At 42.7% G+C, this 140,685-nt stretch overlaps 7 protein-coding genes across 31 annotated transcripts in view; 3 read left to right on the top strand and 4 right to left on the bottom strand.

The window, feature by feature from the left end:
• Positions 1-4,613, top strand: part of DNAJC5G (DnaJ heat shock protein family (Hsp40) member C5 gamma) — a 9,583-nt gene extending 4,970 nt beyond the window's left edge. For all 5 annotated transcript variants that reach the window (XM_007420853.3, XM_007420855.4, XM_015888467.3 and 2 more), the window contains exons 3-6: positions 892-1,105; positions 1,243-1,396; positions 2,732-2,815; positions 3,784-4,613. In XM_007420853.3, the coding sequence (XP_007420915.1) occupies positions 892-1,105; positions 1,243-1,396; positions 2,732-2,811 (448 nt within the window). In that variant the 3' untranslated portion in view covers positions 2,812-2,815; positions 3,784-4,613. The remainder of the gene's footprint in view (positions 1-891; positions 1,106-1,242; positions 1,397-2,731; positions 2,816-3,783) is intronic.
• Positions 4,614-8,730: 4,117 nt separating this feature from the next.
• TRIM54 (tripartite motif containing 54) lies at positions 8,731-23,509 on the top strand. 2 transcript variants are annotated; one of them, XM_007420852.4, is made up of 10 exons: positions 8,731-9,195; positions 14,866-15,038; positions 16,355-16,526; positions 17,923-18,018; positions 18,327-18,560; positions 18,796-18,818; positions 19,802-19,926; positions 21,161-21,268; positions 21,685-21,735; positions 22,434-23,509. In XM_007420852.4, the coding sequence occupies exons 1-10, from the start codon at positions 9,028-9,030 to the stop codon at positions 22,442-22,444; spliced, it is 1,161 nt and encodes a 386-aa protein (XP_007420914.1). In that variant the 5' UTR covers positions 8,731-9,027; the 3' UTR covers positions 22,445-23,509. The 2 variants fall into 2 exon arrangements, with proteins under 2 accessions (XP_007420914.1, XP_007420913.1); XM_007420851.4 differs by having other exon boundaries at positions 22,431-23,509.
• A 149-nt stretch (positions 23,510-23,658) lies between these two features.
• UCN (urocortin) lies at positions 23,659-25,484 on the bottom strand. The gene has a single exon (XM_088152460.1). The coding sequence runs from the start codon at positions 25,250-25,252 to the stop codon at positions 24,710-24,712; it is 543 nt and encodes a 180-aa protein (XP_088008586.1). The 5' UTR covers positions 25,253-25,484; the 3' UTR covers positions 23,659-24,709.
• A 7,686-nt stretch (positions 25,485-33,170) lies between these two features.
• Positions 33,171-46,964, bottom strand: MPV17 (mitochondrial inner membrane protein MPV17). Of its 3 annotated transcripts, XM_007420848.4 has the most exons (8): positions 46,825-46,947; positions 45,884-45,973; positions 40,288-40,403; positions 39,974-40,066; positions 39,383-39,478; positions 35,023-35,055; positions 34,660-34,712; positions 33,171-34,000 (listed from the first exon to the last, which is right to left on the bottom strand). In XM_007420848.4, the coding sequence occupies exons 2-8, from the start codon at positions 45,954-45,956 to the stop codon at positions 33,931-33,933; spliced, it is 534 nt and encodes a 177-aa protein (XP_007420910.1). In that variant the 5' UTR covers positions 45,957-45,973; positions 46,825-46,947; the 3' UTR covers positions 33,171-33,930. The 3 variants fall into 3 exon arrangements, with proteins under 3 accessions (XP_007420910.1, XP_088008418.1, XP_088008417.1); XM_088152292.1 differs by lacking the exons at positions 33,171-34,000; positions 34,660-34,712 and adding an exon at positions 34,719-34,889 and having other exon boundaries at positions 46,889-46,964; XM_088152291.1 differs by lacking the exons at positions 33,171-34,000; positions 34,660-34,712 and adding an exon at positions 34,719-34,889.
• Positions 46,965-51,071: 4,107 nt separating this feature from the next.
• On the bottom strand, positions 51,072-88,178 carry CAD (carbamoyl-phosphate synthetase 2, aspartate transcarbamylase, and dihydroorotase). 5 transcript variants are annotated; one of them, XR_015798209.1, is made up of 45 exons: positions 86,849-87,231; positions 84,487-84,626; positions 83,676-83,805; positions 80,313-80,455; positions 78,941-79,082; positions 78,613-78,784; positions 78,271-78,456; positions 77,313-77,425; positions 76,957-77,099; positions 75,946-76,077; positions 75,507-75,740; positions 74,891-75,112; positions 72,930-73,118; positions 72,443-72,567; positions 71,878-72,011; positions 70,856-70,968; positions 70,478-70,731; positions 69,653-69,899; positions 69,148-69,246; positions 67,417-67,641; positions 66,786-66,968; positions 66,285-66,503; positions 65,848-66,015; positions 65,509-65,691; positions 64,751-64,855; positions 63,046-63,297; positions 62,808-62,889; positions 59,951-60,117; positions 59,122-59,286; positions 58,734-58,865; positions 58,264-58,465; positions 57,844-58,034; positions 57,491-57,631; positions 57,255-57,341; positions 56,958-57,099; positions 56,790-56,834; positions 55,487-55,641; positions 55,314-55,388; positions 55,010-55,222; positions 53,507-53,632; positions 53,230-53,385; positions 53,024-53,125; positions 52,259-52,353; positions 51,675-51,855; positions 51,072-51,338 (listed from the first exon to the last, which is right to left on the bottom strand). XR_015798209.1 is itself a non-coding variant. In XM_007420847.4 (44 exons), the coding sequence occupies exons 1-44, from the start codon at positions 86,931-86,933 to the stop codon at positions 51,753-51,755; spliced, it is 6,717 nt and encodes a 2,238-aa protein (XP_007420909.1). In that variant the 5' UTR covers positions 86,934-87,231; the 3' UTR covers positions 51,072-51,752. The 5 variants fall into 5 exon arrangements, 2 of the variants coding, with proteins under 2 accessions (XP_007420909.1, XP_025023674.1); XM_007420847.4 differs by having other exon boundaries at positions 51,072-51,855; XR_015798210.1 differs by lacking the exons at positions 51,072-51,338; positions 86,849-87,231 and adding an exon at positions 87,301-88,178 and having other exon boundaries at positions 51,802-51,855; positions 52,259-53,125.
• A 135-nt stretch (positions 88,179-88,313) lies between these two features.
• On the bottom strand, positions 88,314-102,334 carry ATRAID (all-trans retinoic acid induced differentiation factor). 7 transcript variants are annotated; one of them, XM_088152471.1, is made up of 9 exons: positions 102,234-102,321; positions 102,002-102,126; positions 100,153-100,224; positions 99,556-99,627; positions 99,182-99,303; positions 97,869-97,969; positions 93,340-93,426; positions 92,806-92,993; positions 88,390-90,831 (listed from the first exon to the last, which is right to left on the bottom strand). In XM_088152471.1, the coding sequence occupies exons 1-9, from the start codon at positions 102,306-102,308 to the stop codon at positions 90,813-90,815; spliced, it is 861 nt and encodes a 286-aa protein (XP_088008597.1). In that variant the 5' UTR covers positions 102,309-102,321; the 3' UTR covers positions 88,390-90,812. The 7 variants fall into 7 exon arrangements, with proteins under 7 accessions (XP_088008598.1, XP_088008597.1, XP_088008596.1 ...); XM_088152470.1 differs by having other exon boundaries at positions 88,393-90,831; positions 102,216-102,334; XM_025167894.2 differs by having other exon boundaries at positions 88,394-90,739; positions 102,216-102,334.
• A 9,625-nt stretch (positions 102,335-111,959) lies between these two features.
• On the top strand, positions 111,960-140,456 carry SLC5A6 (solute carrier family 5 member 6). 8 transcript variants are annotated; one of them, XR_015798150.1, is made up of 20 exons: positions 111,960-112,114; positions 117,871-118,466; positions 121,950-122,015; positions 122,936-122,987; positions 123,240-123,307; positions 123,479-123,633; positions 123,800-123,940; positions 124,175-124,304; positions 124,958-125,046; positions 125,149-125,261; positions 125,369-125,436; positions 128,878-128,964; positions 129,809-129,981; positions 130,846-130,866; positions 132,008-132,111; positions 132,909-133,030; positions 134,372-134,503; positions 135,438-135,545; positions 137,861-137,948; positions 140,083-140,450. XR_015798150.1 is itself a non-coding variant. In XM_088152202.1 (19 exons), exons 2-19 carry the CDS (start codon positions 118,137-118,139, stop codon positions 137,882-137,884), a joined length of 1,983 nt encoding a protein of 660 aa, XP_088008328.1. In that variant the 5' UTR covers positions 111,960-112,114; positions 117,871-118,136; the 3' UTR covers positions 137,885-140,456. The 8 variants fall into 8 exon arrangements, 7 of the variants coding, with proteins under 7 accessions (XP_088008328.1, XP_088008327.1, XP_088008325.1 ...); XM_088152202.1 differs by having other exon boundaries at positions 137,861-140,456; XM_088152201.1 differs by lacking the exon at positions 137,861-137,948 and having other exon boundaries at positions 140,083-140,449.
• Positions 140,457-140,685: the final 229 nt, after the last annotated feature.

Genomic DNA, 140,685 nt, shown 5'->3' with positions numbered 1-140,685 from the left:
CCATCCATCTCACTAAGTGACTAGGCAGTGAACATTTTTTAAAAAATTATAATACAAAAATTAAAATACATAGCAACTGAGAATAAATCGCATAACATAATTGCTAAATTAACCAAGAAACAGGTCCTTGCACACGCTCAGGGTCTGAGGCCTAGAGCCAGGTCTTTAAGGACTTATGAAAAGCCAGCAGGGTTGGGGCCATCTCTGGAGGGAGAATGTTCCACAGGGTAGGCACTATGGCAGAAAAGGCATATCTTCTAGGCCCCACTAACCAGCATTCCTTAGCCGACAGAACCTGAAGCACGCCCATCCTGCCTGACCGGATCAGATGGGTAGAAACAACTGGGGAGAGATGGCCCCTCAAGTAACCTGGTTCCAAGCCATGAAGGGCTTTAAAGGTGACAACCAGCACCTTGAATTGCACTTGGAGACACATTGGCAACCAATGCAGCTCACAGAGTAGAGTGTTACTTGTGCCGAATTACCGGCGCCATTTACTACCTGTGGTGCCGCATTCTGCATCAATTGAAGCTTCCGAGTGCTCTTCAAGGGCAGCCCCATGTAGAGCGCATTGCAGTGGTCCAGATGGGAGTTCAGGTTGCCAAAGCTGAGAAACCCTTGATCTAGACTGTCCGCCTATGTGGTCTAGTGATGGCATTTGAGGACGCTGCTGTTACCTAAGATTCTTTTTTCTGAGCTATTTGTCTACAGCCCCTCTGTGTGGCCTGCTACTGGTCTTGCCAGGAGGCAGAAGGGGAGACTGCGGAGCCCAGTCAGTAGTGCTTACTGTGGAAGGAACTATTGACTTCCCTGAGTTTTGATGGCTCATAATCTATTAACACTGTGGAGGATGTTTGGTAATGTGGCTTAAATATGTATTCCCACCCCCAGGAAACTGGCTTTGAAATATCACCCAGATAAGAATCCTGATAATCCTGAAGCAGCAGAGAAGTTCAAGGAGATCAACAATGCCAATGTAATTCTCAGTGATGAGAACAAGCGGCGTCTCTATGATGAATATGGCTCCATGGGACTCTATGTGTCTGAGCAGTTTGGGGAAGAAAGTGTGAAGTATTATTTCCTCATGTCCAAGTGGTGGTTCAAGGTAGGTGGCTCATGGAACAGGCAACCTCTTTCCTTTCCCCATGGGCACAGTCCAGAAGCCAGTGGTGGCAGCTTTTCGTCTTGTTATTGACTAATCTTAAGAAGAGGCTGAGTTTGTCACTTGTACCCCTTCTCCAGGCACTAGTGGCGTGTTGTGGCATCTTAACTTGTTGCTGTTGCTGCTGCTGCTGCTGCTTCTGTTGTGGGAAATGCCGCCCACCTGAAGATGATGAGTCCTACAAATATGTCAATCCTGAAGACTTGGAGGCCCAGATCCGTGCAGAAAATGATGGTGAGATTGTTAGGGCAAACATTGGGATGAGTGTGGAGTTCAGTTTCATGCACTTGCTGACCCTCAGGGAAATGATAGTAGAGATTCTGGTACGTACAGCTCTTTCCAGGGTATGTCAGGTTCTGCCTGTATATCTATCTCTTCACATGCACAGAGCACGTTCACGTGAGCTCTACCCTTTTGCTCCCTCATCTCCTGCCTTCCAGGGCTTCTTGCAAGGCACTGATTTCCTGCTAGCTGTGTTAAACCAGCATCTGATCTCCAGCAGATCAAGTAATTAGCTGGCTGGGCCTATTAGGAACACATTATTTGGCTTCTGCAATTAATAGAAATCAGTAATCTTTTTCTGCTGGTTTTCTGATCAACTATCCAATAGGAAAAGTGAGGAAGATTCCACACAGACTATGCTTCCTATGGCTGAAAGTGGCATACACTCCTGGCCTAAACTTAGTCACCATTATTCTCCAGTGATTTGAACAAGAAACTCACAAAAATGTATCTGCACAGAGGTGCAACAAATACAATGTTAAGCCCAGATGTGGTTTGCCCATACTCTTTATACCTCCTCAGAATGCGTTGATCAAAAAAATTAGCTTGTTTTATTTAGGAAAACATTTCCTGGGTGGTAAAATCTGTACAATAGTGCAACAGTTTGGTTACTGACATTGTGAGTTTGCCATCCCTGAAGGTTTTTAAGAAGAGGCCAGATAGTCATCTCTCAAAGATAGTTTAATTGGTTTTCCTGCACATAGCAGGGGGTTGGTCTAGATGATCCATGGGATCTCTTCCAACTCCACAACTGTGTGATTCAGTGACTTTTGGAATTTGGAAAATTTAAATTTAAGGGAGCTAAATGAAGAACAGAAGTGTGAGTCAGCATTTCACCCCTTAAGAAATGCAAAGAACTTGGGATCATGGCTTTGCCTATATCTGGTATACTCACCATGCTATGCAGAGTTCCAGTGTGGTCTTTGAGCCAATGGAAGTTGCGCACACCAACCTTAACTTAAGCTTAACACCGTTTTTTAAAAACAGAAGAACCCAAGGACCCCTGCAAAAACTATAAGAAAATAGAAAATCCCAGCCTTTCTCCTGAGTGATGTGACTGCATCCATTTCTTCCATCATCCTGAAATCTAAGGCCATCAGCCCCCTCTGTCCTATTAAGTGTAGTCCTTTTCCCCTCCCCCTGGAAGGTAGCCCATCTCAGGTCTAGGGCATTGGCAAAGAATTACTGTTTTAGAATGTAGAAAAGCTGTGCTTTTCCCCTGTTCTTCTGCCTCAAATGCAGTGAAGCTGCTGCTAATGAATGTGATGTACTATGTTTCTTCCCAAGGTGGTGATGCCATCCGAATGCAGCCCGCAGCAAATGCAACATTGCACACCACAGATGAGAATCAGTCCTGCAAGCCATGACCTCGTAAGCAGGGCAAGATTGCTGGTGTGGGGTGGGAAAGTCATGGGGAAGCTGCAGGAGTCTTTTGCAATTGGTGACTGGATTCAGGAGGGTGTAAAAGAAGTTTTGCACTACTGGGGTTTGTGGCTCTACAGTGGCTCTATGGTGAGGAAGTCTGCTGCTGTGTAGCAGTCCCTTGAGTGGAACCCCCTCTGTTTTCTGAAATGTAATACGCCCTTGGTTAGATCCAGGATCTTTCTGCACCAAGGATGAGGTTTTTTCAGGATATTATTGGTCTGTGAAAGGGCTGGTGGATTAAAATCTGCTGTGGAATGGGATGATATTGCTTTCTCTTCTAATGCTGCAATCTGAGGATGTACGCTCAGACACTTACTAATAACTGGGCTTGTTAAATGCACAAGCTTTGAGACGGAACAAATCCCTTGCCAAGCAAAGAGCGTGTGGATGGACTGAGTTGGCTAGTTGTTGCCCAGTTCACAAAGTGATAGTTACAATGCCTGAGACTTATCTGCATGACTGATGCAGCTGACCCTGCGTGTTCAGATGGGTGAAGTAGAAGACTGGGAAGCCGTGAACCAAGAGTGACTGCAGCAGGTGTGGTTACTCTGCATTAGTAACAATATTGATGTCTGCTTGGATGGGGATGCTGTTCCGGATGAGTTTCTGATGCTAAGGCCACTCTTAACATCTGTCTTACTGTGTATGTCCATAGTTGTTTTGGCTCTCTCTGTCTCATTTCTTCTACTTTGGTGACTGGTCCACTTGTTAGCACTGGAAGAGACTGTTCAGAAGAAGGAGAGGCATCCTTTTCTCCAGATCATGAATGCTGTGCACAGACCAACAGCAGATATTTCCTAAGCCCAATGCACACATTTTTTGCCCACGGTCTTCCATTCTAGCAGACAAGCTTGCTGTAAAGCTTTTTGTCTTGTTCCTTCCTTTCTAACTTCACTTTCTCTTCCCTCCATCAGAGTTTGGTTTCCAGTCACAGCACAGTCCCTACTTCCAGCAACCATTCCAGAGACACCCTGCCCAGGCCTGAATTACCAATCATTTGGACTCTGGACAAAGAGCTCCCTCTCCAATTGCGACATTGTGCAACTTCTTCTCCGGTGAGGGTGCCTGAACGCCTGCTTCAGAGTCATAAGTCTTCTCAGGGAACATGGCCACGGGCATACTCAGACCTTGCAAGGGGCTGGTTTAAGGAAGGAGAGAGACTTTAGCTCCGCCTCTTTGGGCCCAAGGAACAGCTTCCCCTTCACCAGCAGAGCAGTTCTTTGTTTAGCTGGTCTTCCCACAGTAGTGGAGGAAAAGAAGATGGATGAATGTTGCCAACCAGCAGTTTTTGTCCCCAGTCATTATTATTCCCTCCATCCTTGGCATCTTGTTTTTTTAAGCCAGCCATTGTGCCCTTGTCAAAGCCCAACTCATGATGGAGGAGGGGATATTGGACTCCCCACCTCCAGTGCCAGGGAGGCAAACTGCCCTGCTAGGGCTGTCCCCTGGCAACTGGAACTGCCCTTTCTGACCTATGCATTGGTGCCAAGCTGCATTTCAGGGTGTAGTGTGAAGTATGGTAAGATTTGGAGTGCCTGCCTGGTAAGTTGGGGGGGATTAGCCCATTATCTCCCATGATGAACTGCTGCTCCAGGGAGCTTTAGTTGCTGTGTAGCATCCTGCCTCTTGAGCTGCCCTGAATCCTTTTCTGTGGGGTGGCACTGGCCAAGGGCATTTTTCACACTGTGATTAAAAAAACTGTTAGGATTTTATCAGCACAATTAAATATTTCTGAAGGAAGGAACTGCTTTTCTGTTGTTCATGTTTCCTTGGGAAGTATTCATTTGGTCCTGGGAATATTGGGGTAGGTCTTATGTACTTTGCAGGCAATCTCTGCTTGGCCTTTCAAGGGCATCTCAGTTTTCCCCAGATGCTGGAATTTTTAGTTGAACAGGGCAAGGTAACAACTCACTACCTTTTTATTTATTTGTGGGCTAGATTATGCTATTTAAGGATCCATAGCTGGCCTTGCAACCATATCCAACAATGAGTGTAATTTGTACATCAACTTGGAAGGGATTGTACGTGAAGTACTTCAGAGTTCTGTTTTAGATCTATTCAACATTTTTATAAATAACTCTAGGCCCTAGAGGGGTATAAAAGTTGGGAGCAATAACAAACACATAGAAAACAGAATCAATATTTAAAGCCATCTTGACTATCAAGAGCACTAAATCAAATCAATAATAAATACATAGAGATAGAAATAGATATAAGTATGATAGTGGGAAGAAACGGTCACAAGCTTCTATGCTATAAGATCAGGAAGTGATACTATAGAAATTACTTGATTTTTTGCTTTTTGATCTTTTATCATCAGAAAGGCAGCACAGGTTGTGAGAACCCTTTCTCACACCCAGTGGGGTTGAGTGAGGTGCCCACAAAAGACAGACAGTGGCAGCCGGAACTACCATGTATGAGGCAGTACCAGCATGTGAATGCTTCTGAGGGGAGGTTTGACTTCCAGTCTTCCATGTCTGAGCTGTTCTGCTACAGTCATCTTTTCTTCTTTAAATACCTTCAAGTTTTTAAAGGGCTGTCATGTAGGTGATGGAGCTAATTTGTTTTGTTGCCCCAAAGAATGTATCTGAATGTTAGAACTTCTTAATCATATGAGCTATTTGGCAATTGAACAGAAGCAGAGGCTGAATTATTGTCAAGAGGAGTGTGGCAAATGGGTATCTGTATCAGCAGGAACTTGAACCTTTTGAAGTTGTATGCTTTTATAATTTTAATTACAAAAATGTCCTGTTCTAGGATTTAACATGCTCGATGCAGCCTTTCTTAAAAACTGCATAAAGTCTCTTCGGTCTTAATGGTATTATATGGCTTAAGAATGGTTGCTTTGGGACTAACGTGACTGACTATATCTCCTCCCTGCTTTAACAGAAAAATAAGTATTAAGAAGTAACAGTTGGGAGAATAATAAATATGCCAGGAAGAAATGATCAGGTATACATTTCTGCTTTGAGACCCAGGCTTAGGTCCAAGCTACTCCAAAGAGATTGTCTTTTTATATATATACAATTTTATTAAAGATTTTAAAAAATATTAAAAACTAAACTAATATAAAGAATGAAAAAGAAATAAGAAATGCAAGAAAGAAAAAAGGAAAAAAATAGAAAAGAAAGAAGATACAAAGAAGTAGCTTCTGATTTTCTTTACAGCAGTTATAATTATAAGTTTACCTCTTACTCTGGTTACAACATACCTCTTGTCTTTCTGTAATCTATTCTGTTTAATCATCAAAACCATAAATCATAAGTTCATTTTTTTCTGTTCCTCACAAAAAAATCTATAAGGGGTTTCCAGTCAGCAATAAATGTAGACATTGTCTTTTCTCTGATCAAAGAAGTCAATTTAGCCATCTCAGCAAGTTCCATCATCTTCACTAACCATTCCTCCATTGTGGGTAATGCCGAATCTTTTCATCTTTCTGCATACAATAATCTTGCTGCAGTTATTGTGTACAGAAAAAAAAATTCCATTACTTTTTTCCAACTGTTTGTCCACCAGTCCCACAAGAAAAACCTGGTTTCAATTGTATATTAATCTTTAAGATCCTCTGAATCAATGTATGTACTTGAATCCAAAATTTTCTAGCTTTTTCTTGCATATCCCAAGCGTATCCTAGGCTCTGTCCATTGCACCAATATACTATGGTGTTTAATAGTGATTATTGGTGGCTTCTGTGCAGTCCTAGACATCAGTGATGAAACCTTCCATTTCTGTTGTAAGCTGAAAGCCTGTTAGCCACTGTACTAGGGCCACATATTAAATCTTCTCTATGGAGCCTTTCCAAGTATTTCCCATATAGCGTTTCAATGGGGTAGATTCAGTCAGTGGTGAGTACAGTGGTACCTCGGGTCATGAACTCAATTCATTCCGCGACTCTGGTCGCAACCGGAATTGGTCGTGACCCGAATCAAATTTTCCCATAAGGTTCAATGTAAATATGGTTAATCCGTTCTGACCCCTACGAATTTGGTCGCCAACCGATTTTGGTTGCCAACCGAATCAAATTTTCCCATAAGGTTCAATGTAAATACGGTTAATCCGTTCTGAACCATATGTATTCTTTTTTTAAACCACAAAAATATGACACAAAGTACAGTACAGTACACTATGAAGAGAGAACGCTAACCTTGCTTGAGGTGTGGAGGACAAGAAGGCGGGTGGGGAGGCGGTTATTGTTTGGAGGGAGAGTTCCCCTCCCTACAGGAAGCCACGACCACATGTCACGGCAGGGAAAATGGCCACAGATCCTGTTCGTCACCTGATGCGGAGTTTGCGAACGGAAGCAAAATTTTGCGAACGGTGCTGTTCATGACCCGAATTGGTCGTGAACAGAAGCATTCGTGATCCGAGGTACTGCTGTACTTTGCCTGCAGAAGCTCCCAAATTCATCTTTTGGCATTTTCATAGGCAAAAAAGAGAGGATCATAGGCAGCAGGGCTGGAAAACCATCTGCCTGAAATCCTGGAGAACTGTGACCCATCAGAAAAGGCCAGAATGGATGGAAATGATCTGTGTCAACCTAAGGCAGTTAACAATGTTTCTATGGATGTCCATGATTTTTTAAAATTATTTTATCTGCAGAAAGAAGAAAGAACCCATACAAAAATAAAACTACACTAAGCTTAACTAGTCAAATATATACTCCATCCATCCATCCATCCATCCATCCATCCATCCATCCTGTTATACAATTGAAGTCAGCTTACATTTAAGCCAGTTAGTAACAGAAAAACATTGGAAAATATAACTAGTAATATGTGGCCTGAATTTCTAATCAATTTTCCAATTGGTCTCCCCAGTAAAAAGTTTGTTCAAATAAAGAGGCTTAAAGCTATTATGTATTTAGCAGAGAATACTTTCCTCCCAAACCACATAGTACCCATTTTAACGAGCAACAGCGCACAATATCAATTTCTGTTTCTTCACTCCAAAGATCCCAATTATTTTTATCAGCCTTCTCTCTCCCACCCCAGTTGGGAAACATCCAGATGTGGGTTTCAACTGCCAGAAATCCTGTTTGGAAGGCTCCAGGATCTCTGAGGCTGGTTTAGATATTTATGTCGTTAAGACTGGCTGGTGTGATTCACCTCTAAGATTCAAAGCAGTGGCTTTTTACGTCTCCTTGGCTAATGGCTGCAGATTGCTTTCAATGTCAAAGTTGTAAGACTTTTTTTTTTTTTTGCAGAGTATTTATGGAGGTTACCTCTAACTCTATTGTAACTTTATATGTTTATTCTTTCCATTGAATATTTTGATGATTCATTTTAAATGTTGAGAAGAGTTTGCTGCTTATTGTGTCAAGTACAATCAAACCAGGAGCCAACAGCTTAATTGTACTTGCAAAAAAAGGAGACTGAGCAATCACTCAGATATTCATAGCATTCCTTGCTTTCATCATTGCAAGTTCATTTTGTAGTATTTTATGGAGCCTATCTGAAGAGATGCAGATAAGATAATTATTTTATTCCTTAGTAGGTGTTTACAAATGGAATTATCTGGTTCCAGTCAGTTAAATAACATCTAGTTTTATTGTAGTGGAAGATCTTTATTTTTATTCAGTATGTGAAAAGATTTAATTTTTTCCCCCAGCAATACTTGAACCTTACTGTTTTGGATATAGCCCTCCCTTAGCACAGGAGAATGCCACTAGTTGCTTCCCCCCAATCTGCCAGCCACCTTCCGAAGATGTCACTGCCTTGTTGTGGAATAGTGACTAAGTGTCACCTGATCCCGTTGACAGCTGTTGCTTCGCCCTGCACCCTTTACTGAGGCAAAAATGGCAGCTGGGATTCCATTGGGGTCATGTGACCTACTAAGAATAGCCTTGTAGGCTCAGGACAGGGGACAGTGTCAGAAAGAAGTCAAGATCTGGACAGGCAAACTAGGAGAAGAGCAAGCTTGGTGGGTAGAGGAAAATTCCCCAAGTGGAAATAAAACTGGTAGAGGCCAAGCTGTAAAAGCTAGGAAGAAGAAGGGGAGAGCGGCCAGCACTGCCAAGGCAGGGGAGCTGGAACAGGCAGGCAGAGCAAGGCAGAGCGAGCAGAGATTGGCGAGGCAGGCATTGGGACATAGGGGAAGCTGAGGGGGTCATCCGTCAAGCCCATTGGAGTGTGCTGTGGGCAAGTATTGGTGCTGCGGGGATGAACTTTGCCGTGGGCTTCAAGCCGATGCTGGGGACTTCACAGAGCATGGACAGCCTGGAGAAGCAGCTTATCTGCCCCATCTGTTTGGAGATGTTCACCAAACCAGTGGTCATCCTGCCCTGCCAACACAACCTCTGCCGTAAGTGTGCCAACGATATCTTTCAGGTGAGCAAGAAGCCCAGTTACCAATGCTCTGTATAAGACCAGAATAATATGAAAGGGGTTCAAGTCGGTCTGGGTGATGCCTTACTGTAAAATCTGAGCTGTTTCTGAGTGAAGGGTTTTTTGATAATTATGTGATAAATATTATTCTTTGCTTATAGATAGCCGTTAATGTTCATGGCACATCTTGAGTAACATAAATAAAGGCAAGTACCTGCCTCCCAAAACTTAGAAATCATACCAATGAGAGTATGGAATGGAGGGGCAAGAGAGAACTTGGAAGTAGGAACAAATGCAGCGCCAGCTACATCCTGTTATTGTGAAAAAGGACTGAGGTATCAAGGCTGGTGTGTTCTTAGTTTAAGGGAGGATTCAGGGGAGGCAGGGGAAAGGAAGGATACTGTGTGTTGAGAAGGAGCTCCAAGTGGGAGGAGTTCCAGTCTAGTTGAACGTGAGCTTCAGGACAGGATGGCGAGGCCTTGGATCAGGCCGGCAAGGCCATCACAGCAGGCTCGAAGGGGAAGAGGATCTGTTGCCTTCACGTATCTTCTGTGAGAGGAATGAAATTGATGAAATGAAATGCCTCTCCCTACAGAATATTTTCTAAGCATTGTCACCTTCTGGAGCCAGTAACAATGAGATATTCCCACTTTGCCCCCTATATCCATGGCTAACCAAGGAAAAGAATACAGAAAGGAAACCTGAGCTGCTGATGAAATGGAACATATACGGGGAGAAATTCTACAACTGATTTAAGTAGGATTTGTGTATGGTGATTTCTAAGAGTTGTCTAAACAGAGGGCTGCTGCGGTTGTTGCTTGTTTTGTTACAAGGTATTCAGTTACATGTTGACTACATTTATGCAAAGACGCTTAACCTGATTACTGAATTAATCCCTTTTCTGGATTCACACAGTACTCAAATGGACTGGGTTTGCATATCCTGCTGAGCCACAAAAAAACTAACCAAGGTTAAAACTAACCTATGTTATGCAAATAAAACCACTTGGAGCAGGGGGAGTCAGAAAGGAAAATAAGACCATGACAAACTGTTGCCCTTCCAGACAAGAATAAGGAGGGTGGCTTACAGATCCTACAAAGTGATGGAAAAACCTAAGTGTAACTAGCTTGGAGAAGAGAAGGCTATAAGGAGACTTATCACATCTACAAATATCTAATGATTTACCACACAGAAGATGGAGCAAACTTGTTTAGAAGTTTGTGATGTCAAACTTCTTGTGACGTCATAGATTTTACCTCAACCTTAGGAGAAACATCCTAGTGAGAGTTATTTCATGGTGGTACAGATATCACTATTAGGTGGTGAGCTCTCTTTCATTGGAGACAATTGAGCAGACAGTAGGCAGCTGTTTATCAGGGATGCCTAATTGGAACTCCACTGCAGGTCTTGAATTGATCTAACCTGTGGCTTCCCAGTGGCTATGCTTGGGTGGCTTTTGTCTAAAGCCATCCAAGACTTAGAGATTTCCAAGATTTCAGTTCTAAATATCTGAGAGGGGAGGACTCTATGGTTACTCTATGCTGAAACATGTTTTTCACTAGGTCAGAGACCCTTTAATTTTCCCTTACTTTGTTTGCTTTAGAACTGAGGCTTGACATTGACAATTGATGTCAGTTCTGAGTCCAGCACAGTATGTATTTAGTTGTAAAGCTGCTAGAAGTGATCATTTCGCCAAGAAGAAATATGGTTGGGTGAAGATTCTTTGATCTGAGCCAAGGCTGGCAAATGGCATAAGCTTGCCCATTGCTTTCCTGCAAAAAATTACTATCCTTGAAGAAGGGTGGTTTCTGTTGTCTCTGCCCTTTAGGAAGTAATGTTGATGGGGTGATGGCTTAGTGGCTTAGCTCTTGGCGCATACAGTCCCAGCAGAGTTCTCTACCCTTTGTATCAGCACAGCTTTCTCTAGCTCACTGGGAGTGACTGAAAGCCACTTGAACAAGTTCAGCTGCTGTGTATAGTAGAGCTAAAAGGATCTTGTAACTCTAAGGGTAATGCAGATTTAGAAAGTTTTATGCAATATTTATTTTGTATCTAATAGCAACACCTATTTTGTTTCCCTGCTAGTAATATGACCTTTTTTTCTGAGCTCAGAGGCTAAGCAGAGTTAGGTCTGGTTAATAACATAGATGGGAGACTGTGTGAATTCAAGGCTGTAGATTAGACTGGGAAGTCAAGAAGCATACTGGAAAACTGCAACAATCAGCTCCTTTTGTACTGTTGCCAAGAAAACTGCATGGATGAGTTCATGTAGTCACCAGTTTATCATGGTTGTCTTTACTGTTCTGGCTTCCACTGGTCTGAGTGGCTGCATTAGCAATACAATCTCTCCTCATTTAGTGACCGCAATCCGTTCCTTAAATTGGAAGCGAAATGGTTGCTAAGTGAAATGATTGCTATCCGAACATGTGACAGAGAGAGAGAGACACTGTGAGGATCACTGGTTGCAGCCGTCTCATTTAGATAAAGTTCTCTCATACAGCTATGCCAGTGTTACTCTCACTCAGGCATGCATTGTTGTCAGACTCACAAAATGTGGACATAAGTGTGCACATTGGTCAGAAAATTATATTATTTATGTATTTATTTCTGTCGTATTTGTGAACAGTTGCTAAACAAGGTAGCATTGATTCAGAAGCTATTACTTCTATCCACCGATTCTTCAATCAACAGAAAACTACAGGCATAAAATGCATTGCCTGGACTCAGTAGGTTTGGATACTTTAGTCCCTAAGCATGGGTGGCTATTTTTGAATGGATAGTCCGAGGAAAGTAGGTATACACAGTTGGTAGGAGCAAGCAGTGAGGCACAAGTGAATTTCAAATAATAAATTGCTCCATCCAATGAATCTTAGGGCTGTAAATAGTAAAATGTACAACAAGCACAGGCTTCCAGGGCCAAGCTTCTGGACTGGGATTGGCTCAGAGACCTGGCAGCATTCTCCTGCTGCCCCAAGCAAACTTTTCAGGAGAACGGTGCCTAGGAACCGAAGGGGTGGAGGGGCCATGCCTGCACCTGCCTCAGGTAGCCAATAGATGCTGACCAGTCCTATCCTCTGGGGCCACCTGACTGCAAGACCACTTGAATGGTTGGTGAAGCACATTGGACTGTACCCATGGTAAAACAGGGCTGCTTCCCTGTTTAAGAGGGAACCCTCTCCTGTAAACAGCAAACAACAGCTTAAATCTGCCTTGAGTATGGGTTGTGTATGAGATGAAGGCCACATCATGGGGACCCAACAGAAAAAGAGGTTACTCAGGATTGTTTGTGGTTAGGTGCTAGTGAGGAAAAGCCCTCCTTGCCATCATTGCTAGGATTGTCTAGCTCTCTAGATAAACTCTAGCACATCTAATTCAAGTTTCTTTAAAACCTGTTGTATACATGTCCATCATCATCTGAGTTGTGAGATCCCTTTAATCAGTTAAGGCTAAATAGTTGAACCCTTTTCTGAGAAAACTAAGCAAGCTAGGCCATCTCTAAAGGCAAGACACCAAGGTATAGTCTTTAAATTCACTAAACAAACCTACTTTTAAAAAAACTGACAAAAGCTGCATGTTTTGCATTTTTACAAAAAAACAAAGGAACAGAAGCAATGTTAATTAGAATGTGTAAGGCTACTTCTTTGCAGAGGGAGAATAATCTATGCATGGCTAGTGCCGCCTAGAGGCCAACAGCAAAATATATTCTGTAAGGTTTTTCACTTTTGTTGAGTTCACTCCAAAAATAAACGAACCAACTAATGGTTTAGTGTGTTGTAGAAGCAGTGCTAGTTTCCTTGTTTCCTTTGCTCCCCAGATTAATATGCCCAGTTCTTTCAGAGGCATGTTGTAACAGTTGGCTTCCAGACCTCTCACTGTTCTAGTCTCTGTTTTTGACCTATTCAAGCATGTTGCCTTCTGCTTGAAATCTGTCCCAAGCAATATGGCCTGACTACTGCAGGATAAAGTAGAACTGGTCCTGTGATCTGCACACATAATCCTCCTTTAAAGCATTATCCTCTTTTAGCTGCTGTGTCACTTTACCAGCTCATCTTTGGTACTGCTACCAAACCAAATCCCTCTTATGACTTATTCCTTTGCCCCTACTTGCAAGACTTAAAAAAACAAAACTCTGTTGAATTTCACTCTGTTGGTTGTGACCTAATTCTTTGTCTACAGGATATCCCTTTGAATCAGAATTCTGCCTTCTCTAGTATCATCTGTTCTTCCTAACTTGTGTGAACTGCTTTGATGACAAGTTCCTTTGAAACATTGATGCCCAATCTCTAGGCTAGAGACCTTCTAGAAGTTTCTGCTCAATGTTCTTTTTTTAATGTGACAAGGGAAAATTGAATACATGGGAAATTCCCATACTTACTGCATTTAATTCAATTTTAAGTACATTGTGTTAAAATTCAATCAATTTTTGCCTTTGCTGCACCAAATTTTATGTTTTGACTTTATCTGTTTTTTTCAAGGGCAGTTCTTGGTACAGCATTCACAAGTAAGGACAGTCCACATAAAGTTTCCATGCCCTGAAACTCATTTATAAAAAAGATTGAACTGCATTTTGCCCAGGAGAAAGCCCTAGAGCACTCTGTCCAATATCTTTCTCTCAGAAGGAAAGTGCTTTAATTTGTTCCCTTGAATTAAATGGAGTCCTATGTATTTTCACCAAAAACTTTCCTACAGGCCTCAGATTGACAAGTCAATCTTTTTTGTTCCAAAGGTATCTGTTTTCTGGATCAAATTTCACTTCAATGTCAGTTGCTCTGATATTGGAGCAGGAGAGCCTGTAGAAGCCACCTGACCTGCAGGCTCTGTATGATGTCTAAGAGTTTTCATTGTATTTGCATCAGTTGTGATTTTCAGATTAGGTTTTATCTGAACAAAAGTGGGATTCTAATGATGTCAGAAAGGAAAAACCTACAAAACAAGACAGGAGTGAATATGAACCTCAACTTTTAGTGTGTGTGTGTGTGATTTGCTTGTTCATTCATATATACACGTATCACTACTCCAATAGTTTTCTGTGTCCCTTAAGAGCACTTGTTTACTAAAGGCTGTTTGGAAGAGGCTGGAACCTCTCTTCTGGCCCAGTTTTGTCCAAATAGGGATGAGCAGAAAGGTGGAAGGGAATATCCCCTGCAAACATTTGCATTAAAACATCTCTCAGGATGTTCCCACATAGAGGAGCTCCTTCTTCAAGTGGCCACATCTTATATCAAACCTGTAGGACCCCTACTGGAGGAGCGAGGTCCTCCCATTTGACCTTTGGGCTTCAGAGTCACTAGGACCATGATTCAGCTGTCTGAATATATCTTAGAACTCACCTGTGAGCTGGGGAATGAGTTACCATGCTACGCATATGGTGAGTTACTCTGGCAAGCTGGACTCCGGTTAGGGGATGGCTGGCACTTGAGAATAATCCTTTGCCAATATCTGCCTATAGCAGTAACGTCTGCCATTACGAACTCTCGTAATACTAGCTGGTGGGAATCCTATTTGGATGACCTGCCTTGGAATGGAGGAATGTAATTGGCGTTCAGAACACTCTGCTGGGTTTCTACTTTATGCACCCAAGGATTACTCCAAGCATTACTACTTCCAGGGAATAGGTAAATAAGCAGAACTGAACCTCAGCAGAGACCAACTTTCCCACCTCCACCTTGCCAGGCCTCCAACCCCCTATGGCAATCTCGTGGATCTACTTCAGTGTCCTCAGGAGGCCGATTCCGGTGCCCATCCTGTCGGCATGAAGTGGTGCTGGACCGGCATGGAGTTTATGGCCTGCAGCGCAACCTTTTGGTGGAAAACATAATTGATATCTACAAGCAAGAATCCTCTCGGTAAGTCATGTGTGGAGTCCCATGATTCCTGTTTCAACACTGGTAGTAGTCATCCTACACCAAAGACATGCATGTGTACTCACACATTTCTGTTGCTCCTAAATCTTTGTGTTCCAAATGAAGAGCCAGAGCTGTAGAAGTTTCCTTCTGGTTACTTCAACTCTCTTTCCTCCTTCAAGGCCTGTCAGAATCTGCAACCTTTGGCTGAATCTCTCAGGTTCTGTCCTTCCTACTTCCTCATCATCTTCCTTCCTAAATTATTTTCTTGATCTCACATGCATTTCCCCACATAATACAACCAGATGTGGATCAACTAGTACATCTAACACATTTGGCTCTTTTGAGAACAGAGTTGAACGTCTGCGAGGGATAGATAGAGCCATTTCCCTAAAGGTAGAACTTGCTTTTCAGGAAGGTATGCTAATACTGATACCAGTTCTCAGTTCTCTTCCTTATTTGCACAATATTTCAGTAGTCATTACTGTATTCATGATCTCTGGTGGCAAGACCTGTTTAAGGGCAAAGCTACTCTCACATTCCTGGCAAGCAAAATATTCCCCTCACTCTTGCAAACACACTATCTCTTTCATACACCACTTCAGAAAGGGAGAAACCAATAATAATACAGCATAATATCTGATATTTTTGAAAAGGGCTTCTGTCAGCCCTTTGTCATATTAATCACCTATTACAAGGCTTTCATAAAATGCCTGGCAGGGAGGGGAAGAGAGCCCATCTGTGTGGGTTCCTTCAAAAGGACTCTGTTCCCCCACATTGTGATTTTCAAAATTGCTTTGGGATTTGTTCTTCTTTATGCACTTGAAAAGAACATAATTCTTTAAATGCCAAACCTAACCTAAGCTAAACATGGTACCAAGAAAATGGCTAAACTCCTCAATAATTTAAATCACGTAAACATAGCTATTAAATCTGCTGGTTACACAAAAGCTGTCTTGCTATCACTAACCAAAGGAAGGACAATGGTAGCTAGGGTCTGAACCAAAGACCTGGCTGTCTCTTAGTCATGGCACGTCTTTCATGGAGCCTAGCTGAAATCCATCTCCATCCCAAGTCCTAAGATTTCCTTGCTGGCCACATTTCCCTGAGCTTCTGTTTGGAACACAAAGAGCTAAAAGATTTTCCTTTAGAAATGAAAGTGAGGCCTCTTGGCATGATGCACTGTATTTCAAAGAAGGAGCACATCCATTCTCATTTGACATGATGACCTTGAGAAAAATAGAGAGGTTTTTGAGTCAGGATGGATCATCATCTGGGGATTCAGCATCTCTCTCAATCTCTCTTTATGCCATGTCCAGGCCTCTCCATGCCAAAGCAGAACAGCAACTGATGTGTGAAGAACATGAAGATGAAAAGGTCAACATCTATTGCCTGACCTGTGAGGCTCCAACCTGCTCTATGTGCAAAGTCTTTGGGGCCCACAAAGACTGTGAAGTGGCTCCTCTGACCAACATTTATAAGCGCCAAAAGGTACAAGGAGTGGTGGGGTGGGGGGAGAGAGGAAATGAATGGAGAAGATCCTGTCTTCTTTCTGCACTCCACACATATTTTCTATTTTGGACAACTGGAGCAAAAACTTGAGTTGTATAGCCTGTGTCTTGTGGGGAGAGAAACTTTTGCACATGTTAAATGTTGATGGCTACCTTGTCTGAATACCAAGCTTCCAGGAATTCCCTTGCATTTTTGGATTTAGCTTGGTCTAAGATGCTGACAGTTTCCCAGTTGAAACTATGGTTATGTTTGTCCATACTCCTGTGTTGTGAGATTAAGGAGTTTTCATCATGTCATTCAGACAAGGTAGCCATCAACAGGTGCATAGAGATAAACAACATTGACACACTGTTCAAAAGAGACAATAAAAAGGAAGCAAAGACCAGAACATCTCCTCACCAGCAATCATCACCCAGATAAGCAGAGATTAACACCAAGATTATCACCAGACATACAATCAAGCAGTAAACAATACCCTAATCAAGGAACTGGGGGACGTGGTGGCGCAGCGGCTTAAGGATGCTGAAAGTTGCCGGTCAGAAATGGTCGACACTTCAGCGGTTCGAGCCCAGCTCCGCGCAGCAGAGTGAGCTCCTGCTTCCTCCCCAGCTCCTGCCAACCCAGCAGCTCGAAAACGTACGTGAGTAGATAAATGGGTACTCTCACCCCGGTGGGAGGAAAAATGCTGGCGGCGCCTTGCATGGGAGACAGGACCAAGTTGTCAGTAACGTGCAAGCTGCGCACGCCCGAAAAAGGTGCAAAGCAATGGAGACCCCGCCTCCTGCGCTCGCCAGCTGGGCTCTGCTCTAGGAAGGAGGCAATGGCAAACCACTTCCGAAACACCTTGCCTTGAAAACTGCAGGGACTCGTCCAGGCAGTCACCGCAGAATCGGTCACGACTGAGTGCGGATTAAAAAAAAAAAAATTAAGGAACTGCCAGGCAAAAAACCCCCACCAATACAGGCAGGGCAAGCCACTGCATATAACCAGAGAGCAAACCCCCCTCCATTCTAGCACTGAAGATGTTACCTAGCCGGGTAATGAAACGTTTGCAAGAAAACAACCAAGCTCAGAGAGCCCCAAGGACTCCACATATATAGGGGCTAGACCTTGGGAGAAAATGGACTCTAAGCCTTGATGAGCCACAGGCTAGGTTCATGCAGCATGTTAGAACAAGCTAAATGAAGTTGAGTACTTTGCAGTTCGGAGTGTTACCTTAGTGTGCAATGTGAACCAGGCCATAACGATATGTCTCTTACAGTAAGTTTGTATATTTGCTAAGGTATGACAGGTTTTATGAATACCTGTTTTATTCATTGCGTTTAGTTGAGTAATGTGAGCCCAGACATTAAGTTTCTCCTCCCTATTTCTGCAGGGAGAGCTGAGTGATGGCATTGCCATGTTAGTGGCAGGGAACGACCGTATCCAGGCCATTGTCACCCAGATGGAAGAGATCTGTAAAACTATTGAGGTGAGCAGAGAATCATTCAACTTGTTTTTGGGTTCTCTCAAGTGATCCTTACTTCTGCAGTTTCCTCTTTTTGTTTTCCCCCATCTTGATATGAAGAAAAGTTGGAGCCTTGGGGAAGCAAATAAGAGGAAAAGCAAGGAAACAGACATTTGCAGTACTTATTAATTTCATTCTGTCATTGAATTAACTCTAACCTGTGGTGGAAATAGAGCTTTTAAAATAATAAAAAAATCTGGGGAAGATGGGCGGCATACAAATTTAATAAATAAATAAATAAAATAATATCTCATGTATTCCACTCCTGGCAGGATAATGCCCGGCGACAGAAGCAGCATCTTTGCCTGCGCTTTGACTCTTTGTACAGCATCCTGGAGGAGCGCAAAAAAGAGCTGTTGCAAGAAATTGGACGAGAGCAGGAGGAAAAAGTCCAAAGGGTGCGGGGACTCATCCGGCAATATGGAGATCACCTTGAGGTCTCCTCCAAGCTGGTTGAGTCGGCCATCCAGTCCATGGAGGAACCCCAGATGGCCGTCTATCTCCAGGTGCGTACAGGTGTGGCAGGGCAGGGTGTGGGACTCAGGTGAGCCTGGAGCCAGTTTCAGTCAATCAGCAAGAAGCAGGATATACCTGTCAGCTCCCATAAGGGTGAACAGGTAAGAGGAGGAGAAGGAAGGCAGGGCCCGACTTGCAACTTGGAGGATTCAATGGCTTAAAAGTTAGGGATATCATTGCTTTCCACTTTGTTGATGCTGAAGACTCTCTCTTTCTTTTTTGCAGCAGTCAAAGGAGCTGATCAAAAAGTGAGTAGAAGCAACAGGAGCAAAGGTCCTGGCCAACGAGCCTTAATATCATCCTTCACTGGGCCAACTGGTGGTGAACAGCTCCCCTCGGGGCATCAGAGATTCACTTCTGATTTATCCATATTCTGTTCTTTCATCCAGTTAGGCTCTCTCCAAAGCCCACAAATTTGTGATTTGTTATTTTGGGCAACCAGAGCAGTGAGGTTCCTTCTGGATTCAGGATTACAGTCAATGCATTAACCCTGCAGAACAAATAAGATTTTCCAGGTGATATGATAATGTGTATCTGCATCATATCCATGCTTGGAATCCTAGAAGCCAGCTTCTGAGTCACACAGGAGTCTGTAACTAAGCATTATGCCTAAGGCTGAAGAAACGTTGAGAACTAAGCATTATGCTCAAGGCTGAGTAACAGAGCTTTGTCTGTTGTTTGCTTTCAGTGAGAAGTTACAAGAGCTGCTGCTGCTGCAAGTTAGTTTTTAACAGTAAATCAAGCCACAAACTTTCTCTATAGGGCAGAACATTGAAAACAACAGCAGAAAAACATCTTTTCTTACTGCTTTGAAATATTTGTTTCCTACACAAACACATAACATATTATATGTTTTGAAATAAGAGAGAGTTCTCTCTCCTCTTTCCCACCTCACTTTAAGTTTACTTGGATTCATAGAACATTTTGATGGAAGTCACAACTGGCAGCAGTAAGCCATGATACCTGGCCTTAGAAAAATGCTATGCACAGCTGGGATGCCTACGTTCCAGGATCTTGGTGGGGACAGTTTTGAAGCCATTTCAGCTATCTGCTGAAAGCAAAATGGACAGAGAAGGGAGGAGACAAAAATAGCCAAACACATTCATACTGTTCTCTCGTTTTGAAGAGGAAAGGGAATCTCTTGCTGCCCACTGCTGTTCCCATTCTCTAGCCTTTTGGTGGGAAGAGATACGCAGCAGATAGATTTAGCCATGCCTCTTCTTTTCTGCAGGATCACAGACATGTCCAAGGTATCCATGAGTAGCGGGCCTGAGCCTGGCTATGAAAACATGGACCATTTCTCTGTCAATATAGATCACGTTGCTGAAATGCTGAGAACTATTGAATTCCAGACAGGTGAGAGTGGCTGGATTGAAGCATCTTGCTGGAGTGAGGGGAGGAGGTGCGTCCACAGCCATTCCTCCACTTGGATGCCATTCTCTTCATTTTTCATCATCTCACAGGTTCCCAGGCTAAGAGAGAATTTGACACTGAGGAACTGAAACCCTAACCCCAACTCTGTGGAGTGAAAAAGGCTGTATCTAGGGAAGGGGGCATTAAAAAGATCAGTGAATGAGGATATTTGAAGAGTGCAGACGAAGGAGCCATAGGATTATTGGTGGAGGGGGTATAGGTAGATTATTCAGATCTATCTCAAGGGGACTCACACAAACCATTTTTGAACTATGCAGAAATAGCATAAAATGACAAGTTATTGTATGGAGCACTCACTAGTTAAACAGCAGGAATTTGAAAGCAAGAGTGATGTATAATCTGCTAATTCTGCATACCCACAACATCATTTATATAGTTATTGGGTTTGAAGGAAATAGATATTTGGCTCGTGGTACATAAATCAACAAAAACATCAACCCAACATAGTGAAATAAAGAATTTTGTGACTCGTTCAGAGAACATACCTGAGTCAAAGTCTAGCATCTACATTTGCACATGATATAAAGCTAGGTTGAGGTTAATCTTGGCTTATTTTTTTTTTTAGGCTTAGCATATTATGTCAACATATTAGCAATCATTTGATTGGTTTATGGTTCAGTGTATTATGCAGATCCAGAAAATGGTTCAGTAACCAGGTGATACATGTAGTGTGAAGCCTTAGTGCTGATGTACTTGGGAAAAGGATAGAAAATGTCCTTTTACCTTAAAGCACTTTTTCTTGCAAATCTGCATCACAGCCTCTTTTAAAATTGAGTTCCTGCACCTCATAAAAGTATATTATTGAGCTGGAGAGGATATTAATATGGGCAACGAATTTACACTGAGACTAAAGGACCTCTACTCAGAAAGACTAAAATATTTGGGGTTCCCTTTTGCTTGCAGTTTGGGGTTGTCTTTTGAAAAAAAAGACCTAATTTAGAACAAGTATGACTTAGGAAGTATATTATGCAAAAAATGTACAGTAATTATGCACCGTGTGGGGAATTGATGCAGATTTTTAAAAGGTCCATCCACATAATGCTGGCATTCAGAGAAGCATCTTGGAACATCTCTGTTCAGAGATTCAGGATAGATTAAAAGTAAAAAGTTGCCATTTTCACATGCACCTGTTTCCCCCCACCCCCTTCCCTCTCAGATATTTCTGGAGAGGAAACTGAGCCTGAAGGAATTAGCCCAGAAGGGGGTGGTGAAGCTGGAGAAGAAGAACATCCAGAAGGATCAGAGGCTCCTGAAGGAGTAGAAGGTGAGTTAGGGCTCAAAGGAGAGATGGGTAGAGATGGGTCAAGGATAATGAGTAGCTCTGGCCTGGCTGGGGCTGCACTGAGATTTTGCCACCTCAAGACCATTGACAGGAGATCTAAATGATTCTTTCTTCCCACCTGTTCTCTTTGATCCACAGTTTTCTGAGAAACTTACTCATCTTAATCTACCTAACATTAAGAACCTGCAGAAGAAAGCATCCTCAGACATTATTTTTGATCTATTAGCTCACCTGTGCTTAAGAGAGGGATGGAGTTACATATAATGGAAACGGGGCTATTTCTGCCTGTGATTTTATAATCACAGTTCTGAGTATGTCTGTCCCTTCCTGTTGAGCTAACCTCAACCTCAGCTATGAAATGTAGACTCCTAATGTCATGAATTTCTTTCTCTCTCTAGATGGAGAGAACCTGTCTCGATTCAGGCCAAAGCCACCTAGTGCGCCTCGGGGTAAGTCCCCCTTCCCCAGGACGGCTTCTTTAACTGGCAGAGAATGAAAGGACCAGGAGGGATATGGAAAGGAATCTTCAGGAATGACTCCCAGCAACCAGATGTTCCCTTGATGGGATGTTTACATAGGAAAGTTCTATAGATGATCCAAATCTTCTGCCATGTTGCTGATTCTCTTGAGTATTTGCCTGGCACTGTGCTGTATAGAAAACTATAGCCTGGCTTCTTTTTATCACAATATTTTTCACTGACATGAAAAAGGGGGTGGGGGGAAGACACAATGAAAAGAGATGCATCATCAGGAAGAACTGGAGGAAGGGAACAGAGCAGGTTCTACTGTTTCCAAAGCAGCAGGAAATAGATTTGCTTCCTATCCTGATCCTAACCCAGAATTCTGGCAGGCTTACTGCTGCTGGCCTTTGGCTACTTTGGATCTTCCACCCTGCTTCCTGAAGCCTTTGGTCTTTCTTGGCAATTTTTTCCCCAGGATCCACCCTGTAGTTTTTTTACCCCCCTACCCTTAGCTTCCTTAGTGTATAAAGGAATTGAAAGTAGAGGAATTGTTACTAGGAAATGATGGTACACCCATTAGTGAGCTTTCCTGCTTTGACTGGGACATTCACAAGGCCTGGATCAACTGGAGAGCACTCTGGCACATTTTATTTCCCACTGGATGTGTATCCTGTTTCTCCCAGCAGGCCAGCACTGAAGAGTCACTTTGAAGACAGAAGCAGCTGGAGAAGTGCTCCAGACAGCCCCATCTCACACCTCTTCCTCTCCAGCAGAAGGTTTTTCTTGCTTCCCACTAAGCTTTCCTTCTCCATACATCTTTTCCTTGCTTCCCCCTATGCTCCCCATACCATATGGCTTTTTAACCTGTGGAGATAATAAATTTGTGACTTCTTTGCTAACAGCAGCTCTGACAAGGTTTCTTGGGTGAGAGAGACTGTTGGACCTCTTTATTTGGAGGAAAAAAAATTAGATTCATAGGAATGGATAGTGAAATTGGCCAAAGGGTGGTAGTTCATAATCTTCTGTGTGTATCATTCACAGAGGCTGTCTGCACCAGTTCCCCACCCTTGCCAGAAACAGATCTTTTTTTAACCACCACAAGCAGCTCTTTCCCAGCTCATCAAGGACTGGCTAAAAATGCTTTGTTTTGTTTGGGAAAAGAGGGTCAGCCATAGGCTTGGTTTTAGCCTAGTTTAGAAACAATTGAACTCTCATGCCTTCCCATCCTCACCTCCCACCCCATCCTATTCCTGGGTTAAGTAAGGAGTAACTTGTTCCATCCCTTGACCTTGGATGAATTCAAATGTTACTTTGAACAGTTGCAAACTTACATTGAGGGAGGAAAAATGGCACCTCTAGATTTTGAATACTCCCTCTGGGGTGGGTGTACTTGGGGGTGGGGTGGGGGTGGGGGCAGAACTAGAATCAGAGAATTGGGACACCAGAACAGAATTCCCTGTATTTAATTGAACTAGAGCTAACTAAGGAAATGGCACCGGAGTGCAAAAAACAGGAGTAGGAAGGAGCAGCTGGGCTGGGAATCTGCCAAAGGGAAGAAGACCTGGTCTTGCTAGAGAAGTCTTCTGTCTGAAAAGGCTTGCTTCTATGGATTTGAAAAAATTGGTGGAAAAGTCCAGTCCTGCCATGGATGGGAGGCACGTTGGAACAGGAGGACATCAAGAGTGTAACTCCATCTTCTGTAGATACAACTTCTGTGAGATGGGTGGCCATATATATTATTTAAATAAACAAACAAACTGGGCAGGGAGTCTATTCTGCCTTTTTGACCACCTGTCCTCGCCTGATCAGAGCTCCCTCTAATTGGGGGAAAGGCAAAACGCTGCTCATTGGAAGCATCAGCAACTGGCTCATCAGCACCAAGGGGGGAGATTGGCTTGGGAGCTGCGTTTGCTTTTCAGCCGGTCCTGGAAGCAGCGGACATGGCGCTGCTGCTGTCCAAGGTGCTGCTCCTTGAAGTTCGACTACAGCAGCGAGTGCTCACCCGCGGACGAGTCATGAAGGGCACTTGGGGAGGGTCGATGGGGAATTGGGATACCCCTATAAGTGGCATAGATGGGGCTTCCACCTCCCAGTCTAGCTGACACAAAAATGCTCAATCCTCCACTGGTTATTTCAGGCATAAGGGAACATACAGTGCTCCCTTAGATGGAAAGATGTTCTCTGCCTTGGAAAGCAATTGGACTTTACTTGATTTTAGCTATGCATAGGATTGAACCAAGGTTGACCTGCAGAGTCAACTACAATCTGAGTCACATTTCCTTTGACCTCAAGACCCAAGTTCTTACTGTATTCCTGTAAAGCAGGTAAAGCTAGAGTCACATCTGAATTTGTGGATCTGGTGAAGTTTCATTATCCAGACTAGCATTTTACATGCCACCCTCTGGAATTCAGATTCTGACTTTCCTCCATCAGCATTCCTTTACCCCTCAAAAGTTGACTAACAGGTGAAGTTGATGTACAGTATTGGGAGATTGATTAAAGCTTTGTAGTACGTGCATAGCGTGGCTCATTTAATTTTGGTTTGATTGATTGGTGGGTTTGCTGTATTCAAACCCAGCTGATTCGTTAGCATCGATTATGTACTGTGCGACCCCAGAAAATATGTTAATTTAGTAAATATGTGTGAAGCAGTGGGGTGTAAACCTTTCCACTGTGACCCAACAGATTCTATCAGGACAGCAAATCCCACCACCCCACAGCTCAGGTTAGGATCACCAGTGAAGCCTAGGACGCAAGCTCACCCCCCTTCCCACCCTGAGTTCTGAGACTTCACCAGCCTGGACTCAGAAGCGGTTTGACGCCCAAGAAGTTTTATTTCATAAATGTCTTCTGCAAAGGCGTCGGAGTTGGGGCAAGCGATGCCGAAGGAAGCGCGGGGCGATTCACAGTTGCTAGATTGGTTCACAAATGCGAGGACCTTGTGGTGCCCTCGCTAACGGCCTCACTTGCCTACCGAGTCCAAGAGTTGACGGTTCAACTCTGCCTGGGCTTGCTGGCTCTGCGCCCGGGAGATCTCCATCATGTGGCGGAGGAGGTGGAAGGTGAGGTCGATTGAGAGTGGAGGCTCGTGGCGTTTGAGTCGATTGCTCAGCTCGGCGAGGCGTCGACGCAGCTCTCCCTCCGGAGCTATCCGGTGCAGGGAGTGCACCCATGGGCTCGCCACGTCTGGCTCGGGAACAGGTTGCAGCGGCTGGCGGGGTCCGGCGCGGTTTTTCTCGGGGAGCCGCAGCCGCAGCTTCAGGTCGCTTTCTGTGCCACCCTCGAGGTCGGCTGTTGGTCTGGCTCCAAGGGACACTTGCGAGACCAGGAGGAGCAGCGAGGCCAGGAGACTGGGCAGCTGCGCCCGCCTCATGCTGGGGCGGTCCGGGCCTGGAAAAGGAGACAGGGAGGCCTTGGAGAGAGCAAGACCCAGACCGCTGGTGCTGCCAGGGTGGCCCAGGGCAGGGAGCAAAGCCGCTGACCTTCTCCCACTGTTGGGGAGCATCTGGGGAACCTGACCAAGGTCTACTTGAGAGATGCTCTCCTAAGCAATCAGGCGGAGGATGGCCCCGAGGGCGACTCCAGCCCTCTCTTGGCGATCCAGTGCCAGCAGGGGGTGACACTGAGCTGGTAACCGCAGGACTCGTAGGCCGATGGGGTTGCTTAGGGGATCCTAGAATCTCCCCTTCTTTTTCTCTTCCCTCACGCACCCCCTCCCGTCTCAGCATCAAGGGAAGTAACTTACCTCGATGTGTCCTTGCGGAGCCGGGGAAAAGGGTGCCCGGAGCCGCTGGCGGGTTCTTTATATATAGCAAGCCGGGAGATCCATTGACGTCAGTGAGGGACATGGACTGATTGCCGATGGAGCGGGCGGTGTCCCCCGGTAGACCCTCCTGGGACCTGAGCTGGTGTCTGGATGGGAGGAGGTGTCCTTGTGCTTTGCTACTGGGTCTCCGGTCCCCCCCTCATCAGCAGAGTCCAGAACATTATTTCAGCACTTCTGCAAGTCGCCTCAGAGTAGATTCACTCTTTGCAGTTCTAGTTCTTTCACCCATTTCCCAGGTCTGAACAGAAGCTGCTCCTAGGAATGCTGGAGTGACTTTCAAGCTGAACCCCCTGAAAGTGTTTGTAATGTCCCCGCCCCCAGTAGGGGTGAGCTCTATCATGCATGCATGAATCCCAGACTTGGGGTGAATGGGCTAGAAGATGCTGCTTCTATAACTTCAAAAGTTTCACGTAAGCAGAAGCTGTGATGAACCTCCAGGGTGGTTGACAGACAGGTAATTCTGATCAGTCTGAGAACATTCCCTAGGAAAGGATCAGGAAGCAATAGTCAGGAATGGAGGTGAACCTGCCAGCTTTAGCTGGCAATCTCTCCAGCCTCTTTGAAGCAATCTTAATAGACCAACCACGCAAGGGAGGAGGATGCAGTGACTGGTAAGGATAACTTAAGAATTCGGCAGACTTGGCCAGCCAGTTGAAATCTCTTGGGGGACAGTAGGGTAAGAGAGGGCAAGAGGTGAAGGAGGACAGATACCCCCCCGACCAAACTATGTCTGGAATTTTATTTATTTAATTAATGTATATGTCTGCCCCCTTGACACAGTGACTCTAGACAGCTATAAAAAATAGACATACAATGTGGCTGTCAAACAACATCATGCCATCTAATATCCCAGCCCAAATGCATAAGGAAAAACCAGTTTTTTAATGCCTTATGGAAGGCTAACAGGGTTAGGACAGGGGGGGGGGAGAGACTATTCCAGAAGAAAAGGGCTGCCATGGAAAATGCACCCTTCCTAGGTCCAGCTTGATGACATTGGTGCAAAGAAGGGATCTGGAACATGCCCAACCGAGAAAGGTGTGTGGGATGGAACAATATACTGTAGCTGAAGATAGTGCCATAATAACTCAGTTATGCATTATATAGGGGTTTATAACCACATTATATGATAACCATGACTTTGAATTGCACCTTGAAGCTTATTAAGAGACACTGCAGTGCACAAAATAGTGCTGTTAAATGGGCATATTTTGGTGCACACATAACTATCTGCACTACTGTATTCTGGACCAATTACGGTTTCTAGATATTCTTCAAGGGCAGCATTGCAGTAATCCAACCAGGAAGTACTAAGATATAATCATGAACAGAGGCCACAGATCCAGGGATGGGTACAACTGACACATCAGTTGAAGGTGTGCAAAGACCCTCCTGACCATAGCTACCACCTGCTTCTTGAGCAGGATCTGTGAGTGCAAGAGGATTCCCAAATTGCACACTCATTCTGAACAGGGGACAGCAACCTCCCCCCAACATGAGCAACATGATGAATTCTCATTACACCCTGGATCACAAATGAGCCGACTTTATTTAGCTCAGAAAGTTGTGCAAACCCAGGTTCTGTAAGTCATGGAACTCAAGAACATTGGTCTAATTCTATGAGCCACAATTCCTTAACCATGGTTAATATGTGCAAACCGCCACGTGAAGAAATGTGATCAGGCACTATACTCAACCAGGTCAGATAAAGATATGACAGATACATTGTAGAACTTGCTAAGCTTGTTTTGTATTAATGTAGTATTCGTTTTTTATGGCTCAGCAAGTTGTGTTAACCCATCATATTTATTTATGGTTCAGAATAAAATGGGTTCATTCAGTAAATGGTTTAAATATATTGGGTGGATGAACACTTGTGAGCAGAGAGTAGTGGTATGTTAAGAAGAGGTCAATTTTTTATCAGTGACAGAAAAGTAAGGAATAACTAAGACCCTGCCCTCACTTGTTGTGTACATCAACACCAGAACATTTTGGCCACTTCATTGTCCTTCCCTTGACACACAACACTGGCTTTATCTTGTCCCCAGCTCAGGGACAATTCCTCTTCCTGAATATCACTCATTTTTTCTGCCATATTCACCAATAAATTGCAATGATCAGTCCAAAGGCTGGTTAATGGTTCTGCAGTTTCCATTCCCAGCACAACAAATCTAGACCAATGAATTAACATCCTTTATTTTTTTTTCATTTCTTTATTATATATTATGAAATAATATAAGAAATAGGTAGTACAAATAAGAAAATAAGGAAAATACAAGTTCTCTTAAAATAAGAGAAATACAAGTAACAAATCTGCAATATTATAAAACTAGTAATATATTCTAATACAACATTAGAAGCTTATAGTATTATGAGATACTTTATATAAATTTCCTAGTCAAAATCCACATATCCTTGTAAGCTTTAAGGTAAAAAATGCTCGGTTAATATTGTTCAAATAACTGAATGAAAACTAAAGGGAGTGAATAATGCATTCCACTGATACCATAAATTATATTTACGAATATTCTTAGATTTTCATAAAATGGAGTTGGGTTTGTGGTTCAGATAAAAGTTGCTAAAAGGAGGTGGAAGAGCTCAATTATAGCATCAAAGACATGGGCAGGTGCTGATTGTGGAACAGATCATGAACTGCTCATGTGCAAGTTCCAAGTTAAGCCAAAGAAGAAGAAAGCCAACCAGTTTCCACGATAGGATGTTGAGCATATACACACCATTTTCAAGAAGAACATCAAAAGTCCTGAACTTCACTGATAGAAAACCAGAGGAACTGTGGGATGAACTTGTTATGGATGAATGTGAATAGAGATTACCAAGAAACAGAAGAAAGCAAACTAGATGTCAGAACAAACCATGGAAATTGCCAAGAAGAAAAGCCAAAGCCAAGAAAGACAAACATCTCAGGAAGGAACTTAACAAAGAGTTTCAAGAGAGCTGTTAGAAGAGACAAGAAGCAGTATTACAACAACATCTGTAAAAACACTGAAATTGGAAACAAGAAAAGTCTTCAAAAGATCTCTGGACTCAGAGGGAGATTCTAACCTTAAATGTGTATGGACAGCCAGTAACCAATTCAAAAGTCATCAGAGATGGAAGGAGTATACTGAACTACTGTGCTGTAGAGATGAACATCTAAGATACCTTAGAAGATATACCCTTGAAGTTAGATCAGCACTCTGGCCATTACTAAGTTGGAAGGCTTACAGATATATGGCAAGCAACAGAAGAAGAATCAGCCAAGGCTCTAACCAAGGTTTGCCAGCACATCTGGAGAACAACACAGAGAGAGAGAGAGAGAGAGAGAGACTTAAATAGAGTGTGCAAACGATTGTACAATATCCTTAATTTCACATGCTAGCAAAATAATGCTTAGGATGATCCAATGCAGATTAGAGCCCCACATGGAAAAAGAGATGATGGATGCTCAAGCTGGCTTTAGAAAAGGCTGAGGAACACAAGACATTATTTCTGTGCATGCTGGATAATTGAGAAAGCCAAAGAATACCCCCCCCCCAAAAACCCACAATGGGCTTCATTGATTATAATAAATAATTACAATAACAATTTATTAAATTTATATGCTGCCCAACTCCCAGGGACACTCCTTTTTTGGTATTGGAATGTAGATTATAGAAAGGCTTTGATTGTATTGATCATGTCAAGCTGTGAAATGTGCTTTGAAGAATGGGAATCCTAGAACCCATAATTGTCCTCATGAGAAACCTAGATACAGGTCAGGAAGCCATAATATGAACAGAACATGGTAAAACAGACTGTTTCCAAGTTGGCAAAGGAGTGAGACAATACTGTATACTCTCCCCTTATTTATTTAACCTATATGCTGAATATATATATTAAAGGAAGCTAGATTGGAAGATTTGCATGGTTTTAACATCTGAAGAAGAAACATAGTGGCAGTTGTGCAGAGTGTGGTTTTAAAATTCAGAGAAGAAACATCAATAACCTGCTCTATACTGATGATGCTAATCTGATAGCCAAAAATTCAAAGGATCTGCAAGCTTTAGTAATAAAAATCAAGGAGCACAGTGAAAAGATGAGACTAAAATTAAATATAAAAAAGACCAAACAGTACTGGCTGGGTACAATACCCAGCCTTAGATCTGACAATGAAAATATTGAAATGGTAGATAGCTTCTGCATTTTAGGATCAACCATTAACAGTAAAGGAACAAGCAGTCAAGAAATACGCCGCAGACTAGCACTTGGTAGAGCAGCCATGAAGGCCTTGGAAAAGATTTTCAAATGCCATGATGCGTCTATGCCTACAGAGATCAGAATAGTGCAAGCCATGGTATTGTCTGTGATACTGTATGGAAGCAAAAGTTGGATTTTGAAGAAGCAGGACAGGAAGAGCATTGATGCTTTTGAACTTGGTGTTGGAGAAGTCTCCTGAAAATACCGCAGACAGCCAAGAAAATAAACCAATGCATCACGGAACAAATCAACCAGAGTTCTCACTCCAGGCACAAATGATCAGGCTCAGATTATTCTACTTTGGATACATTATGCAAAGACCCAGCTCTTCTCTGAAGAAGGTCTAATGCTGGGAAAGGAGGAAGGAAAGAGAAGAGGACGACCAGCAGCAAGATGGATAGGCTCAGTTACAGTGGCAATGGGGGCATTGTTGGAAGAGCTGAAGGACCAGGTTAGGGACAGATCACCATGGAGAAAATCTATCTATGTGGTCACTAAGAGTTGACACCGTCTTGATGGCACAGTATCAGTTGTGGTTCAGCATATTGTGGGAATCCAGTCATTGTCTTAACACGATCCCATTAAGCAACAATACAGTTTATTTGCTTGGATATAGCATGTTATGCAAGCACAGCAATTATGTTTTGTTAGCTGTTGTGCTTGAACCAAAGTGGGTGTGTCTCTTTAACGGTTTGTATTAATTCTGATAAACTACACAATTCTTAGATTTCATCTGCTTGCAACAATGGGCGCCTATTGCCTCCATCCTGCTGTTGAAAATGGCAGGTCCTGTACATTTTTTCTTCAATGTCCGGTTACTATTTTGGGCTCCCGCCCACTGGCTGGGGCACACGGGCAGCTGAGTTGGTAAAGCGGCACGAAAGGCCGATCCCGACGACCCGAGCTGATCCGCTTCTCCCCACTTCCCCCTTCCCATTCACCTCTGAAGGAAGGAGGCCCCGTGCTGCTTGGCCCCAATAGGATGGCAAACATCCGCCGCCGATTGCCCGACCTTTGGGCAAACACTGGCCAGGCCCGCCGCGAAGCGAGGAAGCGGTGATGACTGGCAGGCGGGGAGGCCATGCAGAGGCTCAAGAGCGGGATTGGGAGCGCGAGCGAGCCCTCTCAGTGCCCGCTGGCCTGGGCGTGCGTAAACAGCCGGGGCGAGAAAGAGCGCACGCTCGTGACGGGCGGCTTGAACTTCACTTCTGTGCAGGAGAGACGGGGCTCTACCAAGCAGCCTTTCTCCTTACCCTCGGATGATAAAGCGGCTGCAGAAAGTCGGTGCAGTCTGGCACCCCCTACCCACCCCCGCAAAACGAGAGGCAAAAGAGGAGCCCTGTTCTTTCATCCCTGAGCTTTGCGGAAACGAACCGGAGCCATTCACTAACTGATGAACTTGGCGACAGCCTACTCCTCTCTTGCTGCGACCTGGCGAGCAGAAGGGCTCCGTGGGGGCTCGTTAGGGTCTCCTCAGCGCTGGGTTGCCAAAATGATGTTTGTGCGTGGAGGTCGTAATTTCGATGCAGGTCCTCTGGAACTTTGGCCTGTGCAGGTACCATGGTTTAATTTGCAATGAGGCCCTGTTCTATTAGCAGGTCAGATCCTGGCTTTCCCTTATCAACCCCAAATATCACAGTGTTTCTCAACCGCAACGACTTCAAGATGTGTGGACTTCAAGTCCCAGAATTCCCTAGCCTGTATGACTGCACACCTTGAAGCTGTTGAGGTTGAGAAATACTATCTATCAGAATAACACTGATTACTGTGTTGTTAGCAGGATAGTGACTTCCACACAGTAACAGTACAGTAAATTAATTAGTTCTAAGCCAGTTTTGAATCTGTTGCACTAGATAAATAGGGGTGCAAATGTCATAAGGAGCATAAGTGTTTTTAGGAACAGCAATACCCAAGACTTTACTGAAGCTCAAAGTGAAAACGTGTTTGTTCATTAAATTTGTATGCCACCCATCTCCCCCAACCCGTGACTCTGGGCAGCTCACAATTAAAAGTAAAACCCACAAACAATTAAAAAAATAAATGCCCACATTAATTAATTAAAATTAATTAAAAAGTCAAGCTATAAAAACAAACCCTGTTCATTTGATTTATGTATCACTTTTTGTACAGAAGCTCACTACAGCATACATAGTGTTCCCTCCTATTTTCCTCTCATAATCACCAGCTGACCAGTAGATTGGCCTGAATGAAAGTAAGTGACCCAAAATCATTCAGTGAGCTTCCATGGCTGATGGGAGACTAGAATTTGGGCCTCCCTACTCCTAGTCCAACACCTTAACCACTACACCATAAATGTATTCCATGTGATTGCTTACTTTGTAAGAACTGATCCCAGCTGTATTGGACCAAGCATACTATTTTTCATCATAGCCATTTTGATTCCTTGTTGTTGTTATTCAGTCGTTAAGTCGTGTCCGACTCTTCGTGACCCCATGAACCATATCGTGCCAGGCCTTCCTGTCCTTCACTGCCTCCCTGAGTTTGCTCAGTTTCATGCTCATTGCTTCAGAGTAATGCTATCTAACCATCTCATCCTCTGCCATCCCCTTCTCCTTTTGCCTTCAATCTTTCCCAGCATCAGGGTCTTTTCCAAAGAGTCCTCTCTTCGCATTAGTGACCAAAGTATCTGATCTTGAGCTTCATTATCAATCCCTCCAATGAGCAGTCAAGGTTAATTTCCTTTGACTGGTTTGACCTCCTAGCAGTCCAAGGGACTCTTAAGAGTCTTCTCCAGCACCACAGTTCAAAGGCATAAATTCTTCGGTGCTCAGCCTTCTTTATGGTCCAGCTCTCACAGCCATACATTACTACTGGAAAAACCATAGCTTTGATTATGTGGATCTTTGTCAGCAATATTTTGATTCCTTAGAAGCTCTCAAGCAGAACCTAGAAATCAATAATTCTTATCTGATGCTCACTAACAATGGAAACTTGCTGAGAGACTGGTTTAGAATATGGAGATATCCTGTAGTTATTGTGGCAAATGGCCACTAATAAATCTCTCCTTGATCAATTTTCCAAATTCTTTTCAAAAACTAACTCAGTTAAGTATATTGGCTGGACCCTCAGGATCCCAGTATTTCAGAGGTGAGTTCACCAACAGACCACATGCTTTGCATTCAGAAGGCCTCAGATCTAATTCTTGATACGCCAAAGCAAGAGTGGAAAAATAGCCTTAAAACCCTAAAAAGCCGCTACAGTAATTATTTACAGTAATAGGCAAGATGGACCAAAGGGCTGATTCCATGGCTACATTTACACAGGATGCTTGGTCTGCTTACTGAATTCCCACTTTCTGAGTTAAAATGATACATTAAACCATAAACTGAGGATTGAGTTCACATGACATGCTAAGCTATCAGAAAGCTAAATACAGATAGTCTTCATTCAGTGACCACAATTAGGACTGGCAACTCAGTCATTAAGTAAAGCAGTCACTAAGTGAAACCATGATTGTACTTATGATCTTACTTCAGCTTTCCTTTGCTTTACAGACCTGTGAAGATTGTAAATGGGAGGATTGGTCGCAAAGTTACTTTTTCATCACTGCCAACGGTTGCTGTATGAGGCAGTCACTAAACAAGGACTACCTGTAAAGAGAACACTAATCAAGCATACTTGTGTTAAGTGTAGCCATCAGAGTCTTTAACTGGCCTGCTGATATAAAACAGCTTCTTATATTCCTAAAGGGGAGCAAACATAGCTCACAGAAAGTAGCTGTTTTCCTACAAGACCCTACCACTCTACAGAGAAGTAACTAGATAACTGCAGCATTTCCTCTTCCTGTGTTCCACAACACAGTATGTCTTCAGTTCCTTCAGGCATCTGTGGTAGCTGGTCTGATTCTTTGACTGCTAATAGCAGACTATCCAGAGCAGAGATTTATTTTGCCCAACTCTCCTTTTCAGGGAACAACTGGGGCTTTTTCAGGATTATGTCTTTGTGCAGTTCCATACGCTGGTTGATGGGCATCTTTGTGGTTAGCATATGGTTCATGTCCTGGGTTGTTCATCTGTTTGCAGTGAGTGAAGAACAGAGAGTAAAGAAAATGTGCAGGCATTCTAAGATGATTAAGGAAAGTTCTCATGTCTTCCCATGCCAGGTTATAGCCGATTGGCTTTCCAGGAAAGATAGGAATTCCAGATAATGGCAACACATTGGACCACAGCAAGTCTGGAGATACAAAAAGAAGAAAAAGTCAAGGACAACATAACTGCAGCAAGACTCTTAAAAACGCAAAAATGGAAGGATTTACAAATACCTACTGCTGAAGGATGGATACTGAAATTAATGGAACTGGCGGAGATGGTGAAACTCACTGTTCTCCTCAAAGACAGGGCACTGTCTAACTTTGTCTCTAACTGGAAACCACTCTTAGACTTTTTGCTTGATACTTAAAAAAAATCCAACTTTGATTTTAGGATTTGCTGATTGATGTTATACTTATAGAAATATCTTCTACAAATTATATGTATTATCCAAATAGATTTATTTTAGGAATCTTCTTGATTATTACATTAAAAACTATTTTTTACTATGTAAACTTTTAGATATTAAATATATTCTGTATCTATACCTGTACCAAGGAAAGTTGGAAGCTACTCTTTCTTTCTTATGCCCCCCTCCTTCCCCCCTTATTTTTTTTCCCTTCCTTTTTCTTGATTTTTCTGTATTTTAACTTTTTTTGAAAACATCATAAAATTTATAATAAAAAAAAAAGTCAAGGACAACACTAATTTTGGATCAGTGTATGTGTGTGTGCACGCACACACATGCGTGCATGTAGGTAGTGTCAGAAGTAAAGAAATTCAGGCAGGAAAGGCAGTTTATACCTGTAGTTCAAGGGGATGAAGTAGAAGTTGGCAATCTGCACTGCTGGCCAAATCTGAAAGGTGGAGACAGCACCACTGGAAAAGAGTCCTGATCAAGAGCAACCAGTGAAGCACATCTGCTCCATCCCACCCACCAAACAGGAAGAGAGGAAGAGCATCCAACATCTTAAGTCTGAAGCGACCAGAAGAGGGCTGGACCAACTGAATGGCCGAGCAATTCTGCAGGGCTTCTGGAAAATATGGAAAAAGTCTCTTCCTCCACCATTATTACTGCAAACCCTCCTAGACAATCTCTCTGCAAGGCTGCTGCTGTCCAGAGGAAAGCTATCAAATCCCACCAAAAGTAACAGAAAGGCCACTCACATAATAGTTGGTGATCAGGGCATCAGTGTAGTCCTGCAAGAAAGCAGAGGACCGATAGGTAAGTAAAGATGCTATATGTGTCCAACTCTTAGGGACTTATACTAATGGCCTTGGGAGGGCAGGCACCACAACAAGAGAAAACATATTCCTGGGCCCCATCAGATGACAGTTTTATTGATGGGAACCAAAGCATGCCAACTCTGTCAATGTGTTGTATGAGCAAGGCCATAGTGATTCCTTAAATCATGGGTAAAACAAACCTCAGCTTAATGCAGTGTGTGAATGTAATGCAGTGTGTGAACTCAGGCACTGAGAAACAAGACTGTTCAGGGAGGCAGATTTAGACTTGACTTTAGGAAGAACTATCATTTGGCCTTAGAGCCTCTGAAAACTTCTCCCTGGGAGAGAAAAAAATTTGATTGATTGATTGATTGATAAATAAATAAATAAATAATAAATAAGTTCCAGCCATTGCACCAGCCCCACAGTCACCTGATTGTGATTCAGGTACTTGGCAACTGGCTTGCACTTATGATGGTTGCAATGCCCCACGGTCATGTGATTGCCATCTGCAACCTTCCCTGCTGGCTTCCAACAAGCAAAGTCAATGGGGAAGCTGGCAGGGAAGGTCATAAGTCACTCTGGTAAGTACCCCGGCCTCCCTACACTCACATGGCACCACAGCCTCCTTCTCCTGGCCTCCCTGCACTTGTGCAGCACCATGCTGTACTCCCCTGGCCTCCCACACTCATGCCAACCTGCACCCCCAGCCTCTCTGCTTGCACCGACCCATGGTCTCCTTCCCCTGGCCTCCTTGTGCTCACAGACAGCTTGCATCAGGCCGCCCAGGGCCTCCCCCACCCCCCCGCATCACTCCCCTATGACACTCCTGTGCTCCTTACCTGGGACTCATGCTGCTTCCTGCTTACACACATCTTGGAGTTATGATGGCAACTGGGACTGCCTGGATTGTCACTAAGCAATGCAGTCGTGTGACATCATGCTTTACTATTGCATCGCTTAACAACAGCAATCCCGGTCCCAGTTGCCACCATAACCCAAGGATTACGTATATTTGCATATAGCACGTTATGTGAATATGACAATGATGTTTTGTTAACTTGGAGTTTGCCACCAGAGAATAAGCAATCAGAACCTTTTTCTTTTAAATATTTAAAATGTTCAACAGTAGCTTTATCTTACAACCTTTTCTCACAGCAGTGTTCACCACTTGAAATATTTGTGGGGAAGGGGACAGAGAAAAATAGTTGCAAGTCACCTGTCAGGTTCAGCCCAAAGAACTCCAAGAGACAATGCAAATACAGTTCTGTTGCGTTTATTAGCTTCCATCTCAAGACAGAATCTCACCAGACTGAACCCAAGTTCCCAAGCCAGCCACACCATGAATTCCTTAGGGAGGTGCCAGCCTCATCTTCTTGAACTTCCCACGCTCCTGTTGGGGGCTAAGAACACACTTATCTCCCTGAGCATGGCCTTCATAAGTCCAATCCATCACATCACCTGCTGAAATTGTTAGAAGATGGAAATCTCTCCTTTGGTATGAATATCTGCTCTTGGCTAGATGAGGTTCAAAGCAAGGGAGGATCTGCAACAGAATTACTAACTACACTCACATTTCAGCAAGCATTGCATCAGCTTCCTATAATCCTCCATCATCAATTCTTGAATGGGAAGTCTAGACTTTGCCATGCCAGGGTGCAAACAAAGAAGTCAGCTATCACCCAAAATTAGGACAATTATATCTGGACTCCAAGAACCAAAATGACCATTATATGGCAGCAAATTTACTTCCATCTAGTGTTTGTCTGGATTTCTCCAGCTAAGGTACAATAGCCCTACTCAAAAGTTGGGTGCCATGAATATTTCTTTCTAATCCAGCCAGAATTCTTGAAGGGATGGGACAGGATCATGTCTTTGGAACATGACAAGGCAGGGAGGAGCCCAGGAGACTGACACTCCATCCAGTCAGGCATCAGCAGCCCTAAAGAGACTCAGGAACTACTCTTATCAATAGCTGAATTGAATCATTTTGAATTTGAATCATTTTGAGAGCAAAGGGGCTGTTTATTGATTGGTTTAGAAGTATTTTGAGCTCAAAACTTCATTTTGCATATGAAATGCTGTATTTCAAACCTGAATAATTTTACACTTATCACTTTTCCACCATCACCCAAAATCGCTCAGATAGATTCCTATGTGATTGGGAATGACATAGAGGAAATAGAGGCACAGGGTGTTTCTGGGGTAATTACTTCTTTCAGATCCTGCCTGGTTCAGTATTCCCAAGATACAGATGGTCTTTCTCAAACAGCCCTTTCCTTTCCCTCTATAAGAATGGGTTCCATCAAACTTCTTAGAAATGTATCCTTTATGACTCATTGCTTAGCAAACAAAGTGTTATAGTACACGCAAACAGAAGACATGAGAATTCTTTGCTGAACAAGGAAGAGCAAACAGAAAGCATCTTGCTAAGGCATCATATTACTTTCATAACATGCTGGAGATGTGTGCCAAACAGGTGACCCTTTATCCAGACCTGCACCGTGTGACTCAGCCACCCTGAGAGGGGCAGGCAGGAATCTCACAGAGCAGAATATGGCAGACCACTAACCAAGGAACAAAAATAGACATAAAGCAAAAGCCATTCAAGAAGATGGCACAGCTCAAAAGGCAGAATCTTGTATCTCAGGCAGCCTTGGGGGAATTAAAGCTGCTATGGAAGCTGCGCATCTCTGTCTTCTTTGAATTTCCATCCATCAAATACAAAGCTTGTTGCTTTCTTAAGTTTTCCAGAAAGCTTTACAACACAACAATGGCATTGATTCAGACCAAAGGACTTCCTTGTCTAACATTCTGTTTCTACACTAATGAATTAAACAACTTCAGAATGAGAGGATAAAGATTAGGACATGACTATATCACCATTGACTAGTAACAATTTGAACATTCATAGAAGAGAAAGCAATTCAAAGGCTTTGGAGAGAAATTAAATTGCTTCTTCTACTAAGAATTGAATTCCACAGTTTAATCATGCACTGTCTCAATTAGTAGTTTCTTTTGTCTATTTGAAATCTCCCCCATTCAAGTGTCATTGGATGAGCAAGTACTATATTATGAGAGAGCAAAAAACACGCTAGCCCGATGGCACAGCTCCCTTCCCCTTGCTACATTTCTGTCTCTGCTTGGGACTACTCTGCAAAAAGTTGGGTGGTGTCTTGGAAAAGGAGGTTGGCCTAGAGCAGTGTTTTTAAAATTTGGCAACTTCTGGCTCGGGAATTCTTGGAGTTGAAGTCCACACATCTTAAAGTTGCCAAGTTTGAAAAACACTGGCCTAGAGAACTTCTTCCACTTTCCAGATCAGGAATGCTCACCTGCCCTTATAGCAAGTTTAAGAGCAGCAGCTTTATTAATTATGACCATGACTGACTTTGTAGTACTTTCAAAGAATCATTTGCATGGATGGCCAATCAATTCACTCAGTCAGACTGAATGCAGAAACAACCGGGGGATTACTTGTTCTTGGGAAGCTGTTTGGCAGAAGCCTGATCAAAAGGGTATGAAAAGTGACAATGAGACAAAATTGGGGAAGTGCAGAGTGACTTTGCAACAGGGACACTGTGCAAGCCAGATTTTTGCTCTTCAGAGAGTCACTGAAAGATGTGTGAATGTCAGAAAGAAGCCTATTGTAGGCCTGTTGATTTAGAGAAAATATATAGGCTTGAATTATAGAATGTTTTGCATTAATACATAGATGAAAGCTAGTTGCTGAATACCATAAGACTAGTATATGATGTGAGTAAACCATGCATAAAAATAAATAAATTGTCTGGATTTGCCATTTTATTTATTTCCCTTACTGTATTGTATTTCTATTTATTTTGTTGTGTTAGCATTTGTTGTGTTTTATATTGTGATCCACCCAAAGTTGGCCTAGAGTCAGGTGGCACCAAAGTATATACGTACGTACGAATGAATGTATAAGTAAATAAATAAATAAATGGAAGTGAATAGTTCAACATTTGGCAAAAGATAAAGATATGTGATAACCCCTTGGCTGTTTAATGTATTTGTAGATACGTGTAAATGTATAAGGAATGCTTGTAGCAAGGTTAGATTTAATTACAGTATATTTTCTTTTCTTTCCTCTTACTTCCTGCCTTTAGTTTCATTCACTCACTACTTCTTACTCTTTTTCTGAACTTTGTATAATGCTGTTTATTTGCAATGGAACAATGTGATGGGTACATATTATTTGCCAACCCAGTAAGGCAATGCCTGTTCAGCTTCTTTGAAATCTCTATACCCGCATATTTGTCCTGAAGCTTCATTTGGAACTTACCTCCTTGAGCTTGTTCCAGTTCTCTTCCACGGATAAGCCATTGAGTGTTCCTGCCACAGTCAAAAAACAGGCAAGGAAGCAAGGTGCAAATCCAATCTGTGTGAAATGTGGATGGGGGTACAAGAGAGATTCAGGAAAATAACATGAAGCATTCCTGGCCTATAAAACAGGAAAGGAGTAAAGAAAAGATCTCCTCAAGGAAGAAGATAAAGATACTACTGGGGGGTCCAGTTGATCTTGCTCTTCCCCACCAAATACAGCGAAAACCAGAGCCAGCATAGTGATGATGGCTGAGAACCTGCAGCTTAAATGCTTGAAGTACAGCCAATTATTCTTTTCCCAGCTCAGTAACAACACTGTAATGTAGGGGATGGGCAGCTGTGTGTGCGTGTGTCAAGCAAGAAGGGAAATTCCGCAAAAAGCTAAGTTGCAAAAATTGTTAGATAATGTAAGGACCATAATTCAGTCATGGCTTGTTCTTTCAATCCTCAAAATCTGCAGAAAAAGAATTATCAGGTAGGTAGCTATTTTTTTGGAGGGATGCTTGTGTGTACCCCTCTCACCACTCCAGTTCATGAGGATTTCCCTAACCTGATCCAGCAGCATCTTCTGGAGTGCAGCCGCTTTGGTTCTGCCTATCACCAGACGATCCAGGACCTGGTACCAGCCTCCAACCACAGGGCCCTGCAAAGGTTTGATGGATAGCTGTCAGAGATGATATTTAAACAGCTGCTCCTATGCTGAGCTTGAGTATCCTGCTTTCCATATGTCTCAGAAGAATCAGCTTTATTGGCTCAAGGAATAGGTCTGGACACTGCACTTACATCAAGACAGTTGGAGTAGATTTAACCAACCCAGATCTAAGATGAGTACCCCCCCCCCCGGTACCCACAGTTTTCACTTACCACAAAGCAAAAACCAATGGTCATCATTTTTAGAGTCCGCCGGCAACTGTGCCCAGAGAGCCCTCTTCTTTCAACCACCTGCTGTGAAATCACGTCTCCAGCACCCACAAGGGCCCCTATATACAAAATTAATTCAACATTGATTCATCCGTATTCTACTCAATGCCAGAGAACCTAAAACTTAAAGTTTGAATATGTACGAAATGTATGGTAATATTTGATCTTGTGTGTGTGTGTGTGTGTGTGTACGTGTGTGTACCTTTAAGTCAGTGTTGACTCCTGGCAACTGCCTGGACATGTCCCTGCAGTTTTCTTGACAAGATTTTGGAAGTGGTTTGCCATTGCCTACTTCCTAGGGCTGAGAGAGAGTGACTGGCCCAAGGTCACCCAGCTGGCTTCATGCCTAAGGTGGGACTAGAACTCACAGTCTCCTGGTTTCTAGCCTGGTGCCTTGACCACTAGACCAAACTGGGTCACTGCACCAAACTGGTTCTGATCTTTCCCTTACCTATATTATCTCTGCTGTTTTCTCCTTTCATGTGTTCTAATTCAATTAGTTGCTTCTTGATTTGGGCAAACCATAGTTTGCCAGTACCTTTCAGCTTTCTAACCTGAATTCTAACAGAAGGTTCCTAATAGTACTCTTGTGAGTTCCTAACTATATTTTACTCTCCATGTTTCCAAGTCCCTGACACTGCAGTCCTCTACACATTGCTTATTATGCCTGAATAAGACATCGAAATGGACATGGGTAGCTCAAGGACTGTTGATTCCTCCTTGCTCTCAAAAAAGACAGTCAGTGGTAAGTGAAAGATCAGTTGTGCTGGCTAGCCCATGGCTGTGGTATAACAAAGAAGAGTAGATCTTTTGTACTAGACTTGTACAGGTTTAGATTGGTGGATGGGAGAGTTTCAAAATCCTACCATAAAAACTGTGCAAGATCACAGGTTAAAGGAACTCTCCCTTTGTTTTACCTAAGAGAAATTTAAATACTCTTGCTAACACCAAGACTAAATATGGGACGTTATCCATTGCTCTGATGCAGAAGTTGAGACAAAAGACATGGGTCCAAATCACGTCTTTACTGAAGTCTAGTCTGGGGGCGGGGGCAGAGCAGTTAATCCACTGACTTCCAAAAGTCTCTGCCAACAACTCCTGACGTCAAGCCTCCCTCCTTGGGCTAGATCTAGCCAGCTGGCAGAGAAATAAGCCACAATGCTAGGAAGAGCTGCCAGTCTCTCCTTCCCTTGGAGCCGACTGAAAAGGTGCAGCAAGTGCTGAGTGTCAAGGGCAAAAGAGGAGATCCAGCTACAGTAAGTGCCACTTGTACAGTAGCTGTCTCAGTTTCCTCTGTATGCTTGAGTCTCCAGACTCTCAGGAATCTGCCAGAAATACAAAGTGATTTCTTGGCTTTCCAGATGAATTTATCTGTCTCAGTTACTGATCAACTCCATTAAATGAGAGTTATCACATTGCAGAAAAACCCAGAGAAAAATTGTCAGGTGCTGGGGTAATAAGGCTTGTCCAGAGGAACAAGCACCACATGTAATTTATGTCAAACAGGAAAGTGATACTATGCAGAAGCATGACAGAGCACTATGAAATCATTAGAGACAGTCAGGGCAAGTTTCCTCCCCCACAGTACAAATATACAAGGAAGTGGAGTGGATCATAAGTTGAGGAAGAAACCATATACCCCCAGAGCAGATAATGAAGGCAAGGCAGATGCTGTGGAATTTGGTTGCCAATAGGAAACTAATGATCAGTCTTTCAAGTATTGCCCATGTTAAGGACTAACCCTTTTTAGTATTTGAGATTCTCTTGTTCAGCTGTGCAAACTTGCTTGGGTGGGACATTCAGTCCCAAAGAGATAGGAACCACTTTCTTTGGCTGCAGTATCAGAAACATCATAGTGTTGGCTCAGCTTCCCAACTCATCCATTGATAAATACACAGCTACTGGAAGCAAATGCGCTTTCCCTGATCCATTCATTCATTCATCTATATAGGGTGGAGGTGGCACCTGAGTGATGCAGCTGGCAGGCTTGCTAAATGTAATGGGATGAGTCTCTCTCAATGCCAGCTACACCACAGAGATTGATGACTCTCTGGGCGATGACTTCACCCACATGGAACTTTGGGGGGCTGCCAACTCTGCTTGCTAGTCACCCCTACAACAAACAGGCAGATTCCATTACCCCTGATGGATGGCCCTGTGACGAAGTTGTCAGCAAGAAAAATTAGGGAGGGGAAAGATGCAGGAATAAGTACACAAGCATTAGCACAACAGTTCCAGAACTTGTTTAATAAAAGCAAATCCACAATGGCTGTGTATGTTGACATTTAATGAAATTAAACGTAGTAAATTAAATGTGCAAATTCAGAGTTAATCAGATCAGGAAAAAAACCCAGCCCATAGCTTTATAAAACATGCTAAAGTTTTTAGTTAATGTTATCCTTAGTTGTTGTTGCTTAGCATGTTGTATGAAGTTAGTTCATTGGTTAGTTTATAGTTTAGTGAATTGTACAACTCAGAAAATGGATTAATTAATTGACCAGATTTGCATGAGAGCTGGCCCTGTTGTGAAAATAACTCTGTACTTCCAACATGAGATGCAGTGCTGGTGGTGAGGCAGGCTACTTAATTATTTGAAAGGCTATGCCCAGTCTACCTGCAGTGCACTGGAATTGGGAACATTTGCCCTCTTATTTGCTGGGAAACCTTCTCAGTTGTCTACCTATCTCCAGCAACACCGTCTGACTGCATTGGGCTACTTAGCCCTCCATCCCTCATCCCATAATATGTTGGAATTGCCTACAGTGGCATCACTTCTATTCAGAGTGCCTAGCTATGCTCCATAACTGAGAGATAAAATTGACTTTGGGTGGAAAACACAAAGATGCAGACCTTCTCCTGCCCTCTGTACACAGGAGACCCAAGAGTCCCTCAAGGACTTGCCAGAAAGAACAGACTAAGTGCAGTTTATTTATATTTATGGAGAAAAATTGTTGGCTTTGTTTACATGATTAACTCAACTATGGTCTACTTTACTAGCCTGATGTTCTGAGTTTGCAAATATACTGAAACCTCAGCTGACCATACAGTCTGCATATGTACAACATGCTAAACTAAAATCTGGTTGGCTACTTTGTGGTTCAGTGTAGTGATGCAACCTAAAGATCTGATGGTATGTGTGAAGTAACCTAAAATCTGTGCATGGTGTGCAGTACTGGGCTGGGGCAAGTTCCCTTACAATTCATGCCATGCACTTCTGGAAGAGCCTCCAACTGACTAAGGGCATATTCCCTAAGAGATATGCACAAAGTCTTGAATTACCACTTCTGATAGCAAGACCAATGGTCAGTTTGGAAGCAAAGCCTAGATTCTTAAGTGAAGACTCTGGAGTGGAGATTACTATCCCTTGAGGAAGGCAGTTCCACCCTATTCCTTTCCCCCTCATCTGAGGAGAACTGCCCTTCTATAATGGACTCAGTGGAGAGTCATTCTCTTGGGATGTGTATCTTGGAATAACTTCCTTTTATTGGCACATTCATAGTAATAGGACAAGAGCAGAAACCACTGTTTTTTTCAAATAGCGGGGTGCACCTCCTCAGAGGAAAGAGGAGGTTCCTACCTCCAATCAATGTAAACCCAGATACACGCAAGACAGGGGACAGTGGGATAGGTGCTCTCCTCCAGGGAAGTTGCATCTTCTCTCCTTCTAAAATGCAGGCTCCTCAGAACATTGTATCAAAGGAATTCTCCAGCTAAATCCATCTAAGGGGGTCTAAATCACCTGGGACTGTTTCCTATCACAGCTAGCTCACATGCTTCTAGGAATTCCTGGAGGTGTGGGGGGCAGTGAGGAAGATTCTCACATTACATTTGACTTTCCCCCATCATTTTAATTTTTATTAATTTGTTTACTGGGCTTATATGCCACTCCATTTGCTGATGACTCAGTGGCATACATATTGACATCCTTAAATCAGGTTAAAATATATCCAAATTACAGTATGAAAATCAAAATAAATCTACATATATAGATTTGGGAACATCAGTTACATTAGACAAGTACTCCAAAGCCAGAGGGAACAACATTAAAACATCCCAATCCTTGTGGCCTGCTAGAATAGCTAAGTTTTAATGGCCTTCCTGAAAACTGGTAGGATAAGAGGCATTCATTGCTATGGGGCAAACCAAAAGATTTGCAAGGAGATTCAAGGGGTAATGACTACCTATTAGGCAGCAATTCAAATAAATTTGCCACTTTGAAGTTCATCTTATCTCTGAAGCTTGGTCTTTAAATGCTGGATTGGGAAAGCCTCTGAAAAATTATTCATATTGGGGATATTTCTCTCAGTCCCAGCTTTCTGCTCCAGAAGCAACAAGAGTTTTTGCAAGGGGAATATGAAGAACAGCATCCTTGACATAGGTGGCTGCTAGTCAAAGCCATTTATGCCACTGTACTATAGAAATGTGGCTCCAATGAAAATAATCAGAAACCCTTTCAGGAGACAAACCCTAATGATTCAGCAAGTTTAACCCATTTTCTGTGTTTACACAATACACTGAACCATAAACTAATGAAAAATGCTGAGCAAAAGGAAAGAAGGAAAGAGAGGGTTAAAAGTAATCAAGTATACTGTATTGTTTACATATAGCTGCTAGGATTTAAATGACCAGATTAAATATGTTCTTGTTAACACAAAGTCTTAGCAAAGTCTTAGCATCAATCTTTCAGAAGCCAACCACAGGGAATGAAAAACATATTCATATCACTGCTAAGTTACCATGACCCAATCAGTTCCTATTGGGCTAACTTAGGATAACCCAATACTTGACCCAATGCCTTGACCTCCTCAGAGGAATGGCAGGAAATCAATGTAACAATTAGAAAAATCTCCCCAATTTCAAGATCCTAATTTCCAAGTTTCAGACCCTGCCAACCTTTAAACTCTGGATAAGCAGTGAAGTGAGAACCCATCCTTGGAAAAGGCTGAGGACAAACCATTTAGGATTCTGCAATAGCAGTGTCTTTTTACTGTCTCTTCACAATGCAGGGGCCTCTTTTACACTTTGCAGTAGACGCCATTAGATTAACTTTGAATATTGTTTATGTTGTTGGCTTATAGTTTTTAAGGATTTTATTTGCCTGTTATCATAGTGTTATGTTCGTGATCCCCTGTTATTGACATAATGGAGGTTTAATATTATACCAGTTGCTATCTTTTATTGTATTGTGATTGTATGTTTTTCATTTTAGCAATTGTTAAATCATTTATGTGCCTTATTGTAACTTATCTAGTCAGAAAGACATTCTATAACTGAATATAAATGTATAAAATAACAAAAATGTTGCTTGTGCATCCACTCTTTCTAGAAGACAGAAATATACAACCCCCTCAGTTGATACACTGGAGGAACATTTATGTATTTTAGATTCCTACTATAAGAACCACCACAAAAGGAAGTGGCTGTGATCAACCAGCAGCAGTGAACAACCAGAGGGAACAAAGGACGACAGCAAGCAGCCAGAGAAGTGGGGAAATCCCCTGTTCCTTTCCCAGGGCTAATATGCCTTAGCTCCTCTTACCAGCTGTGATGATTTGCACCTTCCAGGGGTGCCGGACCATCAATCTCTGGTAGGCTCTCCAAAAGGTTGCCATGTCATCTAACACAGCTTCTACAGTACAAAGAAGTGAAAAAGACATTGGAGCACAAATTCTGCCTAACAGTGCATCATGATTAGAAGCAGTACCATTCCCCGACCTGCGGTGAGGAAATGTTTTGACCCTCAACACACTGTTGTAATGGCCTTACTGTATAATGTTGCCCCTCTCTTTTTTTCAGAAAGCCATATATTTTATTTCATGCATGTAAATTTTGGAGCAGTAAAAATGTTTGACAGTGGAACTAATGGGTCTTGTTTCACTGGATGTGTTCAAACAAAGGCCAAACAGCTTCACTTTGGATTCTTCACTAAGACATTTGTTACAATGACTCACACGGCTCCTTCTTACTCTAGGATTCTATGAAATACTTTTCTCCTGTCTGTAACTCCTTGCTGTGCAATTATTTCTATTTATCTAATAAAGTTAAACTAGTTCCAATGAAAAACAAATATTCTGAGCATGTGCAGTTTCCATACGTTAAATGTATTTAAACTGCACTATTACCATGACTGCATACATAAAAAGAAAGCAAGTGCTATGCTTGTCTTCGTGAAGTGTGTTGATGGTATGTGTGTTTACCTGGGAACAATTACACTTTTATTAGAAAGTAAACGACCACAGAAAAAGACCATTATGACATGCAACATCTAAGAGCGACCCTGTCACTGATACTCAGTCTGCTTGCCTCAGAAATTCAGCTGTGTTTGCGTGCTAACAGGTTTTTTTTAAAGAAAACATCAAGTTATTCTTTATTTTAATACATTTCACCGGAACATGCTGGCTAGGATGCCTTTTTATGCGTACACCCGCCTCTCCTAGTTTCCCTTCCAGTTTCATTTCGCCTCTGAGAAAGTTATCTCACCACAAGACAGCTGACAAACCCCGCGACGGTTAGGCAAAGAAAAACATCGACTGCCCACCCGCACCTCACGAACTCTGCCGCCGGAGGACGCACAGACGTCGGATATATGGGCAGGCACGTGCCTCGAACTACCTCAAGGCACAAGGTGATGACGCACAACATTGCTCAAGCGTCTATTGGTGGAAAGAAACAGAGGGGCGGGAGGGAAGAATATGCGTGCTCCACAACTCTAGTAGAACTACGAATTATACAGAGGAGTCGCATGGGGCTTCACTGGAACTGTTTCAAAATAAATTGTTCACGCAGTTAGAAAAATTGCAAGACACGCTTTAAACACCGCTGGCTCTAAGCGTCAGGGATTTTTTTCCTCCGCCTCACCAAAAATAAGTTGTTTGCGTTTGCATGGACTGTTAGCGCAGGCAAGCTCCTTGTTCTGTTGTAATGACGAGCAAGGTTAAAGAGCACGCTGAACTGGAAGAGGCCATTCAGATAGACTGGCCTTCGATAAAGACGTAAGAGGCTTGGAACCTATGAGTGGAAGAGTAAACTGGACTCTACGAAGAAACCGCATTAGCTGTCTCCCGTTCCCAAATGTACCATGTGAACAGACTTGATTAATCATCGCTGCAGCTGCATTCTCTCACACTTTAAAAAGCTCTCATATGCTGCTGCAGCCCCTTCACTCTAACTTTTCTCCGTTTCCCATTTACAGACAGCTTGCAGTTTTGCCCAAACAGGGCTTCTTCTAAGGCAGTGTTTCTCAACCTTGGCAACTTTAAGATGGGGGGACTTCAACTCCCAGAATTCCCCAGCCCAATTCTGGGAGTTGAAGTCCCCCCATCTTAAAGTTGCCAAGGTTGAGAAACTATGTTCTAAGGAATTAAAAACTCCCTAGCCAGAGATTAGGGTTCTCAAAACATTTTTAAAAATCTCTGTGGCTTTGTGATTCCAGTATCTGCTATGCCTCTGAAAGGATCACTCCTCACCTCGCTCCTTCTCAACAAAACAGATGAGAGATTCTGCTGGTCCAACCCTGTCTGCTAAATGAGAAGGCACGCATCCAGCAAATGGGCTCAAGCTAATCATGGGTTTTGAAAAGCACCAAAATATCAGCAGAGCCTGTCCTTCACATGCAGGTAAGTGTGGGAAGTTCACCAGCTGAACCAAATATTTTTCCCCCCAAGTCAATTATTGATATGTGTTTTAAAATTTGCTTTGAATTTTGAAAGCCTCTTTTAGCACCTGCATGTTTATAAAAGCAGGCAGCATAGACTGTACCTTGCAATACTGCTGTCCCTTTTCAAGGGAGCAAGAGATATATCCTGGAGCAGCTATGCCTGAAGGCACCATACATGGTTAGACAATGCTGGAGTGGAACAGTAAGAAGGGAGTCCTCACCCATCCTACTACCAGCTTGGAAGATGCAACTGCACAGGAAGTGACAGAACTACTTGGTCCCCTTGTTACACATTTGTAGACTCCAATGCACCAAGGAATAACCAACCTATGAGAACTCACCTTAAACAAAGGAAGCACCACTGAGTTGTGTTTGCACAGCAGCTCAGATAAAGACAGCAACTGTATTTGCATAAAGTTGAAGCTTGGGTAGAATCAAGGGATGGAAGAGGCAATATAAACTATTGAGTCCTTTGCAGGAACACAAATTAAAGTACCCCAAAAAGATGGCTCTTTCTCTTCTGGCTGAGCACATCCCAACGAAGGGGAGCCCACCACATTTCTAATTGGTTCTACTGTCAGATTACTCTGTAATAAGTTTCTTCTAAGATTCCATTAGAATCTCCCTTGCTATAACTGAAACCCATTTCGTGCCCAGCATTTGGAATGGGACATCCTTTCAGGTATTTTAAATGTGCTATTGTATTCTCAGTTGTCCTTCCTCAAGGTTAAACATACCCAAGTCCTTCAATCTCTTTTCACAGACTTTTTGTCCCCTAATTATGCTTGTTGCTTGCCCTTCCTTCTTCTAAAATAGGCTTTCCAGAACTGGACACAGTACTCAGCGTGAGGTAGTATTCAAACTAGGATAGAGTGAAATGATTGTTTGCTATCCATCTGTTAATGCAGCTGACTGGGAACCATTAGGATCCTTGAGAAATAATGGGAAATATGTTTTTGTAAAGCAGTGTTTCTCAACCTCAGAAACTTTAAGATGGCTGGGGAATTCTGGGAGTTGAAGTCCACACATCTTAAAGTTGCCAAGGTTGAGAAACACTGGCTTAGGGTTACGTTTAAGTAAATTTTTGGAAATGGTTCTCCTAGCCAAACTAGCTACATGGTTCTGTTACTCTATTACTAACTCTAGCCTTCTTTTGGTTATTTGTTATATAAACCAGTCACTCTGACTGCCAGAAGATACACTTGGATAAAGAAAACAGAGTTTCACTCTGGCATGTCCTCCATCCAAACCTCAATTCCTTCCCTTTTAGAGGTTTTTGGAAGCTCAGACTTCTCCATTTATAGCTTCTCCCTTAAGAGTCCAGCTGAGGTGTTGCTCTGATCTAAAATTCTTTTGAATGACAGATTCTATTTATATAGTGATCACACAGCCTAAATGTGCCTTTGAGAGAGCCAGTTTGGTGTAGTGCACTGGGCTAGAAACTGGGAGACTGAGTTCTAGTCCTGCCTTAGGCACAAAGCCAGCTGGGTGACTTGGGCCAGTCACTCTCTCTCAGCCCTAGGAAGGAGGTGATGGCAAACCACTTCTGAAATCTTGCCAAGAAAACTGCAGGGACCTATCCAGGCAGTCACCAGGAGTCAATGCTGAAGGTACAGAATGAATGAATGAATGAATGAATGAATGAATGAATGAATGCCCTTGCCTTTTTTGCCAGTGCATCATGCTGCTGGTTGATATTCAGTTTTATAGTAAAATACTACTCCATTATCTTTTCCACAATTACCATTATCAAGCCAGGTATATCCCCTTCTATACCTGTGCATTTAATTTTTGCTCTGTAACTAAGAACTTTGCATTTGCTTGTGTTATGCATCATCCGTATCTTCTCCTTGGCTGGATGGACAGTAGAAGATGCCAATAACAGTATTGTCTTATTTGTTCCTTTACTTATCTTTCATTTTAACCCAGATGTTCTCTGCTATACTGCTAACTTGATTCACATGGAATTCTGAACAAGAATGGATATTTTTAAAAGATGGTACAACTCCTCCTCCCTTTCTATTGCTTCTGTTCCTTTTGAACAAAATGCATGCTTGTATTGCTATATTGTCATTATCAGAGTTATCCCAAGTTTTTATTAAATATAATTTAATGGGTATATTTGCCTTTCTGTACTTTGAGCTCTTTTTATTTCTTATGTGCTGTATTAAATATAGGCAATGAAGGCTGTGAACTTAATGAGGCAATGTTCTTTCTGATCTTGATTTTGCACCAAGTGATTTAAAAGTCCCAATTTCAGCAAACTTAATTTCTATAATGCATAACTTTATCTGAGGTCCTAACTTCAGGGTTTTCTGTTTATTGCCACAAACCCATTTTGTGCCATCAGTCTTTCATCTAGCTAACTTAGACCATGGACCCAGAAATCAAATCTCTCCATTAGCATCGTAAGTCATTGACTTGCAGCATTCTTCTTTCCTTTTCTGGCTCTTTTCTACTGAGTCCCCAGGCTCTTGAACTTCCTTCCAAGACTTAAAATCTGTGGTGATGTAGTTGTAGCTGTTTTCATGCAGTATCATTTGTCCTGACATGTATTAGCAGGATGGGATAACCATCAATAGACTTGATAAATCTCGGAAGTTGTCCCATCCCTGGGATCTGCTCTTGGTTAACAGCACACCTTATGAGCCAAGGGGTTTTGTTTCCTTAGTGCAGGAATTCACTGGGTACCTTTGGGCCAATCACTCTCTCTTAGACAGCCTACCCACCCATATGGTAGTTTTTGTGGGGAAAAATGGGAGGAAGGAGTGCTTATACCACCTTGAGCTCCTATATGGAAAGCAGGATATACATCTAATAAATCAGTCAATAAATACATTTGTTTCTGTTCCTGGCAGCACTGAGTCATCAGTTACGATTCTTCTCTTTTTCTACTGATAAGGTGAGGCTTATCCTATCTGCTCTTCAGGGATCCAGTGTGCTGTTGCCCATCCAGCAGTGCCTGCCTGCCTTTTTTTTGCAAACAGTCCCTCTGGGTATGAAAGGGTCCCCCTTTCCCTTTCATTGATTTGCAGTAGGACATATATTCAATTTCTTTTTGAACAGCTCCCCAAAGTACAAGCAATCAGCACAGGTTGTATTCAACTTTTTAATTTTTCTTAAAAAAAAAATCCCAAAGGCATCCGTCTGGTTCACAGAGGAGCAGAATGCTGACGATAGCCAGGACTGCTTCACAGCCTTGACAAAACTGCAGTGGTATTCTGCACAGCCACTGACGAACAGGCAACCCTCTCCTCCTTTTGCCCAATGGATGGCATCCAAATGAGAGGAGCAGCATTCAGACAGAACTTGGGCCCAACTAAAATAGAACTAGGACCTAGAGAATGAGGAATCGTATCAGGCAATGCATCCCCCAGCACAAATTCCAGAAACAGGACCGTGGAAGAAAAGAGCTGGGGAGGGAGGGAGGGAGGAAGGAAGAAAGGGAGGGAGGGAAGGAAGGGAGGGAGGGAAGGGAGGGAGGGAAGAAAGGAAGAAAGGAAGAAAGGAAGAAAGGAAGAAAGGAAGAAAGAAGCAACCTCTCCTGAGCTCCTGATTCTTGCTCTGCCAGGCCCATTGTCCCTGGCAGAAAGCCAGCCTGCCTGCCAAGAGTATCATTTGGTCTTTGGTAACACAAAGTGAGCATAAACCCAGTCAAATGGTATCCGCTTACAGCTGAGGTGAGACCGCTGACAGAGGGACCAAAACTGAACCCCTCATCATGTCCCGTCTGGGCTGCAGCAGTCAAGGATCAGTACCGACCAAGCACGGTGGCCAAGAGCGCCATGCGGATGTACATCCCATTCTCTGCCTGCCGGAAGTAGGCTGCGCGGGGGTCCGAGTCCACCTCCACACTGGAAAGAGATGCCAGGATACGGATTATCACTCACCACCCCCAACTCTGCAGAAGCTCCCCCTCTCCTCCCATGCCCAGTTTCCTAAAAGAGACCCCTGCTTTATTCAGTAAGAATGGTGCTTGGATCATACAGAATGCTTGGGCTTGGCAGGACTTTCTGACCTAAGAGTTCGGACATCCCGGGAGTTTTAACTTGACCAGAAGTAACATTTTGTTCTACTTTTCAGATGGAGATAAAGGCGAGCTGTTGCTTACCATTCCCCCAGCATCAAGGACTGATCCTTTTGTGCATGCAGGCTGGGTGGGAAACTCCTGGAAGAAAGTCTTACCCAAATGTAGCATATTTTGTATTCCAGGGGAACACTTTTACATGAACTGAGCTAGGGCCAGCTCCTTCGCACCTGATTTCGTTGACACGGGGCATTGGGTGCATCACCACCATCTTCTTCTTGGCCCGGGTCATGATATGCGGTGTCAAGATAAACTGTCCAAAACACTAGAGAGAGAAAAACCTGAATGAGTTCTTGGTTCCTAGCAGCTCTGTCCCATGCCCAGGGAAATTGCCCTTTTCTGCAAGTGCCCATTTACAGGTGATTTCAAGATACTCAGCCCATTTTGTGTTGCTCCAAGTTGTCAGGATCCAGAAAATGAGTTTAGCTAGAGATTCCACATTTTGAGGCCTTGGAAAACATGGATTCAATCATTTGGGCAAGTGAAGACACCAAGCCCAGGATCTGCCAAACTGACATACAAACTAGGCAATTTTTCATGGTTCTCAAATAAATCAAAAGTAAATGAAGTCTGAAACAACACAATAAACTGAACCACTTTAGCCTAGTCTAGAATGTTATGTGAATCCAGCAAGCGTGTCCTTAGCTAGAAAGCAGAGAATCTGGCTCAATAAAAGGGCAAGAACATTGTTTCTCTTCTTCTACCAAATATATTCTGAGGATGAGGGGAAACACAGCACCTTGCACTGCTGGGTGGGACAAGAGACTCATGCACACACTAAATGCAGAAACCTCAGAAAATAATTCTGGGAGCCATTTAGCTATAGCTTGTTCAGGAAATGAATGTTGAAATAAACCAGGGCTTAGGGCAATGTGTGAATCCAGCCATTTGGTGCAATGTCTTGAAGGGTAGTTCATCTGTGTGCTTTCACCCACCATCTCATATTCCTGGACTGAGGCAAAGCGCTCCTTCTGGATGCGAGTCATGTAAAGCACGTCTGTGTCTGGCAGAGCCTCCTCAATGTTCTCAAACTCCTCCTGAGAAAGAAGAGGAGTACAAGAAGGGAGCAGTCAGCAGCAAGATGCAAACAAAGGGACCAGGAACCCATGATAGTAAGCTTCCTGCCCCCACCCATCTTCACCTGCTTAATTCCCTTGGATGCTACAAAGTGGAAGATATCAGAGGGCATGCGCAGGTTGGGTGGAGTGACATAACGCAAGCTGACACGGTACAAGGTCAGAAGGCGGGCCAGAGAGTGGACAGTGCGCCCATGCTTCAGGTCTCCCACCATGGTGATCTGGGAAAGAGGGAAGAAGATAACGAGGTTTTCTGACATGTGGAAAAGAAGCAGACAGAACTACCAGCATCAGCCCACAACTTCTCTTGTGCATCAGGAGACACCACATCAGGCACCGTACCGTCATGCCATTGACAGTGCCCAACTCCTCACGGATGGTGAAGATGTCCAGCAGACCTTGAGTGGGGTGTTCTCCAACTCCATCACCTGCGTTGATCACAGGTTTGCGGCAATGTTTGGCAGCCAGCTGGTATAAAGATGAGAGGGGAGGGGAATAAACTATTAAATTTAGCATTTGCCTCACTACTTCATTCAGTCCAGAAAGCCCTTTGCAGTTTCCATATATGTTGTTCTTAACCAGAAACCAGCAAATTGGGCCTCAGTGATTCCCAATTATTTTCCTCTGGGAACTCAAATTGCCTGGGATCATCTGCCTAAAGTCACACATGGTGTTTGTTGCAATGGTGCTTTTAGACCCAAGCTCAGATCTCCATATTTTGGTCATGCTATCTAAAGCCCCACCTGCCCCCAGGTACACTCAGCAGGTCAGGCTTCTTCTTTCTTTGCCAATATCATAATTTTAGTGATTTGTGGTCAGGCCATAGTCCATCAAGACCAAATAATTGATGCAGGTGGCAGAACCATGCTTTCCCTATGGCTATATGAATTGTATCAGTGCAGAAACTATATTTGTATTTGGTACAGTGTATAGAAACAGAGAAACAGATTCCTGGTGTGATTTAGCTGCTCACAGATAGGATGACTTGCTGGAAGCCAGAAGGTCTAGGGGAGGAGAAAAAGCAACTTCTACAGAAAGTGCTTTTGCAGGCATCTTGAGAACCAGATACCTGATTTTATATTTATAATCAATAAAATCTCTCACAGATTTCTGAAACATGTATTTTAAAGCTAAGAAAACTAATGGCCTCTGTCATGAAGGCAATGTGAGAAAAATGAATCTTTGGGTGAAAAAGACAAGTTTTTAGAGACCTCAGATGAATGGGATCGCCTTAATAAGATTGAAACATAAAGGCACGTGGAAGCATCCTTGAAGCTGATGTGAACCAGGCCGGTTGTAAACTCCTTATCACAAACATTCTCATAGCAACCTAGGCATCTGCCCTGAGGGAGGATGCCTTCTTCCTGGCATTTGGCACCTTGAACTAATTTGTGTCTTCTTCTCTGTGACACTATTGTTTTACTAGCAGTTAACAGATAACAGAGGGGCAGAGAGTAACTTGAGAACTATTGCCTATTTAGGTATGCCTGCATCATCATATGAATATGTATGCGTATACGTTCTTTTTCCCTTCCCCTTCTTGTAGAACTGTATAATTATCAGAACATCCATTTTGCCTGTAGGGGAGTGCCTCCCACTAACTTTTGGTGGGGTCCCCCTCCAGTACGTACTGCTCAATAAACACTGCAGTGAAGCCTTGATTATTCTGCATTTGTGTCCTGCGTTTTGATCCCACAGAAACATGCACCAAAAGACCCAGATGAGGAAGAAGGGGAGGGGAGACAGGCTTGCCGGCTTCTCTGAACTTAGACCATATCATGAACATACCACCACCATCACTCTTTTATCATGCAACCCCTTCCTTAATCCCTTGCCACACTTTACCTCCACTGCACCTGGCTGGGGGTGCCTCAGTACAACAACATCAGCGTAGCAGCTCATGGTCTGGACTGAGTCTGCCAGAGACTCTCCCTTTTGGCAGGATGAGGTGGCCTCAGAAAAGGGGAGCACAGAGCCGCCCAGACGATACATGGCTGCAGAAAAGGAGCTGCTGGTCCGTGTGCTTGCCTCGTAGAACATGGAGGCCATCACCTTCCCCTGTGCAAAAGTAGCTCTGGTTTAGTATTGCTGTTTCTCCTGCCCTCCCAAAATCTCACTCCCATTGCCCCCAATTCAACTTTTTCCTCACCTTGAGGATCTCAAGACTGCGCTCTTTTTGCACCATCATGCGCAGGTTGTGTGCAACATTAAACAAGTGAGACATCTGCAGCAAAAAAGAGGAGCATTTTGTGGGGAGGAAACTCAGGAACTCCATGAGCACAGAAACCGGAATACAGGAGAAAGAAACTAGTATGCAAATACCTGGCCCTTTGTGAACTGTTTGACTGACAGTATATGCTGCCCCACAAGAGGATGAAGGAATGGTGAGGTCTGAGGATGCGGCAAACTCTGGGGAGATGTCTGTCTGGGTAATGGGCCAGCAAGGTATAACGGGCCATCCTGGACCATGGACAAGTCTAAAGGAGTAAGGAAAAAAGATCAGCACTTCAAGCAGAATATGCAAGAGAAGGTGTGAGGGATCTGTCTCTATCTCTTTTTTTCCTTTTTGCTTATCCTGCTCTACTTTTGAGGCTGTTCCTCCAAATCTTTCCTTCCATAACCTTGAAAGCCTTCATTCTAAGCCATTATCATTCATTAGAGTAAACAGGATAGAAGAGACTGTCTGCCTAAACCCTACGTGGGCCCAGCCAAAAAAAAAAAAAAAAAGGAAAAGTTTGGAGGAACTTTTTTTGGTAATAGGACAAACACCAGCAGAACAACTCTTTAGAACAGTGTTTCTCAAACTTAGCAGCTTTCAGATGGGTGGACTTCAACTTCCAGAATTCTGGGAGAACTGGGGGATTCTGGGACTTGAAGTCCACTCATCTGAAAACTGCCAAGGTTGAGGAACATGGCTGTAAAACCTCAGTTTTTAAAAACATGGGACCAAATGGTGTTTTGCCCATATTCAGATTGTGTTCAATGAACTGACGCAATAGGTGAAGTATAAGAATTAGTCAATCCTGGAATATCATTTAAAAATGAAAAAGTCAGTTCTGAGATTTGATCATGGTGGCTAAACTACCACTTAGTCAAATGAGATAGTAGAAAATGGGATACATTTAATGGATTTGTTTCATAAGAAGAACTAAGTTGTTTTAGCCAGGCCAGGATTAAAAACATTGTTCTAAGTATATAGAGGATTTCTAGTAAGCCTAAATCAGCAGGGAGGTTTTGATCTAATTTGTCTCTCATTAGTTAATATGCAATGTCACAGGGATAAAGGCACTGCTTACTACCATGTTATAATAACATTAACAAATATTAAGGCCATTTGCCCCTTAATACCTTGGCTCCCCTGCATCACAGAGTCACATCTGATATAAAATTCCAGGCAGAACCCCTTTCTGGTCCTAGCACAGCAAACAATTTCTCCCCTCTGACTTATCCTTCAACAAACTTGCCCATGGAGAAATGCTGCAAAAAACTGAAATCTACATGGCTGTACCTGAATTTAAATAAGAAGCTCTTTCCACAAGGCTACTTAGAACAACCAACATGATTTGAAAAAATCACCAGAGAGAGGGGTAGCAGCAATCTTGACTCTGCGGGAGGAAGAACTTACCTGGCTCAGGTGCCTTTTTGACAGCTCTTTCCCTGAGATCATCAGCTGGTCAAAAGAAGGGGACAGGAATTATGGACTAATGGAGACAGCCTGCCATGGCTCCAGCCCTCCTTCCCTAAACACCTGCCCCAGAAAGGAATCCATTCCAGGTACCCTTTCATCCATCACCTGGCAGGCCAGGATCTGAGGCACGATGGATGCGGGGGGCCAAGTAGAATCGTGCATCTCCCACTGGACCAGCTCGCCGGGGACTAGATGCGCGGCCACGAAAGGCCTCTGTTTGCACAGTGGTATGAGGACGCTCAGGTGTCTGCAAGATGGAAGAAACTAAGCAATAGGAGCTTAGGGAATAGTTCACCTTTTCCCTCAACAGCATCTCCCAAATTTCCCACCTTTGTCCATTTACCCATTTACTCCCAAGCATCATCCACCTTTGTGCTTTCATAGCTGAGTTCCAGCACCTACCTTCAGGATCTCTTTGGCTGGCGCTGGGAGAGGTACTGAGCATAGCCACTTTCGCACATCCTGCCCATAACCTGGGGGTACGAGAACCTATACGACACAAAACACATCAGGCCTAACCCCTCTGGCATCAGAACTTCATAAAGAGGAGATAGCCAAAGGGGCCACAGAGGGTTCCTTTAAGCAAGTAAAGGAAAGACTTTTTTTCTACACCCCTTCCTCAGCTGCTCTGTATTTACCTGTCCATCAATATAAGCCACTTCTCCACGGAGGATGACACGACGCACAGTCCCCTTCACTCGCATCCCTTCAAAAGGTGTCCACTGGGATTTGCTGAAGGCTGTATGGGTTGGCACCAACCACTCCTGTTCCAGATCCACCTGCCAGAAGACATAACAACTTAGAAAGAATAGCTGTTGGTACCGGCTGGGGTTGGAAGTCCATGTCACTGAGCACACAGCTATGGTTTTATGGCCAAAAAAAGCTTTCTGGCAGTGATTTTCCTGACAAAACAGAGATAAGGCAAGGAGGCCAGCTTTGATGGGGCTCTTTGATGCCCCGCAAGGCCCTTCTCCTGCAAAAACAGCCCCACCTCAATGTATGTGTCTTCCTGCACAGGCAGTCCAAATATGCGTCGGGGATTTTCATACAGGCGCTTGACAATATCTTCCACGGTGAGGCGCCCTTCAGAAACTGCGGTAAGCAGTAAAGGCAGCATGGTCTCCAGACCCGGGAAGCCAGGGGGAGGGTCCTTCCCAAGCTTCTCCTCCAATGTGTGTGGAGCTGGAAGGAGAAAAAGAAAGATATGGCAAAGGAGAAGCTTTCATACCACAGCTCTGTCCACTGCTACTGGGTATAACAGGCAGGCTTGCCTTCCCTGCTTCCAGCCCCATTCACTCTTCTGTACTCCCAGAAATAAGAGCCCCAGCATGATGCTATCGACAGTTGAAACCCCTTTTGGACATGTCCTGAGGCTGAAACTCTCCTGCAATCTAAACTAAGCTGCACTTACCATGGTCTGTAGCAAAGCAATCAATGGTGTCCAGGTTGTCCCAAAGGGCTTCCATGTCTTCACGGGTGCCCAGCATAGGCCGCACCTGACCCCGGCCTTCCCCAATACGCCTCAGATCTTCCTGGCAGAGAAAGAGGTGATGGGGAGCCACCTCACAGGTCACCTCAATGCCCTTCTGCTTTGCTGCTTTGATGATCAGGATCTGTGAAGAGAAGAGATGTGGGAACCTGTCCTTCCCAGCATATACCCACAGCTATGTTACCTCTGGAATTTTCATCCAGGTTCATCTCAAGGATTTCAGTAAAGACCCTGGAAGTCTTGCAAGTCATTTGTTCTTTGACCATACCAGAGATTATGCATTTTTTGGCTGGGGGAAGGAAAATCTTCAAATGCAATTCCTGGCTTTGTGTTCATGGACCTTCGCTAAACATACACCCTTATTCTTTAAGCTTATTCCAAGAATCACTCACCTCTTCCTTGCGGGCCACGTGGCAGATGTGGACAGGACGCTGGTATAGCTGTGCCACCATCAAAATGGCTGCCACTGTCTGTTTCTCAGCATGTGCCACAATTGGAAGGTGTTTGGGCCACTTTTCAAAGTGCTGGAGTGGTTTGGAAAGGGCGAAAGGAAGATCAGATACAGAGGGTAAATATGCACTGATAACATAGGTCAGAGACTGGCTGAACGCCTTCTAACAGCCTACCCATTACATTATTGAAATATTGTCAGATGGGGTGCTAGAAATTCTTATTTCAGGGCTCCAGTAAGGGAAAAGCATAAAATCTTCCACATCAAAGCAACTTTCCCTTACTTGCTAAAGAAACAAAGCACCAGAGACCTAACAAAACCAAACCCACCTCCATCCAGAGAGAAACATTGTCCATCTTGAGGTCAGAGAAAGTGTCATTCAGGTACATCTTTAGACCAGCAGCAGCTCCAGCCACTGGCCCCAGAGAGCCAGCATTGTCAGATGAGGCTCCAACATACAGTGCAAAATCACAGCGGGCCCCAGCCTCAGCCAACTGGAATAAGGCAGGGGTGGAAAAAAAAAGTCAGTGAGGTCTCAAAGGTATGGGAAGTTTATTTCTCTTTTTAATACTTGGATTGGCCACTCTTATCACATACCAAGCTGAAAATTGCCAGACTCAGAACAGCCTCATCCTGACCAGCACAGTATTCAATAAACACACACGCATATGTCACAAGATGCATAACAATAACAACCACTGCAAGAAAACGTTCGTCCGAGCAACAATCGGACCACAGTTTGAAATGCTTGCTGAGGAAAAACCTGATGCATCAAGCATTTCCATGCTGAGGTTTTGCTAGTTTTAATGTGACTACAGCTTAAGTCCCCCATATCATGGTAAAGTCAACTTTCTTCTAGATGTTGTAAGCAACATGACTTTAATAATAAATTCCACCTGTACCCAGGAAATTATTTTCTTGACTGGTATTGTCTTTACATTTGATTACAAACTGAATTGGCAACGTTCCACTAATTTAATAAAAAGAACATCAGAAGTAGCAGCAATGTGCACACAGAAGAATACTTCCTAATATAAAAGGTAAGTAATAAAGGGGCCAGATATCTTTCTTCCAGGAAGTCTTTAGCTAGTCTGGAAACCACTATCAAAAAGTCTTATCCTCCCTTGCTCCACTTATCATAATCCAGGCAGTCTTTACCTTCTGCACAAGGGCAAAAGAGTTGGCATCGATGACAGCAGGTGAGGTATTTGGCATGGCACAAACCATGGTGATGCCACCAGCTAGAGCAGCAGCTGTACCAGATTTGAAGTCTTCTTTGTGGGTGGCTCCTGGCTCTCGCAGGTGCACATGGATATCTATCAGACCTGAAGGAAGAGAAAGGGGAAGGTCAGTGGAGGAAGGGGCTGTCCTTGCTTCTGACCACACACAGTGACATTATGCTCAGAGGAAACCACATAGATCAGGGTTCCTCAACCTCAACGACTTTAAGATGGGTGGACTTCAATTCCCAGAATTCCCCAGCCAGCCAGGGGAATTCTGGGAGTTGAAGTCCACCCATCTTAAAATCGCTGAGGTTGAGGAACCCTGATGTCGATGAAAGGCATGCCTATGTCAGATCCTCTATAACGGGAAATGGCAAGCCTGAGGATAGAGCCCTTTACACAATGCTTGGGTTCCCCAACATTCCAAATTCTAAACCTGGATTAAGAAAGCACAATAGTTGTGTTCACAAACAAAAAAACTAGTAAGACATGTTATAGCTTAGCATGCAATATACTATGACAGTGGCTGAGTTCCAATAGTACACTGAACTATAAATGGCCCAATTTCATTTTAGCCCAATCTAGTGTATTGTACAAACCTAGGCATTTACAGCACTATAAATCTGCACCCAGAGCTGTCATTTTCATTAGGCTCACTCCTGAAAATGCATGTACAAGGCTGCTGCCTGTACATCCCTACACACATAAAGTGTGAATGCCACCAAGTCAAGTTTCTGTATGTCTCATGTCCACAGTATAGGCGCACCCAGCCAGAAGCCAAAACGGATTATGGCTCCCTCGGGACCAAGAAATGAATACTCTGGAGCCCTCAAACACTGAACAAATTAAATTCTCACAGCTTGCTCAACACTTCCTTCAACAGCTGGGAAAACCATCTTCTGTTCAACTCCTCTGAGCTCATTCTTGCCATTTGATAGGGGAAAATGTGGTTGCTTCCAGACAGTCTATATGAGATTTCCCATATAATAAATGAACTGGACCCAAAATCAGTGGATAAACTGTGATAAACTGCATCTGCAGTCACTGGGTAAACTAGGTGGACTTTTTGATTAAGACTGCCACTGCTTGGAAATCTTTGGAAAACCCTCTTCAGTGGTCTCACTTCTCCTTTGAAACTGCACTGGGTAAAAGCTGATTGTTTGAATCAATTATCTGGTTACACTTGTTCCATCATCAAAGGTTATATACAGAAGTTTCTTCAAAAGCCCTTTTGGTTCCGTTGGAGAAGCTCAGCTCATTTTCAGTAAAGTAACTAATACTGTTCAATCTTAAAGGAAATCAACCCTGACTGCTCATTGGAAGGATTGATAATGAAGCTCAAGCTCAGATACTTTGGTCACCTAATGCGAAGAGAGGACTCTTTGGAAAAGACCCTGATGCTCGGAAAGATTGAAGGCAAAAGGAGAAGAGGACGGCAGAGGATGAGATGGTTAGATAGCATCACTGAAGCAATGAGCATGAAACTGAGCAAACTCAGGGAGGCAGTGAAGGACAGGAAGGCCTGGCGCAATATGGTTCATGGGGTCATGAAGAGTCGGACACGACTTAACGACTGAACAACAACAACAAAAACTAATACTGTACTGTATAGTGCAGCTTTCCTGTCTGCCAACCTCTGGACCAGGACTCAGCTACAAATCACAAATCCCTGACTTTACATGGCTTAATTAGGCTGTTAGTTTTGAAGCAGAAGGAATCTCTTAAACCCTCAACACAGCACAATAATATTTATTGCAATTAGTCTGGAGCCATATTAAACAGCTGACTGCCCGGTTAACATGCTAGTGCAATTCCCTCGTATATCCATTGTGGTTTAAACCCACTGCTGTTTCCTGTTTTCATATGTCTCAATAGATTCTTTGCTCTGCCTTTCATGACCTTGAAGCTGAGTGGTGACTTGCTATTGACATTAATGGACATCTTTAGCCTAAGAGCCAATGGTTCTCAATTAATCTTTCATATCTTTGCTTAATGGTGAATAGGCAGACAACTCAGGTGAACATTTTGGTAGCATGTTCCCTTACCTATAGCCTGTTTTTCAAAAAAGACAAAAAGTTTTTCATTAAGTGTTTAAAACTCTACAGTTTACTTTGATTGGAGATAGAGTAGGTAGATAGGATAATTATCAGTCAGTCAAGACAATATTGGGCAAATCTATTATCTCCCCAAAACTAGAGAATGCTTTTCTTCACACAACACTCTTAACCAAGTTTAATTAACTAATTGCATACCATGAGTTAACTAATGACTGGATTTGTAGAACATTCCCCAACCCAAACATTTTAACCAAACTTTGCATACTGGGTGAATGCAACTGATAGGCTTTTACTGACCTGTGTGAACAATGACCAATACATCTGGGGCCCAATCCTCAAAGCCATTTTACAACTGCAGAGTCCACTGTTGTCAAGCCCTTCAACAGGACCACTTGAATACCTGATCTTTATTGCTAGTTGGGTAATGTAACAGAATCTTGAAAGCCTGCCAAAGCTATTCTCCAGCTCAACTTCTACCTAGCATAATTGAGGCAGAATTGCTGAATCTTTTTGTCATATATCCCCTCTCCTTGGACTCAGGAATCTTTTTTCTAATAGCCCTGCTCCCTCCTGCGTGTTCTCGGAGTCTGGCAAAGGAACAGTTCCTACCTTACAGGATTCCAGATTCAGTAAGTGAGCCTGTCCAGAAAGGCAAAAAGCAAGCTGGACCAGCTAAGTGCATTCTTTCCTCTAGCTAAATCTTCCCTCTACCCAAATGCTCCAACTTTGATCTACCTGGCAAGCGGATGAGTTTCTGTGAGGTCATACAGTCCACATGCATCTTCAATGGAGGGGGGCCCCCAATTTGGCCAAGAGCCTGATGGAGAATAAGAGAAGGATTCAATCTCTCAGAATAGCAAAGGAGATCTCCCCCAAACATACACGCTGCTTTCTCCTGAAGCTGAATCCCATGATTCTCTCCATCACTGTCCAATTCCTTTCCACTTATTTGGTCACCACCCCCCTCACAAACCTCAACAAAAAGCTTGGTGCATTTGATGTCTATGATGAGGGGCACTGAGTAGTCAACTGCCAGCCGCCGTGTTCGGTAGCCCTTAGTGACAAAGGAAGAGAGCCTCCGCCCACCCGAGTTGCGCATGGACAGGTTGATCACTAAATCAAAGTGATTTTCAGCCAGGTAATCCAAAATGCTGCGCTGTTGGTTCTCTTTGCCTGGCATTTCATTGCCATCTGCCTCTTCAAAATGCCAATCCACAGCCATCACCTGCCAAAGAAGAAGGAAGCCCTTTAGCTATCAGGGTACACAACACTCAAGATACTGCAAGAATGCCAGTCATGGCCTTGACACATTAGCTCAAGCAACTGCAAAATAGACATGGAGTCATCAGAACCTTTTCTGAGTCACACATTCCATAAATTACATAATGGTGGCTCTGAAGTATGAAGGTGAGTTGGGCTGGAAGAAAAAGCATCAAATAGGACACCCTCTCTACATATGGGTAGAGACTAAGGACAATGCAGATACTGTTGCCTAGGCAAAAGGGGCTAAAGCATTTTTTAAGTCCAGAATGTTCAGATAACATTTGAAAGTGGCTCAGACACCCCCCTAATTCAATGAACTATGAGGAGGAGATACAGCACAATCAGACTTGCAAGATTCTGTTATGGCCAATCTCAATAAAAGTAATTTTAGCCTTCCCGTGGAGTTGATTTCCTGATCTGGTCTATCTAGTGGGGCTGACAATATGTAACACCTGGTTACATCACGAATCATCTTGCCAAGGTCAATTCTGCCCATCCAGTCTGAACATTTCAAAGGCCTACTGAAAGTTTCCCTTTCTTGGGAAATACATGGAACCTGCAAGAGGCAACAGGCCTTCTCTGTAGCAGCCTACATGCTATGGAACATGCTTCCCTCCAAACTACATGGAGCACCCTCCCTCCTTGCTTTTCCTTCCACTGTGTGTTTGGCCTTAAATGAATTGATTGATTTAGGCATTCCACCTTGTATGGATGTTTTGTTCTGTTTTGGTATTCCTGTTTGCTTGTTTAATTGTTTTATTTGCTTGCTTTGGTGTACACTGCCCAGAGTCTTACAACTGGGGCAGTCTACAAATATTGTAAAGAAATAAACATACTTCCAGAATTCCCAACCAGCATTCAGGGAATGCATTTATTTATTAAATTTCTAGGTCACCCAACTTCAGAACAACTCTGGATGGCTTCACAAAATTAAAAAGAATATAAAAAAGACAACACTCATCTGAGGGGACAGCATAACTTTCTTCCATACCTCCCCACAACTTAAAGGGCCTCACCCTGGAGGGGTGGACAGCATCCATTTTGGGGAGGACTGGAATAGGGCCTACAGATAAAAAAGGTGTGTGCTCCTGGAAGAGGGCCCAGAAATAAGTGAAGGAGAAAACAAACCTCTGTTCAGCCAAAGGGTGAGGTCAGAAGCCATCTCTCTTTCTCACTGTTCGCTTCAATAGCTTCACTGTGGTGCTAACTTTTTTCTACATCAGCCTCCACCATGGGAATAACAAAACAATCCTATTCCTGCCCTCTCCCTTCTGCACTCCCCCTTAACTGTTTTCATCCTTCCCCAAAACAGAGCAGCATAAACTGCATGGGAATTTAATTCACTGCAGGATGGAGCTATTAACCCGTCTTTGTAAGGAGATACCTTGTGTTGTCATGACCATTCATGTACCTACCTTGATGCCATGTTCTGTATAAAAATCAGCAGTGCCCAGGCTGGCATAGAGACTGTAGCCCAAGCCTTCCAGGGTACGCACTGTGGACAGCAACTCACTCTTGTTCTAAAAGAGATGCGAAGTAAGGAGGCAAGGCACACCTGTTCAGGCACGTCGTAAGCATGTTCACTCTTCACTCTATAAGCCACCTTCCCCAATCCTTGCCATTGGCTCCCAAGTCATTCTTCTTTACATTCCTGCAATATTCTCTCTCTCAACATGTCCCCCAAAATCCAGTCTTATCCCCATTTGCTAGAACAAGGATACTTAGTTTTTTCCTTCCATATACAGTGGTACCTCGGGTTACGAACTTAATCCGTTCCGTGACTCTGGTTGCAACTCGAATTGGTCGCACCCCAAGGCAAATTTCCCCATAAGGTTCAATGTAAATACGGTTAATCTGCCCTCCGAATTTGGTCGCAACCCGAGGTAAATTTTTGCGGCCGGAGCTGGTCCTAACCCGAAAAATTCATTAACAAAGGCGTTTGTAACCCGAGGTACCACTGTAACCCCTTAAAGCAAACTCCAAAATAATCTAGAGAGGTTGAATAATGAAAATTTTATAAGAAAGATTACCAGTTGTTCTGCTACTACAACAAAAGCACAGATATTGGGACATTTGAAATTAGGAATGAAAAAAGGCTTTGATTTGGTGGCACCAACAGGACCATTCTGCTTTTCCTTCCTACCAAATGCACATCCTTTCCAACCCAGCTGACCTTGTAACTTCCAATAGTCAGCAGGATGTTCTTCTTGGGGATCTTGAAGCCAGTGCTCAGCATGGCTTTGAGGTAGGCCTCACAACGATTCTCCCCAAAGCAGGCCACCTCACCTGTGCTGGTCATCTCTACCCCCAGCACCACATCAGCACCTGCCAATCGTGAGAATGAAAACTGGGGCACCTGAGCAAGAAAACAAGAGAACGAAGTTAGAGGGTCAATTCAGCCCACATCCCAAGTTGTGGCTGTTCCAAGAAGCGAGGAAAAGGTACATTAGGGCTCAAATTATCACTATCTATGTAAGTATGATTCCCTCTGTTAAGCTACTCAGCTGCTTACCTTGACCCCAACAATGCCTGTGCCTGTCATGAGTCCCACAGACTCCACCTCTTCTCCCATGATCACTTGTGTGGCCAAAGCTACCAGGTCAACGCCCAGTGTCTTGGAGACAAATGGAAAGGATCGAGATACTCGCACATTGCATTCAATCACCTTCAGCTGGTCATGCTGCAGAGAAGAGGAGCAGGTTGGCAGGAGGGCTTGTGGAGCACCAGCCAAGAATAAGAGGATGCTAGCCCCAAACCAGATGCAGTTCATGGCAATCACAGACTCTGTTCAATATAACATTTTTTCACATTAACTTTACAAGATACACTTCTTGTGTATCTTGTAGAAAGTCAAACATACAGGTAGCATGTATGCACACCAAAAATGGAGAATCTGATTCTATCCATGTCTGCCATACTCACTGACTTTTTGACTCCCCTCCCTGTTACCTTGGCAATGAGTTGCAGGTTGAAGGGTCCTGTGACCTGCAGTTCCTGTCCAATGGCATGCACAATCGTCTTGATCCGCTCCAGTGTTTTGGGTGTAATGTCCTGTGGTGGTGTCACTAGTGTGGCATCCCCTGAATGTACACCAGCATTCTCCACGTGCTCAGAAATGGCAATGGCCACCACTTGTCCATCACAGGCCACAGCATCAACATCTATCTCCTGTTGGAAGGCAGGTACAAGAGCCTCAACACCTGTCAATAATGCCTCTCTCATGCATGTCTTCCTGAATGCCAGAGAAAGCAGGGCATCTCCTTTGTGATGCACACCAATAATAAGCCCCTATCCCCCCTGGGTTCAAGGGACTGAAAGGATGAGAATCAGGAGCTTGCTTTCAAGGGTGACCTTCTGCAACAGTCCTATGTTTATTATGGTCAGTTGGGCCTGTCACATTTTCCAAAGTGACTGTTTGGCATACAAAACCCACTCCTCAGCCCTGCCCACCTTGGCTTCTTGGATGAACTTGGAGATGACAACAGGCTGCTCCTTGGAAACAGCAACAGCATTGCTAAGGAACCTCTCCAGGTCGCTGTCTGTGTAAGCCACGTTCATGGCAGCACCACTAAGCACATAGGAAGGACGCACCACACAGGGGTATCCTACTTTGCAGCAGAACTGCTTGGCCGACTGCAGAGCAGAGATATCGTAGGGTTACAATGGCTGCATCTGGAGCAAACAGCCTTTCAGCCCCATCTCTGGCCGTTGTTTCCTTTGCCACTTTCCCAGGATGCACCAGAGTTTCCCAGCATCCTGGGAATCATCCACATCCTCCCTCCCCTAAAACATGCAATAGGTTAGCGTCGGTGACAAATGGACCCTAATGTCAAGTTTCCTCTCTCACCCTAAAATGCCTGTCTGCAATTCATTAGCAATTGGGAAAAAAAACAAACTCCCAAATCACCAAGAGGGGATGAGGTTGGGAATCTGCTATACTTCCCCATATTCCCTCCCCTCCTCAAAGCAGCAGCTCTATAGCTCCTGAAATGGAAAGAGACCTAACTGATACTGCTCTCACTTTGGGGATCCCTCTATTCCCACCCACTCACTCTCTTTAGTTGTAGCGTCTTCAATTCACCTCCATATCTGAGAGCTCCTTCCAGAGGGGCTGGCTGATGTTGATGGTATCCAGAAGGCGGGAGAACTTGAAGCGGTTTTCAGCAGAGTCAATGGCTTCAGGGGAAGTTCCCAAGATCCGGCATTGCTGCCGGTGTAAGGCCATGGCAATATTGTTGGGAAGCTGACCCCCCATGGACAGAATCACACCCTCGGGGTTTTCTAGCTCATAGATATCCATCACCACCTGAGGAGCAAAATTGGGAACGGGAAAGAGGGGCAGGAAAAAGAGGATGCCATATGGTACTTCCTGGGCCTGAGGTCAGGTTCTGCCCCCCTCCCAACAAATCTTTGATTCAGCTCCAGATATCTTCTTGTTGCAACTAAATAAAGAGGCCAATGCTGCCTCCCCCATTCTGTCTATTTGCTGCAATCACACAATCTAGGGAAATTATACTCCGCTTAAATTAATCAACCCTAACTAATTACACACAAACTCAGTCCAGTGGTAGCAATAATGGAGTTACTGCCAAGGGAAGGAGCTCTCTGCTTCTGACTGCACTATGGACTTTGAATTATTTATATTATTGTAAACAGGCACCGGGTCTGTTTCTGTTTTTATTATATGCTGCCTAAAGAGAAGGTGCCCCAAATAGCAGCTTGTAAATAAGCTGGAAGGCAGCACAGGTTGGCCCCATCTATTGGCTAAGAAACACAGGGCCTCTAAAAGACTGCATCCGCTTCTCAGGAGGACGATCATAACAAGGGGGAGGAATGGTTAGAGGGAGCTTGCCTTGCCTCTCCCTACCAGAGGCAAGGAGCTCTCAGAGCTTCTGCTGACATTCGGTATATATTGATTCATTCATTAACCACAACAATTCTGGTCCTATCATTAAAAAACAAAAGCAAAACAAGAGCCACAAATTGCTCTTCGGGCAAAAGCTCCAAGAAAAGAAAACTGGCCCATCAGAAAATGCAATTAGTTGTCAATGCATTGCAGATCTTTGCTTCCCGGCCTTGAAGACTATCCTCCTCTTTCTTTTTCCTTCTCATCCCTTGTGTGACTTGTTATTTCTAGACTGTGACCAGGGTCTGACCCTTTCTTTTAGAAGGGATCGTAAGCTGCTTGAGAAAAAATAATTGTCTAAAAAGCAAAACAAGAATGCAGCAAATAAATATTAAATGCACAATAAGTAAGTCAAATAGGGATCTGGTTTAAGAGAGCCTGACTTTGGGGGGCGGGGGGGAGGATGGGGGCAGGAAGAGGACAGATGTAAGCAAAATGTTGTTGGGATGCTCCTGGAAGCACCTGGGGAATGGAGACGTAGGTGGTGCCCCTCAAGGAAAGAAATGGCCATATGAGCAATATCTGAAGTAAATGAGTTTATTTCTACCCTGTTTTTTTTCCACAGCAGCAGACTCAGAATTCACTGATTTGAGAATCTCCAGATGTGCTGGTAGAATCTTTAATGACCAGCATTAAAGCCCACAGGCTTTTCTAGAACATCTCTCAAATATACATAGCATAAAACTCTCGAGGAGGAGGAAGAGAAACGGTGCTGTCAAGTGGGGACCAATCTACTCTAAAGTCCCTATTGCTTAGAACAGACTATCTTGACTTCTATTTCAAAACAGAGAGCTGAAAACATACTTTTGGTTACCATTCCTAAGCCACTTGACAAAAGGTGGGGCCCTCCTTTTTTAAAAACAAACCTTATGCATTCCACCACCAGCACAACCATATAGGACCCACCTCAAAGGACATCTCATCAAAGTAGAGCCGGTCACACATGTCGTAGTCTGTGCTTACTGTCTCAGGGTTGTAGTTCACCATAATGGTTTTGTAGCCCATCTGTTGGAAAAAGGAATGTGGAGCTTACACCTCCAGAACCCACACCTGTAGCAACATCAGCCTCATCATCGTTTTAGGACTCAATAGGTGATTAGCAACCCAGGTATTTTTCACAAATCTGCAGATATACTCAGTGACCTGCCACTACTTCAGAAGAGGCATCTGGAGCTGCTACTTCATGCAGTCATTTGTGTGTTGGTTGCATGAAACACCCCAGTACCAGACCACATGGCCTTCTTGCACCACTGTCAGACTTCCTATGACCAGTTGGGCGAAGAGCAATACAGTGATAGTGAACAGTGGAGGTTGGAAGACATGAGGGATTGAAGGCCCTCTGAGGGTAAAAGGCTAACAAAACTGGCATTGCTAGGAAATGCCTTTGGGGAAGAAGCATCCAAGCATTCACCTTGCGCAACTCCTGGATGCACCCAACAGCACACCAGTCAAATTCCACACTGCTGCCAATGCGGTAGACACCAGAACCGATGACCATGACGTGTGGTTCATGGAAGACCAGATCATGCTCAGTGCCGTTGTAGCTTAGGTACAGATAGTTGGTCTGGGCTGGCCATTCTGCCGCCACCGTGTCAATCTGTTTCACCACTGGTAAAATCTTCAGGTCATGGCGCATCTTCCTCACTGCCAGTTCCGTGCTGAAACAAAACAAGCTGTCTTATGCTGAGTCAGAGCACTGGTCCCTCTAAATGAGTCCTGTTTACACTGACTGGCAACTGTTTTCCAGGACTTCAGTGAGGGAAAACAGGGACTGAATTTCAGAGTTTTTACACACAACTGCTATATTAATTTAACATGATAGCTTATTTATGTGACTAGCATATTTATGTGAATCAAGCCAAAACAATGGCTGGGTTCTCACAACGTGCTGAATCAAAACTACCTACCCTATTTTAGCCTAGACTCAGCACGTTGTGAGAAAAGAACCAAGCAAGAGACAATAACTGTGGTGCCCATCTTGGCAGTCAGCTCTGCAGCTGTTCCCCACAAATCTCCTCCCTTTTAATGGCCCCCATCCCTACAGCCTGTCCTTAGTAAACAGGAGGTATTACCTTTGCTTCCAGCTTTTGGCTACTGGTCAGGACCACCTAGATCTGGACCCTTTGGGCTGCTTTTTATTTATTTATACAATAACATAATATAAAACATAAACAACAGCCGAGGAGTCAAACCAGTCTAGACAAATAATAAACATATCAATGCTTTGATTTTCTACCTGAGCACAGCCTGAGCCACCTGCTTATCTGAGAAGCCGAGCTGCTTGGCCAGCTTCAGGACATGAGGCGGCATGGCCCCTGGCTCTGCCTGGCGATACGATTCCAGGCACAGTGCGTGATCAGTTATGTTTTTCATCTTGTGCAGGAACCAGCGATCAATCTTGGTGAGCTCATAGAGACGCTCAATGGAATAGCCAGCCCGCAGTGCAGCCGCTAACACGAAGATCCGCTTGTCGGTGGGAGTCTCCAGCTCCTGCAGTGATGGGGAGGGAACAGAAAATGGTGGACAGTACAGCCCTGAGCGTTAGTCCAGTGGGACTGGGGACAGCAGCTACTGGGAATTCAGCATGCTTCATTACCTCACCAGGAACGCCTACCATGTCAGAGACTGGTTTTACTGTAGGGTCAAAGCCCACACAATTCTCATCCACCATGCGAAGTGCCTTCTGAAATGCCTCCTCAAAACTCCTTCCAATGGCCATGACCTCACCTGAAAGAAAGAAAAGAACAGCAGTAAATTCACTCAGGGGAAAATGACTAAGTTTAGATTTTTTATTAAATAAATAAACAGGGCTTCAAAGGCAGATAAAATTAGCATGTATCAAGAAAATAAACAAGATTCAAGCATGAGGAATCAACAGACCATAACCCAGGGAATGCCATAGGATCACCCAAGCATTGGCCTGTCTTATTTGTAGAGACAACCACAACTATGTTTGCATTATAGCGTTAAAGCCATCCTATATGATTTAGACTGTCTCTGAAGAAAATGCTGCCTTACTACTAGGGTCTATCAGATTGGCCTTTAGCATCTTCTGAAATGTGTACTTCTCCCCTGACGCAAAAGACTTAAGCGTCTCGCTTAGGATATCCACTTTGGTGGCTGGTGGCTGAATGGAAATTTGAACCTTCCTAATCATTACTCAGAAGTTCAAGGACTTTTGAAGGAGAAAGTTTTAGGACAACAGCATCCTTGGAGGTGTCTCTGTGTGTCTCTATATATATGTCAAAAAAGGCAGATGGCAGAAGTGGTGTCAAAATCAAGTCCTGCCTCTTTTGGATGTGCATGTGATGTTGACACGTATAAAAGGGGCAGAGCTGTTCCAGGATTTTTGAAGGAAAAATGCAAAAAATGGAACACTTACAGCTATCAACATCAATTTATAGTTGCAATGGAAGAATAGAGTCAACTTGATATCATGTATCACTACACTGGCAAAGGGTAAGAAAAGGGGAATCAGAGAAGTATTGGATTGTTAGCTGATCAAGGTACCCCAATACTTAGCTTGCCTGGACCACACATAGCACAAAGGAAACTCAAACTTGTTTGCAAGATTGGAGCCTGACTCCAACATGCACTTCCCAACACACACACCATTTTCTTCCTTTCACCACTCACCCACACTCTTCATGGAACTGCCGATCTTAGTGCTCACACGCAGAAACTTGCTGAGGTCCCAGCGTGGGATCTTCACTACACAGTAATCCAGACTGGGTTCAAAGCAGGCTGTGGTGGAATTAGTGACTGAGTTCCTGGGTTGAAGTGAAGGGGCAGAGAAGGCTGTGATGGAGAGCCATGTATCTCACTGAATCTGTGATCAAAAGGCCGTAAAAAAACAGGCATCCCATTTCCACCTCAACCCCCATCCCAAGCAATGTCTTTATCCTTCATGACTGTGGTCAGTTTTCCTGTTAAGACAAGACTTAGTTGCCTCTTCCTTTAGAAACACTGTAAAAGAAGAGGCAAGCATCCAAGGTTGGCAGCAGTTGCTAAGAAACAACTTACCACTCATATGTTTTAAGCAAAATCAAAAAACAGATAGGAGGTTGGCTCCATAAAAGGTGAAACGATATTTAAGTGAATAACCCTTTGACGCAGTGAAGGGCAATGAGCCAGCAGGCCTCCCCCCAGATAGTTTCTAGCAAAGCAACGGACCCTCCACCCCAGAGCATACAGGTATTACCTGAGGATAGGCAATGGGATGCCCAAAGCCAACTTGGCAGCAACATAGGCCAAGGGGTAGCCAGTGGCCTTGCTTGCCAGAGCTGAACTCCGCGAGAGCCGAGCGTTCACCTCTATGATGTAGTACTGTGGGACAGGAAAGAGACAGATGCAGCCCAGCCAATATTTCTACCATCCTCCAGTATAGCAAGCAGAACAAGAAAGTTTCCATATTTCCTGGGAATGAGTTATAACTCAGGACAGAGTTCAGGTTAATATACAGAACGTCCCAGGGACAGTCAAGCTAGGAAAGGTTGCCTTGAAACTCTGGAAAGCCAGTCTTACTCTGTGTTGACAATACTGAACTAGATGGACCTGATCTGACTCAGTAGAAGGCTGTTGCAAGCAACAGCAAGTAAGCTCACAGTGCTAGCATACACTGCTCAACATCCAAGGACAACCAGGCATAGGATCCCATACATTTGTCATTTCAACCCAGGGGATCTCACCTGCTCAGACTCAGGGCTCAGTGCATACTGAATATTGCATTCTCCAACAATCCCCAGGTGACGAACCACTTTGATGGCTGTAGTGCGCAGCAGATTGTATTCCCTGTCGTTGAGTGTCTGGCTGGGGGCCACCACTATAGATTCACCAGTGTGGATGCCCAGTGGATCCAGATTCTCCATATTGCATACCTGCTCAGGATTGGGAACCGAGGAGACCAGCTAGGTGAGATGGCGGCCATCATCACTGCTGCAATACAATCTGCAAAGCCCATCCCTCCAAGTTCTTAGATCCCAAAGAGGTCTCATGCCTCACTAACTATTGCTAAAGGACCCATCATCATGATCCTGTTTTTGTCTCATCCCCAGCCCTTCACTGAGGCAGGTTACATTTGTTTTTAACTATTCCACTTTAAAAGTAGTGTTTTCCCCCTGCTCCAAATCAATCCTTGGATTGATATGCTTGTTGGTGTGGTCAGGGGTTGGGACAACATTAGCTAGCAGGAGAGACACCTCCCCCCCAACTCCAATCCCCAGATAGCTTCCTGGGCTGGCACTCTGCTTTTTATTTCATTCCTGAAAATTCAGTTTGGCAAGACAAGGGGCGGGGGGAGCAGAGAGACACCAACGTCTTCCTGCTTTCAGCACCTATCAGCCATCCCTGCCAAAAAAGTTAATAAGCACAGTGAAGAGACTGCACTTTATAACACAGCCCACAAAACATCTGTCCAAAAGCGGGGAAGTTATTTTTACACACAGCTCTCAACGTAAATGCAAACCCTGTGTCTAAAGGAAGGCCTTTGCACAACTTCATCTCGTGTGCCAGGTAAGTCCATTCCTGGATTGGGAGGCTCTGCTCACAATCACTCATGACTGGAAGATTGGAGTTTGCATCTGGAAGGGGGTATGAATATGAGTTTCTGGTTGCCTATTATTGTCTTGGATTTTAATTGAAATTGGTTATCTGTTTTGCTTGAGGGCAAGGGTCTACTGTATGCTGCCCGAGTTGGAATATTTGAATTGGATGGCCATACAAATTATTTAAATAAATAAATAACCCCCAGAATATGCCTGCCCACCCCACAGATCAGCCTGATCCGTGGGGTGGGTAAGTACAGCAGCCTCCATCAAACTACACTCATGGATCAGGCACTCCCACAGCTGATCCATGGGGATGGGGCTGCCACACTCAACCAACCTGGGGATCAGACTGATCTGTGATGTCCAGTCCACTCTGCAACCCCACCTATCCCCTGCTGATCAGGCACTGCAGGTGATCTGCAGGGTGGACGGACTTTCTAGTAAAGCAGGAAAGGAGGACCTCTCCTACTTTACTGGGCAGCCCCTCCCCCCACCCCCAAATCAGGATCTGGGCTTAGCTACTGTCAAAATCTGCTGCCTCCTCTAGCCAAGTCCATAGGGAGAGTAATTGGTAGTTGGTTTTCCCACCAGCAAGGTGCTGCTTTCCTAACTTCTTTTGAATCAAAGTGTAAGAGCAGCACCACTCACTAGCTTCACTGGTGAGGCATAACAGGACACTGTAGTAATGGTAGCATCCAATATACTGGCATGTCTTTGTGGTGCTTTGTGGACTGGAGGAAAGCACCTTAACAGGATTGTGAAAGAGAGCCCTGTATCTCTTTCAGTATGGTGTTGATGAATGGCAGCCAATGAGAGAGGAAAGTATGAGGAGAGGAAAATACCAGCCTCCTCTTCCAAGGATACTGGGTCTCAATTTTTCCAGATCTCCCGTGCTACCTCAACAAAAATGCCAACAGACAATTGGGATTCCTACAAAAACATCTGCCTTGGATACAAAGCAGCAAATATTGATCTGCAATCAAAGATTGGCTGCTTAATTTTAACCTGAGAAAATTTTGCTCATCGTTGTTCTGGCACCTGAAACAAGCTCATTGCCCATTGGTGATGAACCTCCCTCTACCCCTTTACCCCAATTGCCTTACCGTGACACAGTTGTCATAGGCATCACGCACCACCTCATACTCAATCTCCTTCCAGCCCTTGAGTGACTTGTCCACCAGCACCTGCGAGGTGTGGGCAAAGGCCTGGCTCACCAGTGCCATCAGCTCCTCCCGCCCATTGGCAAACCCAGAGCCCAGCCCGCCCAACGCATAGGCTGAGCGCACAAGCACTGGGTAGCCAAGTCGTTCTGCAGCAGCCTGTGCCTGTTGGGAGGAAGCATTCAGGAAATCCACTATCCCTAGTGGTGGAGGGGCAACAGTTATCAGAAGACATCTCACGCCTTTGGCCAGCAGCTCTGGCAGCATCCAAGTGGACTATCTGAGGTTCACATCAGAAAGCCTCATTTCTTTTCTCTGTCAGCCAGAGAAAATTCCTAACAGTGTTTCACAGCAGAATGAACCACTGATTCTATCCTGTAAATCCAGTCCCCCTTCCCACATATTCTTGCATTTCTTCTTTGCAAGAAAAGGAGCACCATATTCAAAAGCATGCTTTACTCAAGAGCTGGGCCCACTGAGACCTGAAGGGGAACTCTATACCCACTGTCTTGGGCTCCCCCAAAGAGAAGTATGGCTATAATTAAGCAGAATGACATACTTGTTCCATGGAGCAGGCAGCCTCACTAGGTGCCACATGTTCCCCTATCTGCTCCATCTTCTCCACAAAGACTTTGCGGTCCTCTGTCATCTCAATAGAGGCCACAGGAGTGCCCAGCACACGCACATGGTAACGCTCCAGCACCCCAGCCTTAGTCAGCTCCACACCACAGTTGAGTGCTGTCTGTCCTCCAAACGTCAGCAAGATCCCATCTGGGCGCTCATTCTTTATCACCTGACCGCAGGGAAGAAAGGGGTAGGTTAAGAATATGTCCCTCACTCAGCTCCAGTCATATCCCACCCCTGAACCCCATAAGGAAAGTAGAAAGGTCCCCAATCCCCTTAACTGTATGTTATACATGCAGAGTTTCCAAAAGGAATAGAGCACCGAGTGGCAGATGAGCAACAAGGAATCTGGGGAAGGGAAATAGTAAATTCACCTGAGTAACATAGTCAGGAGTGATGGGCAAGAAGTAGACCTTGTCAGCCAGACCTTTCGAGGTCTGAACAGTGGCAATATTTGGATTGATGAGCACCGTCTGGATGTTCTCTTCTTTCAGAGCTTTGATGGCCTAGGAGGGTGGGAAATGAGATTATAACTGAATAAATTGTTATCCTTGCAACACTAACACCAGTCATATCAAAATATGCACATGGTCCTCACAATGCAGTAAAACCAATCACAAGGCTACACCATCAAAACAAAGGCTGTATTAACCAGGTATGTTAAAGACCTAGCAGTTCCATTTGCGCACCATGGAAAGTTTGGTTATTGTGAATTTGGGCCCAGCATGTTGGGCAAACCCAACTCATATGGTTAGTTTACAGTTAATTTATGGCTCAATATATTATGCAAACCCAGGAAATTAATTGTGGTTAGTTCAGTAACCAAGGTAAATGTGTTGTGTGAACAGAGTTTTAGAATAAAGACACAGTTATCCTTTGGGAAAATAATTTGCTGAAGCAATCCACGACTGATTCTGACTCATTGTTTTCCCCTGTATTCTCTTTTTTCACTTTCACACTGTGAAGAACAACAAACACCAGCAAATGGTTACTGTCCACCCATCCCCTTTTCTTGTTCCCACAGTTTTGTCTGCTGTTTCTTTGTTTTGTGTTTCTTGTACTGTTACTTGTTTTTAAATGTTTTTTAACAATTTGTAAACCAGAGTCGCTAAGACTCAGGCAGCATATACAAATCATCATCATCACCACCACCACCACCCTTGCTTCTTTGTGATGGATGAATGCCCAAAGTGGGCATAGATCAGCTGCTGCCCTGTATCAGTGCAAAAGAAACAATCCCTCTGTATCAGAGATACCTCAAGCGCTCCTGCTGACTTTGCCATTAACAAAAAACTTCAAACCCTTCTCCTTCCTTGTGCACATTTCCCCCCCGCTTTGCCACTTTCCCCACTGCCTTTCTCACTTGCATTTCCTCACTCACTCACCTGAGAGCCAGAGTAGTCAAACTCACCTGCCTGCCCTATGGAAAGGCCCCCTGAGCCCAGGATGAGCACCTTGTGAGGGCGGGGCAGGTTGCTGGCAGGCAGGACTTTTGAATAGTGCAGGCAGTGCTGCAGCCTCTTAGACACTACAGTTGGGGAGAAGAGAAAGAGATACCTCCTTGACCACTGCAGTAACTTCAGCCCATCTTGGACCCAGCAAAGCCTCAACCCTGCCAGGAGACTAGCAAGCACCCTGGAGAAGGGGCATGACCTGTAGACCATAGCTCTGGGGCAGCATGGAGGTAAAGCCAGGCCTATCTTCAGGTTTGCAGAAGCCGACTCAGTCACAGAGTTCCCACCTGTCTTAGGGCTCTGCCCTCCAGCAACTGTGTCCCGCACTGTCTCCAGGAAGACATCAAAGAGGCACTCAAGATCCATCGGCCCCGCATTGTGCTCTGGGTGGAACTGCACACTGGGGACCAGGTGGGGGGAGAAAACAAGGAGGGGGATGTTACAGATGCAATCCAAGCTCCTTCTCATGTAGACAACACAACGCAACACCACTCTCTGCTTTCTGTCAAAACTCTTAGGGCGGCTCTCCTATAAGGAAAGACTATAGCAGTTGGGGCTTTTTAGCTTAGGACAAAGGCAGGTAAGGGGAGACATGATACAAGGTATATAAAATTGTGCACAGCATGACCACAATGTGAGAATTCAAAGTCTCAACAAAATTAAATGAGGGAAGATTCTGGACTGATAAAAGAAACTGTGGAATTTTTGGCCATCTGATAGAGAGATAGTCTTAAAAGAGACTGGAGAAATTAATGGAAAACTGGGCTATTAATGGTTACTAGATCTGATAGCTACTTCCTGTCTTTGATCTAGTGGTTAAAGTGCTAAATCAGAAATAGGGAAATCTGAGTTCTAGTCCTGCCTTAGGCACAGAAGCCAGCTGCTCTCTCTCACTGCTTTTGAAAACATTGCCTAGAAAACTGCACAGACCCGTCCATGTAGTTGCCAGGAGGCAAGACTGATTTGACAATACACGCACACACAAATCATAATCAGCACACCTTAAATACTAGATTTTGGGATGCAACAGTGGAAAAGGTTATCACATTCTTCATAATGCTTGGAGCTTCCTCAGTACACCAGGTTGGTCTCTATGCAATACAGAAGCCTGGACCAAATGGAACCTTGAGCTGATCCAGAAGGGCTCTTCTTAGGTCTTCTGTATGGCTCCATCAAATCAGAATAAAGAAGGGCACCCCAACCCACCTATTTGCCTCCTTTTCTCCATCTCTTGCTTTTCCTCACCTGAAGAATGGCTTTGATTCATGCACAAGCCCCTCATTAGAGTGATCATTTGCATTGGTAAAGAGAGGAGTCCAGCCAGATGGCAAGCTAGCTGGATCTACTGCAAAGCCATGGTTCTGTGATGTGATAAAGCAACGCTGGGATCCCTCGTGGAGGCACGGCTGATTGTGTCCACGGTTTCCATACCTGAAGAAGAATTCAAAGGGGAATAAGACTTAGCTTATGAGAAAAAAAATTTCCTCAGTTTCAAGTTATATTTACTATAGTACTGAAGAATTAGACTGGTCAACATCATTGAAGAGACATCCATTGCTCATTTCAAATATTCACACAAATGCTTACTTCATCTTGTAAGTCTTGGCTCCAATGGCCAAAGCCAGCAGCTGATGACCTAAGCAGATGCCAAAGATGGGCTTTGGGGTTGGCAATTCCAGCACACGGTGCAGATTGGCAATAGTTTCTTGGCAGAATTGTGGATCTCCAGGACCATTGCTAACAAACAACCCATCAAATTCTGGGGGAAGAAATGGGATATAGGAAGGCATTATGACCCTTCCCCTTGAACTAGCCATGTGGGCTCCACAAGTATGAATGCTCTTTGCTCCCAAGCTGAAACAAACCATCTGTCTGGAGCTGTGGGCCCCCATACCCACCACTCAGTCACACTTACCTGCACTGTCCAGATGATGATCCCAGGGCACCACAGTAACAGCCGCACCACGAGCACATAGGCATCGGATCTGGTTGTATTTCAGGCCACAGTCAATTGCTGTGATTCTCACAGACCCACCAGGGTTGAACAAGCGGGGTTCCTATGGAATCATAGGGGAGAAAGTAGGTATCCTGAAGTTTATGGCACAGTGCCCACTAAATAATATTTGATCCTATACCACTACTGTTACAGATGCAGAAGCAAGAGGTGGATGATGGGTCAGAAGATGTTAGACTATAGGGATAATCTCCTCCCTCCCTAAACTCTTCCAGTCATGCATGGGTTCCTTCTAAATCATTTACATATCTAATTTAAATTCCTGCCCAGCTATCCAAGTCCTGGCACAGAACAGAGATGGAACCCTGCAAGAATAACAAAACTGATTGATTTTTATGCTTTTTTATTGCTTTTATTACTATTGTGAGCTACTCGGGGTTATGCCACATAAGATGGGTGCCTACACAAATCTTTTAAATAAAAATAAAATAAACAATAACTTTTTAGTGCAGAAAGGCTCTATAAAAGAATTGAGCCACTTGAAAGCCATGGAGTGCATGTTCTCAGGCAGAAGGAGGGAGCACTTCTCAAAATACAGTGGAACCTCGGTTTACGAACTTAATTCATTCCGTGACTCTGGTCGCACCCCGAATTGGTCGCAACCCGAAGCAAATTTCCCCATAAGGTTCAATGTAATTACCGTTAATCTGTTCTGGCGTGGAGGACAGGGAGGCGGCTATTGCTTGGAGGGAGAGTCCCCCTCCCTACGACCACGTGTCAGGGGCGGAAAATGGCCGCGGACCACGTGTCAGGGGCGGAAAATGGCCGCGGACCACGTGTCAGGGGCGGAAAATGGCCGCGGACCACGTGTCAGGGGCGGAAAATGGCCGCGGACCACGTGTCAGGGGCGGAAAAATGGCCGCGGACCATGTGTCAGGGGTGGAAAATGGCTGCGGACCACGTGTCAGGGGCGGAAAAATGGCCGCGGACCGTGTCACGGGAGGGAAAATGGCCACGGATCCGATTCGTAACCCGAGGCGGAGTTTGCAAACCGAGGTAAATTTTTGCGACTGGAGCTGGTCGTAACCCGAAAAGTTCGTTAACAGAGGCGTTCGTAACCTGAGGTACCACTGTAACTCATTACAAGGCAGATGTAAGGGGACTTTTGTTTTTCCAGACTATATAGGATAAGCCCATGTGTTAATGCAATAGCAAATGAAATTCATCTCATATCCTGAATATTATACAATATATTCATTGCTGGTGCCTGTCACCTCCAATATGCTTAGCCTAAGCTGCCTTTTCCCCTCCCAACCCTATTCTTCCAACCTACTTTCAGTGAGACTTCCTTCACCAGGTTCCTTATGTTTGGATCATCAAATGGCTGGTGTGAGCTATGGACACCCTCTGGTACCAGTTTGCCCAGCATACTCCCTTTTTCCCGGATCCGCTTGGTTAGTGCCCGTGTGTCAATTCCTGCAGGGAAAATGGGCTATTAGAAAAGATGGACTATCTCAGTAGCCCATGTGATCCTGCGATCACTGGGAGAATGCACAGATAGCCTGTGATACTCTCCATTTCTATCAGTGCTGTTACCGTGGTGAGACAACCTTGGAACAAGTTAACTATCTTCATTTTCTGCCAGCCATCAACTATGTTGATTCTACCACAATTTTGCTTCCCTGCATTTCTGATGAAGTATTGTTATGTGGCCAAGTGCAGCATTTAAGGTGTTAGACTTCAGACAGGGAGATCCAGTTCAAGTCTTCACTCAATCAGAGTTCAGTGGGTAACTTTGGGTCACTCACTCTTATTCTCAGCAAAAAGTCAGCAGGAGTCTGATAGCACCTTTTCCAACTAACAAATATTATTAAAAGCCATAAGCTTTCATGAGCTGCATCTCACTTCATCACAGAGTGGCTTGACTGATGTAGGATTTAAAGGTATTTGTAATCTATCTCACATGTAACTTGCATCTGCATAGCCAACCTGTCTTCTCTTTCTTCCACCCCCCCTCATCCCAATTTAAATCCTACATCAGTCAAGCCACTCTATGCATCTGATGTGAAATGCAACTCAGGAAAGCTTATGCCTTTTAATAAAAGCAGGTAATCAGAAAAGGTGCTACCAGACTGCTTCTCATTTTTTGCTAGTACAGACTAACCCAACTCCTTCTACAATCTCTCAGCCTAACCTACTTCCCCAGATTGTTGTTGCAGAGATAAATTTCTGTCTATGTATAGAGAGTAAGGAAGATGACCCTGATGGAGATACGCAGAAGCTGTTGTCTAGGCAAAAGGGGCTGAAGCACTTTTTAAGTCCAGAACATCCAGACAATATTTGGATGCAGCTCAGACGCCTCCCTAATTCATTGAAGGAGGAGGAGGAGGAGGAGGAATAGCATATTCAGACTTGCAAGATTCTGTTTATAGCCAATCTCAATAAAAGTAGTTTTAGCCCTCCGGTGTAGTTGATTTCCTGGTCTGGTCTACCTAGTGGGGCTGACAGTATGCCACCTGATACTCTTGAGAAAAGGCAGAATATAATACAGTAATAGATAAATAAGTAAATAGGTTCTGCCCTTTGCCTGGTAAAACATTCCAGATGGGCTCCACATTCAATCAAAGCCACCTTTCTAAAGTATTTCACAATCACTTATTCTGTCAAGGATTGCATTCCCTTGAGGGAAGTCAATGGGGGCCACACATGCCAATAATTGGAAGGGATTATTTTAAGCAGCAAGTAAATTTGCTCTCTTTGTAATATCTCTTCCTAGTGCCCCCCTCTTTTTAATTTCCTCCTTTTTTGATAACCCTTCTCTCTGCCCAGCTAGATGCTAAGAAATGGAAAATGACTCTTTGTAGAGGGCTAAACTGTTCACACAGATGTTTCTGTGTGAAATCAGGCTGAGAGATATATATTGCCTGCTCCTAATTTATATTACAGTAACTACTTATGTACAAAAGTCTGATCAGCCTTTGTTTTGTGTTCCTCCTTAATTGTTCTATTAGGTAGGAAAGTAACATTCTAACTTTATGGACTGGAAAATAAATCAGAGAACTGTAACTTGCTCAAGGGTAAAAGTATATTGATGGAGGAGGTTTTCTCAAGATCCATCCAACTCTAAAAGCAATGAAGCTGCCAGATGCCAGCAGTCCTGCAGCCAAGAGGCAAACAGCTAATGGAATCAGTCTGTCCACTCTGTCCCAGAATTCTTGGGCGCTCTTACGTAGGTTTGCAATTGTTCACAAAAAGAATTTTAGATTCCCAGATTTATTGAATACTGTTGTCTTTTCTAACTTCCTTGAAAACTAATTGTGGGAACCCAATTTGGTTAGTTTATGGTTCAGTGTAATATATGAACATAGAAAAATGAGGGAACCAGTAACCCAGAGAAACATGTTATGGAAATGTAATCAGTGATTGCCATTTCACGAAGAAGAGACTATTTATATATTTGTTTATTTATTCAATTTGTATGGCTGCCCATCTCAGCAAGAGACTCTGGGCAGCAAACAATTTTAAAATAAATCAAAACAAATTCACATCAGAGATACAGAAATCAAAACACACAGCTCCTGAGAAAAATATCACTATTAATGATTATTAACAGAACCAGGAGGTGGGACCCTTCACATCCTCGGGGCTCTAGGCCCAGGCCCAGGCCCAGGCCCAGAACCAGGTCTTCAATGCCTCGTGAAAAGCCAGCAGGGTCAGGGCCATCCTAATCTCTGGAGGGAGAATATTCCTAGGGTGGGTGCTATGGCAGAAAAGACATGCCTTCTGGGCCCTGCCAGCCAGCATTCCCTGGCCGACAGGACCCAAAGCATGCCCATCCTGCCAGACCGGACTGGACAGGTAGAGACAACTGGAAAAAGACAGTCCCACAGATAACCCAGCCCCAAGCCATGAAGGTCTTTAAAGGTGACAACCAGCACCCTGAATTGCACCCAGAAGCACACTGGCAACCACAGAGTAGTGTTGTTACATGTGCTGAGTAAATGACACCATTTACTACCTGTGCTGATGCATTTTGCACCAGCTGAAGCTTCCAAATGTTGTACAACGGCAACACATAGAGCATGTTATAGGAATCCAGATGGGAGGTCACAAAGGCATGAGTGACAGTGAGCAGGGCCTCCTGGTCCCGGAACAGGTGCAACTCAAAGATGTGCAAAGACCCTCCTAGTCACGGCTGCCACCTGCTCTTCCAGCAGGAGGCATGAGGACCCTCAGCTTGTGCACCAGGTCTGTCTAAGGCACTGCCACCCCATCCTGAACCAAAGGTGGAAAATCCTGAAGGCCCTGGAAGGTCCAAACACCCAAAACCACTTAGTCTTGCTTGGGTTGAGCCAAAGCCTGTTGTGTCCATCCAGGCCCCCACAGCCTCCAGGCACTGGGATAGGATGTTCACAACATCGCTCAGGAGGCTTGGGGTGGAGAGGTAAAGCTGGATATCACCAGCATACTGGTGGTACCTCACCCCAAACCATCAGTTCATCTCACCCAGTGGCCTCATGTAAATATTAAACAAGAGGGGAGAGAGAACCGCTATGGCTTTCAAGGAGCACATAACAGAGATATTGCAGCTGTCCAGCCCAGGTATATTCTAACTCAACTTGCAACCCAAAGCCCACTTCACCAGGTCCTCTTGAGGCAAACCCCAGCACAAGGCTATCTAGTGGGCAATGCTTACCTTCCAAACCAGGAATCCCCTTTTCCTTCAGCCAATGATCCAGTGAGCGGGTGGCACTCCAGTGGCTGGGATTTTGGGAGCACTCATCCACAATCAGTGCGGCTATATGAATGCTACTGGATTCAAACCACTGGAGAAGGGAGAGCAAACAGATGATAAAGAAGCATATCTCATCATCACAATAACTTCCTAATGCCCCTCTATCTAAGTCCCAAAGTACAAAGATTTATATATATTTATATTTATCACCTGCGTCAACAACTTCAGAAAAAGAAATTTTGCAACTGACTGTCAGCTGCCCTTCCGAGAGAAAGGAACATACCTGTTTCTCTCCTGTTCTCAGAAATTCTTCACAACTTTAGGGATATAGTTAAGAAAAGCTAAAAACTGATCTAGTTGAGCAAGCAGATTAGAAGTGCATGAACTGGCTCTAATCCAGTTCATATCATCCAATCAATTCAGAGGCATCCAATACATTTTGATGATTTGGTATGAATCATCAATCTGATTTAGGAAATTGAATTATTTGGAGAATAATCACATATGAATCAAATCTCTAAATCAAAGCTGCAGACAACCCTAATTTAGACAGGCTGTCTGTACATTTTATAGCACTGCAGTGACAGAGCAGATGAAGTATGTGAACACCAGGCTGGCTAAGCCAGAAATTCCTAGAACTCTTCAACTAGGCTGGAATAATTTTTGGCACCTGGTCCCAAGGCATCCAGAAATCAAATCTCAGTGCTAAGCCATCTGAAATGTTTATTGTAAAGTATAAGCATGGGTTTCTTTCTGCCAATGCTACACTCACCCGGCTGAGACCGTACTCATCCAACTCATCTGGAGGAACACCATAATTCCCGACCAGGGGGTAAGTCAATACCAAGATCTGGGATTTATAGGAGGGGTCCGTCAATGCTTCAGGATAACCCACCATGCCAGTCTGGAACACTGCAGATTCCAAGAAATGACACAAATTGGATTAGTGACCTTGGCAGAAGCCCATATTGGTTTTGGCAAATGGCTCAGGATAAATTAACCTCTCCTGCAAACCAGGCATAAGCACCGAGTGGTCTTTCTCAAGGCCCTTGGTGGTTGTTACTTCAGTCCTTTGGAGCTCTGCTGCATCTGGCAAAAGGATGGGACTCCTTCATAGGTAGGAGCATTTCAGAGAAAGAAGTCAGATGCAACATCAGCAGCCTTTCCAGAAAACCAGATGGAGTGGACTGCCTGACCCCACCAAGTTTCTCCAGGAAACATCAAAGCAAATGCAGGTATCATGTACTGGACCCCTGACTCCTTTTTATCTCTATTTGCAGTTTACCCAATGTGGAATCCCAGACCATCTCTGAATATCAACTACTATTTCTGCACAATATTCTCAACATAAAAAGGCAGAGTGAAGATAAACAGTTACCAGCAACTGCCCCATTCTCACAATTTCCACATCCAGAAAACCCATCTTGACTATATATTGCTTGCTCTCCAGTCATGATAATGTTTGTCACATGGAGCAAACCAATACCAGGCCTCCTGTAATGCCACAGACATTCCAAAGATTGAGGAAAACACTGTTACAGAAGCACTGAAAATGCTGCTGCTTCTTTCTGTCTAGCACAAGAGGGTTTTTTTTCACTGATTGTAAGAATGTGTAAAACACACAGTCTTCTCAAAGCACCTCTTGATATCTGGCACTCTCTTTTTTATCCACTTCTGCTTCTTTCTCATCCCATTCTTGATATGAGCTTTCTACCACCAGTACAGCTGTCTCCTTCCCAGGAGAAAATGTTCTCCTTGCTGTAGCTTTCACTGATAGTTATTAACAAGATAGTGGTACATGGGAGAGCTGCAGCTTGGATTAGACTAAAGGCTTAACTAAATCTTATTCTCTGTAAGAACCAATATTGACTATTCTTATAGCAGAAGTGAGCAATCTGTGCCCCTCCAAATAATGCTGAATTTTTAGCCAACATGATCACTGGCCAGATGATGATTGTAGATCATCAACATTCAAGGGCTTCAAGTTTCTCAATTCATCCATGCAAGACTGTTGTAAGGATTACAACTAAATAATGCACGTGATGTGCTCTGACCACTCAAAACTACTATACAAATGTTTATTATTGTTGTTGCTTTGTTATTATTGCTGTGTCCTATGAAAGCTTGGATCATCTTCCTGGCAATGACATATTTTCAGATTCTGGACTGGCCATTTGGCCCTCTTCAATAGGAAGGGTGTGAGGGGAAGAGCCACTCTGAATTCACTCTTCTCAACAAAATACTTCCTACTTTGAAGCAGTCAGCAAACCAGCTGCTGCTACATCCAAGAGTAGAAGAACGACTCTACTGGATGAGAACACAGACCTGTTCTGTCCAGCAACCTGTTCCCACAACAGCCAACCAGCTGCTTCAACATCTCCTAAAAGGCCTGGCTAACAACAGCAGCGTATTTCCCTTGTGTTCTCCAGTGTATGATACTGAGAGGTATATGTTGCCACTGTTCCCACAGCTACCAAATAGCCAGCATAACTAGAAGCCAGCAAGAATTCATGAATTAGCATCTTTTTTTAAAAAAACTATTTTTTTCTGGAGGTCCATCACTAATGTAGGGCATGGTGACATAAGCTGCCTTGATTCCCTACTTGCTCTTTTGAAGCCTTTCAAGCTGCTCATGCCTCAAAAGCACAACTACTGGCGTAGGCAGGCACAATGATGAACCCAGATAGGATGATATCTTCTTACTTCTAATTTACCTCAGCTGGGAATGGGCCTGATCTAGCTCCAAGATCAGCAGGGTGGCAAGCCAAAGAAAGTCTAGAGGCCTAACTGCCAGAACAGAGGTGGTCTTATCAGGTCTGTCACCAGCCCACAGACAGCTCTCCTACCAAGATGTCTGGTCCAGGAGACCACGGGACTCTGGACATGTTCAGAGGCACTCTTCTACGAGTAGCCTTAGGCAGACTTGGAGATCCAGCAACGGCCAAAGGAGCCTGCCGAGCAAATGGGCATAGCGACAGAGGGCAGGTCCATCTCCTGACCCCTCCCTACATCTAGGCGGGAGGGGGGGGAGAGCACCGCTGCCCTTCCTCCGCCGTAGAGTCCGGACGGCAGAAGTGCGACCGAAGATCTCTCCTTCTCTTCCTCCCCCACCTCGGTCCTGCAGAGGAACTCACCGACTTCCCCAGCCACGGGGGTCCCCACGAGTCCAAAAGGACGCCCACGCAACACCGTCCCATCCTCCAGCACGAGGCTGCCCATAGCTCGCTTCAGCACGTGGAGGACGACGGCGGGACGGGATGGCTCGGGATTCCGGACGGGGGGGCGGCGAGGGCGCGGGACAGCGACCCAGCGAGAGGCAGCGAGGCAGAGCAGGAGGGGGGAAAGCAGAGGATGCGGCCGGCGCCGGACGCACGGAGGGGAGGCGAGGGGGCCGAAGCGATGAGAAGCGCGCTAACAGGAGGCGGAGCCGAGGTGGTGAAGAAGGGAGGAAATGACCTGTCGAGGGGCGGCGCACCACGAGCCGAGTCGGGCACGCTTTTTTAGGCCCCGCCCTGGTGGGGCTCCTCTAGCCCCGACTCCCTAACGTACTTCTGCCTGCGCGTCGCCAGGCCCGATGGGCACGTACCGTAGAAGGAGGGCGCGTGTAGTAAATGCCTTCCGTGGGCAGATTTTTGCAGGCCGGCGGTTGCATTTGGCACGCTCGGACGTTAGCTGCGGAAGGACAAAAGGCCTCCTCCTCCTCCCGCCTTAGGAAGTCTTTCGGCATCCAAGCAGAGCATCTCAAAACTGGCGCCTCGACCCGTCTTCCCAATCGGCGCTGCTGGGGTTTGCCCCACAGACCAGGCCTAACTCCACCCTTTATGATTGGGCGAACCAGCCTGCCTTACTGTTGCTGCTAGGATTGTGCCTGGGGCGGGAGTAGAGTGTATAAAATGGAAATGTGAACATTTTAAATCGTAGGCTTTCAAAGATGCCGACAAACGCTGAACAGACAGGTGGAATTTTGGGATCGGAATTCAAGTTCTCTTCCAGACAGCCTGTTACGCATTTAAATTTCTACGTAATTGGATTTTTGGACAGTGCGATGTTTGTGAAGCTATCTAGGTTTTTATTGGTTTGTTTTAAACTCAGGTACATATTTGGATTCCTATCCCATCCAAGTCAATTGGTTTCTATAAATTAAACATATGGTTGGGCAAGTAAAGGACAGGAAGAGTACTAGGATGGCTGGGGTCACATTTTACATCAAAGTCAGTAGGCAGAAAGACTGCACTTATATAGCTTTTATAGTAATCAAACTTCCAGTTTATCTAATAGTAGTACTACATCCTAACTCTGTCTCTCTTTAAAATATTATATGTAGAAAGTCATTTACTCCACATAAATTAAGTCAGTATAAGAGAGGGTGGAAGGAGCTTGTGTGGGGTTTTTGTTTTTAATAATAATTTTTATTAAAGTTTAAAAATAGAGAGAAGAAACTAATACAAACTAAGAAAAATATATAAAAAAAGAATAAAAAGTGCAAAGGGAAAAGAAGAAAAGAGGGGAGGAGGAAAAAGAAAAAATATAAAGAAAAAAGAATATATAAAGAAATGATTTCCCACTTCATCAAGACAAGTACAATTTCAGTAACTTACCACCTTCTCTAACATTTCAAACAAAGATCTCTTCATCCCGTATCTCATCTTTTATCTATTAATAAATAATAAAACCTCAACATTCAATCAGCAAAAGTCCATTTAGAGTTACCAGTAAATCCCTTTCCTCTCCTCTCCTCTCCACAGTAAATTTACCCATTTTCTCTAAAAATACAAAAATATCTTTTTTCATATTTTATCCTATATCTATAAGCAAAACTATAAAAGCTCATTGTTCAAACTTAATAAAAAAAAATCCATTAAGAGCTACCAGAAAATCTTAATCTTTAAACCCTTCAAATAATATCCCACAAATTAATTTCTTACCATTTTCTGTTTGTCTCCTCTCAGAAATTCCATTGCAAATTTAACACTTTTTCAGGTTCAGATAACTCATCACTTTCCCTAATCATGTAACAAAAAATCTCTTCTCCCCATATCTTTGTGGTTGTTGTTCATTCGTTAAGTCGTGTGAGAGATGGATAAAATATGTTGTTATTGACAAAGAAATAGTAGCTTGAGCATGCTAAAAGTGCAGCTGGGTGAGAGATAAGGAAGTAGTATTAAGTGTTATGGTTATCAAATAGTGGCAAATGGAGAGGAAGTTGTCTCCTTGTGTGGGACAATGTAAATAAAAACTAATTTAACCTGGGGCAGTCTTTATCAGTATAATGCAATTAGCTGAAACCTTGAGCAAATTACCATAGACTTGCAATGGATGAGGTGGGAGGGACCAGGAAGAAATCATAGAGCGGCCGGAAAGACTGTACACCCTGAGTACCTTAGCCAATGGGGAAAAGGGGAGGGACTTGCGATCGGAAATGTATATAATTAGGCCGGAGTGTGTATGTGGGTGTGGCTTCTTATTTGCAATGAAGCCCACCAGCCTTTGCAAACACTTCCAATAAAACTTTACTTCTGACTAACCCAGAGAGAGATTTGTGGTGCTTGTTTCGCACAGTCGTGTCTGACTCTTTGTGACCCCATGAACCATATCGCGCCAGGCCTTCCTGTTCTTCACTGCCTCCCTGAGTTTGCTCAGTTTCATACTCATTGCTTCAGTGATGCTATCTAACCATCTCATCCTCTGCCGTCCTCTTGCCTTCAATCTTTCCCAGCATCAGGGTCTTTTCCAAAGAGTTCTCTCTTCGCAATATCTAATCTAATCTAATAGCAAATCTTTAAGGTCTTATCGTTCAGTCCCAGTCAAGAAAAATCTATTAAAAACTACTAGAAGAAAAAACATATTTTAACCTTGATCAAACAAACCAACTTTATAATCTTTCTTTTTGGTTTTAAAAGCCTTTATGTTTATTCCTTTTAAATAATGTCACAAAAGCTGATTTCACTCTCTCTTTATCTTCATAAGTATAACACATCTCTTTTGTAAGTCCAAAAAAGAAAGTTGTCCAAGCATTCTTCTGCATTGAAATCCATACATCCAAGTCACTCTTCTGATTTATTATTTGTATGTCCCTTTTAGCTATTAAAACATCAGCCAGTTTCCTTTGTAAGTCCTGTGTAGCCCCTTTGTCAATATCATTCTTGTATTCTATCATTTTAAAATCCATATCCAAAACAGCCTGATTCTCAGTTAAAAGCCATTTTTATAGTATCAGACAATATTAGGAGAAAGAGAATATTAAGAGAATGCTCTGAGTACACTGTTGCCAAATATCCTTGAAAACTTCCAGAGTTAAAATACTTTTCTCCATTCCGTATTAATGGGTCTTCTCCTTTAATTGGAATCTTTAGTTCTTTCTGGTTGCCTCTAGTAACCAGTCTTCAATGTCTCCTTTTATCATGTTTTTCTCTAATCCACACCATTTCTTACACTTAACTTCAAGATCTTCATATATTTTAATAGGATTTTAAACAAACCACAGGAAGGATTCCTATAGTTAATTTCAAAATCTTATTTTCAGTCAATTTAGCCCCTTAGTCTGTTTATAACTTTCCTAAATCAACATTCTAATCACACTTTTGCTGCTTATTCCCAAATTTAAAAAAAAATTGTTAAGTTTTTAAACTTATGTGAAACTTCTTTTGTTGAGGATTGAAGGAAAATCACCCAGTGAATAAAATTTGTCTTTCAGAAAGTTCTTAGTATCCAAAAAGCCATTTATAAGCCATTTACAGAAGTGATTAAGAAAGGAAGTGGACAAACCCAGTGTCTCTTTGAAGGCTTGGAACCGCTGCTCGGGCATGGTGACCCTCCCAGCTCCCAGAGCTCTAAAACATGCCAGAGACTGCTGTTTTATGGTCTCGTTGCAGGGAGCCTCTGTAAGGAGCCCTATGAGTGATCCCAAGTCCTCCCCTTTGTCCGGGGAGGAGTTTCAAGGTGTCAATCCGTTTGTTGGCTCCTTGGTTTGCCGCAGTCATCCGCTCCACTGAAAGCGAAGCTGTCTTCAGTTCGCTATTGCTTCCCTGGAAGTCCAGATTTTGGGGTTTTTTTAGACGTAAGTTTGTTCTGGTATAGTGACTGCAGATCCCTTTTTCTTTATGACTGCCTTAATTCACTACAGTATGTTCAAGGGAAGGAAGGAGGGGCAAGACACACTGAAAATAATCCAGATTAACATTGTTCTTCTACAACCCACAATCCCAACTAGCATTGGAATAAAATATAATAAAACATACAGGTAGTCCTCACTTACTGACCACAATTGGGACTGGCAAACTCTGTTGCTAAGCGATGTGGTCATAAAGTGAAGTGCCACATGACCGCACCCAACTTAACGTCAGTTTGTCAGTTCCAGTTGTAGTCGTCAAACAAATCACTGTGAGTTGTTAAGCATGATGTCACATAACTGTGACTTGCGACTTCCTGCCAGCTTCCCCATTGACATTGCTTGTTGGAAGCCAGCTGTGAAGGTTGCAAATGGTGATCATGTGACTGTAGGATGCTGCGAACATTGTAAATGTTGCCAAATGCCCAAATCGTGATTATGTGACTGTGAGGGTACTGCAATGGTAGCAACTTCAAGGACTAGTTGCAAGTCTCCTTTTTCAGCACCATTGTAACTTTGAATGGTTGCTGAACAAGAACGGTTGCCAAATGAGTGGTTGTTAAGCGAGGATTACCTATATTGTACCTGACGCAATTTGAAACAACCAGAAACCAGCAGGCAATCAAGATGGGCATAAAATCTCCCAACCTGATGCCTGGCAGAAAAACTATGTTTTCAGAGTCCTCAGAAGGCAGGCGGGATCAGGGCCACTCAAGTCTCAGGGGGATGTTCCACAGGGCAGGTGCAGCAATGGAGAAGGCACAGCTCCTGCGTCCTGCCAGATGATACTGATTAAATGGTGGGACCTGGAACATGCCCACCATGTCAGATCTTACCAGAAGGGCAGAAGTAATCAGAAACAGGTGGTCCTGCGTATAACCATCCCCTTTGCCACGAAGGGCTTTATAGATAACAACCTTAAGCTGCATCTAGGAGTCTATTGGTAATCAAAGCCGCTTGCAAAGCAGTAGTGCTACATGGACAGTGATGCAGTGGTGTGTTAGGAGTTTCTCATGGGAAGAAGTGCATCTCGCTATCTTCAAAACGTATTGTTATGGCTAACAAATAAGGCTCAGCTGCAAATTGTTGTTGTTAGTGTGCACGTATACTGCTATTTACTGCCAACTATTGGCATCTGTATGCTGGTTACTCAAGGGGTGGCAATAAAACGGGAGGATTATATGCCCAGCTGCTCAGTAGAATTTTAGCCATCATGTAATCAGTTTTTATGGGTTATGTAGTAGTAACTAATAACTAAGTAGTGTACCTCTTCTCTGAGAGTTTTTGGCTAGAGACTTTGTTAAACTTGTGTAGTGGATAAGTCTTGGATGCCACATATATGAGAAGAAGTTATTTTTTCTATGCTTTTGCATGAAACTTGTATTTTATGTAGTTTTTACTTTTCTCAATAAACCACCACATATTTTATATTTTCTGGCTGGATTTCTTTGGAGAACAAGATAAGGACATTGCATTCTTTCAATCTCTCTAACACTGGTGTGTATTTTTGGCATGAACTATGTTTATAGCTGCACTCTGCATAACATGGTGTACCAAGGGTGGGCAGGGGGTGGGCCATCCCTGATGCAGGCAATAAGGGGGGTATTGCTGAAGGTAGGAGGAGGCTAGTGATGCCCATGTGCCAATCAGCTATTTTGTAGTCAGCGGTGGAAAAAATATGTGTCTTCAAGTCAGTTTTGACTCCCGGTGACTCCCTTCTGCAGTTTTTTTTTTGGCAGCATTCTCCAGAAATGGTTTGTCAGTTCTTTCTTCCTAGGGCTGAGAGAAGTGTCTGGTCCAAGATCACCCAGCTGGCTTTGGGCTAAGGCAGGACTAGAACTCACAGTCTCTTGGTTTTGATGCCGTAAGGACTATACTCAACTGGCTTTCAACAATGAAGGAGGGGTGTGTTAAAAAATGATCCACTCTGGGTATCAAATATATTAGCTATGCCATTACCAAGGCGATCCCACTACTACTCACGCCACTCCATTCTGGACCAGCTGGAGCTTCTGATTGGTCTTCAAGGTCAGCCCCAAATAAAGTATATTGCAGTAATCCAGACAAGAGGTGACCAAGGCTTGATTGACTGTGAGTTGAGCCTTCCAATCCATGAATGGGCACAATTGCTGCACAAAATGGACACATGCAAAGGACCTCTCGGCTACTACCTGCACTTCAAACAGAAGCCATGAGTCCAGGACCACCTCCGTATTTCACACTGGGTCTGTCTAGGGTAGTATAACCCCATCCACAGCCAAAGATGAAAATCCCCTCAATCCAAATCCACAGTATTAAGCCTATTCTCCCCCGTCCAGGCCCCTATAGCCTGTAGACACCGAGACAGAACTGCAGTGATATCACTTGGCTGGCCTAGGGTTCACTGTCTTGTAATTTCAGAATTATTTTTCTACTTACGAACCTAAAATTGTATTAGTATTTTAGCAGCACTATTTAAATAAGCCACAAGGTTAGGAATGATCCAGTTCCATCAAGTGTGTAAAGGTCAGAGTTTACCTTGTGATGTCGTAATGCAGATTGGGTCACTTGCCCTTTGTTGAGAGGTGGACTCTGAGCCTGGCCATGTTCCCAGCCAACCAGTATCTGAGTTGGAACATACATTTACATCAGTAAGACAGAATTTTTGGCACATAAGCATAAAGAAGTTCCCTGCAATCCATTCTTCTCCTGGATGGGAAAAAGCTTTGTTTTTTAAAAGACAAAGGGCAGAACTCTGGTGATGCAGAGCAAGAAGTTGATGTGCCTGATCTGGGAAAAATAAGCCAAAAATAGCTCTGATAGATGTTTGAATTTACCCCCAGAAACCAGGGGAGATCCACAGAAAAAAAAATAGAAGACTTTGTTCCAGGATTCAGTTTGTATATAAATACATAAAAGTTTTTTAGCTAGGAATCTTTGCTAGACTTTTGATTTATTTTGTTCTGTATTAGAAGCCTTATTTGCTCTTATTCTTATTTCTCTGCGCAAATGTAATTTCAGACTAAGCTGATTATTTTCCAGGAAGCTAGTTTATAACTTAATAGCAGTCTCTCTCCCAAGAACACAAATTATAGCACTCTAGCACCATCCTGTGGTCTATCAAGAGCTTTGTATGTACATTTGTAAATAGGATTCATGTACCATTGCTACTGAGGTTTTTGAAGGAAAAAAAGAGACTTTATCTCTTGCAAGATTTGTTATCTTCCAAAGCATGGAAGAAAGGAGGAAATCTCTAGCTACCTGCCATTATGCCACAGGGCCAGGAGGCTGAATTATAGAAAGTATTTCATTTTTTTCAAACTTTGTCTAACAATATGCCCTTTTACATTTTTATGCTCCTTTGTATCTCTGTACCATAAATATCTATGGAGTCCATTGGCTAAGCTGACTCCTTCTAATATTGCCATTCTACAATTCTGGGATTTTATTCACTCTTTTAACTATGAAAAGCAATTTGCTTTATGATGTAGTTTAAGATTTGAAAGGACAAGACCACCTCTCTCTTTGGAATCTTTTTAGTTTAATTCTGGGTCTTTTCCCACTCCATATGAATTTACTGATAGTTTTTTGCCATTCTTTTTTTTTAATAGTAATTTTATTAAAGATTACAATTTAGAACAATAAAAACTAATGCAAACTAAAAATAAAAGAATAAAAAGGAAAAAGAAAAGGTGCAAAAAAGAAAAAATACAAAGAAAAATAGAAAAGAAAGAATAAGAATATAGTAAAAAAAAAGAAAATATAAAGTGACTTCCCCCTTCACCACAAGTATAAACAATTCTAGTAACTTATCACCTCCTCTAAAAATACAACAAATGATCTCTTCTTCCTATATCCCATCTCTTATCTATAAACATATCCATAAAACCTCGTCATTTCAGTCCTGATATCAGCAAAAGTCCATTAAGGGTTACCAGAGATAACAACATATCTATTTTAACCTTGATCAAATAAACCAACTTTATATTCCTTCCTTTTACTACTAACAGTCTTGATCTTTAGTCCCTTTAAATAATGTCCTAGAACTTGTTTTCATTTTTTCTTTGTCCCTTCTCACAAAATTCTTCAAAGCTTTTACAAGCCTCTTTTGTAAATCCAATATAAGAAAATTACCCAGGTCACTCTCTTGGTTTGTTTATTTGTATATCCCTTTTAATTATTAAGACATCAGTCGGTTTCTTTTATATGTCCAGTGTAGCATCATTTTCCATGTCAGTCTTGTAACCTGTCATTTTAAAATCCACTTTCAAATCAGTCTCAATCATGTCAGGTAATACTTGTTCCTCTTCCATAGCATCTTTTAAACAGTCTATCTATAGAGACAGACATTCTAAAATTAAATTCTGATTCCACTGTTCAAAAATATCCTTCAATATGTCAAGTGTTAAAATATTTTACTTCATTCTGTATTAAGTCGAGTTTGAGTGTTCTTCACCTTTAATTGTAATCTTTAGTTCCTTCTAGTTCCCTCTAGTGTCCAATTTTTAAAGTCTTATCTTTAAAAAAAAATAATTAAAAACAAAACCATTTTCCCATAGGAAGGATTCTTTGTAATTAAGAACCCAGTGTCCTTTTAAAGGTGCTGATCACGGTTTGAGCAAGACGGCTATTCCCTCGTCTCCCAGAGCTCTAAGCTTGCTGGAGACTGCTGTCTTGCAGTCTCCTTGTGAGAAGCAGCTCTCTGAAGCACTTGCGGGCAATCTCAAGTCCTGATCCGAAGAGGAATTACAAAGAGCCAGTCTACTCACTGGCTCTTCATTCTGCCATGGTCATCAGCTCTGCGTTTTGTGGAACTGTCTTCTGTTCGCCATTTCATCCCCGGAAGTGCCAGTTTCTTGCCATTCTTGTAAAGTTCTCTCTGAAATTCTGAGTAGGGGCATTTTAAATAATTTATCTTGGGTAGTACATTCATTTAATAATTACAGTTGATCCTAACCAAGATACCTTTAAATTCCTCCACCTTCAAGGTTTGATTTCTTGCCATAATTTAACATAGTTTTTTAAAATATATTTCTTGATTGTTGACCTTCCAAAATTGGCCAACTTGTACATTTGCCATTTGTCTTTCACTACACACTGCTGACCTGCTTTGTACATATTCAGTAAAACCAAATTCCTTGATTATCTCAGCACATTCCTAAGCCTCAATGCTGAGCAAATTCACATGGAATCTAAAGCAATCAAGATCAGACATCCTATGAAATCTTTTCTGGTTTATTAACTGAAGCTGCTTCTTCCTTATAATGCTGCTGCCTTAATTATATACATTTCTGCCTACCTCAGCAATCTCCAGTGTAGAGCCAAATTTAATTTATTTTCTCTTTTTGCAAATGGGAAGCAGATGTGGATCAAATCCTTGAAACAATTCACTGAATGTGTTCAAGAAACACATATCCCAGGGAAGTTAAAAAAAAAAAAGTGATTTTAAATCAGTTATTAAACTGATAAGCTAATGGTTTAATTTAAACAATCATTATTAAACTGATAAGCTAATGGTTTAATTAAAATGATCATAGTTACTAAACTGATAAGTTGTTTAATTAAAACAATAGTTTAATTATTGTGGCTTTCAAATACTTAATATAGAGCAGTAGCTTATTGAGTATTGACCTGGTTCAAAAGCTTGGGGAATCTGGCTTGAACATGAGGGCAGCCGGCTGACTTAGTAAACATAAGGCTTTTAACAATGAAAGAGAAAGAAGCAAACCGTTAAAGGATACGTGTGTTGAAACACAGAATCACATTGGCAGTTCAACTTTTGCCTGGAATGCAGACAAAGTAGTTTTTCCAATTGCTTCATGATTTGTAGAAGACATTTGAAGAGAAAAAGAGGGCAACTTGCAAGCTTTTTGTAACAGGCATGGGGAAAAAAGAGCAGAGCAGGTGATTTAGAGTAACCAGGTATCAGAAAAGAGTAAAGGCTCGGGAAGGAAATATGTTTCAGTTATTTATTAAAATAAACCCTCAAGTTTTAAGGCAGGAGAACTGGGTTCATTAATGATAAAATCCCAAGAGGTGTCTTGAAGTAACAGGAGCAAGTATCAGGAGGGGGTTGAGTGTCTGATATGTTCTCTTCTGAGGATTCCAGACCAAGAAAAAGTCCTATGGGAAAGAGCACCCAAGCACTGCTTCTAACTAGTACTATTTCTCAGGCTCCCTGCTTCTAATCACAGAAGAAAGGGATTTGGATTAAGCCCTAAGGAACCAGGAGTCACACAACAAGGGCTGGTTTACTTCATATCCAGACACAAACCTGTTTAGTTGTATTTACTTTATTGGAAATTGAATGTACAATCCAGAGGATATCTAACATCCAATAAGACATTCATTTTTCCCACTCCTCTTATACTTCATTCGCAACACCAATTTCTGTGCATTGGCAAAACAAACAGGCTATCTGAAAAAAAAGTGTTCCTGCTAGAGCTCTCTCCCAGGTGTCCATACATCGGAAGCTGTGTGACCCCTTTGGCAGGCTCCAGTCCAAAGATGATTTCCCCCAGAAAAATGGGGAACCTCCAAGTAACGTAAACCAAAGGGCAGCAACAGGCAGCAGAGAAGCCTGCAGACTAGCACCTCCTTTGTGTAGTGTGGGTGGGCCAGGAGGATGGAGAGGCCACTAAAAGGTTTTAGCCTTGCGCCTCTGTGTGATCCAAAGCAGGGCAGAGAGGATAGTAGTGATGGCTCCCAAAGTTCCAAAGAACAACAGGTATGGAAAATTGCCCTGAAAGGCAAAGACAAATTAGAAGGCTTTTCCTAGCTTGATCAGCTCCCAAAGGTTCCTTTAATCAGCCTCAAAGGCCTGAATCAAATGGGCTAAAACCCTAGCACAGCCTTGTTGGGTGTTTGTTTCCAACAACTTTAGCAAGAAGGAGAAGGCAGCCCTAATGCATAATCTAATTATTATTCCCAGTTGGAGGAAGCTTTCTATTCAATTAAGAGGCCTTCCTTTGGACTTTCCATCCCATCATGCCCAAGAGCCATGTCTCCTTGTAGCAGAGAAAAAGGACATGCAGAATAAATCCCATCATAATCCAAGACCAGCTCACCTGGCGCAAGCATTTGTAGCCATGATATGGATCTACACAGAGGCACTGGGACAAGCCAGGTCCATCAGAAGTACAAAGCGAGCCCTCTGGGCATAGCGAATCTGTAGAGAAAGAGGGGAAAGGGTGAGAAAGATATCCTCTCACTTTTCAGAACTCACTCCATGACCAGTCCAACTCACAGCTTCTGGCCTTTAGTTTTCTTTCTACATCAGTCTCCCCAGACTATTAACTACAGTGCCATCCAAGCTACCATTTGTGCAGCTGACCTTATCCTGCCTTCCTTGGTCCTTTCTGCCAAACCCACCTATTCTTGTCTTCCCAGACTCAAGACTTGCTGACCTCCCTGCCCTCACTTCAGGCCTTTTGCCCCCTACTACCACTGATTATATCTTATCATACAAGGTGCTCAACATAGCAAATATATATGCTCAAACTCTCAGGATTAGGACCAGCCCATAAAATGCTAGTGCCAAAACCAAACGTAGGTTCCACTGGAGAAATATGTAGAAAACCTATCTCCTTGCACAGCTGCAGTTCACTTCTGAAAAATATTTGTATACAATTTTCAGAAATAACAGCTAACTGAGAACACTAATCTCATGCAAAAGAATTTTCTGCTGGATAGCCCTCCACAGCCCAAGGCAATTATGCTACCTACTTCCAACAGGGCCATCCAACATCCTACTCCTAGTAATAATTATTAAGAGTCACATGTTATCAGTGAAGAAACAGATTCGATAAAATGGAAAAAAATAACATCAAACAAAATCTCAATAGCCAAATTCAGAAACATTCAAATGCAATATCATGTAGTAATCTATGGGGCTGCCTTGAACATGACCTAAACTGCAGTGGGCCAAAATGAATTGGGTAGGCTTTTAGCAGGTAAGAACCACTGCTGTAGAATTAACACCTGTACTTCAGTTACTGCATTGGCTATTAAGAGGCTTCCAAATCAACATTCTGATTTTGACCTATACAGCCCTTTATGGTGCCACCTCCTCCAATATGATTGTGTCTGTCCCTTATGCTCTTCCAGGGAGGAGATGCTGACGGTCCCATTCCTGACAGAGTTTCAGGAAGTCTAGCCCTGGAGTCAACCATTCTCTTTGTGGAACACTTTGGCCCCAGAGTTTCACCAGGCATCTTCTTTACTGTTTTTTCATAAGGCTGAAAATAATTCTGTTGGAGTGGGCTTGTGGGAGGTAACCAAAGTACTTTTAGGGATCCTCATCCCCAATCCCCACCTTTCTCCATCTCTTCTTAGATGACTACAGCCCAAGCACACAAGATGTTGCCTACTATGTGCATACCAAATCCCCCTGAGCCATTGCAGGGGTTCCTCTGGTCTTGACAGAGACGGTTGTTCCCTTGTATGGTGATATTTTTCCACACTTCACTGCCTCCAGGACAGTCCAGCTTCAGGGGCAAAGCACTGGGGATCAATAGAAATTCTTATCAGAAACAGGTGAGAGGCAGATACAATAGGATTCCCTCCATAAATAAATAAATAAATAAAGCCTCAAAACCACACCCCAAATGCCTATGTTGTGAAAATGCACATAGCCAAGAAAAGCTTTTGGATTTCTGCTGAATCCCTTTCATGAGGAAGCGACATTAACATTTGAGTTATCTCAAATCAGCAACCTCCATTCATTTTAAGCCTGCCATCATTTACAATACTCACAGGGTCTGCAGCTGAGTGAATCCTTGGAAACTGCCTTCAGGGAGACTTTCCAATGGATTGTCAGTAAGATCACTGCATTAAGAATAAGATGGTGAAGAAAATACATTCAATGCCAGTGTTGTCCTTCCTCTATGCTGTGAATGATGTTTAGTGTAGTACATCACCCTAATGTCATGTCTGCTGTGATGGGACAATTCACATTTAAAAACAAGAACCTCATGTTGAGGCTTTCCTTCCTTCCAGCTTGAAGACAGATATTACATGTACAATTCAAATGCCTGAATATAGAATTCACCTTCTAACAACTGCTTGTACAAAAAGAAACACACATTTCATAGCTGTTTTCAAGACAAATGTAATGCCTAAATATATCAAGGCCTGACATACAAACCATTTCCAAGCATCTGAGCACAAACACATGCAGAGGCTGGAACACAATTACTGCTGGTGTTTCAGAGAGGGAGGCAAGAACCCACAAGCTGCCTTTTGTCTCCCTCAGCCTCAGTGTCCAGCATGTATAAAGAGCCCCAAAGAGCTATACTATCAGAAAACACCTTTCAGTTCTATGTCTTGTATGGGGTAATGGAATGGACTTACATGACGAAAGCTGTGCTCACTTCCTGGAAGCTGGAACAGAGCCGATGTAATGAGCAGTTCCCAAAATCCAACCTATAAATGAAGAGGGAGAAGCAGGTATCTTAATTCTACTGCAAAAGACTGGGTAATGTTATTTTTTTTATATTGGGAGTAATGGAAGAAATGTTTCACAATAGGTAGATAGGGCTTATCATAAACCTCAATTATGTAATATTATACTCTGTTGGGCTTTTTGAACAAGTGCAGCGGTCAATTACACTTGTTGATGGGTTCATGCAACACACTTAACCTGGGTCAAGAAAACGTAATTGCTGTGTTCATACAATACGTTACACCAAGCAAATAAATATATTAAAATGGAACAAAGAAAGAAAAATAAACATGCTGAATCCAACAACCCAACCCATCTTAACATGCTGTGCAAATCCAGATATTGGATGACATATCAAATCTTCTAGAGGCTTGTAAAGATTGACTGCTGAGTGCAGGAGCTTCTCCAAGAATAAAAGGCAAAATATCACAATTACTTTATTTTTTTTTCCTCATGGCAGCTACCCCCCAATTTTATCCTTCACCAAAGTTTAAATCCAATCTCCTAACTGTCATCCAACAAATGCTGTTGGAAAAAAAATATTCCAGGATGATACTATATCATAAAGCTACTTCATACCATAATAAATTATTATAATTGAATAAATCAACCTGGGAAATTGAAATGATAAAGCAGGGGTACACTACTTAACATTTAACTTCAGCTCACATTAGCCCTGCCAGCACAGCCAATAGTAAGAGAATGTGGAAATTATCATTCAGGTTATAATAGTACACTGATTTTGTTCTAATTAATATTTTTCAGATTACTGTCCTAGGGCTCATATATAGTAAGGTGCTCAGCAATTCAGGCAAGATAAAATTAGCATATCAATTCAATAACCATATATTTAGAGCTCCCAATAACCAAACTGTATTTACTTTACTTCACAGCAGCTTTGCACCACCCATTATAAAGACTACCACCCATTCATAAGACTCAAGATGGGATTCAGTAAGCCTTAGCATAAAACAATTAAAATCCCATCAATTTCACCCCCATTAAAATCACTTTAAAGTTAAATTAAAACTAGGTGCCCAATAAAAAGTAATGCCAGAACCGTAAAAGGCAAATACACCCTAAGGCAGCATTTTCCACAGAATGGGAGGACCTGCCTTGGATTTCACACCCCTTACTTCCTAGGGGAATTTTTGCAATGCTGTCATATTTTCTCCCACCTAAATAATATCTAGCTATGCTACTGTTCTCTCCTCGCCACCACTCCAAAAAGAAAAAGAAAAGAAAAACAAAGTTTTATTTTGAAAACAGCAGCAACAATCTTGTTTTTAGGAAAGCTTCTCAAACATTCTATACATTAAAGTTCTCATAATATACTTCTTATACTTTTGATTTTTTTTTTAAATGAAGTAAATAAGCCCTTCCTTAATCAGATCACCATCTCCTGAGGGCAGTGGAACAGTTTAAATACATTTCTGGACACTGCATCTTGAAGTCCAACGCCAGATACACTGAACAGGTGCCAGAGAGGCTGCTACTGGAATTGCCTTGTTACCACAGTTAAGTAAAAGGCAGTCTACCCGGCCTCAAGTATTACAGAACATATTTCGTTAGGCTGCGGGCTCCAGGCCTTACGTCAGGCGCTGAATTATTCTCCCGAAAAGCGAAAGCGGAAAACAGCCGTTCTCGCGTTACGATTCCGGGACGATTTGTTGCGAATGGCGTTTGATCTCAGAACTTGAATAACCCCACACGGGGAGGAGCCCGGCTAAAGGCCAGAAACGGGTCGCGTCAACTCACCCCAAAACAATCTTCTGGTCCCCCTCTAAGCAGCAGCGGCCCCGCCGTACCCTGTCCCACCGGGAACCGCAGAAAACGGCTGCTACGGACTCGTTTCGCATAGGCCCAGCACAACAGCCGCAGACCTGCGAAGAGAAGGCAGACGGAGGCTAAGAAAGACCCCTCCCATAAATCTCACCCCCCCCGGAGTTCCCAGGACAGGCCTCCCCGTTACCTGCTCTGACGCTTCTACCTGGAGCGCGGCGGCCGACGGGACCATCAAACACAGGAACAGCTGCGGAACCCAGAGCCAGCTGGGCGCGGCCATGATGCGTCACGTGATCGCAGGTTTGCAGTCACATGAATCTGAATTTTAAAAAAAACCCTATAAAAATCATAATGTTACCCACGAGGGAGAAAATAAAAGCATATTGAAGATACTCCCTCTATGAATTTGAAAAAAAAAATATATCCCAAATCCATAGTTGGAATATTTGTCTTAGATCATTAGAGCATTATTATTAGAATGTATAAGCTTCTGAGTTCTACAAAACTTCTAACTGGCTATTTTATTTATATTGATACACTCATGGAGAAAATCGATGTGGATGCTAGGATTTGAAAACGACTTGATGGCACATAATCAATATATAAAAACAGGTCGGGAAAGCATGCAGAACAGGGCTTCTGAGGTTCTTTCCAACCCCTTTTACCAGCAGTGGCCATAGGAAGTGCTTGCATTTTCTTCTATATAACGAACTAAGGTAGTGTGTGTATGTGTGTGTGCAAGAGAGAGAAACGGAAAGAGAGGCATTGCTTTGTGTGCATGGATCTAATTAGGGACTGCCTGTGGGTATTCAGGCTCCCCCCCTTGTGTGGTATCTCTGTATTTTTGTTCGTATATGTGCACCAGGAAGCATAGGATGGCCTGCAAAATCCTCTGCCCCCATGGAGAAGGGTGTGAAGGCTTAGAACAGAGCAGTCAGCACCATAGTAAGCCACTATCTAGCTGTGTCTCCTTGGGGACTTCTTTTCTTGACTGTTTTTCTCTGCAGCCCCTGGCTTCATCTAAGCCCATTTTCCAACTCAATCTTTCTTTTGCCAGAGTTTATCTCAAACCACATCTGGTCTCATTCTGTTCAGTTTTGGAGAGTTTTCCTGTTGGCAGAGAGATGGAGCTCTCAGCCTCTTTACATAATTTCTTTACTATATTCTGTTTGGATGGAAAGCATAAAAGCAAGTTGAGGGAAAGCAAGTAGTCCATAGAGAATTCTTTCCAACTATTTTACTACTAGTGGCTACAGGAGGTTTCTGTATTTTCCTCTGTGCAACAATGTAAGATGTTGCATCTCTGAGTGGGAAGGATGGGGCAGGTGGATTATGCTCCAGTCTGTGCCAGTGACCAGAGGAGCATAAAATGGAGGACCAACAGTCTTTCAAGCCTTTGCCCAATTCCCCCTCATGAGGTTGCATTAAGGGTTTTTTTTTTTTCTGCAGACCATGGCCTCATCCAGCCCATTTTTTGAACATGTCTTTCTTTTGCTGGTTCTCCCACCACACAGGGCCAGATTAAGGCCAACTGACACGAAACACAAGCCCAGCAATGGTGCCCCTTGGCCCTTCCATTGGTTAACTGCAAGACATTAAGGCTCAATAAGTGCTGGAGGTGAAATAAGAGGTTAAAAATTCAGTTTTCTTCCAGGTCATGGGAAAAAAAACCCTCCATTTTGCTTAGTGGTTAATCCAGGGCTGCTGCCACATCAGACTTGGCTTGGTTCTATTCAGTTTATGAAGAGTTATCAGAACTCTCCTGAGCACCTTTACATACAGTACTTTCTTCCAACATTTTGTCTGTGGACCCTGCCCATGACATGTAGTAGCCTTTATTTTGTGCTTTCAGAGTTGTGGGAAACAATCTTTCCTTTGTTCCTGAACTCTGACTGTATTCTGCTACCAGCATAATCTGACAGTAGCTCTGCATTCTGTCTATAACCCCTATTTCATGACTCTCTTTGAACTGTGGACCCCAGGTCTAAAACATCTGGCTCACATTTTTGGCTTTCTTACTTCTTCACTCTCCTATTAATTGTAACATCTTTTCTGATGAATTGCTTTGAAGAACTTGCATATCATTTTGAATCATTTGGTTTGGTCTTAATATTACATAGCTATGGATTTTAGGATTTCCCCCCCTATAGAGTTGGTTGCTATTTATGAATCTGAAGGACATTTGTCACCCCTCTTTAATTTTTGCATTCCAAATAGAAACTTTAAGCTCTTCTGTGTGTAGAGTTCAGTGCTATACAAAAACATTGTTTAGCAAACTTGCATATAATATTTGAGACATGAAGTAAACTGCATGAAGTAAACCATATATTTTATTTCCAAGAGGATCATATCTTTATGTCCTTGGAAAATATGCAAATAAAGCATACAATACTAATTAGCCATGGCACTTACTCATACAGCTTAAGTCATAACAAATCTTGTTTGGTTTAGGCTCAATAAATTATATGAACCCAGCATTTGTGTCTTGTAAATCACAATTTATAGCTTAGTATTTTATGTGAATTTAGCTACTGTGGTTTATTCAATGCACCATGGTTAAATTAAGCATGATTTAGAACAATACATTCTTATTCACTGAAGGCAAAATTACACTTTAATGTACAAGTTTTAACCAGGCAATTTATTGAATTCAGAGATATAATATCTAGTGGACTAATAATCATTTTCCCAAGGAATGTGTCTCCCTTTCTAAAAGCCACAGCATTTTATCACTTGGACCTTGAGTATCTGTATAACAAACTGTTCCAAATTCCCCAGGATCATTGCTTGAAAAAAAGACAACTCTAAGTCCAGGCCAAAGTGCATCTGATATCAATTCCCCACCCCACTTCAGTGTTCGCAGCAGACTGATGAATAGTAATGTTAACTGGCATCTCATGCTTCTTTTGTTGACTGTGTTTGCCCCCACTTCTGCTTGCAAGGGAACCTGGATTGGATCACCAGTAAATTTGATCCTGTAGGACTCAGCCCTAACAAAGCCATAAGAAAAGTCTAGAAGTCGATACTGGAAATGAATGAAAAATCTCAGTTTTAAAGGACTCAGCAAATTTTGGAATGCAGTTCTTCAAGCAGAGCTTTTTGCTCATCTTCAGAATCCAATGGTGGATGAAAGAGTGGTTCAGTCAGTCACCACTGGATCTGAAAAATACAAAAACGTTTCTGACTTATTTCACAATGGAATTCAGAGATGAATAAGTTAATAAAGAAGGGATTTATAAATGTCATAGAGATTTTCTAATATGTCATTAATTGATTGTGAATAACTGAATGTATTATAGCATTTTAACAGCCTGAAAATCATAGTTAAGCTCTAAGCAAAGCATACTTATTAGGGACCATGGTAAGCCCAGTATAAAGCATAAAATGAAATTGTAAACTAAATTCTACCCAGACCAGTAAAGGCTATTCTAATTTAGACTTCCCATGAAATTGAAATATATACTTTATAAAGAAAGATATCAAAACTTTGAATGTGGCACAAATCCACAAATCATGAAGTCCAAGAATAGTTTCCAATTTGAATTAAATGTTGCATGAGATTTACTTTTAAGATGCAAAGTTATTCTAGACATCAAATCATACTCCCATAATTTACTTATTTCCATAAAAGAGATCAAACATCCTTTCTAATAAAAGCCTTATAGTATCCTTCCAGCAGTTAGCAAGGACAAAACTTAATTCAATATACTTGAAGGGAATATATGGTTTACTAAATGTTAATAAAAATATTGCAGGTTGAAGCGGCAATTCAACTTTTAGGATTTATTTAATTCTACTATGAATCATTTTCCAAAATTGTTGAGTTTTATAACATTGCCACCAGGTATGAAAGAATGATCCAACCTACTCTTTACATTTCTAGAAATTTTTAGAAAATGAACTATTTTAGCAAATAGAACTGGAATAATGTATCAATGATAAAACATCACCACCAATTTTCTTCAACCATTTACTATTATCCTGACTTCTTGTTCTTTATAAATGCTGTGTACCCATGTGTAAAAATTATTTTTAAAAATTGTAAGCACACAAGAATGTTCTATATTGTCAAAAGTTTATTCTGCATCAAGAAAGATCATAGCCACTTTATTGGTTTTTCTGATTTGTCTTGTTGATAACATTCAAAATATATCTTGTCTCTCATGTATCTCCTCAGAACAAATGCAGTCAATACGTATCATTTCAGTTAAAAACCAATATTCCCATAAAAAGTTTATAATCTATGTTCAGTAAAGAACTAGATTTATATGACTCTGGGCAAGTCAAGACATTTCCTTCTTTATAAATCAGACATAAAGGTTTCTTTCTATGATGAAAGAAGTTCATCTACCTGAATCTCATTTATTACTGAGTTAAAGATTTAATCAGAATTTCTTGGAGCTTTATTCAATTCCTGTGTTTTTATTGCCTCTTTAATTCCATCATCAGTTACAGGTTGATTATGGCCTTCTTTTCACTGATCTATCAATTTTGTAAGTAATGTTTTGTTTAGATATTCTTCAATCTTATCTGGCTCAGATGTTAGTTTGCTATATAAAGTAGAATAATAATTAAAACATTTTCAGTCATTCATATCTTTTGTTGTAGAAACATATTTGTTATTATAGTAGTTTTATTAGAGATTACAATTTACAACAATAAAAACTAATGCAACTAAAAAAAGAAAGAAAAGAATAAAAAGAAAAAATTAAAGGTTCAGAAAAGAAAAAAAGAAAAAATAGAAAGAAAAGAAAGAAAAAAAGAACATAGTAAAGAAAAAGAAAATAAATATATAAAGAAATGACTTCCCCCTTCATCACAAGTATAAATAATTCTAGTAACTTATCACCTTCTCTTAAAATACAACAAATTATCTCTTCTTCCCATATCCCATCTCTTATCTATAAACAAATCCATAAAACCTCGTCATTTCAGTCCTGATGTCAGCATAAGTCCGTTAAGGGTTACCAGACATGACAATACAGTAATACCTCGGTTCACGAACGCTTCTGTTCACGAACAATTCGGTTCACGAACAGCACCATTCACAAAATTTTGCTTCCGTTCACGAACTCTGCATCGGGTGATGGACAGGATCCGCGGCCATTTTCCCTGCTGTGACACATGGTCGTGGCTTCCTGTAGGGAGGGGGACTCTCCCTCCAAACAATAACCGCCTCCTCACCTGCCTTCCTGACCTCCACGCCAGAAGTCGCGTCAAGCAAGGTTAGCGTTTTCTCTCTTCATACTGTACTGTACTGTACTTTGTTTCATATTTTTGTGGTTTAAAAAAAAAATACATATGGTTCAGAACGGATTAACCGTATTTACATTGAACCTTATGGGTAAATTTGATTCGGTTGGCAACCAAAATCGGTTGGCGACCACATTTGTAGGGGTCAGAACGGATTAACTGTATTTACATTGAACCTTATGGGAAAATTTGATTCGGTTCATGACCAATTCGGTTCGCGACCAGTCGTGGAACGAATTAAGTTCGTGAACCGACGTACCACTGTATATCTATTTTAACCTTGATCAAATAAACTAATTTTATATTTCTTCCTTTTACTTCTAACAATCTTGATCTTTAGTCCCTTCAAATAATGTCTTAGAACTTGATTTCTTTCTATTTTTTCTTTGTCCCTCCAAAGCTTCAACAAGCCTCTTTTGTAAATCCAATATAAGAAAATTATCCAGGTCACTCTCTTAGTTTGTTTATTTGTATATCCCTTTTAATTATTAAGACATCAGCTGGTTCCTTTTATATATCCAGTGTAACATCTTTTTCCATGTAATTCTTGAACCCTGTCATTTTTAAATCCGCTTTCAAATCAGTCTTAATCATATCAGGTGATACTTGTTCCTCTTCCACAGCATCTTTTAAATACAGTCTATTTGTAGAGGCAGACGCTCTTAAAATTAACTTCTGGGTCCATTGTTCAAAAATATCCTTCAATATGTCCAATGTTAATTTTTGCTTTGTTCTGCATTAGTAAGTAGAGTTTGAGTGTTCTTCACCTTTAATTTTAATCTTTAGTTCCTTCTAGTTCCCTCTAGTGTCCAATTTTTAAAGGAATACCTTTTTTTTTTAAGAATTCAAAACAAAAGCATTTTCCTACAGGAAGGATTCTTTATAATTAATTCCAAAATCTTATTTCAAATTTATCTGGACCCTTAATCCATTTGTGACTTTCTAAAATCCATATTTTAATCATCCTTTTGCTGTTTATTCCAGAAAAAAATTAAGTTCTTAAACTTGAATTTAAAACTTCTTTCGCTAAGGATTGAAGGAAACTCACTTCAATTACTTCAATTACATTTAGTTGATTATGTATTATTTTTGTTTTTTGTTCTAAACCCAGAACTGGGTTAAATTTATATATCGATTTTAATTGTTTCTGATCATTCAGCAACGTATCTATATGAATTCCTTTGTATTTGATGCCAAAAAGATAAACTTCTTATAAGTGGTTTACTACCATCCTACATTGTAGCTAAAGAAACATGATTTTGTTCCTGATGACACTTCGGTTTAATATCCTCTTGTAATAATAAACATTAATTAATTATCCACCTTTTTGATCTGGAAATTCCGCTATGTAGTCTTACGGTTATTGGATAATGATCTGTGTAAATTGGAGCTAGCGCTTCCATGTCTATAAGATTGGTTAAGAATGAATTAGAAATTCAACCCATGTCTATTATTAAATAATAGATGGAATTTATGAACAGAAGAATAAATATCCTCTGTCTGTGGGATGTTTATATTTGTACTCATTCAAGAGAAGTAATAGTGACATATAAGCTGAGACATTTTGAAGGAGTTTGCCAGCATTCCATTTTAGATGGAATAATTTTATCCAAACACAGGGAGAAAACCCATTCATATATCCAAGAACTAGGCTATCTCTCTTTGTCTGAAATGGTTTAGCAGACTGCACTGAGTACAGGGTTGAACTAGATGGCCTTCAGGATCCCTTCCAACTCTATTACAGCTCCATGATTTTCTCCTAGGAAGTGAACTAGAGGTTTGAAGGCAATCATTCTAAATGTTATTCTAAAGTACCTGCTCCCATCCCAAGGCAGATGTCTTGCTATTCTGCTTGTAAATATTTCTAGATTTTCTGATGCCTTGTACATACTGGATAATCAACCGAGAGGCCTCAACTCTTCAGAACATCGTCCGCCTCATTTCCTGGCCAGTGGAATCCAAATTTCAGCTGAATCAATGGCATCATACTGGAGCTCTTCCGTGCATTCCTCCAACCTCAGCATGAAAATGCCTTAACCATGCAGCTAGGAACTGGAGAGTAACTGCCATACAAATATCAGTGGCTGTTCTTACGTGACACACTAAAACCACATTGTGACACTGTGTTGTCCAGATCCAGGATATGGATTAGATTTTGGTTAAGATTTCCTTTCTTAACTCCAGGATATAACCATGTTTTGTTTCAGGCTGCATTATCCAAATCCAGACAAAGAGTCACTTATAGCTAAGCAGACATTAGAGCTGGGAAAAAAATGTAGAATGGGTCATCAATCACCTAGGGGAACTGCTCCTACAGCAGCATTTCTGCTTTTCACTCCTGGTAGCAATTCCTTTGAAGGAGGTAAGGAGAATGAAGAAAAATAAAACAGGAAGTTCTGTCTGGTGAAAGATTGCTTGGACACCAACCAAAATGGAATTTGGCAAATCATATTTAGATTGTCATGCAAATGCAGTTTAGGCCATGCAATGGGTTAAATTTCCGAAAGTAACTAGATAGGAGCTACAGAATCACATCTGCCTATTGGAGCTTTGGAACAGGTGCACATTTATTTTATTTATTAAAGCAATTTATATGTCCCCCCAACTCACTCACGGTGACTCGGGGCAGCTTACACATATTGGCTGGATCCACACAATATACTAAATCTAGGTTAATAAAATGTAATTGGTGCATTTGTATAACATATTAAGCCCAGAGTTGCTGGGTGTCAGGTGGCATATAAATGTAATAAATAATTACAACAACAAATAAATCTTATTATGGCTTAATGTGATATGTCTAAGACAATGGCTAGGTCCCCACACACCGAATCACAACCTACACAACCCACAATCTCACGCTACTCTAGACTAAGCATGTTGTTTGAACCAAGCCACTATACTTCTAAGAACATTCTAGCAGTATCAACATTGTTATTAATAGATGTGTTGGCACAATCCACCTACTCTGGCTTGGTACCTGATCAGGCCTGGCACTACCCATGATCTAAACAACTCAGCAAATCTCCAGTTTAATAGAAGTAACTATCACAACTAGTATCCCAACCATCTTTGCAGAAATTAACTGGCTGTTACTACCTGAATAAGCGGCAGAGGATTCTTTTTAGGGGATGAAAATATTAGAAAGCAGAGCTCCCTAAGTGCAGCCCTTTTTTTTGCAGAATTGAAAGGCAATTATCAATTACTACAGGAAAAAGGAAGGATAAATTAATTCTTGTTCCTGGTGGCTCCACAGTCTAGCTAGTTGAAGTCCACACAGCTTAAAATTGCCAGGTTTGAGAAACACTGGTCTAGATAATGAGTGGACCAATGATAAATCTTAGTTTCCAGCTGTTTTTGCAAATCTGACACCTTCAGTAATGTGAGTTAGTAGCAAATCGAGCTATCTCACTGAGCAATATCTCATTGCTCACCACTACGGAAGGTTATTAACCTGAATGTTTTGTAACTTGAAAGGTGGGGTATTATTAGAATGCAGATTTACGAGGTTTGTCTCCGAGCCGGGAGTAAACACGCAGGCGGTTGCTTGAAGGAGAGAGAAGACTTTATTTCCGAGAGCCAGATACCCAACACGATCAGGTGTCTGGACGCTTGGGGCTTCCCAGGAATCCCTTTTATAGGGAATATCCTTAAAAGGTGCGAAGAGAAACCCGCCCTCTACCATTTCTTAGAAAGGTGATTAATTAGCTGAGATTCCAGGGGAGGGGGTGTTCCGGTGAGGGTGTAATTGACTAGATGAGAGTGTTCTAAGGTCAGGCACTCTACTGAGCTGGGGTTTCCTGTGTTTGCCTTGTCTGGTATTGTCTAATTGGAATGTAGATCTCTTCGGGAAGAAATCTTTTTATGATTCGATTTTTGGGTTTAAGGAATGTTGGCCCTTCCTGCCAGGTCTTTAGTTATTTAATTCTGGGCTAGGGTGGAGGACTCTTGATTCTTTCTGTTACGTCTCAATCTTTTTAGATGAGCCAATTCTTACTATAATTTAGCCATATGCTTTGATTGCTGTTTAAGATAGACAGTGGTAGGGTGAGACAAATGGGAGGCTTTGACTTCCTGTTGACATGGGGGGGGAGAATTTGATTTCCTTCTCACAGTATAAATATATTTCTGGTGAGGTCTTTCATGGTGCTTGGCTGGGAAAGGCCCTGCGTCTCCCTCAGACCTCGTGGTGCTGAAAGACATTGTTAGGGTTCACACAATGTGCTGAATCAGGTCTCTTAAATGGTTAGTGTTAAACTTAGCTATGGCTTAGAGTGTTATTTATTTATTTATCAAATTTATACTCCACTCATCTCACTATACGAGTGACTCTAGGCGGCTTACACATTAAAAACTCCTCCCATTTGATTCGTTGATGTTTCAGTGTTGTGCATATGCAGAAAATGAATTCATTCAGCAAGCAGGTTAAGCAAGCTGTGCTAACGTTTGGGTGTGTTTTACGATGTTTGTCCATGGTTAACTTAATGGTTTAGAAATTAATACAGTCTCTGGGTGTACATGGCTCACTCAGCTATAAAGCAACCACGCGGGTGAAGTTTTCGCAACACGCCAGGCTAAACCCTGTGTGGCTAATGTGTAGCTCAGCGCGCCGTCGTGGGAACGCAGCCAGTGCCAGGCATTAACGTGGCGGCCGGCGGCACGAGCGGCTTGATGTCATCCGAATGCGCGGAATCGGGGCGGTGCTTGTCCTTGGGAATGTCAGCCCAGCGGTGAGACCAGAAGCGGCGATGGCAGCGGGAACTGCACGTGGGTGCATCGTGGAACCGCGGCCAGATCAACTGCGATTAGCTCTCGTCTCCCGCTCGCCTCGCGGTAAGTAGGAGGAACGCCTCCTCGGGCAGGAACTGCTACGCTAGTGTTGGAGCAGAAAGCTTTTCCCCCGCCGCTTCCCTGGCTGCGGGCAAAGATGCTACACGTGTTCAGGGGTGCTTCCCTTGGATCGCTTCTCACTAGCAGGGATCTAGTTAAATCCTCCCGCCCTTCCCCTTCCTGACCAGGCTGATCTATGGGGAAGTGAGGCTGGGAATGCCATCCGTGTGGCAGGCTTTGTTCACCCCAGTTCAGCTCCAAGGAGCCCCGAGGGAACGCTGGATAGAATGTCACTCTGCTGAAGATGTTATGGACTCTAAGTGAGAATCTACAACTGTCTGGATCCCCTGAGACTGCAGAACAGATATCATCCCCATGCTGTGGATAGTCTGCCTTTTGTGGTTGCTTGTGTATGGGGTGAGAGCTTTTCCTGGGGCACATATAAAATACCCTTGCCATCCATTGGCCTGTATTCTGATTGTCTCTGCAAGATCTGTAACCTTTCTGTTCCTGATCTTGTCCCTGTAGTTGTGTTCAACAGGTGTAATTTCTTTGGAGATGAGCATAGATGTCCACATTCTCTAAGGTCATGCACCTACTCCCACGGTTATTGTCAGACTTTTCTCCCAAAGTGCTCTGAACCCCGTCCAAGACTTTCTCTTGAACTCCAGACATACAATTCCTAAATACCTCTGAAGTAATTTAAGTTTAGAGAAGGATATAGACCAAGGTCATCCAGTGAGCTCACAGGGGAGAAGGGGTTTGAGACTCAGGTTTCCCTGCCCAGGAAACTTTTTCAAAAAATGACATAGGAAAGCTCTATGATGTTTTTGTTCAGTCATGATCTAGTTGAGATCTAGATCAACTTCAGTTTGCTATAATTGTCTGTCAATAATTGCTTCTTTGAGTTTTTGTAAGCTCATGCATGTGCCGTTAATGATAGGATCTAGCTACTTGTCTCTGACAATTATCTTTGATTTTTTTTCTGGCATGAAGGTCTTCTCCCATGACCCTCACCTTCAGATTGTGTGTCCAAAATATTTAAACTTTAGTTTCATTATTAGTGCTTCCAACAATCAGCCTGGAATTATTGCATGTGGTACTGAATGCCCTGAATCTTGCAAGTCTTCAGATATTGCTCAGCCAGACTCTGATTTGGTGGCTAGACTTGTAACCTAATTTTGACAAACAAGAGGAACTTTGGATGTTCTCCCCAATGAGTTCCTTTGGCCTTTGTATATGGTTTGGATTCTGCAGAATGACGCTTCCTGGTCAGAGGGCAGTTGTGAGAATGAATCTCTCACTTGAGATGGGAGATTCTTATCTAAGTCAGCAAATGATAGAGGTTTTGTCATTTAGAGGAAGCCAACATATATCTAGTATACCCTAATGTGTTGGCATGCTCAGTGTAGACAGAAAGTTTTGTGCAGAATGTCCTTAGCTGGGAACTTTCAGTTGTCTGTCCTGTTGGAGTTCTGTTTTTTGGCCTAAGTTGTCCTTGGGATGGATAAAAGTAACCTGTGGACTTGGTCGGACGGGCATCAAGGCAAATAAGATAACATTGGAGACACTATGTAACATAAAGAAGGATGTGGCTATTGCTGTAGTGACTTAGTACAAAATCTCTGCCCAGTCAGACTGCACTATCAGCCTAAAGTAGTGTTTGTGGCTGTGAGACTAAAAGTCAGGTTTGCTGTTCTTGGATGAAGGTCAGTCTACTGAGAGGGGCAGTCTGGAGCATCTGCCTTGTAGAAATTCTTCCTCAGATGCAGATAAACTAATTGGCTATGCATCTAGCCATGTGCTATCCTTGAAAGAAAAGCAGTTCTTCAGTTCAGAACATGTAATTTAATAGAAAGCAAAATGGTCCAAGGACTTCCAAAAGCAACTTCTTTAAAGGAGGGGGTGAGTGGGATCTCTTTGTAGGATCCTTCCTTGGTGCTTTCACCTTGACCCTCAAACTTGCAGTCTTTGGCTGGCAAGCCTTAACAAGCCACTGCCTATTTTGCAATTGCTTTAATCCTGCTAACTATGTATTCAAAATTCCTAGTGCCCGAATTAGCTACTGATCCTGCCTATTTTTCCCAGGTCTGTTCTTCTCTGTTTAGAATAAATACTTTTCTTCATGATATTTTCCCTCTCTAATTTTGCTTGCGGCATCAAAATCTTTCTATAAGATACTTAATTTCTATAAGATACTTTCTTATAAAGAGAAGATAATCAGCTGTGTAAACTAATTTTCTTCCTATCTTCTTTAAAGGTCTTGCTCATTTATTGCACAAAATAAAGTCCTTTACAGAATAACTCTATTCTTCTGCATTCTTTCCGACTGTTTGTTAATTTCCAAGGGAGGCTATTTTTGGCTAAACCTGAACTGCTAGATCACTGAAGCAATTTGGACCTAAGATTTTTTAAGTCACCAGGCCAGTTAACTTGGATTTTTCTCTGTTACTAGCATATTAAGCTTGTTTTGCTTTGCTTTTCTCCACCTTTTTGTCATTGTAGATTGTATGCCTGCTGGGTCAGCCCTATCTCAGTTTCCTTAGGTGCTTAACAATTATTAATCATGCCTAGATGAGAATGTGCAAAGAGGACAGAATAACAAAAGATTCAGTCTGCTGTTATACTTGGTTCATATTCCAAAATGCCAGGAGAACAATCTACATAAATATGAACCATGTTACATAAATATGAACCATGTTAGAATAATGGTTTTGCTTTTTAGAAAAAAAGATTTTGCTATGCTTTTTCTCATTGCTATGCGGAGGCTTCAGGATCAGGCAGGGGAGCCACCATTTGTGGTTCCCCACAAAGGATAGAATGGTATCTGCTGCTTCGGCAGTCAATTCCACCATGACTGTCCACATCCGCACCCAGCAAGCTGGTCTTCTACAGATAGAGAGACTGATAGAACAATAGCTGGCCTGGCAAATTCTGTCTGGTAAACTTAAATGGACTGCAGTCAGACCATGGGAGTCACAGACTGTTCTCCACACAAGAAGACTCTGCAGATCTTCCCAACACAGTAGAAAAAAAGAGGTCTGTAGTCTGTCCCTGCCATGATGGGACCGCCCTACCATTTTTGGCTCAAACCTGCTAAGAGGATTGTTTTATAATGAGTTGGTTGAGGCTGTGATTGCAGAGGATGGCATTTGTTCCGTTTACACTGAGCTCTTGTTTCTCTTGGCCTTCTCACATTCTCTGAGAAGGAAATTTGGGGCATGGGTTAAGCCCCACATTTACGGCTTTCCTGTCTTTGTTTTACACTTTTTCTGTCCCAAGGTAGTTTTTTCACCCTCTCTTACTTGCATCAAGCTAGTTTCCTTCAGCAGCTGTTCTCTAAAATTAAGCCCTGAACAGGCCATGCTTCTGTCTCAATAATGTTGCATGTCATTCCTCAGCACCTCAAGAGTTCTTGCTTGAGTTCCACTTGGCTGCATGTCCCTTCACTGATGCTAAGGGGTTGCTAATGCCTGAGAGGAAGTTGCCTGGTTTTCCTGTCCTAATTCTGCTGAAGGCTTTTTTTACTTCTGAATGTTCCTTTGCCTTCATGAGACTGAAATCTCCTCCATACTTAAAAGATTAATGCACTACCAAGTGGAAGTCAGCTGAAGACAGGCTTTGGAGAATGGCTTCAGAGAATCCCCCTCTGCTATCTAGGCTTACAGAATAATTCAGAAAAAGATTTTTGCAGTTGGATTTATGGAAGAAGCAGCGTGGAAGTCTGAACGTTCATTTTTCCTAGCCTGTTGTAAATACTGGGCCATCTTCAGGCTGTTTCATCTTTCTGTGCAAGTTTCTCCATCACAGCAATCTCGGAGAATTAATTGCCACGTCCTCTCTTTTCCAAGGACATTATTTTGTTAGCTCCAAATCACAGCACTCTGTTTTTCTGTTTTGAAACTGGAATGATGGATGATGAAATGTTTTGCACACCTCTATGGTCAGTCATAAATGTCTGTGTGTTAAAAGCTGGGGAAATCAGAGCAGATTGTCAGAAGGCTTGTCAGCCACAGCAATTTCCATGTTTTTATACACAAGGGGTATATTTTCTCACAGTTACAAAAAAGAGACCAGGTCAGTTTCTTCTGTCATACGCATATAAAAGGCTTTCCACCTCTATTTCTCTGAAGCTTATCAGATGAAGTCGTAATTGTGTGTCACAGCTGTACAGATTGCAGGTGGAGGCTCCCATAATTTAATGCTTCTTCGTATCTATTGACACAATAGCTTATATGCATTTGATTAATGCTAGTAAAAGCTTAATTGGATTTTTTCCTTAAAAGGAAGGTAGCCAGAAAACTAAGAGAATGGAGGGATTACCAGAAGAGAGAGGCAGTTAACAACTTTTATCTATTTATTTTATTTGTATAGCCGCCCATCTCACATACTGTGTGTGACTCTGGATGGCTTGCAACAGTTAAAAACAATAAAAAATAGAAATAGAAACAAAAAGCATACAACCATTTTAAAACCAATGTTAAACATTCAGTTCAACATAAACATAAACACAGTCAACAAGTTAATACAAGCAATACAGTTGGGCAAAGGGAAAAGAGGGAAAGCGAAAAGAGATAAGCTATATATAGAAAAGAAAGGAGAAACATGAATAGTCCTTATGCCAGCCTTTCTATAGTGAAGCACTCAGGAGAGATTTGTTCATCTGCCTCTAAACCAGAAACAATTTATGTCCTATGCCAGTGTTTCTCAACCTTGGCAACTTTAAGATGTGTGGAATTCAAGTCCCAGAATTCCCCAGCTGGGGTTGGGGAAACATTGTCCTATACTATCTTTGCCTACAGTGTTATTGGTGGACCTATATTTAATTGTTTATAATTAATTGATCTTATGAACAAAGGATATATAAAATATAATAACTCCCTCCCTCCATTTCTAGATGACTGCACCCAACATCTGCACATAGGAAATTAGCCTATCAGGAGCAAAAGTTCTAGTTTAGCCTTCACACCAGTAGCTCCTTTTCCTGATGGAGAGGGGTTTCTTTGTAGGAAAGAACATTTTGTAATGCAAACTCAAACCTGCATTTCAAAGTGCTATGGTTCAGGGGCAGACTGTCTATTTCCTCTGCTGCTTGCTTGTGTGAATGAGGCCTGAGAACATGAGAGAGAGAGAGAGAGAGAGAGAACGAGAACATTCTAGGGCAGGGAGTCTTGATTTGATATGCTCCTCCCTGTTATAACCTCAATACAGGCTACCTCACACTTGCAAGCTAAATAGTACAACAAATATACCAGTTGACCATTAATTGCTCTACTGAGGTCTTTGTTTCAGGATCTGGGTTGCTAGTGTCATAGTTGGCTGCTTTGGTGTGTGTTCTGGCATACTTTATGGGGAAAGATTTGTTGAATGTATCTCCCACTGACTCTTCTGGCTGCTGCTTTTGGCTTGCTCAGACTGAGTAGTTTGGCTTTGCTCTGCTCCTTCACTCCTGGTGTGCACGTTCTCAAACTCCACCCTGCCTCTGCTGTGTGGAGATGGATAGGCCTTTGTGCAAAGGGCCAAGTATGCTTTTGACCTGAAGGGGTTACAGCTGGTGGCCCTGCTTGGAAGCCTGTCAACACTTGCTGGGTCAAGAAAACTTTCCTTGCTCAGTCCTGGACCTTGAGACTCTGAGATGACTGAGTGAAGGTCAGAAAACTCCATAGGCTGAGCTTTTGTTGGATTTTGAAGGGAAAGTGTCCTTGGACATGGAATGTTCTGACGTTCTGCTCACTTGCATTTTCTTCTCTCTCTTCCAGATTGGCTGTTCTTGGTCATGGCCATCTCAGCAGGCTCCTGGATGTGAAGTACTTGCTTGGCACTTTGGTGATGAGCTGCTGTCTGCGTTGCCAGTGGTGGACAAAAGAGAGCCCGGTGCCCTGGTAGAATTCAGCTTAGCCGTTCTGCCCATGATGGGTGCTTCTACGTTATGAACAAGAGATAGTAGCAGCACAGCTGGACTCTCCAACAATTTCCAGCAGCCAGTACTTTTCCGAAAGGTGTCTGCAGTTGTACCATATCAACAATGAAGTTTACTGTGGCAGACTATGCTATTTTTGTGCTGCTGCTAGTCTTCTCGGCAGGGATAGGACTGTACTATGCACTGACTGGTGGGAAGCAGCGCACTGTCCAAGAATTTCTGCTGGCCAACCGTAGCATGACCTTCTTACCTGTGGCTTTTTCATTGCTTGCCACTTTCCAGTCAGCTGTGGCCATTCTCGGCGTCCCCTCTGAAATCTATCGCTTTGGGACCGAGTACTGGTTCCTTGGTTGCTCCTATTTCCTGGGGCTTCTCATCCCAGCTCACGTCTTCATTCCAATCTTCTATCGCCTGCGACTTACCAGTACATATGAGGTAGGTGCTGGACGTGGGCATAGAGTAAAATGCATTGATGCAATGAAGTAGAATGAGAATTAGGACCAGCATGTTTAATATATTGTACTTTTTAGCTTTACAAAGAATTAAATCACGTTTTTAGAGTATTGTAAGCTGCCCCAGGAAAAATTTGTTTTGAAGGGTACCATACAAGTTAAATACATAAAAATACCTATATGGTGGGTTAGAGTCACTGATAGCTCACTCTGTTTCTGTTTTCTGCCCCAATCAAAGGTATTCAAAGAATAGCCAATCCTTTTGGCTTAGTTGGGAACATCTGCTGTTACAAATTTATTAATATAGAGTAAGGATACATCTGTGGAAGTTTAGGCATAAAATGAAATATGGGATCCAATTCTCTTGATATATGTGTACTGCTCCCAGTTGCTGATCTCTGCTCTGACCCCCATCCCTTTGGATTTTTCCCTTTGCCCCAGTGCTTCCAAGTCTTGCAACTTATGGCATGGGGCTGAGTTATTTGAGGGACCACCTCTCCTCTGTTACATTTACCCATCACATCAGCTACAGCAGAAGGGGCATGTTGCGGGTCCCATCTACAAAAGAGAGCCATCTGATGGGACCCAGGAGGAGAACCTTTTCTGTCGTGACACCTGCCTCTGGAACATCATCCCCCCTGAGGTTAGATTGGCCCTAACCTTGCTGGCCTTTAGGAAGTCCCTGAAGAGACAGCAGTGCCATGGACATGGAGAGGCTGAAGATGGTTGTATTGTCCATGAATTGTAGGTTGAGACTTTCTGTGCTTTTATGTTTTTGGTTAATTGTTTTAATTTATTTATATGAGGTTGTTGTTTTAACTTTTGAGCTGCCCAGAGGCACCTAAGTGAGATGGATGGCTACATAGATTTAAATAAATAAATAAATAAATAGCTAGCTAGCTAGCTAGCTAGCACAGCCATGTTTTAGAGGTGTGCAAAAGATTCTAACCCCGAATGTTCTGCCCCTACCTCAACAGAAGTGATCTGATCTCAAAATGGGCTATACTAACCTTTATTTCAGGGATGGAATGTTTCAACCTCGAAATTAAATTACTTGGACAACTTTGCTGCTTGTTGCATATCTTTCTTTCCCTCCTTCTTGATCCTTTACTTTCCAGCCTATGGCAATCCTAGCCCCTTTGTCTGGTACGAAGCCATTTGATTGCTAGATATGCAAGCGGTTCCCAGTGGGGTTTAGCAGGACTGTACAGTGTTTTGGATTTGAAGGCAAAATGGTGCTTTGGACCCCCTGGAGATGCCAACTGGGAGTTGCTTTTCTGTAACTCTTTAAAGTAACCATGCACTTTCCTGGGATCATGTAGCAGTTGCTTTGCAATCCTGGGAAAAAATATGTTTAGTTTAAGGAGTTGCAAATAGATACTGTACTGCATTCACACTTTGTATGCTCTGAAGCACCTTTTGGCAAGACTTCTTTAATACAGCAGTGACAAGTACCATAAATTTATTCTTGTTCTGTGGCCAAATTACATGTACCTGAGTGTTAAAGTCATCCACCTATAAAATGGGTCTTGATGCTTAAAAATGATAAAACAGTTTGCTCCTTCCTAGAGGTGTAAGTGTGATGCATTTGCCATAATTATCATTGAGAATATAAATATATGTTGGATGCTTTTTAAAGGGTTATGATCAGTTTTAGACTTTTGTGTTGGCAATCAGATACAGCTTTGTACTTGAGAATGAGGCTCATCCTTACACATGACTCATGAGATTCATTAAGTGTGAGGCTCTGTTCCCTGAGCCATCATTTTTGTATCCAGCTGTGTCCTTTGGCTGATGGAACTCAGTATTCTTCTTTCTTTTTTTTTACAAAAAGTAGATCCCACAAGTTTGAAGACTGCTAGCTCTGATGTAGCTGTGGCTAATGTTGCAGAAGCACAGCTGGTTCTTAAACCAAGCAAAGTAGCAGCTGCTCCTCCAGCTTTCCTAGGAAGGTAGCGGTCTCCAGGCCAAATATTGCAGGATCCCCAAACATGGTCTTTGTTCTCTGAACAATTTGCAATGGAGCTTTCCTTATCTCTGTGGTCAAAGCAGCTCAAGAGGAGAAAGAAAACAAATATGGACAGGTTTGGGTTGGGTTTATCATCTAAGAATTCATATTTGGACACAATGCTTGTGCATTTTGCCACCTGACCTCTTGATGGGAATGGGCCAGTCTGCCTTGTATGTAATCGATATTTATGAAGTTATTTAATTGTTTATTTGAAAGTCTGTCTGTGTAGTTGATAAAAATCAACACTGACTTGATGGCAGATAATCAAAAATGTACTTATTTAAAAGATTTATAAAGCCTCCTCTCACAGTTTGTGACTCTGGGCAGTATACAAGAGAGAAAAATTGAAAATTATAGATAAAGTGTAAAGCCCAAGAAATCCAACAATGTAAAAAACTTAACACATAATTGAGGCTGCCAATAAAAACATGCACATCACAGGTTGATCTACCAACCCAACCCAATGCCTGCAAGAAAAGCCATGTCTTCACGGTTTTAGAGAAGCCATGTGAAAATAAACTTCATGGATAGGATGAAGAAATACTTTACTTTTTGTGTGCGTGGGAATGCCTTATCTTCTTTCTATATTACATTTTTCAGTTCTAGCCTTTTCCCTGTAATCTGTTCTAAGATGAACACCACCAATAATTTTAATCTTCCCTAAACAGGACATGAATTCATTTGCATTTGAACTCAACTTTTGAGTTGCAAACTTTTGCAGTTTTCCCTTTGCTTCAGAGGCCAAATGACTATAATGGCAGAACGTGTTCAAAATATTGAAATCCTGGTTGAAGAGACTGCTTTTGGGCTGAAAGCAAAATTCATCCTGGGGAAGAATGCCACAGAAATTGGATTTTATTATGCTGGGTTTGGTGCTGTTTGAACCCATCTCAAATGCTTCAGTTCATTTTAATAACAATGTTATTACCATCTCTGTTGTCTACGCTTTTCCTTGTAGTTCTGAACTGATCTTCTGTGCATGCTGAGCAATGATAAGTTCACTGAAAATTCTGCTATGCCCTTACGATTTCATTATTTTGTGTATTCTCTAGAAAATCTTTGACAGGTGAAACCAGTTTATTTTCCTCCATTGCAAGAACTATTAAATGTATTCCTTTTCTCTGCAATCCTAAAAATCAAAGTTACTCCATGCCCCATGAAGGAGGTAGGGAATATCAGAAGAAGCAAATTGTAATATGGGTTGGAAGACAAGTGTGGGGCAACAGCAACTGCACCAAATGGCAGAGTTTTAGCATGGGGTAGAAGGGATGCCAGGAGATGCAGTTACATGTCTCTCAAGTACTTTAGGCCATTTGACCACTGGTGACCTCCTGTGTTTTGGTCTTACCTTTCTTCCCATGGAGCCAAAGGCTTGGCCAAGAAAAGTTTATCAGGGTTGCATCTACCCGCCTTTCAACAACCCCACCGCTTTGCCTGTTCTCTTTCTCCTCCCAGTACTTGGAGCTACGTTTCAACAAGGTGGTGAGACTATGTGGAACAATCACCTTCATCTTCCAGATGGTGAGTATAGAAATTGTCTACATTATTTCCCTGGTTATGGGGACAATATTTTCCTTCTTTTAGATCTCTGTGTCTGGTTGCTAGACTTCTGGCTTAAGGCTGTGTTTTGGCTCTTTTTCTCTCATCTTCTCATTTCTCATATCTCTGTGCTATATAAGCTCATTGGCATCTCTAGCCAAGGCCAGGCTCCCCTCCCTACTTAGATGACACTTTTCCCCATCTTCCAGGTCCAGATACCAAACTTTATATTTCCTTGTGACTTTTTTTGTCTTCATCAAACCCTTTCTGGAGCACCAGGGACTCATCCTCTTTTTGTTGTCTTCTGCTCTGCAGCGTAGGGAGAATGTGGATTCAAATCCTACCTTGCTGTGAAGCTCACTTGTGGATTTAGAGCAGGGGTGCATAACTTGTGACCCCAGAACAGCATATGCTTTTTAATCTCTTTTTTGTGGCCCTTGGAGAGCCTTCAAGGTACAATTGCTAAGAAACGACATCAGTTTTCTGCCATTTTGAGGTGTGGAGCAAGTAAACATTACACAATAAGTCCTACATAGTGGAGTTAAAAAAAACCCCAACATTTCTTACCAAAATTCTAGAGCAAGTCACTTTCTCAGCCAAATGATTGCATGGCTCTTGTGGGCCAAAAAGTAAGGAGGAGCCCAGGCTATTTGACGGAAAAGTTGCATTAAAGTGCATTACATGATATAATATTTTAAATTGTCCCTGGAGTCTGTTTTTCCCTCTCCAGTCTCTAAATCTCACTTTGAATATTATTTGAACAAAGAACTTGTGGAGGTATTGGGAGGAGAAGGCAGTAGACATGGATCTCCTTGTTTGTCTTTCCTTCTACCTTCCTCTGACCTGAGGGTCATAGGACCAGCTGTGGTCCAGCAACAGTGGTGCTCATTTTGTCCCCATAGGTGATATACATGGGAGTGGTCCTCTATGCCCCAGCCCTGGCTCTCAATGCAGGTGAGTAAAGTACCTCATTCTTCAGGGCCCAATGAGGAACATGATGCCCCATTTTTACTATAGAAATTTAAGATAGGAAGTTCTTTTGAATAATGAATGGGGAATGAGGATCTGCTCAGAAAGCTGGCACTGGTTGACCCAGAAGCTTGGTTTGGCCTCAGTGTGAGCAGATGAGGAATTTTTTTCTGCTGCTTTCTGGGAAGAGGTTCTCGGCAATTAGGTCCTTCCCTGAGAGTTTTTTTTTGGTTGCAGTGACCAAATTTGACATCTGGGCTTCAGTGCTGACCATAGGCTTAGTCTGTACCCTGTATACAGCCCTGGTAAGTGCTCTCCTGAGGAAAAAGGGGTGGAACAGTTTTTCTCCCTACATCCCACTCCCACTCCAAATCCTTGCTATTTATCCATGTTCTTCTGGAGATCCAGCTTTTGTGCTATGAGGATTCCAGATTCTTGCCATTTTCATCTTGACAGCAGACTCTTTCTCTTTGCAGGGTGGCCTCAAAGCTGTGATCTGGACAGATGTGTTCCAGACATTTGTCATGTTTGCGGGACAGGTGGCTGTGATTGTAGTGGGCGCTGTCAAGGTTGGCGGCATGGGTCGTGTCTGGGAGCTGGCTGCTGAGAAGGGCAAGATATCAGGCATTGAGTAAGTGAGGGATGAGTTTTCTTTAGTAACTGAAGATCTTCTCCCTCTCAGCACTCACATTTGCCTTCACCTAGCTGCCAGCAACCTAGTTCATGTGCATACGCACACTTAGGCTTATACCTGATGTTGTTTCTATGACCCTTGACTTTTCTCTTTTCCTCAATAGTCTGAATCCTGACCCTTATGAACGATACACCTTTTGGACTCTGGCTTTTGGGGGCGTATTCATGATGTTGGCTCTCTATGGGGTAAACCAGGCTCAAGTCCAACGGTATCTGAGTGCCCGTTCAGAGCGCCAGGCCGTGCTGTGAGTGAGACTCGTGTGGGTTAGTGGGAAGGTTGGGGAGGCACAGTACTGGGTACCCCAAGCAGCTCCTATAGATGCTTCACTTGGTTGAGTATGGAACCAGGACTTGGGTGGGGAGATGATACATTTAGCTAAGGGGAAGCAACCAAAGGGTTATTGCTGACAGGTAGTTGAAAAGTATAACTAGCTAAATTAATAAACGAATACTGTCCCTCCTTTTCTTGTCCCCTTTAGGTCCTGCTATGCAGTGTTCCCCTGCCAGCAAATTGTACTCTGTCTCAGCTGCCTCACTGGCTTAGTCATGCTTGCCTACTACCAACAGCATGAATTGACACAGGAGCAGCTCAAAGCTTCACCTGATCAGGTCTATCAGATTCTTACATGAGCACAATTTTGAAGGTAGCACGTGGGGCAAGGCTTATATTACAGGTAGTTCCCAATTTAAGAATGAGTTCTGTTCCCAAGGTCTGTCCTTAAGTCGAATCTGTATGTAGGCTGGAACAGTATTATTATATAATGCTGTATAAGTAGTATTGTGTATTTAACTCAAACCATTGTGTATTTAACTCAAACCATTGTGTATTTAACTTGACTTTTGCTACAATAGGCTCCGTTCTTAACTATGGGTCATCCTTAAACCAGGCGTTCTTAACCTGGGGACTACCTCTAATCTCTTCCTCAAGCCTTCTTTTCTGCACTTGCTGAAGGGTATCTTTCGTCCTCCCCTATATCCGCACATGTGCATGCAGACTTCTAGCCTAGGGGGTAAGAGAAAGTGTCTTGTTTCAACAGAGACTCACAGAAATCTATGCATGATGAAAAGTGAATGTGTTCACTCTGAAATCTGATATGAGTAGCACTGACAGGTACTTTGTGATGTCCTTTTCTCTTGTGTGTTCCCCTGGAAGCATTTTGCTTGCTTGCTTTGCATCAAACAGCGCCTGTGGCTGTCCTTTGCACCAGTCTGAGCCTCTATCCTTTCATCTTTTTTCTCATCACATGTCCTGCTCTTTGCAGATGGTCCTCTACTTTGTGATGGATGTGCTTCAAGAAGTGCCTGGCTTGCCTGGTCTCTTTGTAGCTTGCCTCTTCAGCGGCTCCCTGAGGTAACTCCTTTCCTTTCTGGCCCCAGGGTCAGAGCCTGACGTAAGGGAATCCTGACTTATTTAGCCCTCCTATCTTTCTCCAATTCTCCCTTGCCTCAACAGCACCATCTCCTCAGCCTTCAATTCACTGGCAACAGTGACCATGGAAGACCTCATTCGCCCTTATGCGGCCAACATTCCTGAGAGACGTGCCACGCTCTACTCCAAATTGTTAGGTGAGTGATGCCTGTCAAAACTTGTGGTCAGATGCAGCCTTAGGGCATCTCCACTCCCAGCATTCAGTCTGGCTCTGCTGTCTTGACCCCACACTTTCTCTTCCCAGCACTGGGCTATGGTCTTCTCTGCCTGGGCATGGCTTACATCTCCTCCATGATGGGTCCGGTGCTGCAGGTAAGGAGTGGTCAGTAGACAGGAAAGCATGTGGAGAATGAATTGTCAGCCTTACGCGGTGGACCAGATCAGGAAGACTAGATCTATACTTTCCTGAGATAGGCTATAGTAACAGAATAGTGCAAGTCTGCCTGTGTTTTCTCTTCCCTCCTTCTTATACTCCAGGAAGTCAGGAGGGAGCCAGTCTTTTTCTAATACTTTCTCACCCCCTGGGCTTAACACTTGCTTCTTCTGCACTTGTTGTTCTCATGGCTTCTAGATGCCTTCTCCATGGCTTAACGAATTCACTGTTTTGAAGGTATTACAAAACGGTGGTTCCTTTTTCTGGAAAATCAGACTATTTCTTTTCTTTTGTTTTCTTTTTGCAAGCAAAGGAAGCTTTTTGTAATTATTGTTCACAGATTGATAAAGGTTGTGTGATCAGCCATTTGCAAACTTCTCCATTATCAGTATGTATAAACTGTTTTGCAGTCAGCGACCAATCATATGTGACAAAAAGATATAAAACAATATAAAACGCATAGTTTTTTTCATAGATATAAAAATCTAAAGTAGACAGTATTTTTCTGTGTGGTAGCTCTGAGAAATGGTAGCCCTAAAAACATTTTTAGAGATGTTAAGGTTCAATCTGATAACATAAAGCATATAAATATAAAGCAAATAAAATCCTCAGGACAGGTAGAATCTCTGTTAGTAAACTATAAAATTAACCAACTCAACAGTGGCGTGATGATGGAGCTTGGCCTTAGAAGAGGTCTTCAGGCCCTAGCAGACTATTATATGGAGGAAAAGCTCAGAAAAATCTACTCCAAAACCAAAATCATGCTTTCTTCAAAGGGACTTATATGACCTAAATGTTTGTAACAGATAAACAATACTATATAGACTAGGTTTCATCCTATAAATATTTCAACGTAGTGTTTCAGCCCTCTAGAATCAAGTGTGAACAAATTAAATGTATTTCTGATAAGATCAACAATAGTACTAAGCCATACTAGGGTTTTTTTCACACTAAAGGAGACAAGGGCATACCTACTGCCTTAAAATTCTTTAAAGTTAAATCCATTTCCCAGATGCTATACTGCTGTCAGGTATGTGCAGTATAATAACTTAAAGCTGTTAGATCAGTGTTTCTCAACCTTGGCAACTTTAAGATGTCTGGATGTCAACTCCCAGAATTCCCCAGCCAGCATCCAGAAGTCCAGACCTCTTAAAGTTGCCAAGGTTGTGAAACACTGTGTTAGATGTTATCCAATCTAAATTCCTAACAGTGCTATTTCAGGTACCTTGCTGTGTTCTGAAAGCAGCAATTTGCTTAGAAATTGGAATGATCCTTCCGAAGTCAAGAGTCTCTGTATGCCTACTTTTGGCTTAAACATCACCTTTCCAGTGACACTCTGGCTGCTACCACCCTTTTTAAGAATTTTTCCTCTTCCTGGAAAACTAGAATTTTGACTGGTCTATGCCAGTACAGCTTTTCATGTCAAGTTGTGTTGGTCATGGGGCTATTAAGAATTAAAGGCACAGTCCTGCAGCAAGTGTTTGATAGGGCTCTTCAGGTAAATCAGGGTGACCTAGGTAACTTACATTGGCAGAATATAAACAAGAAACCCTTCGTGCCAGCAAATTACCTGCCTAGTGTTACTTTTCCAATTTACTGTAAAGCTCTATCTTGAGTCCACTTTAAAGTCTTGCCCTCTGAAATATAGGAGTGAAGATATAACAGCTTGCCCTTGTGATTTAGAGAAAACCCCAGCCCATGTGTGCCTTAAGTGTTCTTTCCATAGCAACTTGCACCCTATCCCAGTACACTACACTTGTTAATGTAACTCCCATTATAAGTGAAAAGACCTGTCTCCTCACTGGATCATAAGAAGGCTGTAGAAAGAAAATTAAAACATCTCCACCCTAATGTACATGGGGATAAATTGGTCCTTCAAATTGATGGGATTCTTGTAATCCCAATCCCTTCTTCTCAAGAAAACTTGCTAAAGAGGACTCCGTGAAAACCACGTTTGAAAAGAATCACTTTCAGTTTTAGGCATCTGTCAAAGAGTGTGATACTTCTCCCTGTTGACCTTCTATTGAGAGTGGTCATCATATGCAGTGCACAGGTAAAAACAACGCCTGCTTCTTCATAAAGAGGACTTTATTGTAGTGCAGCCCCAGATCATTATCCCAGAAAAGAGAGAAGCTTTCTAGCCCCATCATCTGCTTTTCTTCATAACATTTCCTTCGTTGATCTCCCTCTTTTATGCTGATGAGCAACACTTTGTTGTCAAAGTGACAGTTCATCTTCTTGGCCCCTTTCCTTCTCAGAGCGTAATAATTGCTTCTCCCACCTACCTCTCTTTCTTCTTTTCCTTTGCCCTCCTCTGTTACTTGCTTTTTGATTCTTTTCACTCTCTTTTTACTCTTAGTCTTCTTCTTTGCCTCCTCCCCTCTTCTCAGTCCACCCTTTCTGAGCTGACATGAAGGAGCTAGGGGCTGAACAACTGACCAGCCAGCTGATGCTCTTCATCTTTCTCTTCCTCCTCCTCTGTTGTCATTCTCTTGCACATCCTTGCAATCTACTTTCTCGCAACTTTGGAATTGGGAAAGAACTACAGCTATTGCCACATGTTCTTGATAGCAAGTGCTTGCAGAAATCCCTGTGCACACAGCTCATGACAACTAAGGAAATGGAGGACTCTATCCAAAAGATGTAGTGCAAATGTAGCAAATACATTGTTCACACATTCCTTTTTTCAGTGCAATCCCAGGAATCTTTTCTTAGTAATTCACCAAGAATTAATGAATTCACTTCTATTGTGCCAGGTATGCCAAATTGATATTTTTACCTGGATAATTATAATTCTGCCTTCTCTGCTATGTGAATTCCAGTGTATAAAGATTATTTCCCAAAATTCCTAACCAGCAGGACCCTGGTTGAGAATTCTGAAAATTGAAGTCTATATTTGAAGGGCACCTAAGGTGGGGAAGGCTGCTGTATGGACAAACTATAGATGACATCAAATGCAGCTTAATCAAATACAACTCCCCAGTGATGTTAGTTGTCAGAATTTCAGGAGATGATGAGGGAATTTAACGATTTCTCTTCCCTGATGCCCTGACAAAACATTGTGCATTTAATACCTTTTCTGGCTCAGCCATTAGAACAGGAGCTTGTGGGCCAAACTGGGTTTGCTTATTTTAACCAAGGTGTAGCATTTTTTGTGCTTCAGATACTTTATCATAACTGATAACTGATGATGAACAATGAAGTTCCCCGAGGTAAGTTGTAGCTGAGTAATAAAGCATCTGCTTTTCATGCAGGTCCCAGATTCAGTAAAGAGCTTCTGCAGGCAGGGCTAGACAGACCAATGATCTGATTCAGCGTAAGGCAGATTTTCATGAGAAAACCTCCCAATCACACACCCCTCCTTGTTTTCCTCTTCTAAGGCTGCCATCAGCATCTTTGGCATGGTGGGAGGACCACTGCTGGGACTATTCTGCCTGGGCATGTTCTTTCCTTGTGCCAACTCTGTGGTAAGTGTTGCTGCCCCAGGGGCTGGCCAGACCCTCATATCTATGCCCAGTCTCAGATTCAGCACATACACACACATGCACATGCCCTTCACCTGGCAATACATTTGGTGGAGGACAGTGGCAAGTCAGGTTTCTAACAGTATTGGCCAGTATTGCCAAAGGAACAAGCTTACAGACATGCTGGCTTTGGTGTGTATTGTGCACAACTACCAGACTCAGTGAACCTGTTTGCACAGTATGTCGATAGCTAGTCAAGGATGAAGTTAGCGAGTCATGCAACAAAAATGCTAAGTCAGCAACGGGGCAAGGGAAGGTCAGTATTAATCTAGCTGGAGTTGGCTTGGATGAAGCTGCCCTGTCTCAATCGTCTGTGTCATCTTAACAGAAGATGTTTACCTTCTGTCCCAGCAGCTGGTCACAGAGGCAAGAGCCTAGAGCAGCTCTACAAAATAGAGCTGCTCTGGGCACACCCTATTATTTTTTGTTTGTTTTCAGCTCCTACAGGGAAGAAAGAGAACGGAAGGCGAATGTCTTCTCCCATCTGGTTTGGTTATCATTGGTGTTTATTTTTATTTTTGTAACTATAAAAAAAAACCCAACACCTGGCCAGCCTCCTCAAAGGAAGCTGGAACACTAATGAAGATGGCTGGCCCCTATTTAACCAGGGCAACTTTTAATTCTTTTGATCATCTGCCACTGCTTCACCAGGGTTAATCTAGGGATAGCAGCAGATTCAACCTGCCATGTTGGGTGAACCCAGCCAGTATATGTTCAAACCTTTTGGGGACAAGCCTTCTTCTGCATGTGGGAAAGCCCTCATACTTTACTCCTTATTTCTCCACAGGGTGCTGTAGTTGGATTAATTGCTGGGCTGGCCATGGCATTTTGGGTGGGCATTGGGAGCATGGTTATCAACTACCAGTCTGTGTCTCCTGGACCCACTATTTTAGCAACTGATGGGAATCTGACTACTGCTGTCATGACAACATTGTTGACCTCATCAACAGCTCCAGAAAGGTAAAAACAAGAAAATTGTTCTCTGATCCAGCAGCTTCTGGGCTGAAGTAACAGGATGGGAAAGTGCTGCAAACAGTTTGGTCTAGTGGTTAAGGCATCAGGCTAGAATCCAGGAGACTGGGTTCTAGTCCTGCCTTAGGCATGAAAGCCAGCTGAATGACTGTGGGCCAGTCACTCTCTCTCAGCCCAAGCCACCTCACAGGGTTGTTGTTGTGGGGAAAATAGGAGGAGGAAGGAAGGAAGATGTGTTCGCCACCTTGAGTTATTTATAAAAATAATAAAGGTGGGATAAAAAATCTAAAAAAAAAATTCCAACTTTCATACTCAGAATTCCAATCAAGTGGTGTTTGCCCGACTCCAGAAATCTTAGGTGGCTCACTGCAAAGCTCTAAATTGTTTTCTTAGGAAGATGGTAGTAGAAACCTTGCCTGAGAAGCAAACGGTTAGGGCAAATAGGGAGGAGATTTGTCTCTAAAATATTACTCAGTTTCTTAAGTTTCATCAAGGGTCACAGCTTGAACTTTAACCTTACTTGCTTTTTGATACTATCTCCAAGAAAGGGTTCTCCCCTTGCCCTGTTTCTTTTCTAGCAATTACTTCAGTTGTTGACTTATTCACAGTTCAGAACCTTTCCAATGTTTATTTAACCTAAACACTGCCTCCACAAGATGTTTAGCTGTCCTGTGCACATGCACCATCCATTGCATTGACATGTTCCTCTTGGACTTTCAACAATGCTCTTATTCCTTCCCTGAAAACATCCTCCTACAAGTGAATGCTTGAATTGCTGGTAGGTTTAGACTAGCCCTGACCCTAACATATCTCCACATTACAAAATGTAATGCATTGTTTTTTCTTCTCCAGGCAGTGTTTCAACTCTTGGAGGTACTTTCAGATATTGGGTGCTATCCTTCTTAATCTGTTCTCTAGCTAAATCTTCCCAATTCTTCCTATCACCTCTTTCTCTTCCTATTTTTTTTCCCTCTCAACCCCATTTTGTTATCCTTTTTGTTTCTTTTTAGTGGGTCTTTTCTATTATTTTTCTTTTAGAACTGTTGGGCTGTCCATTTCTGAGCAATACTTAAGCATTGATATAAATAGCTCAGAGAGAGTGACTTGTGAGCAATGTAGTTCTTGGATTCAGACCCTCCTTAGCTATTTATTTGTTTATTTATAAAGCTTTGTAGGCAACATAGAACTAGGATGATAAATTATCAATATGGAATTGCACTTAACAGAATAGCAGAACAGAACAATGAAAGGTTCTTTAGGAAGGCTCTGTATAAGTGAAAGTGAATAAATGAATTTTAAAAAATCTCTTATCACCATTATCATTACTGTCCACTTACCCTCAGGAGAGGCCAGAATCAAATGGGGAGATCCGGAAGACAGATGCATTGATCAAACTGTATGGAGGAGAGGAAGCCTTTGTCTGCTTTCCTTGTAATATATAGGTGTTAGTAGTGGCCAACTTCATTAGGTTATTGTAAGAATTGGAATACAATAATAAAAGTTGCACTTGGACCAGATTAAAAAGTCATCTAATCCAGCATCCTGCTTTTCACAATAGCCAACTGAGAAAAATACAAGGACAAGATGGGCCATTGCTTTCTCATGTATTTGCTCTCCAATAACTGGTTTCAAGTGTTTCTCAACTTGGAGACTGCATCTATCACCTTAGCTAACAGCCACTGATAGACCCAACTCTTTTTAAGCTTCTTGTCTTTCTTTTTTAACCTGTGTGACTCACTGAGCATGTTATTTCTGTTCCCCTGCTGTCATTCCACACCAACCTGCCTTGTCTGAGTTAGTTGACTGGACAGCTGCTGATGTTTCTTTCTGGATATTCTTGAGGGACAGAAACCCAGGGGCTGCAGTGGGACTGAGGGAATGTAGTGAGAGCTGTACAACCCAAAAGAAGCTTGTGGAATTGCCTCTTTGGGGACCTGGCTTTGTTCCAGTACTAGCCTGGGGAGATGTTTGAAGGGAGTAGCTCTTGACATGTGTCTCCTTGAATTCTTTCTAGGCTCACAGGGTTGCGGAAGTTTTACAATTTGTCATACATGTGGTACAGCGCACACAACTCTACCACTGTCATTGTGGTGGGGCTGCTAGTCAGTCTTCTCACTGGTACGTAACGTGTTTAAATATGGATGATCTAGAAATACCATCCAAGTCTTAAAAGCCAAGCCCCAAGTATACATGCAGGGTGTGTATACATGCATTTTGCACAGAGGGGCCATGAAGGGAAAGTCTTGCTGGGAAATTGACCTTGGATACCCAAACACAGCTTGCCACCGTTTTACACAGTATCATCACATCTGCAGAACGGAGAACTTGAGAAGAGAGTGAAGATGTATCCCCTTTTATTCTTATTGTAAGCTGCCATGACTGCTTATGAAAAGAAACGATGCAAATGTCAGGAGTAAATAAAATGAATAAAATCAGGTTTTGATATTGGTAAAGGTGGGAGCCAAACACCTGCAGTACTAAGGGATGGCTTAAAAACCAAGGGAGAAGGGTCTGGTCTTCCAGCCAGCACTCCTTGTTACAGGAATAGGAAAGCTAGTGTCCTCCAGTTGTATCTGGACTACAACTCCCACAAATCATTATCATTGGACATGCTGCTGAACCTGATGGAAATATAAATCCAAATCATCAAGGGAAACTAGGTTGCCTAAGGCTTGTCTTATAGTGTTAGATTGCCTCAGGGGATGACATTCTGTTTAGTCATTACCCAGGAACTTTAGTTTCCTTATTTCCTTTGGTAGGAGATGCAAATCTAAGTTCCGCAAAGCGTTGCTTTCCACTCCTGATACTGTAGCATTACTAGCATTACTCCTGGTCTCAGTAGGCAGGGGGATTGCCCTGCAAGGTTCCTCCTTCCCTTCCCTTGTCTTACTAATGCCGCCTTCTCTCCCTCACAGGCCCAACACGTGGGAAGGATGTAAATCCACAAACTATTTTCCCAGTGCTGCCGCGACTACTTTGCTGTTTGCCTGCAAAGTACCATAAAATGCTCCGCTGTGGAGTTCGTGACCCTGCAGAGGTGAGATTTAAGTTTGTTGCTCCAGGGGACAGGGAACGGTGGACATTGCGGAGAAGCAAATTTTGGTTCAACGTTAGGAGAAGCATCCTAACGTTTAAGCACAGTTTGGCAGTAAAACCAGACTGCCTCAGGGAGAGCTTTCCTTTACTGAGAAAATATTCAAGCAGAGGCTGGGTGGCCACTGATGAGGATACTGTAATTGTATCTGCATTTCAGATCTTGCATTGAGCAGGGACTTGACTAAAATTAGGGTAAGGGACCCTGGCTTTCTGAATTGGTGGACACATTTGTAATTTTGAAAACTTGCTGTGGGGGCTCCCACAAAATGGCTGTAAGTCCCCATCAGGACATAAAGTAACTACAAAGCATCAGTTTATCAGAATGTGGGGTATAGAAGTGATGTGTCTTGGATGTCATCTCCTTTGGAGTTCTGAATACGATGAGACATTTTTCTTCCACATGCACCCTGTTAGTGGACTGAAGGTTAAATAAAACACTCATTGTAGAAAAGCTTTAGAGTCTGCCGCCCAGTAATACTATTCTAAATGAAGCTGTTGGGAGATAATTAACTTTATTGAAATGAGGGGACTTGTCATCCTGGAGAGATTCTTAAGCCTTTTCACTCATTAACTCTCTTGGCTTCCCATTTTTAGACTTGTTCTTTAATATTGCCAAGCTTCTGTCTTTGCCTTCCCTGCCCTTCTGTGCTGCACAGTACAATATCTTTTAGAGCTGTAGTCTGATTTTGTGCCCTCTTAAGATGCTGTATGAGGACAAGCGGATGTGAGATAATTTCCTGGGACTTTCCTAAGACAACTTTTCAGAAAAAAAATGGTCCTGCCCAAAAGCGAATCTTCCTTGGTAGCTTGGACAACATCTCCTGTTCCTCATCTGGTTTCCCTTCTTCATTTCTTCTGTGCCCCATTCAGCATAGGCTGTCTCATCTCCTGCACACTGTAGTGTCGTCCTGTTCCTGCAGTCTTTCTGTACTGGCCCATCCCAGCAAACTCTTCTCTTGAATCCTCCAGCAATTCCTTTTTCCTCAGAGCCTCCTTCCTTCTAGCAAACCCTTTTCGGATCCTGTGACCTTTTGACTCAGTGGCTGCATACCTCATTGGTCAGTCTCTGCCTGTCCCTACCCTTGTTTCTTCATATTTGATCAATTCCTGAAATTTCTCTGTGCCAGGGATTGGATCTTCAGGATTTTTTAAATAGTTATGCATGAGCTGGGGGGGGGGCTGCTGGTGGAGTGGAAAGGTTATGACACAAGTGTGTTAAAGAGCAGCATTCCAGAAGTCTTGGAAATAGTTGACCTGTGCTTTCTTATAATTATTTTTTAAGGATGCAAACTGCTCAGAGCCAGCCTCTTTGGAAGTGGAGAAAATCAACAATGGTGTGGCAAATGGATTGCCAAAAGGCCTGCCCTCCAGGATCAATACAGAGGAAGTTAAAGCGTCTGAAGGATTTCCCCGGGCAAGTGGAACTCATGCTTTTGTCTTGCAGGAGACTACCCTGTGAACTGTATAGAACAAAGAGACTGGTAGAAAGGTACAGCAGGGACCTGCAGTTCCTGAATTCCTGGTACTAAAAACATTCCCAACTCCTTCTTGTCATCTTGGCGTATCAACTACTGAATCCTGGATACTCTCATGCAATCTCTGATGGCAGCCAGGCTAGTCAGACTACCCCTTTCTGACAATGTCCTCTCCTGTTTGTGGAATGTTTTTTCCAGGCTTTTTCTCCTGTTCTTTCCACCTCATTGTGCATGTGCCAATTTCTCTGAGAGATAGCTAGGTACTTCCCATATCGGATACCTCACACCCAATGAGCCATGGGGGGGGGGTGTTTCATGGCTTATTGTCCCTACTGTTGTCCTTAAAGTTTAGATCTCTTTTCTTCCACCCATATTTATACCTTTGACAGGTGTACTCACCAAAAAAACCCACTTGATCTTACAATAGGATCAAGTGTTGTTGATGTCCCAGAGAGCCTACTGCAAGGATGCACTGTTATGCCCCAGTCGCATCCCTCTCCCTTGAAAGATCTTGCAGCATCAAGCTACCAAAGGAAGGGCTGGATCTAGCCAACACATAGGCTTTCCATAAGTCCAACCAGGAGGGACAGAGGAAAGCCACATGGACCTGTTCCTAAGTCTAGCAGCTGCGGGATTACTTTGGGAGTATAGACATTCATACGTTTCTGGTGTCTCTTTTCACAAGGGAATGTGACTCCTGTTCTCCTTAATGGCTTTGCCTGAGAGCCAGTTTGTTTCTGTACTCTGTATTTTATGTCTGTGAGAAATTGTCTATTTTCCTAATGCTTGTTCCTTGTCTTTCTGATACTCAGCAATTATTTTTGCTGTTAGTAAAAATGGTTATTGTTCATGTTTGTTGCTTCATATTTGCAGTCTGCAGACTCAGTTTGTCATCTCACTTGTCCCAGCTTTCTCCATCCTCCTTTTTCCATCTCAGAGGGAGTCACTCTGCCTAACAAACACCATGAAGAAAGGCTACAAGTGAGGTTCTACTATTGCATTCATTTCCATTCTCTGATTATATCACACATTTTACCTCCTGGTAAGAGATGTCTCTTTGAAGTTCTGCAATTAATTAGTGGCACCCATGGGAACGGTGAGAAGCTTCGTAGGCAGAATTTCTAAGAAAAAGCAAAGCAGTGAGAATGTGGATCCAGATCAAGGAGAAAGGAGGAGAGACATTGGGCATGCTACATTTTCCAGAGGCCATGCCTTCCACTGAGCCTTGATTCACTGGTGCTAGCCAGTTGAAGTGTTGTCCTTCTGTCCACTTTTTGCATTGCTATGAAGGTAGCTCAGGGCCACTCTATACACTAAACCCTAACAAAATCCAGTTGCTGTTTTTATATAACACGGTGGTCTAGTTTACATGCAGCATGTTAAGACAATGGCTAAGTTCCCATACCTTAGCCATACTTAGCCCAATATAGAAACCCAGTCTTTGAGTTACTCGGATAAGGTTGGATTGGCCATAGCGTAACAGCTTTAGGGTGAGAAGCAGTGGAGATGCTTGGTTAAACGTTATCTTTTCCAATGAAATGAAGTCAAGACAGCTGGTCTTTTTGTTGACCTTCTTTCTGTTGCTGTAGGCAGTGTGGGGGTCATAACTGGATCCTGCTATATGAAGGATTGTGTGCCTTAATGTACTACCAGTAGTGATGTTCCAAGCTTCTGTATCAATACCAAAAGGACTTGAAGCTGCCAATGCTTGTTCTTCACTATGGAATGCTCTTCAGAGCTTTAGGTTCAGTGTTTCAGCTTCAGTAGATCTTGGCTGGTTTTGGAAAGCTACACGGGGTCAGACTCAGTTTAATACTCCAATGGGACACCACCAGGAAATACCAGGGCAGCAGATTAAACTGAGAAATAAAGGAACATGCCAGAAAAAAGAATCCTGTTCTATATTCTTCCCAGAAAACTTACGTAGTTGCATCCATAGAGTCACTCAGAAGTCAAACTCCAGTCAAATGAGATTTTACTTTTAGAATGCAGGTACACAGATTCACAAAAGCAGAAAGAAGCAGGGTGTGTGTGTGAAGTGTTGTCACAGTAAATGTCTACATCAACTTTCCTCAATTGGACAGAATTCCCTTTCTTCCCTCCCAGCCCAGCCATTGTTGAAGTTAATCAGTGTGATGAGGCACTTCACATGTGTTTGTAAGAGCTGTTCTTCCTATATCAAGATATGCAAGAGCAGTTTGGGACAAAAGATCCACAGAACGTGGCCAGAAATATCTCGGTGCTAAAAAAAAGGATCCAAAAGGGCAATCTCAAACAAGGCAGGTTAGGATTTTACTGGAACACTGTGGATGTGCCTTGACTTCAGCAAAACATTTGAAGAAGTACCCCAAGATATTCATATTAACCTACTAAGTCAGATGGCATCAGGACACCTGCTGGAGACAATGATTTTCCGAGCCTTCAGAGTGGCCTCCGGATTGCCTGGGAAAAAGGTGGATAAGACCTAGCTGGAAGCTGAGGGAAACACAGCAGTGGTTGTTCTGGAGCTCAGTCTGAGTTCTGTGGCTGTGTCAGAGCCTGTCATTCAGGGCAGTAGGCATCTTGTTTCCTACATGTGGCAGTGGGACTCAGACACAGAGGAACAATTATCATTTATAGCTATCTACTGGCAGCACATCTCCAGGGACTTTCCATCTGCAGCAACAGAAAAATTTGTATTTGGATTGGAAAGGACTTTTGAACTATGGGATTAAGCAGATTATGTTGAGTGTTTTGGGGACTGGTGGTGATGGAAGTGAAGGTGTTTGCTCTCCTCGCTGAGAGGAAGAGGGGGTATTATCAGCATACTAATGGACCTGACCCCATGTTGTTGGATGAAATCACCCAATGGTTTCATGTAGAGATTCAGATGGCCCCAGTGCCAATAGCCTTTGTGTGGTGTTAAAATTTGGGCACTAGGCCAAGAAGTTAAGTGAGCCTATTTTGAGGGGTTATTGATGTAGATATGTGTGCTGTCCCAGGAAAAAGGAGAATGAGGAAATTGGAAATTAAATCCTGTGAAAATAAATTGACAGAATTGGGAATATTTAATCCTAAAAAGATTGATAAGGAATAAAATATGATAGTACTTATCAAATAAAAGTAGTGAGACTATTTGCTCATTGCCAGATTTGAATCCTACCTGTCTTCTTCACCTGAATGAGGCTAGCTTGTTAGTGCAATAGCTCTAGTCCAGCCCAACATGGTTTTATGAATTCAGCTTTGGCTGCAGCTTCTTTCCCAAAGATGATCCATTATTATGTTCTCCATTCTTTTCTCCCGCATTTGGATGGTAGAAAGGACAGGGGGCTGGTCGTTGAACCTCAGAGAACTGGAAATGACATGACAACCAGAATTATCAAGAACCCAAGGCAATTAACTAAGGTGAAAAAGCTACAAATATTTAGCTTTCTAAGATTCAAAATTATGATTACTGAAAGATATGGGGAGGGTCAGTCATAACAACAATAGAGATGGGTAGAATCACTGAGAATTGTAGGGAAAGGTGAATAGGATTCTTTTTCCCATATATTAGAAGTTGGGGCCATTTAATTATGCTAAATGGTGGGATATTATATATTTATGCAGTACATAGAAAAACTGGAGCTTGCTTTATTAGGTTGGAGGTCTTCAAAATAGGATTAGGCAAGTTCATGGAGAAGAATATGCTACCTCCACTGTTGGAGGCGGCTGGGAAACACAGTGTGATGCAGTGTACGTATCCTGCTCATTTCTCATCCACTGGTTAGCCAGTGTGGCAAGACAGTGCTGGGTTAGAAGGGCTTGAAATAGACCCAGCATGACTTTTCATGTACTGGTTATGAATTGTCTTTTTTCAAGAATTCTATAAATGGGTTCTGTGGGACTAAGGGGGAAAAACACCTCTCTATGAGGTACTAAGCCATAGTCCCTTGCAGAGATTTTTTTCCTCCTTAGTCACTAAGGTACAGCAGAAAGAGGGTTGTAAGCTGACATTCAGAAGCCCCCCCCCCATGCTTAATCAAGGAGTCCAGGATTTTTTTTTTAACAAGCAGGTTTCACAGCCTGAAAAAGTTTGAAAACCCCTGTTTATAAACTGTAATTGAGAAGTGTATTGATGAGTTGAGTTTATCTCTTATTATTTGTGGGGGAGAAAATTATGTCTATTAACATGTTTTACACGAAATGAACTGTATTTTTATATCACACAGGAACTGAAGTTCTTTGAGCTATTCTACAAGTTCTCAAATCATAATTGTCATAATCGTAAGAAGTAAAAAAAACACTGAAATAAAATATAATATAATTGAAGCAGTATGTATTATAAAGTCAGGTTTAAAAACCTATTCAAAACCTAAAAGGCAAAATAATTATAGTAAAATAAAAACAGACAAATAAAACCTAAAACAAATCTAAGTTTGCTGTATATTGTAGAAATCTGGGGAAATGATTTGTTTGGAGCTAAAAAGAGATACATGGCTTCCTACTTTGAAAACAGCATTTCATTACTGATAGTACCACCACTGAAAAGCTTCCATTCCCAATTGTTGTCTAGTAATCTGGATTTGCATAGAAGGGCTTCAGTAATTATCACAGGACGGTGAGTATTAGGAATATATGGAAAACACTGTTCCTTTAGGAAGCATAATCTTAACTATATAGAGCTTTCAAAATAAAAACAACACTTTTAACTGAATCCTGAAATGGATTATGAACCAATAAAGATGAACGGAGTTAATTTAGTGTCTGATCTTGCTCTTATATTCTAGAGAAACAAGGATACAAATCTACTTTCACACACAGGAAAAAAGCCAAGAAACCATCAAACAAAGCAATCAGTGTGGTTTGTTTTATGAAACTTTTTAATTTTGTGTTACATCCCTTTAGAGAATTGAAATTGCTGTGTGAAATAATAATGAGATATAATAACCATTAGGCATAACTAACCCACTGATAATGCTGAATATAAATATAAAAACACCCCCAAGACATCTGTGAACAACAACCACAGTTGTTTTCTTACAGCAGATCAGAGCACTTGTGTATCTAAAGGGATTCTGTGCCTCTGATTCCATCAAAATAAACTCGGTGTCCTATTCATTTCCCCATTGTATCCTTAAGACTGATGAACAGCTGAATAGAGAAAACAATCAGCAGACTTCTTGCATCTTGACTAGGAGGGGAGGAAAAGGTACCCTCCAGTAGATTTTGTTTGTTCAGATTATTCCTACGGTGCCATTTGGATGATGACAGCAATGTGCTTCATAGAGGCAGATCATTCCAGGCTTGTGGGCTAATTTCCAAACCTCGTGGCCTGTCAGACTTACCAGATGTGCAATAGGTATAAACTCTGTAGAATCTTAACTCCCCCTATTCAGTAAAACTTCACAGACTTGACATGCCTGGATCAGTGGCTTTATTGCACACAAGAAATAAGTCATATATACGCATGTCAGCAGGTGTTTGGTTATTCTTTTTATTAAACTGTTTACATAATAATTTTGTGTGGCCTGAGCATCACTGATTTCTGTCTCCCCAGCATCAGCCCTTCTATGGCCAGGCCTGGCTGAGACATCCAGCTGAAGTTGACCAAGGGAAATACTGACAGGGCCAAGGAATTTCTAGGAAAGGATCTTCAAAACAGGCTGGACCATTTCTGCAAAAGATCAACTAATTGTAGAACAGAAACAATTCAACACCATCATGTGCCTGGGGAGAGGTGCTGGTTTTGTATTAGGAAGGGACAGAGATGGCTGTGTGCTGAAACCAATTTATTTGGGTCAAAAATTGATAATTTCTTCTCAGTTAAATTTGGGAACAAATATAGTTGCTACCATCCCACAATGATGAGGCTTTTATTTTAAGCTGCCCAGAATCAATTTACTTGGATGGCTCTTTGATTAAATAAATACATTTTCCTTTATTTTCCTTTCCTGTCCCTCTTTTTTCTCACTTTTCAGCCCCACCTTCCTTAAAAACAATATAAGCCTTATTTAGGGGCTCAAGGTATTGGACTAGGACTAGGGAGATTCAGGCTTGAGTCCATCCTCAGCCATGGAAGCTCACTGGGTGACTTTGGATCACTCACTCATTCTGAGCCCAATCTCACAGGGTGGTTGTGAGAAAGAAAACAGTGCTATGG

This window comes from Python bivittatus, unplaced genomic scaffold (genome assembly GCF_059951505.1).
Source record: "Python bivittatus isolate LINGU-HERP-01145 unplaced genomic scaffold, Pbiv_v1 ctg000690_np1212, whole genome shotgun sequence".
NCBI lineage: Eukaryota > Metazoa > Chordata > Lepidosauria > Squamata > Pythonidae > Python > Python bivittatus.
This window is presented reverse-complemented; position numbering and strand designations above follow the sequence as displayed.

Coding starts and splice junctions, on each gene's coding strand:
- TRIM54 (XM_007420851.4), top strand. CDS start 9,028: ATGAACTTTGCCGTGGGCTTCAAGCCGATGCTGGGGACTTCACAGAGC. Junction 15,039..16,354: donor TACAAGCAAGAATCCTCTCG/GTAAGTCATGTG, acceptor TGCCATGTCCAG/GCCTCTCCATGCCAAAGCAG. Junction 21,269..21,684: donor GGCTCCTGAAGGAGTAGAAG/GTGAGTTAGGGC, acceptor TTCTCTCTCTAG/ATGGAGAGAACCTGTCTCGA.
- UCN (XM_088152460.1), bottom strand. CDS start 25,252: ATGCTCCCCAACAGTGGGAGAAGGTCAGCGGCTTTGCTCCCTGCCCTG.
- MPV17 (XM_088152292.1), bottom strand. CDS start 45,956: ATGGCAACCTTTTGGAGAGCCTACCAGAGATTGATGGTCCGGCACCCC. Junction 40,404..45,883: donor GGTGCAAATCATCACAGCTG/GTAAGAGGAGCT, acceptor TTTTGTATATAG/GGGCCCTTGTGGGTGCTGGA. Junction 35,056..39,382: donor ACTGGAACAAGCTCAAGGAG/GTAAGTTCCAAA, acceptor GCTTTCTTGCAG/GACTACACTGATGCCCTGAT.
- CAD (XM_025167906.2), bottom strand. CDS start 86,933: ATGGGCAGCCTCGTGCTGGAGGATGGGACGGTGTTGCGTGGGCGTCCT. Junction 66,016..66,284: donor ACCTGCAACTCATTGCCAAG/GTAACAGGGAGG, acceptor TCTTCTCTGCAG/CATGACCAGCTGAAGGTGAT. Junction 57,632..57,843: donor AGGAAGACACATACATTGAG/GTGGGGCTGTTT, acceptor GTCTTCTGGCAG/GTGGATCTGGAACAGGAGTG.
- ATRAID (XM_088152470.1), bottom strand. CDS start 102,308: ATGGCCGCGCCCAGCTGGCTCTGGGTTCCGCAGCTGTTCCTGTGTTTG. Junction 102,127..102,215: donor AGGTAGAAGCGTCAGAGCAG/GTAACGGGGAGG, acceptor TTCTCTTCGCAG/GTCTGCGGCTGTTGTGCTGG. Junction 99,628..100,152: donor GTGAGCACAGCTTTCGTCAT/GTAAGTCCATTC, acceptor TTCTTAATGCAG/TGATCTTACTGACAATCCAT.
- SLC5A6 (XM_088152199.1), top strand. CDS start 118,137: ATGAAGTTTACTGTGGCAGACTATGCTATTTTTGTGCTGCTGCTAGTC. Junction 124,305..124,957: donor TCAAAGCTTCACCTGATCAG/GTCTATCAGATT, acceptor TGCTCTTTGCAG/ATGGTCCTCTACTTTGTGAT. Junction 132,112..132,908: donor GCTAGTCAGTCTTCTCACTG/GTACGTAACGTG, acceptor TCTCCCTCACAG/GCCCAACACGTGGGAAGGAT.